This window comes from Hippocampus guttulatus, chromosome 4 (assembly GCF_054856545.1).
Source record: "Hippocampus guttulatus isolate MCC_2025c chromosome 4, RoL_Hgut_1.0, whole genome shotgun sequence".
Classification (NCBI taxonomy): Eukaryota; Metazoa; Chordata; class Actinopteri; order Syngnathiformes; family Syngnathidae; genus Hippocampus; species Hippocampus guttulatus.
In genome coordinates, this window is record NC_141264.1 from 24,552,614 (window position 1) to 24,678,057 (window position 125,444).

Below are 125,444 nucleotides of genomic sequence, written 5' to 3' on the forward strand. Positions count from 1 at the left end.
GAAATTGATGGATTTTTCTCCACACTGGAGTGACTCACCAAGCGTTCGGCCAGGTCGCGCTGCAGATATCAGTCCGCGACTTCTGAATGCTGTCTGACATCCCGAATAAAACGGCGTGGACAGTTGCTGAAGCCCGCGACGTATAATTTGGAAGTGTTGAACTACAATAGAGATAAATCAAATGACGGTTTTAATTCGTGGGGCCAAATGGGGCTGGTGGAGAAGAGCCGCAAGGATATGAATGTGCCAAGTGAGGCTCGAGATAGTCATGAGAGAAAATTGTTTAAAAAAAAAAAACAAAAAAAAAACCCTAAATGAGCTAAAAATACATTTTACCTCTTTTTTTTTTTTTAATTTAACCAGATTTAGTTTTAAGTAAGGCACAAGACACAACACTTTTGATTGGACTCATTCTTGTAGCCGTACTTCATGTTACTTAGCTTTTCAATTCCATACTTCTTCAAAGCAACGATTTATAGAATTGAGCTCAAAGCTCTCAGAGAGAACATCTCTCTGAGATTTTGGGAAGAAGATCTTCAAGACAAAATGGACACACCTAAGTCATGGATCTCAAGACAATAGCCCGTTCATCAGTAAAACTCCAGAAAAAAAACCCTCTGCCCCCCCCCCAAAAAAAAGACCGAATCTCAAAACAAATCTACCAAGAGAAGAAATAGAGCTTAAGTCTGGACTCTTAGATTACCGAGGTAGCTCCCTTGTCTAGCGGAACGAGGTCTTTTTCTTTGTGCTTGTAAAAAAAGACATTTCAGTCCAATCTTGAAATTGATATTTTTGTTCAGTCGTGCTTAATTTTCATGGCGCTCGCTGACTGCACGCGGTGGCTGACGATACCAATCCGCAAACGTGTAGTCCTGTCTGAAAACGTCTGGCCTGTTCAATGAGTTGAGGGACATCAACAGTCATTCATGCTCCCAGCATGTCGCTTCCTCCTCTGATTTTTATTATTTTTTTTTCCGCCTTGTAAAAAAACTCCAAGACCTCACTCATTCATGATCTCGACTGCGGTTAACTTGACCTCTCTCAATTTCTGTCTTTGAAAAAAATTAATAAATAACACGCTTATTTGACAGTATACATCTCATTTCAAACGTCATATGTTGTCAGAAAAATACTCACATCGCCAAAAAACATCCTGAAGTACAGTCATGAAATATTTGCACTCGGTTGTGCTGCAGGCAGGCTCTGTGACACGAATGACTTTTAGCCTCATCACCCCCTGCGGCCGGTTCGGCAAGCATGAAAGAACCCGTCGGCCGCATTGCATCCGGTGCCCAACCGAGCTCAATTAAATGCGCAACGTTGACAGTCTGCGATGAGATCACGAGCACATGTGGATCTCCTTGTGCAATTGAAGCCATCCATGGCGAGGCGTGTCAACGTCTGATTGGTTTCACGAGCTTGAAATGACGGACGACCGTTCCTATCACAATATGGCTGCCTTGCTAGCATAAATAGTGTATCACGGCCGTGTAGCCGGTCTATTGTGCAAAGAAACATATTTAAGGCTAAGCCAGGAGTGAAATGTGCGCAATCCATTCCACAAATCCATCCATATTAATTTTTCCTCTGAAGAAATTACAGATGCACAATGAATGTCTTCCAGAACTCAAATTTAAGCCAGTACTGTGGTTCCTCTACTTACGAAATTAATTGGTTCTGGAAGAAATTTCGTAACTAGAAAATGTGTAAGTTGAGACGCGTTGGCCTAATACATTCCAACCCCCCCCCCCCCAAAATTTTTTTTATGACATAAATGTTTTCTAAAGCATAACAATGTATCAAAATATGTAACAGATACATGTTACAATTAGATTATTGAACAATAAATGAGAATTGTGCATAATGTAAAAAAACATAGAGCAAAGAATAAAAATGATGGTCATTTAACTTTTAACTGCGTCCTCTGCGTTTTTTGCCCTCTTTTTGTTCTCTCTCAGAAGTGTTTTTTGCCTGGCGTTTTGTAAAGAACTGATCCAAGGATGTTTGCTTTTGTCGGCTTTTGACAATCCTTCGAAAATGTCCAAGGCAAACGTCAGCATAGTGAGCGATCGCCCGACTGGTGTACACTTTTTATGGGTGATATTCATTTACATAAAACTATCAGAACGCCTTGTGGCCCGAGGGGCGAATGACGAGGACGCTGCATCGACACACATCTATCTATCCCCACGCACAGACCCATACAATAGAGGTCCCTCTTAGCCAATGGGAGGCCTGGATGATGCTCGGTAGTAGCCAATGGCAGAGCAGCTATAAGTATGTTGCGTTCAGGGAACTTAGAGCTGCGAGTCTGTATTTTTACCTTTCATATCTTGAAATTTCTTTCTTAAGAGGCAATATTTTCCTGTTGAGGCGTTTCGTACCTTGAACATTTTATATGAAGAGACGTTTGTAAATAGAAGTACCACTGTACTTTGCAGCCAATGTTTTCGAGTAGCAATGTTCGGATGGCGAGAAGACGATAAAGCTGAAAACAGTCGAGCATATACCTTTTAGGAATAAATCCCATGCCCCGTTTTTGATGAATACTTTGACCTATTACCCGACTCTGTTTTAATGTTGGGCCCCCTGGTGGTCCTTGGTGCTGGAAGTCTTTGGCATCGTTGAGTGTAGTGCAGTGTGAGCTGTGGACAAAAGGGGGACAAGGGGGCAACTGGCTGGAATGGATCTCCTTTTAAGAAAGAAAGAATGTGTATGATGAATGAGGCAGAACAATATAGGCCGTTAAGATGACATTTTCTGGGCTGGAATCCTTCGCCCTCATTGTCACGTCTCATAGGCGATGGCAGAGGCTGCTTCTCTCAGTCTTGCGCCTTCTCCAGCGCTCAGCGGGTCTGCTCCTAATTGTGGCAGGGCGAACATTATCGCCGCGACTCCTTCTATTATTCTTCATTTTATCTCGCAGACACCCGAACGAAAAACAGCTCCGGTAGTTTTTCGGCGAGCTACATTTTCCACGGTGAGCGGCCGCAAGCTCCAAAAAGCAGCGTGCGCCGTCATCACCCAGGAATCCAAGAAATACCAAAAGGCCTGAGTTTTATTACAGCGCAAACAATTGCGACACATGCGTATTTTTTCAGCAGTTGGCTGGAATGAGTCGTGCGAAAATGGGGGAAAGATCCTTCACCTGGGGCAGCATGGTGGATTAGCGGCTAGCACGTCTGCCTCAAGATTTTGGAGTTTCGCGGTTCGAATGGCTTAGGATTTTCCCATGTGGAGTTCACGTGTTCTCCCAATGTGCAACATGCATGTTAGGTGAACAGAATACTCTAATTCGGGTTTCTCAAACTTTATGGTTTCTGGGACCCCTTCCAACTCAAGACCCCGGGACCAGTTCTGGCTTGCCCTTAATTGCCCTCGGAATTCAAAAGTGACCCTATTTTTGATAAAAAGTCATAAAATTCTGATCACAAATCCGTTTTTGCTGAGATAAAAAAGTTATCCTCCATCAATTAAGTCGACTTTTTCTGAGGTGTTCATCAGGGTATGATATTAAGTACTATACATTTTTCTTTTGTTGTTTTAATATTGTGCCTTGTATTCCTGAAAAGATGCCTTTTGTGCTGGAAAAAAAAGAAAGGACTATATTTTCAAATAATAAGCGTTTTGTTTGTTCTAAAGAAAAAAAAGTGAACACTTTTCGGACTACTGACTTCAATATACAGTGTTATTAGATGAATACTGATCCTGAACTGCTCCAGATGATACCCGTGGCACAGTTACGTGCCGTTATGTTGCGTTTTTTTTTTTTTTTTTGCATAGAACCTCTTCACTTTCGATGCTGTGTTCTGCTGCTGCTGGTGGTATTAAAATGTGGCTAAAGTCTGATGAGACTTTGCTGAAGGCGCAGTCACCAAACACATGGCCCACCGCTCTCTGGAAATGATCAGAAGTGCAATCATCAAGTTACAGCTAATTTCTTCGTAGTCTCCGCAGTGTTGTAAGTGATTGGGACAATGTGTATGAAAATATTTTCTGAAGTCAATTTCCCCTATGGATGCTCTTCCCTCCACTCTCAGTAACCGGATCCTGCCTTTAATAAATGTTTTGTAGCAAGGGACTGGTCTGTAACCGATTGTCGCGGTGACCACAACAAAGGCGAAACAAGGAAGGAGGGTTGAAGGGGAAGAGCGTAACCCCGATGTCAATGTGGAGCTCAAAGAGCTTAAGTCGCTTATCGGAAGCATCTGCTCGGATGCTTACCGCAACAGGCTGATAAGATGCAGCAGGACTCTCTGTGAACGCCGCAGTAAGAGGGCCAACACGGAGATGTCTTGCTCTCGTTAATGCAGGGATTCTCAAACGGGGGTTCGTGGAATCCCCAGGGATCTGCCAGCCATAGCTTGGGGTTCTGAAGCTAATTTGCAATTATTACGTTGCATCGTTTAAACAAATGTTTGTGTACATATGAGGACCGGTGTGCCGGTAAAACTAAAATAATGAAGCAATAAGTCTTCCCCTATATAGCTTTGGGACAATTGCAAGCTCTGATGTTTGTTTAGCAAATTCACAAATACGTTTTTTATTGTTTCGAGCATTGATAACTTGTGGTATATGTGGGCCATCTTTCGTCAAATTGATAGTAGATTACACATGCATCATTTTGGGAAGAGGATGTCAATATTGACACATCAATACTTACCTGTATTAATGATTACCAGGAAATTAATCTTTGCAGTGTGAGATTGGAAAAAAGACTGTGATTTTGTGGTATGTTGTATTCATGATGCGATTATGAGTACAACGTATTTTGATCCATTTATTTTATTGAATAAACCTGGAGTACACAGCTACTGATGGAATGTTCATTGTTAATGCATAGTTTTCAAACATTTACCCTTGAAATATTATACTTTTGAGTTTCAGAATTCTTGATTATGAATATCAGTCAAAATAGAAAAATGGGTTCCCATGATGAACGTTTACGGAACCCAAAATTAGTTACCGTGGTTTCCCATTGGGTAATCCGACGGAACCGAAAAACGGTTACCGTGAATTTCCGAAAACCTCAGGCCTGCTACTGAATTATTTAAAATTTTGCAGCGTTTCTTTATAATTGTATGTATATGTTGTTGTTTGTGTTATTATCATATGATATGAATTTAATAATTAGACCATTTCAGAATTCGAAATTTGGGACTCTTGAAATGCATAATGGGACTCGTACTTTTCTGATCAGCGAGTCCCTGGGACTTGCTGGTGGTAAACTGTAAAATTATCACTGCTTGTTTTTTATACCATTTTAAAAAAAAAATCAAATTTGGCATTGTTGTAAACAACACTCCTCGCTGTTATGGGTCACATTATGAAGACAGATTTCATGCTCGCAGAGACAACGGGAAACGGAAGGCGTCACGGTGAAAGTGTTTTTTCCTTAGGACAACGCGCTACATTTGTGCTCTCTAAGGGAGGCTGTTAAAGTCAACACATGTAAGTGGCATCGTTACGGTAACCATTAACCAAACCCACACTGTGTGTGGTCCCCAACTATTGTGAGGGCAAGTGACACCTTGATGGATTGCGCCGACAAAGGCAGAAAAAAATCAAGCCACCAATTATAAAAGACATTCTCTGATATGGAGAAATTTCACTCTAAGGTACGCGAGGTGTTAACCTCTTTGCAGGGACTCATAAAAAAGTGCTTTTGTGAATTTCACTCGACTGCTTAGCAAAACAATTGTGGTTCAAATGGACCTTCTCGAAACAACTGACCGCCTTGCACCGTGCATGCCAGGCCAACAGTTGGCGTTGTCACACTACATGCCAGGTTCTGCCCCAAATTCTCTTTGAACGCCCAAAGTCAGCGTAGTTAAGAATTTGATGCGTTCTAAACATAAACATGACGACGGTGATCTGTTCCTCTCTGTTTTGTTTTAGTTTGACTGTGCTCAAGCATGCCCAGATTCACATATGATTGTTTTTGACATGGAAACCACAGCATCAATGTTGGGGAAAATAATGTTGACTCTCGGATCTGTTTTCAAACGTTCGCTACAAAATCCCATTGTTAACAAATGGCTGAAATAATTTTCATACAGTATGTTTTCAGGAAAACAACTAATTTGACACTTATGGGTGAATCCTTGGAGGATTGCAAAAACTAAATGAACGTCATTTTACATATCCATATAGTACATTCAGAAGAAGAAAAAATCGGAAATCGTCAAATTAAATGTTCTTTTTAGTTTCACTTCATCCAGTCCCGGTTTGGTCACCCGAGACAGCTCAAGGTGTCCACACGCTGGCGATGATGGTGATGTAATGTGTACTTAGTTTGCAGACAAAACAACACTTCGCAGACACAGCAAATCCCCAAACAATGAAAGCGCAAATAGGGTGTGTTGGGGGCTCAGTTATGTAAGGAAAACCCTCATTGTGGGCTCTTGCGCTGACCTGTTAAGCACCAAAAGTGGTGACTACTAGGTCACGATCCATGTCAAGAACTCAAGCGCCTCCATTTGTATCAGTAGTTAGCCGATGCAGTTGCGATGTGCAGTTAGCTAGCTAGCTCCGTCTCTGCCCAGAAAATGCACCTGCCCTTTGGATAGTCCGCTAGCATGGTCGTTTTAGTGTCTCGTTTTACACACACACACACACACAAAGAAGAGAAGAAGTTTGTCACGTTGCGAGGTGGTGGTGGACCCCAAAAAGCAGGCAGGAGGGAGGAGCAGGGTGTATTTGAAGAATTGTATTTAAAACAAAGAAAACTAAATCCCAAACAAACAAAGTCCAAAGTATCAACCAAAACCCATGACTAAAGCTAAAACATAACAATGAACTAAACATAACAGAAACTAAGAGCAAACAGCAACACACATGACAGTAGCAAGAAGCAACAATGACACACATGACAGTACCCCTCCCTCAAGGGACGGATCCCAGACGTCCCAAAGTTGTCCAAAAGCTTGCCTCGCCGGGGAACAGGAACTATAAGCGACGGTGACCTTCACCTCGCCAGGGAACAGGAACAAAAGCGACGGCAATCCTTTTGGCTGGGCGTGGCCTGACGTGGACGGAGCTCGACGTAACGGGGGACATGGAACAGCCGGACGTGAACAGGGGCTCGGCCTGACGTGGGCGTGGACGTGGCACGGCTCGTCGTCAACGTGAATGCGACTCAGCTCCAACAGACACGTGACGAGCCTCGGCTCAACGTAGACCCGGACGGGGCTCGGCCCACCGTAGACGCGGCTTGACGAGACGAAAACAGGACAGCCGCATCCCCAGCGCTGCCTGAAAGGGGAAAGGGTGTCGGCCGCAGACGCGCTCCGCCAGGCACATGGTGGAATAGGGAACAGTCCTTAGTACCTGCGGGGTCCAGGTGGTCGGGTCATTCTGTCACGTTGCGAGGTGGTGGTGGACCCCAAAAAGCAGGCAGGAGGGAGGAGCAGGGTGTATTTGAAGAATTGTATTTAAAACAAAGAAAACTAAATCCCAAACAAACAAAGTCCAAAGTATCAACCAAAACCCATGACTAAAGCTAAAACATAACAATGAACTAAACATCACAGAAACTAAGAGCAAACAGCAACACACATGACAGTAGCAAGAAGCAACAATGACACACATGACAAAGTTCATCTTGACAAAGTCGTCTACCAGGATTTGTGCTGGCATGGCCACTTCAGAGTGCCTCGTTGTCATGGCGTAGTAAAGCATCGTTATCACCCATCGGGAATTCCATCCACCAGAAGCTTTCAGTGGATTTTCACAGCTCAAACGTGTAGCTATGTGTGAGAAAATGCCAGCCAAAGTACAATCCATTTTTCCAGGTCATATGACTGGTATTTGATTGAGAGTTGACCATTTTTGAACGAGGAAGAAAATAGCATGATTTTTCCCCCCATAGTTTGGAACGTCGTTTTTTCTTTTCTTTTTTCTTTTTTTTTTTAAATACTTTGTAATCTTTCAAATTTGGCCAGGTTGTTAACAACACTGCTTTCTGTGGTGTCTCAAATCAAAAGACGTTTATTTTTACTTTGCAGGGACTATAGTGTAAGTAACGAGTGTTGTTTGCTTCAAACAAGTGAAAAAAAAAATCAGCCGCTAACCTCAGAGGTGTCCCGGCTGGTGCGCCAGTATCATTGCCGAGTGCAAACGGTGATCTGAGGTCACCATAGCATTGACACAGAATGTTCCCTATTCCAAGCCAGTGAAGTGTCACATCATTTCAAGGCTGTTCAGGTCAAATTCGCACACATTGTTGCTTTAATGCCGTTCATTTGAAATGCATTAAATGGGGAACATGTGGCAGTAAAAAAAAGTCCAAACACAATCCTGATAAACATTCAAAAATGGCTAGCCTCTCTTTTCCAGCAAACATTGCTTTTTTCATTGAAGTTTCTTTCATGCGCCCTTATTTTAATTTGACTGTGACTCATTTCATGTGTGTTCCCCAAGAATAAACAATATGCTTTTCATCCCTCATGAGGACCCAAATTGTGACAAGTGAAGGGCCGTCGAACGATTTCGGTGTCCATCACGTTGTGTGACATGCGGTTGGATGTGTTTCGCCCTGGTATGCATCCGCATGAGCATTACCAACTGAACCGCGGCACACTGAATTTTCATGAGTACACCTCAGCTCCAGATTACCGAGTGGGCCGGATCCACTGTGTACTCTGGCAAGAGGCTAAGCACAGTAAATGACTGTAAAAGGTTACTCTTCAAATGTATAAGTTATGGGAGCACACACTTTGTGCTTTGTGCGTGTACCCCCACCCCCCTCCTTTTGGAGCGTCTGTCAACCTAAACCTCAACAAAGAGTTATGCATCATGCAGGCGGAATAGCACCCCTGCATCACGGCAGCATTTGTCAAACAATCTACTTTTTTTTTTAAATTGCAGATATTTGAATACCCATGTTATAAAATGGTGCTATTTTGGTAGGTCATCTTAATGAGTTCAGATTTTGCTGTCTGACTCTGGCTGTTATGTTTAGGAAATGAGTTTTAGGCTCAGAAATTAAAAAGTTGTCCTCGTTTGGATGTTTTGGAAACCTTTCGTTACAGTCTTGTGAATATTCAGGATGTGGCTGCCCAGTAAAAGGGCATTGTTCAAAGTGCTGGCTGGAGCTGGATTGTGCTGTATCGGTCTGCCATCTATTGGACTTGAGCAAAATGTCACTCTTTCAACTCCCTTGGATGCTGAGGAGAACTGCTTTTCATTGCAATAGTAAAGACAGAATTTGTACTTTGCAAGTTTTTTCTTTTTTTTACTCATTCGGCTTTGTACGCTTGAACGAAAATCAAAAGTATCAGATCCAAAGGAGGCCCACTGTCAAACATCACAAGCTCATTTCCCTTTGTTGCAAAGTGGTTTGCGGAAGTGTCGAAGCGAACCCATGAAGACCTGGCATCTGCGGGGCGTTTGTAAACGGGATGAGCCGAAAACTGGAACCAACTAGAAGTTAATCCCGTGTCTAATTCTCTTTTTGTGGGATAATTCGTTCCTGTTGCTGCTTTGGTGACTTTTGGGCGGAAGGCTCAGTCTGCTAATTTTCACCTCTACGGTTTTCGTGGAAGAAGATAAATGGATATAGAATTGTTTTAACGACATATAAACAGCCGCGGTAAATCAAAATGACAGCAACCACTTGGAGGTGCGTGGACCAAGGAAGTTTCAGAACCAGTTTGTAGTTTGTGCATGTTTTAGGGTTCCCTAAATAGTACTGTCATTTTCCCAAGCTTTAGGCAAGTCGAAAGACTTGCCTAAAAGGTAGGGGGAAAAAACATGGAAGGAAATGGGAGCAACCTGCAAGTAATTCGAAAAAAACGATTCAACTATTGCAGTCGCGACGTAAACTATTCAATAAAGCCTTTAAAAAAATACATGATTTTGATTAAATCACCCATAAAATATGATATTATAGCCACTTGAATGTGAACAGATAATCCACCAAAATCATAATCCTGCAGCATTGTCCCAGTTGAAGAAACATTGATTCGAAAAGGATTGAAAAGATTGGAAGAAACGCATCATAAGGGCTCCTTGTATTCTCCTGTGTCATGCTGTGGTGAAACTAGTGGTAGGAAGCCAGGAAATAGGAGTCAGGAGGGTAGTCAGTCTTGGGGCCCCGGCTGGGGGGAGGACGCCCGTCAGCCCCCAGATCCTCCGTACCAGGAACCCGGACGGCCACTGCAAACGAGGGCCGTTCCTCCAGCCCTACAGCGACTCATCAGGCCCAATTGGAGTTGAGTCTGTGCAGACCAGCTCACTCCTGGCTCGGGATGAAATATACGACCCAAGATGTTTCCTCGCATGGGATTGAACCAGAATCCCGAGCTTGCACTGTTTTACCCCACGCCGACTGGATGATGGTCAACTGCAGCCACTATGTGTCATCGGAGAATCAGAAAATGCAGCCCACTTTCACTGTATTCTCGCATTCCTGGAATGGTTTACATTTTCCACAATTTCAAATACGGGTAATAACAAAATATCTGATCATCAATACAACTGGTATCGATTGCATTATCAACTACGGTGGTACCTCTACTTGCGAACGTCTCTTCATACGAAATTTTCAAGCTACAAAACACCTCAACAGGAAAATATTGCCTCACGTTATGAAAGAAATTTCAAGATATGAAAGGTAAAAATCCAGGACGGGCTCCTACTCGTAGCTTTGAGTTTCCTGAACGCAACATACTTATAGTTGCTTTGCCATTGGTTACTACCGAGCATCACCCTGGCATCCCATTGGCTAAGAGGGATCTCTACCATATGAGTCTTTGTGTCGATAGATGTGTCGATGCAGCGTCCTCGTCATTCGCAATGAGGTGTTCCGATAGTTTTACGTAAATGTAAATGTTTCAAAGGATCGTTAAAAGCTGACTAAAGTAAATGTCTTTGGATCAGTTCTTACAAAACGCCAAGCAGAAACCACTTCTGAAGGAGAACATGAACTCGAGAGCAAAAAAAACCCGATGAGGACGCAGTTAAATGACCATCATGTTTAGTCTTTATTTTTTTACATTTATGCACAACTCTCCTTCATTGTGCAATAATCTAATTGTAACATGTATTTGTTACGTATTTTGATGTATTTTTATGCCTTAGAAAACATTTTTGTCTGAATTTTTCAGGGCTTGGCACGGATTAGTGCATTTACATGGAAAAGGCGTTTCTACTTACAAAATTTTCTAGTGAAGAAATTTCTTCCAGAACCAATTAATTTCGTAAGTCGAGGTACCGTTGTATATGGTTTTGCGTGAATTTTCTCTGGGTTCTTCCAAAGGACGTCGAGTTTGTGGATTTAAACTTGAAGCTAACCAAAGTGTCTTCATTTCCTTGTTTCCATCTTTGCACCAACGCAACATATCAAATCTTGTGGTTTCTCAGACCCTCTTTCATGTAGACCACATAGGGCTGACCTGCCGCCCTCCCATTTCCTGCTAGGGGGCTAACCCTCTTCAGAAGAGTCCTAAAATCCATCACAGCTGATGGCCGTGCAGATCGCGACGTACGCGCCTCCCCTCCATTGTCTTTGAAGCATTGGTGAGCTTTGGCCACAGTGATTATTACAGCCTCGTCGTTAGTCTGCAGCGTCTGATGTTTGACGGGAAGAAGAGGACTTCTGTTTCACTGATGAGCCTAATTAGAAAAGTGCTTTCCTGCTGCCTCCTACCACGCTGCCACCTCGTTTCTCATCCTTCGCAAAGAAAAACTTTCCCAGAAAGCCTGTCTCGCCACGAAAGTGTCCGCACGCACACAGCGACTACCTCGTACGGATCCTTCTTGCATCTCCGGCAAGGGCGCTTGGAGGCCAAGCTGTTGAGCCACCGCTTCGCCGGTGGGCAGATATCATTTGCCGCCAAAACAAACAGAATGTTCCAAATGTCACCATGGAAACTGACGTTCCGCACACCGCCGGGAATAAAAAAGCCAAGTGGGCCCGAGATAGCACTGTTTGCGCGCGTCTGTTTGTTGGCTAATATTGACACGTTTGAACGATCGTAATCAAGTTTCCTGTTGTCGTAATTCCAAACCGTTGCACAAGCTATCAGGTTCTCGAATGTTGGGCCATTCCCAAGGCACCGCGCCGATTATTTCATGTCATCCGTTTGAAACGGGAATGTGAAGTGTGAGACGAGAAGAAGGACAGACTTGGACGTTTTGTTGGAAGAATTTTATATTATATCCCTCCATTCATTTTCAACTGCTTTTCCTCATTAGGGGCGCGGGTGAGCTGGAGACATTCCCCGCTGACTTTGGGGGGGAAAAGGCAGGATCGGTCCTGTGCTGGTTGCCAACGAATAGCAAGACAACAACCAATCACACTTACATTCACACAATTTACACTCTTCAATTCACCCGAACATGCATGCATGTTGTGGTAGTGCGGTCAGAGGGAAAAAAAACCCACACATGCAAACTTAATACAGGAAGGCCACAGTCGAGATTGCAACTGTGAGCCTCACAACTGTGTTGCCCAACAATTGAACCATGTCGATTAAAAAAAAAAAAAATCAGCTTGATCTCGTGGCGCTCACAAGGTTAACGTTTACGGGCTAATTCTCACGTGATGATGTTTCTTTTCAAGAGGAATCATTTCTTCTTTTTTAAATTTAATTTTAATTTAATTTTTTTAAGTTTTGTTTTTGGGTGGGATGAAGTCTCCCAGTAACACAATTGATTAACAAAGAGGCAAAACTGTATGTAAAATAGTGTTTATTCTTTAGTAAAAAAAAAAAAATACAAAAGACAAATGCATCAAAACGAAAAGTGAATGTTAGCGTGTAATGTCACATTAGCAGCCTTTCAAAGACATGCACTTTCTGTTTTTGTCTTGTTTTGTTTTCTGTTCTGGATGTCTCCCTTGAGAAGACTCCCGTTTCATTTCGATAGCATCGACTCTCGTGTTCCGTCGCTCAGTTTTGCGAGATGCAACACAGAAGTGCGACTCAGGCTGAGCGTGTCATCAAACCAAAGCGTGGCTGCTGGAAGCGTTTCAACTCAGAAACTGTCACAAGTACTTAAAAGCTCGAAACTCCCTCTCCGACCCAACACTGACCTAAGCATCGGTACGTGTAGCATTAGCAATGTATTCGGTGTTGACAGCAAATCAGCTGAGGGAGGGGAACTTTCAGAACCAGAATTCTGACACAAAGACGTAAACGTTGATGATGTTCTGACCCGAGTCACCCTGGACTGTCAAGTTGCGCATGGACAGTTTGAGTATCGTCGTCAACGGGCCAGTCAGCGACTTCACCTGCCGGACGACACCTCGAACAGACAAAAGCAAATGTCAGGGTTAAACACAGCTGTAGAACAATGTCACCCCAACCTGAATTGAGCAAAGGCACACATTTCGTTCGAAAAAACTTCACCAAACACAAATGTTCAAAAAACGTACAGAACAGTGGTGCCTTAACATTAAGAGTTTAACTTGTTCGGGGACATCAGGCCTTCAAAGAAGCTGGGTTGTTGTTTATGGAGGGAAGAAGTCGCGCTACTTGGCTTCGGAAGACTTGTGCAACGCCCATTTCACGCATTTCAAATGTCGACGACAAGTGTCGGCTGAGGAAGCCGTCTTGATTTATTTTATTGTTCCCTGGAATGGAGTTTAGAGAGGGAGTAAGCGCGGTCGAGACTGACGTGGTTTGGACCATCCATGCTGAAAACGGGCCTTCCAGGCAAGGAGGAAAAGCAACGTGGGTGGCGTTGGGTGGGTTACACTACCAAGAAGATTCTCTGCCATATTGAGACCGGGGATTGGGATGGAGCTCTGTTACGAATACTGAAGAACCTTGAGTGAAGAGAAAAAAAGTTTGCTCTTCTGTTCTTTAATATAATAAAAACAAACAACAAAAACACTCTATCACAGCTATTTTACTTTATAAAAACATACAGTAATTACAATTAAATATAATGTAAAGGTTTGAACAGTTCTTGGGGGAGTGAGATCCTATTTGGCATGCAGGACTTATTTTCTTAACCTTGGAGTCCCACCCTGGCACACTGTCATATGGTGTTCCATAGGGTTCACCTTTGGGGCCCTTGCTGTTTTCATTGCTTATTATCACTCTTTGATTTGGTGCTTCTTGGTTCCATCTTAAGAGAGCATGGATTTTCTTTTCACTGCTTTGCGGAAGATCGTCAGATCCGCGTCACGTTAAGCAGAAAGGGGGTCCTTAAGGCCACTTTTGTCCTGTCAGGAGGAAATCGAGGTCTGGGTCGTACAAAACTTCTTGAACTTCAAAGGAAAACATAAGTTATGTTGTTTCATCCCGGTGGCCCCTGTACATTTCACCCTGTTTACTTGTGGCCCCCAGGCATCTTATCTGAATCCAACAGTCTCGAATTTGAGTTTTGAATTGGATAGTTATTTTAAATTGGCCCGCTAAAACTAGTGTCGTTAAATCCAGCGTTTTGTTAATCTTAGGCAACTGGCTAAAGTAAATCCTCTCCTTTCAAAACAGCCCTTAGAAACAATAACCCATGTCTTTGGTAGATCTCGGTTGAATTACTGTAATGCACATTATATTGGAGTCAGCCAGTCCTCCCTCAAGCATATCCAGTTGGTCCAAAATGCTGCTATTTGCCTCCCAACTGGAGCTTTTTATGTAGACAGTCCCTGTCTTTGGAATGGCCTTTCGTTATAAGTGTGGCACGCCCCCTCTGTCCATCTGTATCTTCCCATCTTCTATTCTTTGGCTTTCGACTTAGCGTGAGACTCGGCATTGTTTTAGTGTTTTATCATATTTACTGTTTTTACGTCATTAATGTATTGTGGCATCTTAGGTTGACTAAGAAAAAGCAAAAAGGACCATTTTTCACCCATAGATGAGGATCAGTACCACAGTGGAAAAAAAAAGTGAATCACAATTACATGGAGATTACTGTATTACTGTACCACAGAACATCGTAATATTATGTGACTGGCACAGCATGACAGCAGAAGCCATCACACGCTTCTCCTCCCTTCTTCTCTTCCCCTCTCTTCTCTTCCCGAGGGGGCACCATCGCTGTGGCCACCAAGGCAAATGAGTCCCATGTGTGTGAGACGGAGGGGAGCAGTCGTAGTCACGCAATACAGCTACGGAGGCACTCCTCTGGGGATCCTTCTTGAACTGGAAGAGAGGCAACGCTAGCGGAACTGCTGTCTTGACCACTCTGTCACTTTTCCTTCATTCCTTTTGGGGGGTGGACGGCGGGCTTAGTGAGGGGTTTCTGTGGGCACTCAAAAGGTTGCAGCAGATTCTCATGATATTTGCAGTGTGAGGAGTGTGGAATGGGGCCAATTTCGACCAGGGTTGCCCCCGTGTTTTGCTGTTTTGGGATTACGTTGCCATGGTGACAATGGCGCGAGTGGAGGAAGACTGAGATTTTGTTGTTTCCAAAGCATCAGCACCATTCATTGAAAAAAAAAAACAACTTTGAACAATTATGAAACAAGATAGCAAATTTTGATCCAGAAAATTGTCTGCCATTTAAGACGGTTGAGACAGACCATGTCATACTTGGGATGAGTCTGTGCCGAAAGCACACAATGAAGATGCCCAAAGCCTCATTTCAGGAGTCAAGCTATCAAAGCAATGTCAAGCTCAGTTTAGTGGGCCCTTAGGGATCGGCTAGTACTACAGTCGCGACTTGTACATGGACACACTGGAAGGTCAGGCTGTTCAAACACAACCACTCCAAAGAGGAGGCGGGATTTTATTTCTTTATTTTTTTGAAAAGCTGCTGTATGCGGTGTGATATTTTCAGCTCAATTGAACGTGAGTCAGAGTTACAGATCTCTCAAATGGCCCGTGTGTCACTTTTGGATAGCATTGCTCACTGGGGAGTGACGTCACCCAAACGTAGACGAGTGGGGAATCGCTCGCTTCTTTTCTTGGCAACTGCGGGCCGCGGCAGCTGAGATGATACAACACGCATCATTATGTTCGACCGCAACTTTTGTACCACTGCAAGTGACCGTTGGAAAAGTAAAGACCCTCAAGTCAAGAGCAAAAAATAGACTCAAGGTGATGATGAGGTGAAAACTTGACTTCACTGCATGGTTCAGTCCCTTATATCATCATGTCCTGAACCACGGGGAGCCCATTACGTCGATCGCGATCGACCGGTCGCTCGCCGACTGGTCCCAAGTCGATCGTGAGGTGGTGTGGAGACAAAAAAAAAAATCAAACAAACATTTGTGTGTCTCTGTGCAAGTGGTGAATATATTTTTGTGCAAATGCACACGGCGCCCTAATCATCCTATTCATCTCACTTTCACCAAAAAATATTTTAAAAATAAAATAAAGCAGGTCAGGTTTCACCTGTGACCTGCATCACCGGAAGTTGCTAGCTTTTTTTCTTCTTATTATTATTATGATTATCATTCAAAGTTCGTTTCGTGTAAAATTCACCGATGGCACTCGCAAAGAATGGCAATCTGGAGGGCCAAGAGAAGCATCTTAAAATGGTACACGTGAGCTACGATAGTTAACAGACTGTAAAAGTGCACGCATATGCGCCCGTGCGCTGTAACGGTTTGATCGCAGGAGGTTGCTTGATCGAAAAGTAGATCTTGGGTCAAAAATGGTTGGGCACCCCGTCCTAAACTAATACATCCTCCGAAATGGACACATTAACTGGCTTTGAGATTAGGAACAGCACCATCTGATTAGATGTAGTGCAAGGGGCGTGGCATGTCTTACGACTTTACAAAGATAACCGAGCATTTGGAAACATAAATTCATGCCAACATACCTCAAGAGTAATACTTTCACAGAATTAAGAGTGAAAATATTACAAAAAAGTCAGGATTTTGTGATCGCAAAGTCATCATTTAAAATATAGTCATTTTTATAAGGGTCATCATTTTATGAGAAAAATGATATAATATTGGGAGACAAAATCCTCTGGCTCTATTTTGGTGCCTGGCGCAATTCTAGCGCGACGTGCGGTCTAAAGGTGAGGTAAGCCGTGTTTGGTATCGCTTGCAAATAGAAACAATGGTCGTGTTAGTCATTCACTACAACTTGAATAGTTGGAGTTCAAACACGATGCCAGAGTACAGGAAAAAAAATGCACCTGATAAATGACCCATGCTGTGAGTGATACGTCCCGTAAACGACAACATTGAATGCACGTATCTGCTTTGTTATCACTTCATCCGTGCATCGAAGTCAGGGGACCACCCAAGAGAGGCCTCGTCTTGTCGTTCAAGGCTGCCCTGTTGGGAGGATCGGGCCCACTGCTAATCTCCATTTAGGCAGACAGGTTATTCCTTAAGAGCTTGGCGCTCTCTGGTGGGGCGACCGCTTCCTCGTCATGATTCATGCCGAAATGACATCCACCGGGGTTCAAGTTAGCGCGCCTTATCTCCACGGCTTTTCTCCACTCCTCATCAGAGCGACCGCAAGTCTGCGCCGCAATTTCCAGCCGCTCTGAAGTAGTCACGTCTCACACAGGAGGCTCACATTCCACCGGCCGCCGCCGACTACCTGCACAGAGACAAACTGTCCGCTTCCCTCCTTCACCTCGCTGTCCGTTTTGCCGGCGGCCAGCGCCGCCGCCGCATGACCGACCCCGTATCGTCTCTGCGGAGCTTACGAAACCGCACTTGTACGTTCCCACTTGCATTGCAAAAATGAAGGGAATTTTGCTGTGGCTTGATAAATGTGCAGTGCCATTTTTGCCCCAAAGGAGGACAAACGTTGCATTGTCTCTTCCGAGACTTGAAATGTCCTGCATTTAAAAAAAATAAAAATAAAAATAAATAAAAGACGGCGGTTGAGTAATGATGCATACAAGCCCTTCCATTACAAATAATTACTCATGAAGAGGAGTCATTCCAGGCATGACTAACCCCCGTGCTTGGCTTTGCTTAGATTCGTGCATGATGAAGAGGATGGAAATGGACTTGTCCCATGCAAATGACCCTCCACAGAACTTTGATTGATGGATAAAGTTGAGCTGAAAGAAAACTTGGCCGGAACTTGAGAGCGCCACTGATCCCCAAAATGTATGTAAGACATTCTGCGTAAGACACTAAACCATCATACATGACAGCTGGTTGCTGCGGGACTTCACTTAAGGAGCCAATTCTCAGTGGGAAAGAGGTTCAATGACCCAATCCTGAAATGAAAAATGAACGTCAGGGGCATCGTTTTACAAAGATCCCAAATAGCGGCACTAAATTGCATGTTCAAATTAACAGATTGCACGTTTTTGGTGGGCGTGATTTATGAAGATTGCAATGTCTTACAAAGTTTCCAAATCACATTGACTAAATTGCCTGTTGTTGGCAACAGGTGTAAATATATAGCGGAGAGCAATTTTTTTTTTTAACCCTGATGGAACATTTTGGTGCATTGACACAGATAGTGAGGATAAAAGCGGTTCGGAAAATTAATGAATGAATAACTTATTGCCAAATAGTCCCGTTGCTCAGGCGGCATTAGCCATAACCAGTTAACAGCAAACCGGCCGGATATTCCCATGACTGTTTCTGACGAGTCTGCTCGAATGTAGCACATCTGTAGGTTTCACGTACGTACACTCCCCCCTGTAGATAAATCAGACATCTAGGGAGATGGGGTTTGCCATCTAAACATTCCTCTCTGATGAAAATGTTATGAGGCTTTCCTCTCTCTCTCTCTCTATATATATATATATATATATTGCAGTTAGCGCTTCAAGATGTGCTTAGACGGGTACAGTATGTCTAAATACTGTTCTGCAGGGGGGATCCTTGGCTTCTATTTTTACTCGGCAATTTGGAGCAACTGGTCCCAATGAGAGGAGGATTAGTGGGCGCTCAGGTGTGTCTGTGTGGTTTACTGCCCTCTCTGTGAGCTACTAAGGCCCCTTACAGAGTTATTGTAGGGGGCCTCCCGGGAAGGTCAAGGGTGGCTAACCACTTACTGTCAATCATCCCATCATCAACTTTGTGCAAACATGCTGCTAATCCACTGTTCGTATGAATAATACCTTCCTCCAATGTTTGTCTTTCCAAGTTTGACGAGCCAGGGATCTTGGCAGCCGGAATGATTTTACAGACCGGAATAGATGGGCTTAGAAACAAGGCAATAGCGGAGAGTAAAAGCGAACACGAACAGGTCAGGCCTCTGCCAAGGCCGAAGGGTGTGCAGAAGGGAAAAGAAAATTTTTTAAACGTTGCTTGTTTTTTTTGCATCCATCATCTTTATATCCTTACTGATTTTTTAATTCGAAAGACCCCATACAAGAAAAGGAAACGGCTCTTGTAGTGTCTGGTACACTCAAGATGACCAACACAGCATCACACCCATGTAACAAGATCTCCAGGTGTAATAGCTTGTACTACCAAGATTGACCTATGAGAGGCAGCATAGCCAGAGGATACAAGAACAAAAGAGTAGTAGTAGTAGAGGAAGAGGTAGAAGAAGCTAAGCTAACTGCCAAGCATATGTGGTTGGTAACTACATTGTGCTTACGAACCTTTTTGAGGAGACTTATACAAACCTACAAGGCAGCCAGCTCCTCTATTTGTGTCCGGCAACATCACAAGCTTCTTGTCACTTCTGAATTAGCTATCGTTCCATTTCACATCCAACTTGGTGTTGATCGCACAAATGCGATTTCGCAATCACAAATACTATGGCAGTGTTCAACTTCGACTTCAATTTTTCCAAGCAAATCGGGGAGGAAGCATCATTCTTAATGCACCCCACATCGAAAGATGATTTCTCAGGATGACCATGATAATCAGGTTTTGCTAACTTGAACCTATTATCCATCTTAAATTAAAAAGAAACAAACAACCTTTTTTTTTAAAAAGAATAATAATTTAAAAAGAAACGACTGTAAAATATCCACCTGCCTCACATACCTGTAATCCCGCTAATCCAATGTTGACCAGTACCGTATTTTGCAATTCACTTTAAGTAACCCAGCATAGAGTACATTGCAAATTTTTGGAGTTGGCTCAACATTTTGTTCACCTGAATGGTGTTTTTGTGTGGTCGACTCCGAGATCGCGGTAGTCACAGTCGTTTGTAAGTGTTTCTAAAAGCTGAAGGGCCTTTTGTATTTGTACAGATGTCAGCATCATCTTCCCAAAGCGACAGCCGCGGGTCGAACCGGTGATGGATGACGGCGAGCTGGGAAAGAGTGCCGCTGCCGCGCTGACATCCAACGCGTGCGTGCAGCTGACTTGTTTTAAGCAAGTGAGCAGAACAGAAAAGACCGGCAGCCAATGGAAGGCTTTGAAAGGCTGCGTTTTATGTGAGCAATGAATCCCGGGAATTCCCAATCACCTCCTTTGTCCCTTTTCGAAAAACAAAGAAGGATCCAAAAATAACGGTCAACGTAAGCTTGATCTCATACACTTGTTCATTAGTGGAGCCTCGATGTCTGCAAGGCTCCACATCCCGGAGAGACACGGGAGATACTGGAAACCGAGCTTCCTTAGGCGACATGTCGATGAGTCTCATCCAGTGCTTATGAAACCCGCGCCATCTGCACGCCTAAGTGCCAGCTCGCCAAATCAAAGCAACATCCATTCGATTTTTCGTGATGGGCAACTGGTGTCAACAGGCGAGAGCTGCATCCAATAAGCGTCCGACAGGGGCCCCGCACAAACGGGCCTTTCATGTGGTCTTCGCTTTAAGTGCTCTAATGTTCAGCGAGACACTGAGGCCTCGCCTGGGTGAAACGGAACAATACATCCAACCACATGAAGCAAAGTGCCCAGGATTACTTCTTTTGCACTTTTTTTTTCTTCATAGAATTCAAGTCTTCCACGTTTGTTGCAGCAAATGTAAAACACCAGCGGGGATGATCACATCCCTAAGAGACAACGCCTTCAAGAGACTTGCAGCTCTTGTTAAAACAAACAGTGGAACTTATAAACTGAAGTTCGAACATTTATAACGTTGTTAGAATTCCAATAATCTTGAGGGGAAAAAACAACTCGGAAGTAGCAAATCTTGACCCGATTCTGAACTCGGCGAGGAGAGTGAAAGACTCAGTTAAGTGAAATCAGAGCTAACTATGTACTATGCCAACTATGTAGCACTCAATGGTGGAGACAGTGTTGTTCACCAATTCAGTTTTCCTGATTTGACTCGGTGGGGGCGGGGGGGGCGCTACTTATGTAAATTAATGAGTGTGTATCCGGAGAAACTGTGAGTTAGTCATTTCTACCACTGAGTTAGTCATTTCTACCACTGGAGTATGCAGTTAGCTAGCTTGCTAGCTATGCCTACACCCTAACGTTTATCTCGGATGCCACGATTAACAGAACACATCAGAGGCACTATTTCAGTTCCCAAGTCTTAAGCAGTTTGTGTTATTCATGCTTGAAACGCAAAGTATGGGGTTAATATTGCAGAACGTATGTGTTAAATGTCTGTCCATGTGAGCCATAACGTGGATCGCTTATGCTGTTGTGTGTTATAATCAGTTATTTTCCTTGAAGGCCCTTTATTGCGTGATGACCGACACAACATCAAGCTAGGTGGTGACATAGCCTGTTGGACGACCCGGAAGCTTGTTCGCCCGGCAGCTAGCAAGTACAAGCTAGCAAATATAGTCCAACCACCGGAGGCTTGACACAGAGATATATTTGCGGCTCAAACATTTAGGGATGTGTGGGACAAAAGAAAGATGAGTGGAATTTGATTGAGAGGTGTCTGAGAGTAGGGAACGGATGGATTGTTCATGATTTTGAAGCCTTGTTTTCGATACTAGGTCAGAGATTCCCAAGCAGTGTGCCGAGGCACATTGGTGTGCTGGGAAAATGATCAAATTCCACTTCATTTGTTAGGATTTTTTTTAAATCAAATAACAAATAATTGCGCTTTGCTCATATATCTATGCCAGTGATGAATAGTGACAGACAGAACAAATACATCTTTTATTACATGTCAGAAAGTTTATATTGACCTGATATCAAATTTTTGTTGTTGTTGACATTTTTGTTGGTGGTGTGCCGTGAGACTGATCAAAGTTAAAATATGTGCCCTGGCTCAATAAAGGTTGGGAGTCACTGTACTAGGTGTTAACTCTGAAATCTGTAGGCAGCAGCGTACAGTCACTCACAGGTTTTATTTAGGTTGGAATGGAAGCTGAGTTTTTTTTTTAATTGGCGAGAAGAAACCACTGTTAGCACATGTTTAATTAAACACGATCAATTTATTTCAAGTTTAAAATGGCTCACGTCTGCATTGCCAAAATTTGATGCACAGTGGCCCCAAAGGGTCCTAAAAGCTCAATCATGGCCCTTATGGAAGATGCCTGCAGAGGTAGCCGTGGAACACAACGTACTTCAACGCTGGTTAATGCCGGGCTCTGTCTTGAGCCCCTTAGCGCACATCTGTTTCTTCACAAGTGTACAAGACACATACATAGTTGTGTGCAGCCACAATAGAGCCCAAACCAGTCACATTCTCTCAAGACAGATGTGCATGCTGACAGGCCATCCCTCCATCCATCCATCAAGGGGAGGAAGGCCTTCCACTACCCGGGGCCTTGCAACTGAGCGCACAAAAGCAAAACAAACAATGTTCCTAGCAATGTGTCATCCTTGGCCTCGCAGCAGCATCGTACTTAAGAGGCCACGACTCGCTTGAAGAGATGCGGAAAAAGAAAGGATGAGCGTGGCTTCCACCAACGCGACATCTATAAAGCGCATCGAAAATGAATGTCAAATGTGCGATGCAATCCATAATTCCAGTACAAATTCACACGGTGGAAGGAATAGTTTTGGGAGAAGCGTGATGAAGTACATAAAATCTTGCGGTGCTGTGAACGCTGATGCCAAATATTTGCTGAGACACATAAACGGGCCTTTGTCTAACTCGCGCCACCGGCCACTATGAAGACCGAAGTCTCTGATGGCAACACGACCGCGATGACAGTCATGCGATGCCGCCACACCGCAGTGACCGTAACGACTGAGAGTCAAATTTGCTTTTGTCCCTCCTTAATAGGCACATGAGACTTGGATTTCAAGAAAATACGGGGGGAAACATTCCAAAAGTGATCCAAACTTCAGGCAATCGACTACGGCACTCCTAGCGAAGGCGCTTGTGCAAAGCCAGGGAAAGTCCAGCCAAAGCGTTCTGCTGGAACTCAGCATTTAAAAAAAAAATTTTTTTTAAATCTCAATTCGGCGCAGGCTTGAGAGAGTTCTACCCGTACCAAATTGAATTTACTTGGTTTTTGGTGCGACAGCCGTAAAGCTTCGGAAAGGGCCGCTGACCTGCAGGAAATTTCTCTCCAGGCACCAATTCGCAAACCCGCTCTATAACGATAGGCTGAGAAAAACTGGAACATCTAAGCCACAGGTGTCAAACGCAAGGCCAGATCTGGCCCGCCACATCATTTTATGTGGCCCACAAAAGCAAATCAAAGATGTCAATTTTCACGATGCTTGCTAAAATCTCTAGCAAAATTTCAAATTCTCATTTGGAATAAATAAGTAAGCATTCACTTGTTACCAAACCCCTCATGACAGTAACTTAACTCATTCACTCCCAAAGACGTATTTAGACACACATTTAATCCCAGCTCCTCATTTTATATTGACTGTTCTTGAAAAGGGTCTGAAAGAGTCTGAAAAAGCAATTTTTAGAGTTTTAAACAATAGGTGAATAAACCGTTATTCTTGACTTCTTTATATGGTTTCGGTCATAACGGCCCTCCAAGGGAAACTGTAACTAAAATCTGGCCCGTGACAAAAATGTGTTTGACACCCTTGACCAAGCTGTCAAATGCCGATGGTCTTATTTCAGTCTGAATGATACCTGGAATGAAATGAAAAAGGAAGTCGACGGTGCCTTTAAGGGCATTCTGTAAAAAAAAAATCATTCAAATTCTCAATGTACAGTTGACGATGATTCCAAAACTGCTCAATACCATCATTTTTTTTTTCAGCAAATAGCAACTGGGGGATGGGTTCCACTGGAGAAATGCCAATACTGTAGTTGAACAGTAAAACTGGAATATGGAGAATGACCGCTTTGTTTATTTCCATCGAATATTTCAAAATGAGAACCATTGGGAAGTCACAGCCCTTACCTGATTGTGTTCCACTTTGGAGACGCGCTCGTCAATGCACCCGACCCGCACAAGCCAACGCATACAAAATGTTTCGCTCACCCACATAAAATCCGTTCTCCACGCGCTTGATGACGTCAAAGGCGTTATCCACGTTGCCCTCGAGGATGGTGAACTTGACGTCGTAGCTGTCCAAGCGGTACGTAGCTGCGTAAGCCGGCACGGTGGTTCTTAGGAAAACAATCTCTGTGGCCAGAAAAAAAAAAAAAAAAACATTTGGGATGATGACCGAAAGGTCACAAGAAGGTTCGAAATGCCGCCAGCACGTCCCCTCTTGTACTTTATGAGCAATGACAAGTCTCCCTCTCATGTTAACAGACTCATAAAGTGCGAGCCAATGGCTGGCTCACATGGGATGCCAGTGGAGCGCACTTGGTTACTTATTTCAAGCCAAGATGGCATTTTAACACAATCGTGCATGCGTCAGCATTGTGGGGCAGCGACTTTGGAGCAAAGCGCTTCAATCATCGGCGGTCGAGGACACAATAAATCAATAAATCAATATTAGTCATGACAGCAGTTGACACAAGCTTTGAGTTGGGTTAGGATTTAAAAATCGCTGTGATGCTGCGCCATGTCATAAGCTAACGAAAACATGTTTTTCTTTGTCTCTTATTGGGGTGAGCCGTTGAGTTGCAAGGGAAACATCTTGCACCAACTTGGAGGGAGCAAATTGTTTTTGCTTATTGTGATTGAGTCGTAATCGGGGTTAGCGTGGTTTGGGGATTTTTTCATGCTGGTGAGTTTTGATTTTGTTCAGTTATGAAATTCAGTTATTTGTAGTTATTTTTTTTAGAGCACGTGTGTTAGTTCTTAATCGGGTTTTTTTTCTTTTTTTGGGGAAAGTGCTTTGTTCACGTTCACTTTTTATTCATTTTAAAATTAGTTTCAGTTTTTTAGATTATATGGAGTCTTTGTTGAGTGCAGGATTAAAAAAAGGAGCATTAAGAATGCAACTGTGTAATAAACTACAATTCTCAAATGACCTCTCTTGTTCTTCTGCACGTGCATACAGCAAGACTAAAATACTTTTTAAATGAGCCCCAAACAAATGACATTTTGCTATCATTATAGTTTTAAGTTAGTTTTATAACTGCAAGATGTAAATGAAATATTTTTTCAATTAAAGTTTTTTTCCATTAGTTTTTGTTAATAATAGAGTTCATGCGATGGGATAGTCTTTTATTTTGTTCTTTCCCCCATTTCAGTCACGGCTAGTCGGTCTTCTGCCCGCCGGATGCGGTAAAAAAAAACAAAAAACAAACCTGACTTGTATTTTTGAGCTTTAGTCGAGTGTTTTCACATTTTTAGTTCACCCATTTTTATTTCTTTTTAAACAGTGAAAAATCAGCTGTTAAATGATGTTCAGCCGTATCGCTCGGTGTGCTGCGAGCCTTCAATCCGAGGATTAAAAGTCGGAGCAGTTTGTACCTTCGGGCCTCGTAAACTCTCTGAAGGTGGGCAGAGAGATGAAGGTGTGGGACACCGAGTGCGTGTCATCCAGGATGCAGGCAACGTCATTGGGCTGGCAGGACTTGATGCATCGTATGGGGTCGGAACGTTCGAGCCGTGACGATCTGGAGGACAAAACAAACATAAACCAAAACACACACACACACACACACACATACATCTAAAGTCAAACCATTTGGAATTCAACCACAATTTGGCTCTAAAGTAACACAAAAAGCCAAGCAAGGTACATGAGACCTCAGCTCAGTGAGCATCTGAAGCACTGGTCTCAAATTCAAGGTCCGCTGAGCAGATCCCCATCATCTTGTGTGGTCGTTTTTTTTTTTTGGACATATTTTTACACCTCTGGCAGTCAGCGATAGTAGAATGTTAGTTATTTAACCGTGTCAGTTTATCTTCGTTTTGTATTTCCATCGCGTCCCGAAATGCGTTCTGTTTGACATTAGTTCCCTTGTACAGACTTCCTCCCAATGAGTAAATTCTAATGAGGTTACTTGAAACTGCATCAAATATGAGAAAAAAAACCCACATTCAAATCTGCCTGATTACAAAAGAAAACAAAAAAGGCTCATGCAGGATATACACCCTTAAACTCGTAGACACACATGCGGCTGTCGATGTACTCGAGCGGGAGATGAATGATGACAGTCACGAAGAATGGTCCACAAGAATATTTGGAATCTTGGGGGCATCCCCGGATTCACATCCCTATAATCTCTCGGGGGAAAATTTATGGGCCAAGGGAGTGTTTCGAAAGCCTCCCAAATTGTGACAGACAACTCCCCGGCCTCTCTCCAAACGCAGCTCTCATCCTATTATTTAAAGGTTTGTTTATTGCACAACCTAATCAGTGACAGGTCGGATTGGGATGGAACACCCCAAAGCTAATGCCACCTGAAGTAGTGCTGGTGATATCTTTGTTGTTGGGGAATGCATATTGAAACGGAGCCAAAATGTTTTGATTTATCTTTTTTCATAGTCATTTGAAAAACTTTTATGTTCATTGCGTAGTACTACAGTTGGAGACAATGTGGCAATGTGTTCCCGATGTCACTGATGTTACATAGAACAATCCTGTTCCGCCAAGCTAGTATCCGTTCAAAACGTGCCAATGCATACCATTTCCACTCAGTGAATGACATGAACATTTTTACCGCGTTTGAGGCGAGTTGTATGTATACACGGTTGTCATACGAGGAAAAGTACTCAGTCTAAGTCTCAGTCGGAAAAAGGCGAGCCGCTGATGCTCACGCTAATGTTCGTCAAAGCATAAAGTGTGGTCTCAACTACATCTAATTTTATATTTCGCTTTAGCGCGTTTAGTTTGTATGTATTTTGCTATCTTGTTCTCAAGATTATATCATGACATTCATCCTGGTGTGCTCTTAACATGGTGAACTAGCAGCTAGCTAGCTGCGTTAGCCCTCCATTCACTCGGACAAATTAAGGTGTTTGCTGTGAATTTCATTAACTCGACTGGGACTAGCGCCACTGAAATAGCCTGTTTTTGTATAGTAGGTAGAATAATATAAAATATTGATATTGTCATGATTTGTGATTACGGTGGCAGCATGGTGGTCAAGAGCTTAGCATTTCTGCCTCACACGTGTGGTTTGGCGAGTTTGCACTTTCTCCCCGTGCTTGCGTGGCTTCTATCCATGTACCATAGCTTCCGTACATATTCGAAAATCATGCCGGTTAGGTTCGTAGAGCATTGTACTATATATATTTTTTTTTTGCTTTTGTCAAACTCAAAAGTTTGAGGTGTTGGACCTTGTGTGTAACACTGCATGTTGGCTTATGAAAACAACCAATAGGTGCAGTTAAAGCTTGGTCCGTGAACGTGTAATTCTCCTTAGGGAACCTATGGCTTGTTAGTTTAGGCCAATTCAGGTTGGTCTGGACTGGGTCGGGCTGCTTTTTCATGGCGAATTTGACGTAAAAGCCCCCGGACAAGACAGCCAGCCACCAGCGGGCAGGGGCTTGTAATTAGCAATTAGCGGCCGCTTCCAAGTTTCGCTCTAGCCCGGGCCAAACCCACAAAATGTTCTCCTGTTTTTTACACCAGCACGGCCTGAGCTACAGCGAGACCCGAGCGGGCCTCTCTGGAGGATGGGGTGGAAGCTCTTTTGAGGTGGCAAGATGACTTGATGAGAAGAAAGTGAAGGATGAACCGCCCTTTTACGTACGCACGGTCAAAGCTGGGCTAGCGGGCTAAATACCGCGTCTTTTTCACGACTTGACATCTGTTTGTCCGCATGCGGATGCTCACATGCTTTTGTATGAGTGAGCCTGTGTTCCCGCTTTTTTACGTGGAAACTCCCCCAATACTTGCAGACCAGAAAGAAAAACAAGACTTTCTTGGATGGAACCGCTCTGGTCAAGCCTCTGGCCTTTTTTTATTATTTTTGGTAATTATTATTTATAGCTGGTAAGTTGATAATGTCCCAACACAAACACGGCGGGGCATCATTCATTTGGTGTGCGACGATGTTGCTGGACCGCAAATTGTCCAGATCCCAGAGTCCTATAACTCAAAAGTCAAAGCGGAAGCCATAAAAAAAAATAAAAATGTCCAGTGCACCACTAGGTTCTTATTTTAAGGATATCCCCCGCTCCTGTTCGGAAACAAGGACATGATGCGTGACAGCATCTGAATTTACACTTTTTGTAAGCCACGTTAACTGTCGATGTCGTGTTTGACTTTAGCAGACACTTTTTAGACATCAAAACGACATCTCACTCAGGCTCATTTCGCCCATAGTTTAACTATGGGCGAAACTATTGCCAATGTCCAAAGCCGCATGACTTGACTGACGAGGCATGGGACCTTTTTCAGGAGATGACGCTCTGCTTATTATTTGTTTTGTTTTTTTGTCTTGATTTGTGAGCAAACAAATGAGTTTAGAGCACAAGATGGTGGCCGCAAACATCACACCAAGCAGCATTTTGGCAGATGGTGAACAATTCTTCAAAAAAAGAAGCTTCAAGTTGTTCAATGCCACTCCCAGTTTAATTTTTCTGTGAAGCTAAATGTAAAGATAATGTCATGCTGTGTCTTCAATCAAACAAAACACGTTTTTTTACAAAAGCTAACGCACAAGGCAAAACGCATGGTGGTGGACTAATAAACTAGCAATGTAGTTATAACCCTTTCAGCAGTGGCTGTCGGAATACAAACATACTCATAGGCAAATGTACTTTTGTCCAAGCGGTAACAAACTATTTTTTATTCTATTTATTTTTTCGATATTTGAGGACAGACTGATAATGTATACTATTGTGTTAGCTCATCCCACTAGCCGCTATCTACCGTCCATTGTACTTGTCATTTTTGATCACAAGGTAGTTTTTGGATGAATATTTTTAAGCTATCAATTACATGTTAAACTTGTGTGACTGTTAAAAATGTGTCATGTGTATTACCAACACTCAATTGGCAGCTTAGCGAGTTGTTTTGTTTTCAGGACGTTCACTTATGCTTACAGTACATGCTTGAAGAACACTTTTTTTTTTACATGATGAGTGATGATGTCTTGTCATTTTACCTCGGCGCTTCACTTAGCTGTGTTGAATTTAATCCGACGTCACCACAAAGCACTTTACTTGCCTTATTTCTGTTTTATTAAAAAAGGGGAGGGGGGGTGCTCAGCCAACACATACAGCATCAAGTATGATCAATCATCAGACTTTTAACACGCAACCCACACTCTGTTTTTCACTCAACAGCGCCAACCGCTTTTAGGATTTTACCCTGACCTAGTGCGCCACCTAGCTGCTTCTTTGGTGCCCTTCTTCCAGTGACATGATGCATTCAAGTGGTTGATTTTAAAAGGACGCCACCATGTGGATCGACGACATCTTGCGGCAAGTGGTGAGTTACCGTCACTCGATTAAAAACCAAAGTACTGTATGACCTCAAATACACTTGGACACTCTGTTAAGACAACGATCCAATGAGGTGCACTGCAAGAGCTATTTTATATCCAGATTTGCCTTTACAAAGAAAATAATGCTCAGTTTTGATTGATATTTTGGTGATGAAACTGAACAATTCCAAATAAAAAATTAAAGGGAAAAAATCATACCCTAAGGGGAACAGTTGTTCAATAATGGGAGTATTAGTAGTTTTTTTTCTGCTTTTGTTAAGAATTTACCCACTCCCAAAAAATAAGTAAAAAAATTCCTCAAAACTGCAATTTTCTCTCATCATGTTTTGACTTTGTTCTCGTAAAATTACAACTCGATTTTCATACAATGCTTTATTTTGTTAAAAGCAAGCAGTTCATTCTTGGAAAATTATAACTTTTGTAAACTTTTTCTCTTTATCGAAAGACGTTGTTCCCCAAAAATTCTGACTTTGAAAATGTAACCTTTTGATTGTCTTTTTACAACTCTGTCATAAAATGAAGACGTTATCCTCGTAAAATGACAACTTCATTCTGGTAAGTGTGCCAACTACCCGCAAAATATCATTAATTTATTCTTTAAATTTTTCTATGAACAGTTGATCTTCATTCTTCCAACTTTTTTTCTCAGAAAACTGCGGTTTTATTCTTGTAAGATTAAAAAAAAATTCCGGCAAACTACAACCATTTCTTAAAATTGAGACTTTTTTTTTTTGGTTTTGGTTTTAAATATCATACCCCATTCTGTCTGTCATATTCCGGCTTTATACGACTTCTCGTCCAAGTGATATAGTATTCATATTCTAGGAACATGACTTCATTCTCCGACTACTGGGCACTAAAGATAAGACTTCACGAGCGAGCCGCGGTTCTCATTCGAGCAGAGGGTCGTAAACGACTCGGGGCTCGTCCTCGGTGACGAACACCAGCACTTTGGCCAGGTACGTGCTGAGCGTGCCGTAGCGACGCAGTCCCAGCTCCACGGACAACTCAAAGTCCCGCGGGCTGTCGAAGAGCCGCGCCACGGACATGACGCCGCCGCCGGCGACTTGCTCCGCCTTGAAGAAGCCGCCCTCGTTACCCGAGGTGATGGCGATGCCGATGTCGTCGCCCGGCACCATGTGGGAGGGGCCCATGCGGAAGATGTTGGTGAAGACAGGGATGTTGGTGGGGAAGGTGAGGTGGTAGTAGGTTATTCTCAGCGGCATGGCCAGGCACTCGACAGACTCATTGCAAAGCAAGCGTTCACATCGACTGCGGAGAGAGACAGGTGGGATAGGGTTGGTGGGAAGGGGGTGGGGGGTGTCACAGGGAAGGTTTGAACAAAACAAGCAGAGGGAAAGAGAGAGACCATGTGAATTCAATGTGCCGTGCATGGCATGCAGTGAGGGGCAGCCTCGCGCCGCAGAGGGGCTCATGGTGGGCTCATGCAGGCTTCTTATGGTGAAAACAGGCTCAACTAGAACATTTTAGGAAGCTCTTAATTTGTGTCAGTTTTCATTGAGCCGTCCTAAGACATGCTGCTTGCCTTGAAGCTCACTGCACTTTTTAAAAAATAATTTTAAAACAAAGATGTCTATTGATTAAAAGGGGGGGGGAACGTCAACATGCTGAAAGCTGTTTAATAAACATGCTTAAAGGCTCTTCAATTATATGATTCCAAATTTGGTCATGAATATTTTCTTTTTTTTTTTTTTTACTGTAAACGAACATCGACTCCTAATCAGTTGTCAGACGGCAGTGGTGACACACATGCCCCGCCTCCCGCCATGGGATTAATACATACAGTATATATATATATATTTTTTTTTAAATCTTTTTTGAAGGCCAGCCAGTGAGGAATATACACGTGTTTAGCCAGCAGACAAGGAGCCACACCGGACCCATTGGCTGAGTAAAATGCGTCGTTTTCAGTGCGCCATTTCCTACACGTCATTTTCGTCACCGGTCGACACGAAATATAAAACAGCTAAATTTTAGAGGGGCTGATACACTTAATCACCAGTGCGTCATCTCGTCTAGTCGTGAGTGGCCTTTTTCTCAACAACAACAAAAAAGTTACCCACTGCAGCTTTCAACCTCATTCATGTACAGTCAAATGCTAAACGTCATCAGTTCAACCTTAAAGTGATAAACTGTCCTAGAAGAACGAATTTCCAAATTTTTACACTTACGTTTCCCCAACCTTGCGGTAGTTGCTCGGACAATCAAAGGACAGGCAACGGAATCCACCCTGCACATTGAAGCAACTCTGGTTCTCTGCGCACATGTGCGTCCCTGCCACACATTCATCAATATCTAGAAGGAAAAAAATATATATATATATATATATTAAAATATGAATGCGTAGCGCCCATGAACTCGTTGGCATGGTCCTCGGGGAACATGGAGGTGTGATACTCAGTGTTTATTTGAATTGACCTTGGCAGCTGCGTCCATTGGGTGCTAAGGTGTAGCCGCTAACGGGGCAGGAACAATGGAAGCTTCCGGGCGTGTTGTGGCAACGGTAGGAGCAGATGTGCCCCCCAGTAGGCAGGGCGCATTCGTCTATGTCTATGAGCAAAAAAAAAAAACAAACACAAGAGGGAATCTTTGGAATGTTTCAAATGCTTTGAGACGGCAGATGTTGCTTTGCGCAGATACGTTTTTTTACCTTCGCACGTCACGCCGTCTGTGTCGCTGAGCTGGTAACCGCGGCGACAGTAGCACTGATACGAGCCGTACACGTTGGCGCATTCTTGGCTGCACGGGTTACTCTCGCACTCGTTTAAATCTACACAAACAAAGATGCCAACGTTCATATTGAGGTGTGTGGAGAAAATACAAAATGGCCTACATGTGGTGGCAGTTTGTCTTCATTCATATCGAATCAATATGAAAATTGGTAACCCTATTAACGCATAGAACAACGGTTTAAAAATATCGACAAAATGATGAAAATAATGGGGGAGGAGAAAGAATGTGTAGACTATCATATTAAATTGGGGAGCATGCAGTTAAAAAAAAAAAAAAAAACACTTTTTGTCATGCATTGTAAAACTGTGTGTATGACCTGACAGTAGAATATTATTAAAATGATCTTTTGAAGAATCATCCTTCTCTGGACCCAATTTATACCTCAAATATTTTTTTTTTGTAATTATTTTTTTGTAAACTCCGTGCCGTGTCAAGAAATAGCCTATCAAAGGCTGGACAGACAGAGACATTCTTTTGCAACTTTGTGATACATTCCAGAAAAAACTGTTTTCATTTCACATTTACAATCCAAACTTGTATTTCCATAACACATTAAAAAAAATGTTTTATGTGTTCTCACAATTGTGTCTCAAGTCTTAAAGGTAACTCGGCTTGAATAACGGAAAGTAATAAAGCCTAGCCTGGTCCGCTCATTAGCCTTGATAACCGAGGATCAATAAATAGCTCCGACTACCATCACAGTTCCTGTTATCCCTGGACAGCTTGAAGCCAGTGGTGCAGCTGCACTTAAAGGACCCCGGCGTGTTGTCACACTTGTGTGCACAGAGGCGTCCGGGGAAGTGCCTGCATTCGTTCAGATCTACAACAGAACACGTGTAGAGAATAGCGGTCATGTGCGCCATTGGCTGACGTCATCCTGCCCCCGTCTTCTCTTCCAGCATTACCTTCACACAGGCGACTGATGCTGTTGAAGTTGTAGCCGTTGTCGCACTGGCAGTGGTAGGAACCCATTGTGTTGATGCAGCCGTGACCCGCGCACACCGTTTCGGGACCTTTGCACTCATCAATGTCTTAGATATAGAAAACGACATGTCAGAGCACCCTAGGGTGAGGCAATATAACCTTGAAAGAAAATCTCAGATTTTTATGGGGGTTTACTCCCCATTGGCAGTTCCACGCTTGTGGACAACTCTAGTACATTGTTAATTACAGACAGCGCAGTAAGGCTCATACCAACGCAGCGTGTGCCGTCGTCATTGAGGTGGTAGCCCCTTCCGCAGTTGACGGAGTTCCTCTGGCACGTATACGAGCCCACTGTGTTGATGCATAGCTGCCCCCTTTGGCACGGGCCCGTCTGGCTCACACATTCATTGATATCTGCCAAGTAGACACACACATGACACGACCAAAAAAAGTTACGGTCATTTTCGGTTAACTATGATCACACCAGGAATCACAATCCCATCCAAATTGGTTGCTCAACTGTCTTGTGATTAGTATTTGCGTCATTCATTTGAATTTAACACTCACCAATGCAGTTTCCCAGTGCATCCTGAATAAAACCAGCACCGCATTTGACCTTGGGGAGACAACGGAATGACCCCTGGGTGTTTTGGCATTCAAGCTCTCGGCCGCAGTTATGGATGTTGGTCTCGCACTCGTCAATGTCTGAAGAGATAAATGTTTAGTACAAACGACCACATGCGCAAAAGAATAAATAAACTAAAATAACCCCGTGTGCATGACGGACCTTTGCAGTTGTTCGCGTCCGTCAGTTCATAGCCGGTTCCGCAGCTGACCTCTCGCTGGCAGCGGAACGAACCCTCGGTGTTGATGCAGCGCTCGCCCAATCGGCAGTTGCTGGCGCCCAGCAAACACTCGTTGATGTCTGTGCGATTACAGGAGGAGGAACTTGAAAAAGACAAAAAATACCGTTGCAGGATGGACACCATGCAAACTAAAACAAAATCAAAACGTTTTTGTTTTTTTTTGCAGTTCAGCAATTGCAAATTCGTTTCGATAGCTGATTTCTGGGTGAACCTTTCTTAACCTATTTGCTGAAAACTCACCTATTTGCTGTTTTTGTGGTGACAATAAAGCCATGCCTGATATTTAAAAAAAAAAACATCTTGCTTTGGCGCCACTGCTGGCATCTTGACACTTATGTTGAGCTGAGTGGAGGAGCTTCACTTGTTTTGTTGTCGTAACGATGCCTTTGCTGATTTCACCATGATAAATAAAGGAAATGATGATGAGTCAGGCCATTGCTTCGTCTAATATACTAAAGTTCTTTGCTGCCATCTTGTGCATTACAGAACAGTTACTCGCAGATATTCGCGATTCCCGGCAGGGCTCAGCCCCTCTGCCCCCGCTAAAAGCAAGAGTTCACTGTCATCAAATATCTTCAGACGATCTTGACAAGTGTGACCCAGTACTTTTATCCATCAAGTTTCTTACCCTCACAGTTCTCTCCATCCGGCTTCAGTTTGTAGCCTTTGAAGCAACCGCAGGTATCATTACTCACACAATTATGAGCGCATTTACCTGGAAAAAAAAAATATTGAAAACATATTTGGTGATAGTCCATCAGTCTATCCGGTTATAAAAAAAAAAAATAGGGAAATGGTTTTACCGCACCATTACACTCATCACTTAATACTGAGTTGCCTCCGGTGTCCGGTGTTCCGTCTTTGTTTGGCACTGTGAGAGATGAAGCGTTTTTAGTGAGTACCTTTTTGGAAGCCCTTTTGTCGAGCTAAATGTGCAGCTTTTCCCAGCTGCAAAAATCTAAACAAACAAGTTGAACTGTTGCGGCTGTATGAAGCGTTTTAGATCAGCTTTGCTATGTGCATTGCTGCAAAATAATCACCTTATGATCAACAAGCAGTGAAAAAGTAAGATGGACCCCAATTGTGGTCATTTTTATTGGAAAAAAAACGTCTTCAATGAAGACCCTCAAAAATAGAAGGCATCCCTTTCATTGGACCAAAACCAAAAAAAATGTGCCTCATAATACTGAAATGTACTTTTTTTTTTTTTAACTGTTTGAGGAACCCACAGCAGTCCGACTACGAAACGTCTTCCAACTGCAAAAATGGAATGACATCGAGACATAATTCATGTCAAGACTATTCTACTATTACTTTTCGTTGGGCTGCAATTCATATCTATGCTTAAGATGTCAAATTAACCGTATCAACAATAGCATGTACTTCGCCATATTATTGAGAATAATTTAGAATAACCATTCCCAAACAAGATGGAAGCTCCTGCATCAAGTACCTCACAGCAATGACCCTTTGCAGCCACTAGAGAGCAGTGTAGAACCATGTCTCCTATCCATCGATACCAATCTTCGATCTGCAACATTCTTTGTTACTTCCCACCACCGAGTGACATGCATTTTCATTGTACTCACGTTCGGTCTGTCCTGCGGGCGCCGTCTGATTGTCGGGCACTCCATCCACGCAGCAGGCACGGTACACCAGGCCGCACTGGTAGCCTAAAGACAGGCTGTGGTCACAAGGAAGACCCTGCTCCTGGCCCGTCTTCCCCAGGAGGCAGCAGTCGCAGCACATCTGATACACACACACACACAACAGGCACACCCATGCATGTTCAAGACCGATAGACTCCAGACATTGGAGAGGGGAAAAAAAGTATCTTCTTTAGCGAATGGGAAAACTGCTTCCCATTTTATTTGTGCTTTGTCAGACAGGCAGCCGTCCATCAGTCACATGAGAGGAACATAAACCGACTGGCGGACAGTCAAAGGTTATTAAATTGAGATGAGTTGAGATCATTCGTTCTGAGGGGAAGCTCAATCCATGAGTCAGTCGCAGTCTGGTCATTAGGCCTTGGGTGTATTTTATTAATTGTTTTGGTATATAGTGCCGTGGTGACCCACATTGTCTGCATTCAGATCCGGGGCTTCAGAGGGGACTTTAGGAACCGAATCCCCCAATAGCACCACTTTCACATATGCGTTGGGTTATTGCAATTTGGGCAGCAGATTGTGTTGGACTCTGGAGATTCTACCGTAGGGCACCTCATAACAAAATAATTGGAGTAGAGTAAAAAAAAAAAAAAAAAGGTTGAGGTTTCTTTGATGCTCACTGAACAAGTTTCGGCGATATACTAATGTCATGCGTGACGGCAGGTCAGGCATTTCCCCTCCGTATGCCATTGTGTCTTTTCATATTGGCGCTCACTTGGAAAGCTAAATTGCACAGACCTTGGTGGTCTTGGTCTCGCAGGTGTTGGAGAACAAGGAATCACATGCTCCTTGCTCTTTGGCCACGGTAATGCCGGTGGTGCACATGTTGTCTTCGAGCACTGCAACGCAGCATTGCTCTTGCACCGTCCTGTCGGAATGGAGACAGCGTCGTATCAATGAAAAAAAATGTAATCTGCTCACTCCAAAAGTCATCGACATAAACATGTTTTATTTTTCTTTAAATCCTTCCCTGAATCCATCTCTGCAAGTCCTTACTCATCCGTCTTATGAACAGCAAACGCAAGCAAAACCACTTCCACACAAACATTGTTTGTTCCTGCGAGTCATTGGACGGGGTGACTAACAGTTTCCAGCACATAAAAGATTGGCGTCAGTCACATCACTTGAGTGAAAGCGGTAACATGATTGGAGAAACTTTCCATGGAATTTAACAGCAATATATGGGGAAATTGTACATTGTAGCGGTGGCTGATGGGTAAAATCCATCGAAACTTCCCAGCGGGTGGCACTTAATGGAAGTTGACCACCTTTTTTGCAGCCGACTAGTGTAACTGTTAGCATATTTTCAAACTGTTTTTTGATACTCTATAATCACATACGGCGGTACCTCTACTTACAAAGTTTATTGGTTCTGGAAGAAATTTCTTAATCAGAAAACTTTGTAAGTTGAGACACGTTTTCCATGTAAATGCCCTAATCCGTTCCAAGCATCCCCCAAATTCAGACATACATGTTTTATAAAGCAGAAAAATGCATCAAAATATGTAGCAAATACATGTTACAATTAGATGATTGCACAATGAATGAGAATTGTGCATCATGTTGAAACCAAAGAATAGAGTAAAGAATAAAAATGATGGTCATTTAACGAGTGACTGCGTACTCGACGCATCTACACATAGACACATGGCCAATGGGATGCGCGGATGATGCTCGGTAGCAGCCAATGGCAGAGCAGCTATAAGTATGTTGCGTTCAGGAAACTCAGAGCTGCGAGTGGCGGCCCATGTACTGTATTTTTACCTTTCGTAACTTGAAGTTTCTTTCATAACAAGAGGCAATATTTTTCTGTTGAGGCGTTTCGTAACTTGAAAATTTCGCATGAAGAGACGTTCGTAAGTAGAGGTGCCACTGTACACATTTACTACAATGTAGGGATCGACAGCGCTTCATTAAATAGTCAATCAGGGGTTGCATAAGCTTCCTGCATGCTGTCTGTAGAGGACTGTAAATGAAAAAAAAAAAGACCCCACATGCCAATTGTATTAGCTGCCTTCATTTTTGTCTCAGAAGCTAAGAGGAAGACCAAAGAGGAGATTTGTGGGGGATGTGGTGTGGGAAGACGGAGCAAAAGATGCCGTGACCCCCTGAATAGGGTTAAGTCGAAATGGAAAGAAACAAGAGTGCTTTTAACTTCACGGACACAGTTTGTCTTCCAACGAGTTCCTTGCAAACATGGCTTTGGGGAGGAGGTGTGGTGTGAAGGAATGTCCTGTAAATATCTTGGGCAAGTGTGCCATTAATTTTGTTTAAATACCGCCAGTGTCAAAATTCTTTCTTTCTCCCTCAACAAACTACTGTATCAGATTGTCTCCGTGTGATCGGTGACCTGCGCTTGTGCATCTCTGTGGGCTTTTACAAGAAAAGGAGCTGAACCGCCCCCACGCCCGTCTCCTCCCTCGACGTGCTCTTACCAGAAGCCCCCCCCCCGCCCCCCCTCACATGTGCAGCCTTTTTCGGGCACAACAATGTGTCCTCACCCTCTCTTCACCTCTGAGTTCCTGTTACTCCATCGTCTGTCCACGTTGGGTTTCACCTCCAAGGTATTTCCTGAAGCTGTAATCACCCCCCCCCCACCCCCACCCCTTCATCCTTCTCTCCTATTATAGTGCCTCAAAAGCGACCTCTGCCCCTTTCATCCCGTGCTATAATTTGGACAAATTTTCAGATCGCTTAAGGTGGCGAGTCCTTCTCAGGTTACGAGCAGACGCGTGATTAACTCATCACGATTAGCCTGCAGGGAGGAGGCAATGCGGCTGCAGCTTTATGAAAAGAAAAGCAAAGCACTTTGAATTTGAAAGCCAGCAGACGCGTCTCCCAGGATAAGATCAGATGGGAAAGGGGGAGCAGTGGAACTCAGTTTTACCTGCACGTCTGGGACTCGGAGATGAGCGGCAGGGTGGAACAGCCTTGGTTATCGTTGCCGCGGTTTTGGCCGTCTTTGCAGCAGTCCTCTATCGAGATCTGCGGCACTCCTGCACACGAGAACAGACAGACTTTTTTTTTGTGTCAGTCTGAGTTGGATTGGGCCTAGTTTAGCTCACATTGCAGTCGTCACTCTGTGACCGAAACACTCATCTTAAAGTTAACAACGAGTCAAGTTATATTTTAGAATGCAAACGCTATGTAGCTGTGATTGTCGTCGACGGCGCAGCATTTTGATTGTCGTGCAGGACTCCTTGTGGCATTTTGGCTCCGATCACGGCCAAATTTTAAATCCGTTATGCAGCATCTGCGTGCACGTGTCTGCAAAAATACCAAGGCAAAGTCTAACCTGCCCCCACTTGGATTTAGACTGCATCGAGACTTTCATTGGGCACAAGAATGGAGTCTGATATCTTTTTGTCCCTTACATCCATGCGACGGCAAAGATAAAACAATACCTTAAAACATTGACTGGAAAGTTAGTACCTGTTTTATGAAGAGACCAGTATGAGCCTTGAACAAATTAATTCATTTATTTTATGTCCTATGGAGATTTATTACATTTTTTATTTGCAATTGGAACACATTCCCCACTCCAGATATCTGGCTGCTTATTTACAATAAGCAGCCAGTTAATCAATCATCTTCCTTGGGGAGCCTTAAGGGCAAGTGTTGGAAGAAAATTGCACCAGGATGGGTTATTGTATTTTATTTTATTTTATTTTATTTTATTTCTGAGCTGCTATGGTCATCCCGCACTTTGGTCGACAATCATCCATCGCGATCGTTCTCATGCCGGCGGTTTGCATAATTGCGTAAGTGTGTCGAGCTGCTCTGCCAAAAACTATTCCGCGTTTTGGCAGACTGACTCGACATACTCCTCCTGTCTGCTGCTTTTAACACTGACCAGTGCACCAAAGTGCAAAACAATAAGCCCCCCTCCACCCCCCCCCCATCCCTAGAGCGCCCCCAAAAATGTGTTGCTCTCTAATGTGAAAGAAAGAGCTGTTGCGACGGTGCTTGCTTGCACGTGTCGAAATACAAGGAATGGGGCTTGTGAAATCCGCTCTGAAAGAGTTCATCTGTTGGGAGACGTGCCGATGAGTGCTTTATGATCTCTGGTCACAGATAATAATAAGTTGGGTCAGGCAGGGAGGACGTCAAGTGTCTGGAAGAGCGGCACTCTTGTTTTGGTGGATATGAAACATTGTCTCGAGGAGGGGGCAGGCTAGATTTGTGTGTGTGTGTGTGTGTGTGTGTGTGTGTGTGTGTGTGTGTGTGTGTGTGTGTGTGTGTGTGTGTGTGTGTGTGTGCGCGCGTGTGTGTGTGTGTGTGTGTGTGCGCGCGCGTGTGTGTGTGTGTGTGTGTGTGTGCGCGCGTGTGTGTGTGTGTGTGCGCGTGTGTGTGTGTGTGTGTGCATCCTCCAAAATGAGCTCAGCTTTTAACAATTGTTATATCGTGCTGAGCTTGAGCTCGATTGGGCCTAAAAAGAATGAGAATGATTCAGCTTTACAAATACGAGTGGAGCCCCACTATTAGCAATTCGCACCTCCGTTTTTTTTTTGTTTTTTTTTCTATCGAGCCTAACATTCAAACATTCCCTGAAAAACTCAAACTTCGACGTCTGCACCACGAGGCGTTTATTCAGGTATTTTGCTTTCATACATTTTTTGGGACATTCACCCAGTAGTTCCCAGCAAACATGGAAGCAGGGAGCAAGGGCGACTGTACGACATCGACGTGCAGGAGCTCCTCCAGCTCTGTGGCCGAAGCCGATATGATGACGTCATGAACAAGCGTTATCACGATGGGTCAGTCCAGATTTAATCTATCCTATAAGACAAATTTATACCGTCTACTACAAACACCGCCAGCCACTTTGGTGATAATCTTTTCAAAAGATGACGCAAGATGTTGAAAGGTGGCCGCTAACGGCTACCCGGTCAATGGAAAGGCACAGCGAAAGATAAAAACTTGTCACTATCGGTTGGGCTCCAGATATATTTGTTTTTTTTTTTTTTTGTTCCAATATGGTTCTTTCAACATTTTGGGTTGCCGACCCCTGGCCTATAGGGACCCCAGGGAGTGTGTGGAAACATTTCGAGCCCTTTGACCTCTCACCTTGTCATTCAGTGCTTAACATCAAGCTTTTACTCTGCCAACAGCGACTTTAGCGTCCAATAAATGTCACGCGGAGCACTAAAAGCCAACCAAAACATGACATTAGCAAGCCGAACAATGAGCTGCAACGCACCCGTAAAAGCGCTTTCAATCCACTGTTTACCAGGCCGTGCGCTTCCTTTGAAATTTGTTCTCTTTCGCTTTTTCGGTTTGTTGTTGCAAGCGCACTGTTAAAACTTCACAGCGCATGCTAGCTGCTTTGCGAGCATTGCACAGCTGAAGGTTGAGCTTGTAGACGAGAGGTCATAGCCCCCCCAAGTAGCAGCCCCGCAGGCCTGTGAACAAAATGCTGTAGCTCACGAACGATGCGACATTGTGATTTCCTCGCAGCGTTGTAGAAGTCATCGCTTGATATTATAAACAGTTGTGGCGTTTTGTAGCAGGAAAGTCTTTCATCTTGATATTGATCTGTTTCCTCCCTTGTTAAATAATTGTTGACTACTGTCAGAAATCAATAATAACATCAAACTAAAGGAAATTTTGTCATTTCACAGGTGTACATCAAACCGGTAGCCCTTCGCATGAACCAGCACCAAAGAAGTTGCTATCCGTTTCCCAAAGGTTGGTGACCCCAGTTGCCAGACTATTTCCTCAACTTAATTGAGCCAAGGCACTTCGATGAATTGACAAAATCTCACAGCACACTTTTCCTCTGTTATTTTCTGAAAAACGATTTCCTGTCATGTTGTTGCATCAATAGGCAATAGCAAATATTTAAGCTAGCTGTCTCGTTTTATTGGATAGTTAAATCATGTTGCAATGCGCAGGTCAATACTAGAACAGCATTTAATTGTTCTGCCTGTCAATATATGTCACTGGCGTAGATAAATGAACAAAGATGCATTCATGTTTCATCAAAGAAATAATCATGTAAGACCACGAAATGAATTTCTTTTGCTTCCGCGGAGCTTTATTGATAAGTGCCCACCACCAACAACAAATGCGTTAAAGAGGCAATGTGCCTCCTATGATGAAATGTTTTACATTCATACGTTTCATAATTTCCATGTTTGGCACATCCCATTTGACTCTCTCCAGCAAACGAAAACCTTACAGCAGACCAAAAAAAAAAAGGTTGATGAACAAAGGTAGTGTAGTAGCAATTCCAAGCTGAACTATCAAATGGTAATTAAAATGATTTGCATTCACAGTTGACATCCAAGGAGGAGGGGCTTCCATTATGCTGACTACTAGAAGAAGAAGAAAGTAATCCAATTATCTTTCCCACCAGGGGCCACTGTAAGTGTTTTCCAAATTATCGTCATAGTTGGCATTCCAAGACCACCGCTGTCTCGGATGCTTAAAACCCCAAATTGAAAGAACAGAAGTGGCTCTTTTTTTTTTTTTAAACAAGAACGAAGCAAAGCAGACGCGGCGCTGTTGTGATGTATTGTCTGCTGATTTCCATCTTGGATCAGACGAGCGATGTGGGGGCCGTTCGCTTTCATTTTGGCATGACTCGACTTTGTCTAGACACCTCGTGTAAACAAGACTTAATGAGACCACTGCAGCACCAAAATCCAACACCGGGAGCCAGACGTTGCAAGCTATCGAGCCAGCCTTTCGGTTGGGGGGGTTGAAGAAGAACTGCTAATGTAAAACCGTTATTAAATAAGCTAACGATATTGACTTTACAGTAGACATGCTATTGTGTCAATCAGTTCTGCTTTGAGGTACATACATTGCACTTTGTCCTCTTTTGTGTGAAATGATCTGGCTCAGGCTTATTGCTACGTGACCTGCAGCAACATCGCCCCTCTGGAAAAATGACCTCCGCAAAAAGAAATTGGACGAGTGCGATCTAAAAATCTGAGTGAGACCACAAAAAGTGAAGCACGACATGACGAGGGGTGGCTGGATCTCGCTAAATGCAGTACGTGCCCATAGGTCATCTCTGTATCTTCATATAATTTGCGTTTAATGCATCAACCATCTATCTGCTTACCAGTACTCAGGATTTGACTAAATATTGATGTTGCAATATTTTTTTCAATAGCGTTTTCTGTCAACATACGAGGCATAGTTTTGGAATATCAACGCTGTGGCCTTTACATCTTTTTTTTTTTTTTTTTTTTTTTTTGACCAATCACATTTTGGTTTCACCAATCACGAACTCTTAGAGTGACATCAGCATTTTTTCCTCCTCTAATTGGTTGAGTTAAGTTTGTCCCTCTGATTGGTTGAGCCTGAAATACACAACAAAGATTGATTTGCAAGTGAGCACGCTGTTGGACATGATTAGAAATTCATTGTCAAGGCCCACTTTTCAAGAAAAAACACTGTTGCAAAAGAGGGCTTGTTTCATCCCAGTAATTATTTCTTGGCACACTTTCAGAGCAGTAGGTCTATGTATGAGAGCACCAGTTAGCTTACACGGGCAGGCATGAGCAAAGAAAGGTGGTTTGCTGCATCTGCATCAGCCTAGCTATTTTATTTACCTACTGTGCAATCTTAATCTAGCTCCAACTTGCAGCATTCAAAACATCCATTCATTTATCTCTTAGCCATTGCCTGCATGCTGCCGGACTAAAACAAGAAACTTGCAGTCCTCCAGTACCAACTTCACCGCTCAACTTGAATAGAATTGAATGTAAAAATCCTACAAGGCACTAAATGGTCAGCTTGACCTGAAGGAGCGTATGCTGCCCCGTCAAACCGCGAGAGCGCTCGTCTCACATTTCCTTGCGATTCCCGGAATACACACAGGCAGGACGGGGGGGGGGGGGGGCAGAAGCTGCAGGTATGTTGTGCTGTTGTAAAAGCCCAACCTGCTTGTTGGCCCCCACCGACTGTGAAAGTGGTCGCACGTGCGCGTTGCCGTGACGAACCTCCTGTATAAATCGCACCCCTTTGCGGAGACCGCTTGCCGAGATCGCGGCGGGAAGTATGTGTGAGCTTTCGCATCGTCGGCTGAGGCGTCCATGCCACACCAAGGCGCCTGGCCTTTGACTTGTTCAAACGTTCCTCAAGTGGAATCCATCACGAGTAACAGGATGCTCAATTCAGCCTACATACTAGTCGTGCATATTATACAAGGTGAAATTAACTCATTCACTCCCAAAGACGTTTTTAAACGTCTTTTCAGACTTGGTCTAGAATTGGCTGGTACTGAATGAGTTGAGAATACGAGGTGCACATGGCCGCACGCCCATCCCATCCGAAACACCTTCAATTAATATGTGGCAATAATAACGGTTTACCCAAAATGTAGATGAATGAAAGATGATGATCTAAAAGTCAGGGTATGTGACAAAATGTAGAGAGCAGATACAACATGAGGTGTTTAAACATTTTATCTGTCAGATTCGACACATGCAGTGATGCAAAAAAAAAAGCAAATGATGATTATATGATATGAATGGTGAAAATAAATCTTCAGGTAATTGACAACAAACTCTCATCGATTCCGCTTCAGATGGAAACTTGAAATGAAACTTACCTTGAACAAGGAGGACTCCCAGCACTGAAGTGAGCACAACAATCCACAGCCCCATGAGGTGAGAAGCAAAGATCCGCACACGTGATCTTCAATTGGTTCAAAATGTGAAGTTTAACTTTGAAAAAAAAATGTAAAAATAAATGCCGGTGCGCCTTTAAAAAAAATAATAATAATAATAAAGACTGACTGGCTCTGAAGAAGACAGCAAAGGAGTGATGCAGTGCAGCTTTGCCTGTCTGCAGGAGTGAGCCTCGACTAAATGACTGCGTGAACCGTCACGGCGGGCTGGACCCACACACCCACTCGACTCCTCTCTGCTCCACTTCAACCCTTATTCTGCTGCACCAGCTTGGCAACTGTGGCCTAACATTGCATTGCAGTGACTGCATGCATTCATGTGATAACATTAAGTGATTCGTGTGTACTCATTCTAATGTCATTATAGTCAACATGTGGGAGCTAGTTTGGAATTCTCAGTTAGTTGAGGCCCTTTTTTTTTTTTTTTAAATAATGAAAGGTGATGGTCAAATCCACACCGGATTTGATAGAATAGCTGTTGCGATATCTGGAAAACCCTTTTTGTTAATTTGCGTAGTGCTTGTACTGAGATGAAGGGGGGGGGGGGGGGGGGGGGATCAGGGCATAGCTTTGCTGCAAGCTCAATTTTGACAGGATTGTCAGAACTGAGCAAAAACAACATAACCAAAATGCTAAAATACCTCCTGATGAATGACTGAAAAGTCACCAGAAAAAATAAATACTGAAGTAAAGTACAGGTATCCAAAAGTCCACTTAAGGAAGTTGGAAGCTCATGTTACAGCTTCATCCTGGGCTCCCCCTACTGTTCTCAAACGCAACCTTTTTCAAGTTAAAGATTTACAAACAATAATCATCACTGATGCAAATACATATTTATGCAACAGCATGAATACAATTTAATTATCCCACTGGAGAAATTCAAACATTTTTGATTCTATGAATTACAAATGTGGCCATTACGTATTTACTTCGTAGCAAACATCTATTGTATTTATTTTAAAATATGTAAACACACGCACATGATTTAGTACTAGTTCTAGTACCAGGTCTATGATATATGGGTGACCACAGCTGGTCACTCATTGGTTGACCAAATTCATCATCATTCTGTAACATTTAAGATTACATAGCTTGAGCAAATGACAATAAACAAAAACACATACGAACTAGGGTCCGACCGATTAATACACTGGCTGATTTAATCGGCCGATTGTTAACTCACATTACCCACATAACACATTACACCAGAAGACAAAGATAACGACATTCAAACACTCCCTCTCCAAGCCCTGCCCACCCCAAAAAGGGCAAAAATCAGTCAATCAACTAGGGTTGGAAAGAAGAAGTTTTTTTTAAAATTTAATTCATTATCTATTTTTAAAGTGACTCGGATTCTTCATCGCATATCGGAATTTTATTCTGCTAAATTTTGGAATCGGCATCAGCCTCAAAATAGCCGTATCGATCGGGGCCTCATGCTAACATTAGTTTAGCCTGCTGTCGTCCCTTAGCTTTTGTTGATAAATGGTCCGTACACTGGTCCGTTTTCATGTTCTATTTGTTTGCCTCTCAAATAAAAGTCAGAATGACAAAAAAGTAAACACACATGCTAACATGAGCTTGCTTTACAGCAGCATCTTCGTGCGACACGCTAATTATTCCGCTCTCGCCACTTTGCTAACACGTTGCCTTTCCGACATTAGTCTCCTCCCCAATAAAAAAAATCGCAAAAATAAACAAAGACACTAAAATTATCTGTTGCTTTACCTAAGCCACAGTTTAGTTTATTACACAGAAGAATACACATACTGTACATGCTAACATTAGCTTATATTGCTGCTGCACCTTAGTTTTGGAATTTAAATACTGTACTCCTCACTGTCCACTTTGTTGCAGTGTTACTTTTTTCTTTTTCTTTTTCTTTTTTTCTTCAGTCTCTTCACAAAAAAAAAATACTAATAGCGACACAACAGTAGTAGCAGCAAGTAGTCGCCATGACCCTGCGGAGCGTCAGCTGTGCTCACTTTTCCTTCTTATTTACTCGACTTGAAATCCGCAGCTGGACACAAAGTAAATGTGGGACAGATGTAACACGCTGTCGGGCCAAGAGATGGTGAGTTGCTGTGCACATGCACTCGCACGTGCACACGAGGATCTGGAAGCAGAGGGGAGAATAATTGCTCGGCCGCATTTTAAACATTTTGTACCAACTACAGGCGCTCTGCAAATTCAATCAGCCAGCTCTGCCGGCTCTGGGAACTGTGACAGCGAGAGGCTGGGCGATCTTCTAATCACAGCCACATGTCTCTGCCGCCGCTCTCGAAATTTTTCACTCAGGGTTTGATAGCGGGACACTGCAAAACACGAAGGCAAGGCCGCGAGAATACCAGGGCCATAAACGCGCACATCCACATTTGTAGATCGTGACGTTCGACAGGTCACGTCTTAATCTAAATCTATTCTTATTCCTAAAAAATTAAATAAAACATCAGCCTGTCCTCCCAATAGGATGAGAACGTATTGATTAGTGTTGGCGTTTATAAATGAAGTACAGTAAATCTCCTGTAAGTAAGCGAAGCCCCCCCTCCCCCATAATGTTTACAATTGCCGTTATTATACATTTAAAGCAGGAGTGCCCAACTTTTTTTGACCCAGATCTACTTTTCCATCAGCCAACCCCCACTTGCCTTAGTTTTAAAAGAGTTGTAGATGGCGAGTGTGAGATGCCGGGGAATAGAATACTTTCCGTCACACTAACGGACTGCCTCCAAGTTGTGTTAACGAGCCTTCAGTACAACCGGGGTCGAGTTGCGTGCACCTCATTTGACGGCGGGCGGACGAGGTTTCTCATCGGCGCTGTAACGGCAATGTCAAATCATTCGTCTTCCCGGACAAACACGGCAATCACGGCCTGTTACGTTTCCCCAACCCAGTCACCATGAAGGGAACAACTCTCACAAAGCATTCCCAAAGGATCTGATGGACTTTGTGTGATCTCAACAACAAAGGCCATCCCGATAGCTAATCTTATCTTTTCCTCGAGAGGCTTTCGAGAGCTACACATCTGCCGTGTAAATGAGATGTAGCCCAGCATCAGGATCCCTCATCTGGGGCACCTTCTCGTGCCTGTTAGCTCGCAATCTAGCCTGAAATCAGCGGGGGGGGGTGCTGACCTCCGAGCTCCTGGCTGGAGGAAATTGGAGTGGCCGAGGTCACATTCAAACAGCGTCAATCTTGCCAGCGGGGGTGCGCCGCCACTGCTTTGAAGCTCAGCATAGCTTGTCTTGCCACGTCTGTGTCAGTCGGCCCCAAAAGCCCCCCGGTCATGTTGCACAAGCACTTGGACGAAGTTGTTAGAAAAGGGAACATGGCGTTAAGTTGCTGTTTACAAAGCAGACTTGGACGTAGAATGAACTTTTGTCAGATTTGGGATGTTTGGATAGCTGCTGTTATTGTTGCGAAGGGTCTCAAGTGTGGTCATCGTATTCCAATTCTTCTGATGAGAAAGGCTTGTCACAAATGTCCACCTTGAGTTTACGGCCGTGTCTTTCACCCGGAGACACTGCAACATTGGATCCAACATTTGTCCGCCTTTTTCACACAGTGGCATCATGCCAGAATATAATTGCCGTCGTTTATCAGCTCTCTGTGACAGAGCGCCAATTGCACAACGGGGCAGAAGAAGTGAGTTACAGGTGCGAAACTTCACATCCCTGTCTGGGCGTTGCGGAATAAACTGACGGAACCAAAGTGTTGCCATCATATGCCGACAAAGACTCATGAAACCATGATAAGTGCTGCCGGCCTGCCGCCATTTTCTTTCAAGCCCAGCAGTTGCCTCAGAACTCAATTGAGACAGCACAGATGTGCTTTGAAATACGAGTGAGCCGATATTGTGACCTGTCGTCATCTGGATGATTTATTTATTTATGTTTTTATTTTGCTTGACTTGCGAGCAAAAACTTACGAGCACCTTATAGTGTAAGAAAACTCAACTCTTGACACAACACAAAATAGGAAACGGGGGCGAACGGCTCGAATCTATGTTGCTGTGTTATAAACCTTTAAATCAACTGATAATCAAACTCAAAAAAGTTGAGCAACACATGTAGATGGGCAATACTCAAAAGTCATATATTCTTTATCCTCTGTGAAAAATGTTTAATATTACTGCCGTGGTGAGGAGCTGAGAGAGGAGCTGAGACCGTTTCCATGTACGTCCGTCTAATAAAAACAAGAACAACAGCAATATTAGTAACAAATCTGAACAATGAGGAACCGATTTTTGTTTATATATACAGTATATATATATATTTTTTAAACACTGTCAGCAAGGTAGTAGTTGACCATTGGGGACAGCCATGTTCAAGTTTTTCATACAGCTCTTGTGATGGCCTTTATTGGCTTGTACAGGTCTAACTCAAGTTTTATCAAATGCGTGGATAAGGCCTATCTCATTAAAATGAGCTTTAAAGCTTGACGAATCGTTGCCAGGGTTGTTGGATGTTAGTCTCTTGCTTCATACAGTTGTAACAGCTTGGTCCCATCTTTATTTATAGTGTCAAACAATGTTTTGGAACCACGTCAGCGTTATCCTCAGAACAAAAACACACCAAACTAGACTAAACAATCGTAATGGGGAGATGGGATCAAATAGGTCTCAGCAAGTTTTGGCCGCATCCCCAGCCGCTTTTACTTTGAGGTCTCGACTGGCGCTGTGGTCTAATGCTTCTTGAAAGACGTCCATCCTGCAAAATAACATTGCAAAATGGATACATCCTTGCTGACAATTAGATGAAGTCAGAAATGCTCGAGAAAAATGATAGAAATGGCATAGAGCATGGTTGGATGGATTCACTTTGTCCTGAACTGTGGGCACCCCGGCTCCTTATCTTAAGTCATCTGTCTCAAACTTGGGTCTTAAACTGGACAGTGATTTTAAATTGGACCGGCAAGTTGGTGCCATTGTTAAATCCAGTTTATTTCATTTTGGGCTATTGCTTAAAGTAAAGCCTCTACTTTTTCATAAGCACTTTGAAACAGTAATTCGTGCCTTTGTCACATCCCGGCTGGATGACTGGAATGCAATTTACTTTGGAGTCAGCTAATCCTCCATTAAGCATCTCCAGTTGGTCCAGAATGCTGCTGTTTGCCTCTTGACTGGTACTCGTAAGAGGGAGCACATCACTCCTACTCTGGCATCCCTTCACTGGCTCATTTTAGAGTTCTTTTTAAGATCCTCATATTTGTTTTCAAATCTTTAAACGGCCTCGCTCCACCTACCTCAGGTCTGCGGACCAGACACGTTTAGAGGTACCAAGAACAATGCGGAGGCTCAGAGGGGATCGAGCCTTTTCCGTTGCCGGTCCCTTTTTGGAATGACCTCCCACTGTACGTTGGGCAGGCCCCCTCGCGGCCCATCTTTAAAACGCGTCTTAAAACTCATTTTTATTCCTTGGCTTTTGACTCGGCATGACTCAGACTTGATCTTAGTGTTACTGTTTTTGTGCTTTGTTTACAGCGGTGGTTGTTTTAAAGTGCTCTATAAATACAGCTGAATTGAGTTGAGTTGACCTGCGTTCTCCGTCGGGGCCCCGTGTTCATTTTCCCGATATTTCTGCCAACAAAAGCTCCCGGCGTTTTTACGATGTCAACGCCATTAAAGTCCAACCTTATCGTGTGTGCAAATAAACACATGGGAGTTCAAGGTCGGGTTCAAGGTTCGTCCGCCTGCACTCAATCAACGATTAGGGGCTAAAACAGCGCACATGTGAATGGATCCTCCCGAGCAAGCGAGACAATGAACCTGACCTCAGAGAACCACAGGATTCCTCTTCGAGACGGGAACCAAATCCCGCTGCTGGGATTGGGCACATATGGAGACCCTCGGACGGTGAGGAGGAGGAGTTCGGCGGAGTGTTTGGATTTTTGACGACAAGCCGGAAGGACTCAAATGTGCTTTTCCACCCTACTCTTCTTCATAGACACCAAAAGGTACAGCCTTGGAATGCGTCAAGCAGGCCATCGATGCGGGCTACAGGCACTTTGATGGCGCTTTGGTGTATTTCAATGAGCACGAGGTGGGTCAAGCCATCCGGGAAAAGATTGCTGATGGAACTGTGAGACGAGAGGACATCTTTTACTGCGGCAAGGTAATTTCAGTCCATTGTGTTGTTTGACTTGGATGCGTTTGCGATCAAAACATGTTATGTAATGTCCTTCTCCAGCTCTGGAATACCTTCCATCCACCAAAACTCGTCAGGCCGACCTTGGAGAGGACCCTGAAGGCCCTAAAACTGGACTATGTGGATCTCTATATCATTGAGCTTCCAATGGCCTTCAAGGTTGCAAGCACACTTAAATACAGCAAAAGTCTGCTTTTGTCGACTTTGATCGGCAAAAGCAGACTTTTGTTGGTTCTTTACAAAACGCCAGGCGAAAACCACTTCTGAAAGAGAGCATGAACTAAAGAGGGCAAAAAATGATGAGGGCGCAGTTAAAAGTTAAATGACCATCATTTTTATTTTTTGTTTTTTACAATTTGCACAACTCTCATTTATTGTGCAATAATCTAATTATAACATGACATATTTTGATGCATTTTAATGCTTCATAAAAACATTTATGTCTGAATTTTGGAGGCCTTGGAACGGATTAGGGCATTTACATTGAAAACACGTCTCTACGAACAAAATTTCTTGTTAAGAAATTTCTTCCAGAAGCAATTAATTTCGTACATAGAGGTACTGCTGTACATGCCTCAACTCACACCATTACATCCAACCGCCCAATCTAAGGACAGCCAAAATAAGAGATGTGATGGATTGCTTTTGATTGTGTTTACTGTTATGGTTGTAGTTGCAGCGGTTTCCAACCGCACTGCGTCAAATAAAGCTCGCTCCACGTATTTCGGTGTGACTGCTGATCTAATTGTGCTTGCGTTTAAGCCCGGCAATGAATTCTACCCTAAAGACCGCAATGGGAAGTACATCTACCACCACACAGACCTCTGTGCCACCTGGGAGGTATTGAACCTTTTTCAATTGGCTCTCTAATTGCAGACCTTACCTTTTTCATTCATGTTTACGGAATGTGCACTTGCTTCTTTTTCTTCGTCAGAAGTTGTGGCAGTTGGTAATCATAATTTCCTGTGCAGGCTTTAGAGGCATGTGTCGACGCAGGCCTTGTCAAGTCTCTGGGAGTGTCCAACTTCAACCGCAGACAACTTGAACTGATCCTCAACAAACCCGGCCTCAAACACAAGCCTGTATCCAACCAGGTGCCACAAAAATAACTTTTTCTGTATGTCATTCGTAAAGTCTGATTTTGGTGTTCGTTCGGAAAAATAAAACCTGTCGGCCAGTAATATCGTGTTGTGTCCTGCTGTCCAGGTGGAATGTCATCCTTACTTCACGCAGCCCAAACTTCTGGACTATTGCCGTCAAAACGACATTGTTATTGTCGGCTACTGCCCGCTCGGTTCCTCCAGAGATGCATCCTGGTATGTGCAAAGACGTTTTGTTGCTAGCTTGTAGACAGTTGCAGGAAAAAGGCAAGGTCCCTTTATTTACATAGGACATTTAATACATGAGACAACTCAATGTGCTTCACGCAAGCAGCAGTAAAATCCACTCAATTTTGCCACTTGCTCTCGACTGAAAATGACATCACAGTGCCTAAGGACTCCATTTCCGAACATCACATGACCAAACCCAGAAAACAAGTGAGCTGTGATTGAACCGTACCTGAGTCATCATTGGTGAGCTGTCTTCTCCTAAACAGGGTCAATGTGAAATGTCCCCCCATGTTGGAGGACGAGCTGCTCGTCTCCATCGGGAAGAAGTACAACAAGAGCAGTGCTCAGGTGGCTCTGCGCTTCAACGTGCAAAGAGGAGTGGTGGTCATTCCCAAGAGCTTCAACCCACAGCGGATCAAACACAACTTCCAGGTCAGTAATGCACGTCGCAGCACTACTTGACACCGGAACATACAAATGACGCTACGATGACTTTGATCAACTTCATCATCAACACTTGGAAAGCAGACTACATGGAGGTCCTCTATGATTGTTGCATTCCAACTTTTTCATTTTCAGATATTTGATTTTTCACTCACCGAAGACGAAATGAAAGCCATTGAAAGGCTGAACAAGAACATTCGCTTTGTGGAGCTGCTCATGTAAGAAACTTTTGACGTTGTCATGTACTCTTTCATTGTGTGGCGTTACATGCTTTTTTTTTTTTGTGTGTGTGTGTGTGTGCGTGTGTGATGTCATGACACAGGTGGAGTGACCATCCGGAGTACCCGTTTCATGATGATTACTAAATATTATCACTATAAAAAAAAGGTGGCTCAATTGGAATAAAGCAATGGACTCCAAGTGACGACTTGTTGGCATTTCGACATGTGATGGCGCACACAAAGTAAATAAATAAATAGAGAGATTTTTATTTTTTATTTTTTTTCACGTGATAGGGTAAAAGAGGTTCTGAGAATGACCGGCACTGATTGAGTTCATGACAATGTTTACAGTTGCGTGATCCCTTAGGGCAGATTTCTCCACCCTTCAGTGAGCCAAGGCACGTTTGACATCAGAAAAGCTAAGCACAGCAAGCCACTAAATAAACATTTCACACACCCCCCCCAAAAAAAAAAAACAACAATAAAAATAATAATAAATAATTTCTAGAAATAATGATTTACTCCGAAATACACATACAGTACTGGGTTGGTGTGTGTCACGCCTTCTTCTGTTGAATGAATGGCAGCAGTTTAAATTTGTCCCCCCTGCCCTCTAGTGGAAGAGATTGAAATCGTCCTGCCAAACATCATTGCCAAACATCATCACTGTACATCATTGGCATAGATAAATACATACCTGTCAAGTTTTCGGAGCGCCAACCTGTATAAACTACCAAAAAAATCCTTATAACATACCAAAGCATTTTATATGTCAAAATAACGGCAGAAAAAAAATCCCACAAAATTCAACTCGGAACCACGTGATTTACTGGAAAGTTACCGGAAATGAAAGCATTCGAGTAGACTAGCAGCATTCTGGGCAAAAGCAAACGGAACTACCTATGTAAGATTCACCACAAAATCCATATGAACTATGGCTAAACCGTATGAGTTTACAGGTATGTAAATATGTACATGATTTTTTTGTTCTACATGGAAATAAATGAATTCATGCATTAAAAAAATGCGAATAAATACTAATTAGGTAACATTGGATCATTTCCTGTGGCTTATCAACTTGTAATGCGAGCTGCTGTTGGCCACAGCTCGCGTCCAAGCACTCTGGCAAACTCGTCAACATCACCCACCAGGCCCCACCCCCAGCTACTGTTTATTTTTTCCTGTTATGTTGTTATATCTGCAATGTTAACTCATGTGTATAAATGTGTATGTGTGTTGCCAGACCTAGCAAGGTCACAAAGCTGCCATTCACGACAGCGCCCCCTGAGCCTAAAATCTAAAGACCAGCGCAAAGCACAAGAAATTACAATGATCATCACGTGATTCGGGTTTTCAAGTCGGCTCCCCCATTGCAGCTGAAAGCAAACCGTGATTGTGTCTGGAATTATAATTTGATTTGAGGTGGTACTCGCAAACAGAACCACATGGCCTCCTCACCTCCAAACAGACTTTTGGGTGGGTGACAAATACCATGAAGACCACCATTCTGGACTCCTGTGGTGGGAAAAAACATTCTGAATGGTCTGCGAGGAAGGAATTTGTTTCAGGGAAGGAAAAGAAAACCTTTTTTTTCTCCCCGTTTCCTTTAGTGTGTCCATTATGTGTTCCTGGACATATGACCTAAAATTCAGTTAGGAAAAAGACTATTGAAGGCTTGCAAACTGTTAATTTTCCGTGCAAAGCGAACACAGTGGTACCTTTACTTTCAAAATTAATTGGTTCTGGAAGAAATTTCTTCACCAGAAACTTTTGTAAGTTGAGACATGTTTTCCATGTAAATGCCCTAATTCGTTCCATCAAATAATGAACTGCAGATCTTTTCCAAATGAATCGATAGCCTGTCTGACATTAGTTCATGTATGATTTACCATTCATGGGACGGGAAACACAAACAGTTCTCGACAGTTTTTGAGCTCCCCCTAGAGGACCGTTACCATGGTCCCCTAAAACTACACTTTAGACAAAGCTTGGAATTTTTTCAAATGCCAACAGATGCGAGAACTTTCAGCAAGAAATTTGTACAAATGCGGTGGGCACACGGACAGTTCCCAGGACTATTTCAAGCTCCCCCTTGAAGATCTTTTTTACATGAGGCCTCTTTGGCACAAATAGTTTGTTAGGTGACTTGAGCAATCCGCCGTGTTGCTGTGACCTTTCCTTCTGGCTCGGCATCTTTCTAATCTTATCTGCGCCGCGCTCATTTTTTTGTCGCGGGCCGCGTTGTCGTTCCAACACCAATGTTTTAATCATCTCATTTTATTTTATATACAGTATACAACACATTGATGGGTAACTAGTTTTGGAATCAGAAGTCAAGAATAATAGTTCAAGTATTGTTGAAGTGACCGCTTGCCGTCTTTCATCAGTATTATTGATTACGTCTGACATATTGGAAAATTTGGCACAGATTTTTTCGCAAGCGTCATGGAAGTTGACACACTTTATTTTTGTTTATTTATTTATGTTTATTATGCATGGTAAATTGCTCCATGTACAGCATTTTGTATGCAGCGATGGCTGTTTGAAAGTGCTCTATAAATACAGCTGACTTGACTTGACACTTGGTTTGCTTTCACCGACCACAGAAAACGACTTGGCGGCCCAGATCAGGCCTCCCAGGTCTTGGGTTCGACACCTGCGACGCAAGGGTTAAATGTACGAAACAATTGCGCAGGCTTTCGGTTGACCAAGTGGAGCCACGACACACAATGCAGACATCACCCGGGCCCGCCTGCAGCCAAACGTGAGCAACCTTTGCTCCATCCTTTCAAGATGACAAAGGCCCGGAGGGGAATGTGCATAAATGTGTGTGTGTGTGTGTGTGTGTGTGTGTGTGTGTGTGTATGTGTGTGCGCGTGTGTGTGTGTGTGTGTGTGTGTGTGTGTGTGTGTGTGTGTGTGTGTGTGTGTGTGTGTGTGTGTGTGTGTGTGTGTCTGTCAAAAGGTTACGCAATCAGCGCCGCACACTGGGACACAACAGACCTCCAGTGTGCTGCAGAATTGGATGAACTGGGAGCGAGAGGGGCTGCACTGGGGTCTGGGCATTTGCTTCCGATATTTGGTGCCGTTGGGGGGAAAACTCTTTTCACGCTGCCCGCCGCCGGATGCATGTTACATAAGTCAAACCTGAACCTTTCCTATTGTGCAACGTCATGACAGGTAAGTGTCGAGGATGTCAGAAAACGTGATGGGAAGCGTGCCTTTTGAATTTTTTATTTTTTTTTAATTGTTTAAGACTTAATTATAGGATTACGAATAAAAGAAATTGCTGGAGATTTTTGGAGTTAGCAAACCAGGTCAGGTGCTTCTCATGTAATTTCAATACACTGAAAAAAGTTGTTGTTGAATTGGCTCCGTTTTATTTTGGTCATGAATCATCTGGACCCAAGACGATTTTATTTGGGGCAACCACTTGACAAAACAAAATTGAGTAAGTACAAGACAGCATTTTTTTTTCAGCATAGTTCAGCCCTTTTTTTTTTTACCTCATCCCCCTTTTTGATTGAAATCAAGTTGATATCATTAAGACACTTTGTGACATAATTTTTATGTCTATGACTTTATTTTGCACTGCTACTGTCACTCCTATACTGATCTCGGCTAATATTATTCTATTCAACATTTATCACTTGATTGGGATTATTGGATTTGTTATGGAGCAATAAAATTGCCGATTTGAATGTGTTGCAAATAACGTATTAGTCAGCAACAAAGAAATGAGTAGGATCAAATATTGACGATGACCCTATATGCTCGAATGTGACGTAAAAGGTTAAGCATTAGCTTGCGGTTATCTCGGGGTGGGCCATGGTCGCTTTATGAGTCAAGTGACATTAAAAGTCCACGTTTCTGGAGGCACTTTGTATCTCTGGACGTAGAAAGTTTCCCGATGCTCTTGGACCAAAAAGTGTTTTCTTTTTTTTTTTGCTTGTTTTTTGGGGGGGGGGGGGGGGCTGGGCTCCTAATGTGTGTGGAATGTTCCCCATGCGCCTGGACCCAAGTTTTATTTTATTTATTTGACATTTGGGCAACTTGGTCAGTTGAGAGGAAAATTGATCCCCTAGAAAGGTGCAGATTCTTTTTTGCACCTTGACCCTTTTTTTTTTTTTTTTTTTTTTGATAGAAATGTTCTTGAAACAGCCACAGACCTGAGAAAAAGAACCAAATTGACCGGAAATGCTGCTCAGTACAATCAACGCAACATGTTCAATTAAATATCACAATGCATATTAATTTTTTGGGCCTTTGTGGCCCCGCCCTTCTACGTTCAAATCCATTATATTCAATGTAACGCCGCGCCACAGACGTGTCATTTCATGTTGTCCCTCCGTAACCTCCTGAAGGCGACACGACTCAGCAGATGAAGATGGAGGCGGCCAACGGAGACGGCACAGCCCTGAACATTGCGCTCAGTCCAGAGGAGGAGATGACAGAAAGGGGAGAATGGGCCAGCAAAATGGAGTTCATTCTATCCGTGGCCGGAGAAATTATCGGCCTTGGGAACGTGTGGCGTTTCCCCTATCTTTGTTACAAGAACGGAGGAGGTGAGGACGTGGTCTCTTGCCTGGTTGCTTTTTTTTTTTTTTTTTTTTTTTGGTGTCTTACTCTATTAAAAGAGACATATGATGCATCTGAAACAAAAAGGCATGAACAAAAGTCACTTTTCAATCACGTGTCCATTTTCAATGTTGGTCTGCCCCACACCAGGTGCTTTCTTCATCCCCTATCTCATTTTCCTGTTTACTTGCGGCATCCCCGTTTTCTTTCTGGAGACGGCGCTGGGACAATACACCAGCGAAGGCGGCATCACCTCCTGGAGGAAGATTTGCCCTTTGTTTGAAGGTAACCACCCGTTTTTCCGCATTCAGAATACCAACATTAGGAATCAGGTAGATTGGTTCACGATTAAATGATTCACTTTAGAATACTTTTTTGGGTAAAAGTTCCACTCAAGCAGTCCAAGCTCTGATGTTTCACGTTGTATGCTCTTTTTTTTTTCTTTTTTCTTTTTTTTTTGCAGGAGTGGGTTATGCCACTCAAGTGATCGTGGCCCTGCTGAACATCTACTACGTCATCGTGTTAGCCTGGGCCATCTTCTACCTGTCCAACTCTTTCAGCTGGGACCTGCCGTGGGCCTCGTGCAACAACACCTGGAACACGGGTGCGGTGCCCCTTTTCACACAACAAGAGTCAGACCACGCGCACTTCGGAAAGTGTCGTCAGGAGTCATGCATTTCAATCCTTCTGTAATTCAAGGTTCCTGTGTGACGTTTCAGACGAGGAACAGCTCCGTCGGCGCCCTCGGGAATGCGACCTCTCCGGTCATTGAGTTCTGGGAGTAAGCTCACAAAAAAAAAAAAGATTTTTGCATGTTTTAGTACAGTGGGTCACCAACTTCTTACATCCAGTACGACCAGAAAAATATGTAGCACCGACATCGCATCAAAATGAGGGACAAATATTTGTGAATTGACGATGAATGTACACATTATCTTTTATAATAATTGTAAAATAGTGTTCAATATTCATCCATATATGTAAATTTTACAGTTAAAAAAAGTCCGTTAACAAGGACAGTCACTCACTGTAATTTAACTCCGTAAAATTATGGATTGCTGTAAATTACTGATGTTAAAACAGTATCTCGTATTTTTTTTAAATGTAAAATACCATCAAATAGGCATGTGAATGAACAGTTAATGCTAACTGTCATTAAGAATAACAAGATGTAATTGCAACAGTGTCAAACAGTTCTAATCGCGCTCTGTCCAGGTCATGCGTCGATACAACTACCACCCCATGTGGATACATCGAGTGTGTGACAGGAAAGTGCCATATAAATCGGATTCATTATTTATTTTTACGAAAACTCTGTTGTGAAAACACACTAACACAGTTATTTCACTGTCGTGGACCATTAAAATAAGTAAGTCGTGACCACCAGAAGAATCCAGCGTCGCACATTTTGAGAATCCCTGTTTTGGATTTTTTGGGGGGGGTTAACATTTCCAATGGACTTGACATTCAAGGAGAAGTAATAACTGCAGCATCGGATGCATGTGCTTCAGACGCAGGGTGCTGAGAATTTCCTCGGGTATCGATCACATTGGCTCCTTGAATTGGGATTTGGTGATCTGTCTGGCCATTGCCTGGATCATTTGCTACTTCTGCATCTGGAAGGGAGTCAAGTCCACCGGCAAGGTGAGCACGGACACCCTGGATGTTCCCGTGGCAACCCCAGAGAGGGAAAAGTTGCTGCTGCTCTGGGTAGAAATAACCCAACGTTTGCTTGGAACCCAGCGCTGGGTTTGCTATTTGCCCAATTTTGGGTTACAGCAGTTGTAAGAGTGTCATGCTTGTTATTCCTTGACAGGTGGTTTACTTTACAGCCACGTTCCCATATGTGATGTTGGTAATCCTGTTGATCCGAGGAGTCACCCTGCCGGGAGCGTCGCGGGGGATTCACTTCTACCTCTACCCAGATTTGGGGCGGCTTTCTGACCCACAGGTTGGTCCAGAAGACACATTTGGACGGAGAAGTCCAAAATAGGACAATTTAGGCATTTCATTTTATTATTATTTGCTTTGCTTGACACAACCCTGATCCAGACTGGCCCTAATTGGTGACATTTTGCCAATTTGAAGAAGCGCAGGTACAAAGTGGCATGTGCAACCAGTAAATTTGCTGATTCTTTTAAATAATTCTCTTTGAATACACCTTCATTGTTCTCTGAAACCCGCAGTCACACAACCTCACAGTATTTGTTTGACTTTACAACCGAGAGAGAAATCTGCAAAACAAATGGGCCAATTTTGCGTCATTTTCTTTGTTTCATATTGTACGCTGTTATTGTCTAAAGAAATAACATAAAATCAACACTCGGCCCGCTTTTACCGATTTTGATATTAGCCTATTAAATCAGCCCAACCGATTAATCGGCGGAGCCCGAATAATTTTTTCTATTTAAAAATGTCTGCGATGAAACAAAAAGGTTTAAAAACTGTATTGAAACTGTATTGAAACAGTTTCCTTCGGACTGTCTGTTTGTTTGGCATGCTAAAAGGTGTGGATGGACGCCGGCACTCAGATCTTCTTCTCCTACGCCATCTGCCTCGGTTGCCTGACCGCACTGGGAAGTTATAACAAGTACAGCAACGACTGCTACAGGTGAGCACGGCACAAATTTGGAGTGGACTTTTGGACGGGCCGATCAAATTTTTGCGAATGGTCCTCTGTTTGATTTGCAGGGATTGTTTGTCTCTGTGCTTCCTGAACAGCGGCACTAGTTTTGTCGCAGGCTTCGCCATTTTCTCCATTTTGGGCTTCATGTCGTACGAACAGGACGTTCCCATCTCAGAGGTGGCCGAGTCTGGTCAGTGGTTCGCTCCTCATCGACTCAAATGATCCACATGTGAATAGGCAAGCTTAGGGTTTGAAATTTGGGTTTCAAACCAAGGTAAGGATTTCGATCAGTGGTGGGGTTGAGGTCGATCTGTGTGAGGATGGGTCATCCGGCGCACATCGGGTTTTGAACAAGGGTTTGGGTTTCAAATTATGGTTTGGAACCAAGGTTTCAAGATCTGGTTTTGACTTACAAACATGGACCTGGGTCGAAAACCTAGTTTGACATTTATATTAAATTTTGCACTATGGTTTGAAGTAAAGATTAGGAATCAAAGGAAGCATTTAAATTGTGTTTTCAAACCAGACGTTAGGGTTTCAAAGTCGACGTTGAAGCCAAGATTTCAAATTACGGTTTCAACTCTTGGTTGGAGTTTTTGGGATTTAAAGCCAATGTTCAGGTTTCACGCCTGCATGACTGTTTAAATCCTACGTTAGGCTTTCAAATTACGCTTTCAGGCAACGGTTAAAGTTTCAAATTACAAGTCCAAGCCTTTTTTAGGGTTCCAGACAATGGTCAGGATTCAAATGAGGGTTTGAAGCTAGTGTTGGGATTTCAAACAAAGTTTAGGTTTCTAATTAAGATTTGAAGCCATCCATCGGGGTTGTGAAACATCGGTTAGGGTTTTAAATGAAGGGTTCAAACCATCCAAAATGTGGGCTTGATGTCATTTCGAAGGCTGACTTGGGCTGAGTGTTTCTTTTCCATCCTCGAAAATGCTAAAGACTCCTTTGCGCGAGTCCCCCCAACTAGGCTCGGCATGCCCACCGTGTCCAATTGAAGTGTGTGAAACGCAGGTCCAGGCTTGGCCTTCATCGCTTATCCACGAGCTGTGTCCATGATGCCTTTCTCGCCTCTGTGGGCCTGTTGCTTCTTCGTCATGATTGTCTTTTTGGGACTGGATAGTCAAGTGAGAGCCGCACACAGTTACATTCCGATTCCGGGACTCCGTCTGCCTGTCCTTCGGAGTACATGTCCAAAATGTCTGCCGCAGTTTGTGTGCGTGGAGAGCCTGGTGACGGCCGTGGTGGACATGTACCCGTCCACCTTCCGGCGCAAACACCGCAGGGAGCTCTTCATCCTCGCCGTGGCCGTGCTCTCCTTCCTCATGGGCCTCATCATGCTCACTGAGGTCAGTTGGATGTCAAGTAAATATTCATGTTTTGGCTCACAAAGGTTTGTCACCATGACCTTGTGTCGACAAGGAATCTTGTAGCGCCTCCCCCCGTGTAAGATACCTTGAATGCTGTGGTCAGTTCCTCCACTCAATTTTACTTTCAGATTTCCCGACAAGTCAAGTGTATCTGAATAGCCCTTACTCACGAAAGAGTCCCAAAGAGGCTTCACAGTTCACAAAAACTCATTGACTTCCCCTGGTCTAGACGTTTCCGGGGAAGTGGTTGTCCCCAGGACCTGACCCCGGTTGACGGATGCAGAACCCGTCGGGCAACAATCCTACTTCGCTCATCGCCACCTAGCGCCCTCTGGAGGGGAGGAGGATACAGGAGAAGCGGCAGTAAAAGAGGCCAAAATGCAGATGTCAGTGGTTGAGGCAGGGCAAGAGAATTGGAAGAAAGAAGAAATTTTATTTCAGCTTTCATATGCAGCGATATTTAAAAATGCAAACACAATTTTAAACACTTTAAAATGTTTGTCGGTTGAAAAAATGACGGGCAACCGCAAAGCTGATTATAGGAAGCCCTCCCATAATACCATTGTGCTGTATATGTCAAAATAACAATTGTATTTATTCATAAATAAATAAATAACATTTTTGTGACATTAATTGTTGATAATTCAAAAACATGCACAGTAGGTTAATTGAGCCCTCTAAATTTCTCCACTGTGAGACAAATAAGTGTTCTTATCTTATCTTATCTTACCTTAAATTGTCCGTAGGTGTGAGTGTGAGTTATTGTTTGTCTATGTGCGCCCGGCAATTGACTGGTTTACCCCTGCCGACTGCCCGAAGACGGCTAGGATGGGCTCCAGCACGCCCGCGACGCCTTCGTGAGGATAAACGGCATTTACTTACTGGATGTCGCCCACAGGGAGGAATGTACATCTTCCAGCTTTTTGACTACTACGCAGCCAGCGGGATGTGTCTGCTCTTTGTGGCCATTTTCGAGACGGTTTGCATCGCGTGGGTTTACGGTGAGTGTGTTGAGTGAATGCTACAGTGGTCATTCGAGTGCATTTTGCTGATGCCGTTCCGATTTCCGATTCCTTCAATTACAGGCGCAGACAATTTCTATGACAACATCGAAGACATGATTGGTTATCGTCCGAGCGCTGTCATAAAGTACTGCTGGCTGTTTTTCACCCCTGCAACCTGCTTTGTGGGTTCCACGTTCTCATGCTCAGTTGGCCAGTTATTCTTTTGAAAGAAGAGCACCATATGATGGTCCAAAGATGTTCAACGATGGGTCATTATTTTCTGGGTTTTCTATTTCAGGGAACATTTGCCTTTGCCTTGATCAAATACTCCCCGTTAAAATACAACAATGATTACGTGTACCCGTGGTGGGGCTACGGAATTGGCTGGGTCCTCGCCCTATCGTCCATGCTGTGCATTCCTCTTTGGGTGGCAGTTCAACTCCATTCCACCTCTGGGTCACTACGACAGGTATGATGCACACACACATAAAATATATATTTTAAAAAAGCAGTTTCAAGTTGCCCAAGGACATGGGAAATACGACCGAAATTTAAGGATTTAATTTCCATTCAAATGAGTGGAAATTAATCTGTTCTGACAACCATCCCTCACCCCGAAAAAGAATTATTCTTTCTTCTTTTTTTTTTTGTAAGGAGAATCTCACTCGTAATATAATATAATTAAGAATTTACCATTTGTGCAACATGATTCTATACAGTGCTTCTTCTGGTGTGCTTAAGTTGCCCAGTAGGGGGCAGTGTAACAAAGAACCAGACAATCAAAGAGTCGGCACTAATTCTGTGCGGTGGGCTGCAATAATTCCAGTTGGGTTTTTTTAGTTGGGTTCTTATTTCAAAGCACCACTGTACAATAATGACTCATTTGTGCTTCCTTAGTTCTCACCATTGACTTTTGATCCGGCTCTTATGTATGGGGTCTTATTCCATTTTTGTCATGAATTCTGATGTTATACATTTTCTCTTCCACTCAGCGCCTCACTCGACTGACCACCCCTTGCGACAATTTACCCAAATGCAAACGGCAGCGGGAGAACTTGTTTTCCGACGGCCTGCATCGGAAGGCGCCTCCGAGCAAAGACGGCTACTCGCCCGTCCACCAAGTGGAGTCCAATAGCTTGAGGCTGCTGGGTCAAAGTTCAGTCTGACACCCACCCAAACACGTACTAACGGACTCTTGGGAGTTACCTGATTGACTGTCTTGATACTGCTGATCTGGTGCTCATGCATAATGTGCATGGTTTCGAAATTTGGATAAACTGTAAGGGTCTCATTGGCAATTGCAGAGTCACATCTGGCTATTATTGTGACACAAAAAAAAAAACAACAACAACCGTCATTGTCCTCTTATAGTCAGATTATTTTTCTTTTTTTACATAATAAAAGTGTACACTTGTATATGTGTAATGTTTTAAAGTTAGTTTAGTTTTTAAAACATTTCATGTGTTGCGTATATCTGTATTGTATTGCTCCTGTGTGGCCAAGAATAGAAGGAGCAGCACAATGTCAATGGGCATTGAAGCATAAAATCACGATGTATAAAGTGTTTACATTCTATTTAATTATGTTATTACTGTGTGCTTTCAAGACTACAGCACTATATATATACTGTATATACAGTATATACAGTATATATATACTGTATAGTGCTTTCGGATCAAAAAAGTGTTGCTGACCGGTCTATATAAGATTTACTCGGCAGGCGTCGCTGTGGTCACAATGATGAATGGCTTAGTGTTTACGGAAGTGGGAATGACGTGTCACCAATCGAGCCCTGATGCATTGTGGGTAATGAAGCCAAGCTAACGGCGGCCGATACCATTTACGTCGCCCTCGAACGCTATAGTTGAGTCGATGAACGAAGCTACATTTAAAAGGGCGGCATGTCATTTTGAGCACGTTTAATGTCCGCGCCGTTTGATGAAAGCGGACTTATGTCAGCGTCGTCGCTGCTCTCCTGCGCACCGGCGCTCCAAGCGAACGAAACGGGGGATCCCGTGTGGATGCAGCGCGGCGTTTCCGTGCTCTTTTCCAGGGGAGGCAAATAAAAAAAAGGGAAGTCGCGGCGGATTATTGAGCAGGGAAGGTGTGGATGGTTGGCGGCGGTGACGACGACGTCCGCGCTACCGTGCTCCGCGTTGCCTGACTGCTGTTTATTCCCCTCCGCCCCCTCTCTTCCGTCCGTCGAACACTCTCCTTGGGCTCAAAGATGTCGACCAGTAGTCCCGAAGCGGTGAAGAAACTGCTGGAGAACATGCAGACCGACCTGCGCTCGCTCTCCATGGAGTGCAAGAAGAAATTCCCCCCAGTTAAAGAGGTCAGTGTGCGAGTTGTATTAGCTTCGCATAAGACACAATTTATGTAGGACCTAACCGCCATCGCCACCAGCAGGCCTACCTCTGGACGGGTTCGCGAGGAAAGTTCTGCCCGAGTTCTTGATGAATAAGCTGCTTGTTGGCACAAGTGGGCTCCATGCCACGTCACACATCGGACACAACATTAGGAATCTGAGCCTTCTCAAACTTTTTGGCTCATTTACATATTACTCCTTTTCCACCCACCCATAGTATAATCAGTTTCAATTATGACCGAGAATATCCTGATAAAAATCGTCGATGTCAAATTAAAGAGTTTGGATCTTTGCAAAATGTGTCGAGCCTGTCTGACAATAATGCGACGATTAATTCATTGCTTGACATCATACTTTCACTAGGAAAAACTAAGAGACATGTCTTGCCTTTGGCTCCCCGTCTCATGATTTGCATCTCCACAGTTCTGATTTAACCCTTTCATTGTTTTGACATGACCCTAAAAAAAGGTCAGCCGATGCATGTTTTCTGTGGCAACTTGTGTAAATGTGGTGGGTACGCAGACAGTTGTCTTGACTGTTTCAAGCTCCCTAATGAAGACTGCTCCCACTGCCTCATTAAAAATGCACACATTTATGACACGTGCGGTTCCACAGTTTTAAGATTCCCATCATTCCCACCATTTATTTATGTAACATTTTCCTGGTAAGTCTAAATGTCTTCATAAAAGCCCAAATGTACACACTTTCGCCGTCGTAGAAGCAGGGCCCTCTGTCTGTAATATTTGTACACAACTTACCAATATTTAGCAGTTGAGAAACACCAGTAATTGAGTATAGAATTTACCAATACTAACTATTGAAATGTAACTAACTATTAAAGAAATGCAAATTGAGTATAAACGCAGTAGGGCTCTGAGGTCTCTAGACTTGGGTCAATTTAGTGGAGCTCAGAGTTCAAAGCAAACATGGTGAAGCAGCATTTAGCTGTCATGCTGCATGCAAATGGTATGAGCTATGAATGAGCTAAGATGTGAAATACAGATCCAAGAGGTCAAGTAAGAGAGCGGAATGTTTTGAATGTTCCTTAAAAGGGCTTCACGTTTGGCTTCCCTTACCTGAAGTTGCAATATTAAGTCGACAATTGGTATGTCTAAAATGGGCCATATTGAGTCGTTGAGCATTCTGTCAATTGTTGTGGATTTGAGCTGCAAGCAACTGAGGAGTGGAGCGCACGACTTGGCTGCAAACAGCTGAGGCACTAATAATTTTGGCTGAATTAGTTTGCCGTCTTAAGGCATGCAACACAATGTCAGCATTGCCCTTGAGCAGCATTTTTTGGCGTCGTGGGGTGTGCAGGGCAGGTCCCAAATACCGATTTGAAAGCTTCAGTGTGTGTGTGTATATGTGTGTGATTTTTTTTTTTTGTCTTTTTTAATGCCAACAGTTAACACAAAAGTTCGTGAGTGGGAAACATGTTGTGGAATTAAAGGGAGAAAAAAAGACGATCTGAAAATGTGACGCTGATGGTATCGGCAAAATACAAGTAAGCCGTGTCACTGTTTAAGCAGCGGGGGGGGGGGGGGGGGGGGGGGCTGTCATTTGGGAACGCAAAAGTTGCTCGGTCACTTTTGGCGATATCATCATTCGCTCCCTGCGCTGAAATGATGAAAGTCGAGTGGTCGACGGCTGCATTCGACAAAAGTGATATAACAAGTGGATTCGGAGCCATGTCAGCCGCGTGGAAAAATGTTAAGAACATGACAACACTCTGTTGCCAGACTACAAATCACGGCTCCGCAAAACTCTGCTCGGAAGGCCATAGACGTAACGTGGCGTCCTTTCTGTATATCCTCCAAAACTGACATTCTTCTTCATTGCATCATGCTGTCACGGGGCATAGCTATTTTGCCTCTCTTATGGCTAAAACAAAATATTAGAAATGTCCTTCCGTATCTTGCGCCACTTCTCGCGTGTGTAAAAATAACAATGCTTGTCATCGTTCCAGGAATTTGCTGAATTGAGAGACTCGCATCAATGCCTGCGTGGAACTTGCTCGTCAAATAGATGAGCAGACGGGAATCACTTCTGCTTTTTTTTTTTTAATTCTTCTCCAAATGTGCTCATATTGTTCAAAATAACCGGAGAACTCTTAAATGTCCGTGTAGATTTTTCCACCGCCGAGTTTTAACCTGAGACAGAGGCTCTTTTGTGACATCAGCAGCGAGCTGAAAACGCGGTTAAAAGGCAGCTGCCAAGGTCGTCGACATGGCTGCGTTTTTGTGGCATTGAGAGGAAAATCTTAAAACGGCACTTTTCTCTGGGGAAAGTGTGAGCGTTGGGATCCAAGTTTTCCACCAGGCCTCTGTGAAAAAGAATAACGAGAACATACTGTCCTCCCCAGGCGGCCCGGTAGTCGAGTGGTTAGCGCGTTGGCCTCACAGTGCAGCGGTACTGGGTTTGATTCCAGCTGCGGCCTCCCTGTGTGGAGTTTGCATGTGCTTGCGTGGGTTTTCTCCGGGTCCTCCGGTTTCCTCCCACATTCCCAAAAACATGCCTGGCAGGCTGATTGAACACTCCAAATTGTCTCTGGGTGTGATTGTGAGCTAGGATGGATGTTCGTCTCTTTGTGCCCTGCGATTGGCTGGCAACTGGTTCAGGGTGTCCTCCACCTTCTGCCCGAAGACAACTGGGATAGGCTCCGGCGTGCCCCGCGACCCTTGTGAGGATAAAGCGGATCAGAAAATGGAGGGTTAGACAGATATTGTCCTCCCCAATTAGGGGAGTGTGACGAAATTTGTCCCACGCCACACATGATGGTTAGAAAGGCAAGGTTCGTTGTTTTTCGATGCTCGTGTCCGTCTCCAAATGTCCTACAATCAAGGGTTCACTGTAGCAGCCTCTGTCTCGCTCTGTGCCTTTTTATTGCACTTCAACTGTCCTTCTCTTTTCCCCATAGGCCGCCGAATCGGGCATTGTGAAGATTAAGACAATTGCAGCAAGGAATAGCGACATACTGGCCGGTGAGTGAAATGCGCTCAAATCTGCTCGCGGGACCTCTCTTGTCTTTTTGAGCCTCAAGCAAGGGTGCGATTTTGACATCTTAAGCCATCTCTAAGGCGTTTACCGCCATCTGTATTCAAGGCAGAGTTCCCCAGATTGTCAGTTGCTTTGACAGCATTTTTCGCTGATCTTTCAAGGCCCACAAAGTATTGTGTCCTGTGGCAGTGTTGCAAAAAAAAAAAAAAAAACCCCCACCCATTAGCCCATACAAAACAAATCTGTGTTACAAGGGAGCAGAACGTTGCTGCCCACCACGCGCCGCCAAGCGTTCGAAATACTGGACACAGATTGTGTTTTAATACAATACTTAACCACGTTTATACTTTTGTATATAGCCGTGGATGATATAGCGAAACTTGTGGTAAAAATATATGCGAGCGGTATACGTCCAACCCAGGTTAAAATCAAATGAATGTCAGCGAGGCCCACTTGTAAATATTAAATGAAGAGACTGTACGGACAGGTTTAAAATTTCAGTTATGTATACATTTGAGAAAACTTTATTTGCTGTCGAAAACTAGATGGTGCTATTTACTTAAGTTTTGTGCAACCTTTTTAAAGACATGGTGAACCCTCCCCGAACTTTTTGTTTCGAATTTTAAAACAAATATATCTGTTGTCAAACATTGTATGTGCAAAGCCATTTCGATAAAGAGTTGGCATATGTATTTTTTTTCTCATTTTGATGCCAATATTTTCCCTTTTACTGAAAATGAATACTGACTCCAAATACTGTTTTTTGGGGTGGGGGGGGTTCTGACAAAAACCTATTGTTCTATCTCTAAAATATATACATACTCTGTTTGAGTGTGAGTTGCGTTAAGCTTGACCAAGTTACGCGTTAGCATCCCCCCCCCCCCCCCCCCCCCCGCCTCATAATTGTAATACAGTAATGCACATGCTTGGCCACCTGTTCCTGGCTTAAGCAGTGTTGAAGACACCCCAAGACCTCGCTGGTTGGCAGTTTGGGTGAATGCGACACGATCAAAGCAAATCTTGCAGAGTGGAAGCAAATAGAGCAGAACATGTCAAGGGATGTTCTTTGTTGCGACACTTCAAGCGCAACGCTTTTCCCACTGACTTGGGATCTGAGGCGCTTGAAACGTCGCCGCGAATTCTGGTCTCCCTTTAAAAGTAAAAGAATGTAACAAGTTGTGGTTCCCCCTGCGGCGTCATACAGTTGATTGACCCTCTCTTTGTCGCAAATAACCATCTTGATGTTTATTTTTTTTTCTGTGGAATTTGGGAAACCGCAAGATGGTGCCCTGGCAATGGCTAATGGGAAAGTAGTGCCAATAAACTACAACAGTCCCGTGCCTTTCGAGTTTTAATTGTTCCGTGACAATGCTCATATTGCAAAACATTTCCAAGTCACCTTTCCCCTTTGACATGAATGGAAATGCCATTAATCCGTTCCAGCCCCACAAGAAACGGCAACAAAATGTGTCCACCTTTTTTTCTCTTTTTTTTTTTAATGCACCAAAAATTCGGTCACCCGCAATAGCCCTAAATAACACCCCCCGCCCCCCACTATTTGCAGCATTGTTGTAAATAAAATACTCTCAAAATATGTCATTCATGTTCATGTTTTCTGCAGCTCTCAAGGAGAACAGCTCCGAAGTCGTGCAGCCTTTCCTGATGGGCTGCGGCACCAAAGAGCCCAAAATCGCCCAACTGTGTCTGGCTGCCATCCAGAGGCTCATGTCCCACGAGGTGGTCTCTGAGGTACCGGACTGGGGGCTCGGATCAGCCACGGTGTTAATGCAAATGCATACAGCACACCGAGGCTAATGCACGGGGGTCATAAAGGCCATCAAGACTATCTGGCCGAAGGACATTCTGTCATGAATTATTGGTGTCACCCTGATTCGCTCCAGGACACGCACACTTGCACACACACACACACCGCTCTTGTTTGTGCAGGTGTTCCTAATGCTGTGACCAGTTAAGCTTGCCTGCAAGATGAATTCTCGCAGTATGGCATAAGCGACTCTGACAATAACATTTCTCTGTTGATAATCGGCTTGATTAAATAAATAAATAAATAAATAATAACATGACAACTGTGTAAAAGAAGGGGGGGGGGGGGAAATCTCAACTCAGGACGCAAAAACTTGTACAAGAGCCACTCGGCATCGTCGATCTTGTCACGACTTTTTCCATCAACACTGAACCAACTACAAGGTTAAAAATCACCGCCAGCGGCCTTCAAAAAGCAATCGGCGCCGACCCTTGAGGGATTTGCACAACCAGCTGTGACACCCACGAAGTGTCACCATCACTTATATTGGTATTGAAATGTCCTTGGACTGATGCTTTTTGGCCCCGAAGCGAGCGGTATCTGGTCCCTTTGTACGCATTACGAACTACCAAAAAAAAAAAGAAAAAAGAGCAAAACACTCATTACCGTTTGTTGTTGCAGGGCGCGGCAGGCAACATCATCAACATGCTGTGGCAGCTGATGGAGAACGGTTTAGAGGAGCTGAAGCTTCTGCAGACTGTGCTGGTACTGCTGACTACCAACACAGTGGTCCACGATGAAGTACTTTCCAAGGTAGAAACGCACTCCGGCCCGGGTAGTCCGGCTATAAAATGCCCATACTGTATCCAACGCCATCCAATATGCTGCCGAAGCACTCAAAAAGGACCAAAATGTACTTCCTCTTAACACTAGAGTCACATTAAATCAATATTTGCATGCCGCTTGTGACGTGTGCTCGTCCAGGCCATTGTGCTGTGTTTCCGGCTGCACTTCACCAAGGACAACATCACCAACAACACGGCGGCGGCCACCGTCCGGCAGGTGGTCACCGTGGTCTTCGAGAGGATGGTGGCTGAGGACGAGCGTTTCAAAGGTCACAACTCGAGGGCCGTGGGAATGGGGGTGTTTTTTTGAACGATTCCATTAACCGAGAGCAAATTCTCTTCCCGTCCCAGGTATTGTGGAGCAGCCTCCCCCCGTGCAGGGCAACACCAACAGGCGGTCTGTCACCACCCTGAGGCCAAGTGCCAAAGATGCGTACATGCTTTTCCAGGTGTGTCCACATGGGGGCAGCAGCCTCGTTCACAGCTGTATACCCTTTAAACATCCCACTTGAGTTGATTACCTTTAATCTCGTGTACCTCTGTTCATATTTGTGCAGTAGTATAGCAAACATCCACAGTCAATGCTTGAATTGCTACGATGAAGGCAAAAAAAAAAAAGGTGTCGATTTGTTCAATGTGTTCTGTGACCATATTCCGCTCATATCTCAGATCATCTTTCCCCATTCAAGTGAATGGAAATACCATTAATCCATTCCAGCCACCCTAAAAACAATCCACTCCAACCCCCCCCCCCACCCCCCACCCCCCACCCCAAAAAATGTGACGTGTTTCTCAATGTCATCTACAACATTTTACAGGACCTGTGCCAGCTGGTGAATGCAGACGCCCCCTATTGGCTGGTGGGGATGACTGAGATGACGCGGACATTTGGCCTGGAGCTGCTGGAGTCTGTCCTCAACGATTTCCCCGGCGTATTCCTGCAGGTGGCTCCAACACCTTTTCAAGTGGTTATTTTTTATTTTATTTATTTTTATTTTCTTAATAGATCGGTGCCCGCTTGAGGGACCTGTTGCTACTATCTACTGCTACGGTCACAGCAGGAAAGAACTTGGATCACATGTTCACGTTTTCTTTAAGAACACCATTTGAGACGTCAAGGGATACAAAATGTGGAAAGACAATCTGAGATTGTGGGATACGTGATAAATGAGGGGAAGCACCAAGTACAGTTCAGTTTATTTAACTTTGGTGCATTTACATGTAACGTTAACTCATTCACTCCCAAAGACGTTTTTAAACGTCTTTTCAGACTTGGTCCAGAATTGGCTGGTACTGAATGAGTTTTTAAGTCTTCCAAATATTGTTTTTTGTATTTTATTATTGAACTAAAAATCCTACTTGGGGTAACAACGCACCGTAAATGAGAAGTAATGTGTTGTATTTGACCAATGTACCTCTGTCTCTCCTCTCGTTCTTGCCGCACAGCACCAGGAGTTCAGCTTCCTGTTGAAGGAGCGCGTGTGTCCGCTCGTCATCAAGCTCTTCTCCCCCAACATCAAGTTCCGACAGGGGAGCAGCAGCACCGCTTCGCCGGCCCCCGTGGAGAAGCCCTACTTCCCCATCTGCATGCGGCTGCTGCGCGTGGTCTCGGTGCTCATCAAGCACTTCTACAGTCTGCTGGTACGAGCGCGTGGCAGACCTCCTCTCTAAGGCCGCCGCCAATCCAGATCAGAGGTTTCCTCAAGGATGAAGCTGGGAAATGGGGAAACGATTAGCATCGGATTAGTTCGCATCAGCGATTTTTCAAGAGGAGGATCATCTAATAATGCAGCTTGTTTTATTTGATGTTTTGTTTTGTTTTTCTTCCTTCTTCCTGACTTTCTTTTCCCCGCCTTCAAGGTAACAGAGTGTGAGATCTTCCTGTCTCTGCTGGTAAAGTTTTTGGATGGGGAAAAGCCTCAGTGGCTCAGAGCCGTGGCGGTGGAGTCGGTGCATAGGCTGTGTGTGCAGCCACATTTATTACGGTAAGCTTTACATTTCAAAGCATGACACATTGTCGATCATTTTTGCGGCAACAATTTTTATTCTTTAAAAAAAAAAAAAATTGCTCGAGAAACGGTTAAGCATTGAGGCTAATTTTAAAGTTTATTTTCTTTTCTCTTGCTGTAGTTCATTCTGCCAATCGTACGACATGAAGCAGCACTCCACCAAGGTGTTCAGAGACATCGTCAATGCCCTGGGCTCTTTTATCCAGTCCCTCTTCATCGTTCCTAATGTGGGCAATGCTTCAGCTGTCAGCGCACCAGCTGGTACGATTTGGAGCTCTTTTGAGACCTCAGCATTTACAAAGAAATGACTGATGCCATACCCTCATGAATATCAGGTTGCCCAAATAAAACATTAAGGCAGGGGGTGTCAAACTCATTTTTGTCACGGGCCACATTGTGGTTACGGTTTGCCTCGGTGGGCTGTTCTGAATTTTGGGAAACCATATAAAAGTTGAATCACCTCCACATATTACATATACAACGCACAACAAATTTATGAATAGCTAGTTTTGAAATCAGAAGTCAAGAATAATGACTGTTATTGTGGATTACATATGACAATTAGAAATATTTTAGTTCAGACTCCAGCAAGCATCATGGAACTTGACGTGCTTGATTTCCTTTCGTGGGCCACATAAAATGATGTGGCGGGCCAGATCTGGCCCCCGGGCCTTGACTTTGACACCTGTGCATCAAGGGCTGGGCGATACGGCCTCAAAATAAAAAATCCAGATTTTTTTTTGTTTTACTGTGCTCGTAAAAAAGGCTAATCAAACGGATTAACTGCCAAGCCCTACATGAAGTCTGTTGCAAGTGCCCCTCCCCCATTTACTAAACTTATCAAACTTGTTAAGGTGGCTCGGGATCGGGGCCCCAGGGCACGGCTCAGGGCGGTCCAGGTCTAGGAGGCGTCGGCGGGACCCTGACTACCCAGGCTGCGTTTGAATACCGCGGAACCTGGATCCCACTGATGACCGTCAGCGCCCAGGGCAGTGCCAAGGCCACCTAGTAAGCCACCCCCCCCCCTCCCCATACCCCCACTACCGCCGTGTCGTTTGGAAACACTTTTGCCACACGTCACTTCCATTCCCGTTTCCGCTAGCCTGGAAATGCTGGACAAAGTGGAGCCGCCGTCCATCCCCGAAGGTTACGCCATGTCGGTAGCCTTCAGCGCCCTGCTTGACCTGGTCCGGGGCATCACCACCATGATCGAAAGGGAGCTTGCGGCGGAGGAGGCGGCGGCGGCTGAGACCAGGGAGGCTCGGCCTGACCGCGACTGGCAGCCGCCACCTGGTGAGATGCGATTTTGCGCTGGAGTTCTCCTGCGCTGTTCGGAAGCTTGGCGTCTGTTGCTGTGGGTAATCGCTTGATGTCATGCTGGGTTTTGGGTTTGATGGGTATTCGTGATGGTACTCTGCCTAACGAAACCCCCCCCCCCATGCGTCTCAGGAGCTCATCTGGTGTGGGAGGAGATGGTCAACGCCTGCTGGTGCGGTCTGCTCGCCGCCTTGTCCCTGTTGCTTGACGCCAGGTAAATCAGCCAGTTGGATTTTCAAGTGCAACTGCACTTGGACATGTGAATTTTGCTGAAGAAGAAACACCGAAGTCCGAGGCACTGCCAAACGGAATCTGGAAGGAAATACAGAACAATAGAATCACACCCCGCATCAGAGGACAGTGGCTCAAAATAATTTTTTTGAGACATCACTTCACCGTGTTTATCGTACTGATTATTTGTTGAGTTTGATCAGATTGGGAGTGTTGAAAATGTCATTGTCTCTTATCAGTCGGTAGGTAACAAGCAAACAGGTAGTACAAGAAACTTATCTCTTGGTCTACACCAGGTGTCAAACCCGAGGCACGGGGGGCCAGATCCGGCCCGCCACATCATTTTATGTGGCCCCCTGAAAGAAAATCATGTGTGTCAACTTGCATGGTCCTTGCTAAAAAAAAAAAGTCAAATTGTCATGTGTCATAAATGCCGTTGAGATTCTGCAATAATTTCGTTACCCTTATAAGTAATAATGTGATGAAACATTTTCGTGGTTTCACTGTCATAACGGCCCTCCGGGGGAAGACGTAACTCAAAAGTTACCCGCGACAAAAATGAGTTTGACACCGCTAGTCTACATCTTCGCTCGATGTTCCCTTTTTTCAATTGCCACAATTTGTCCAATTGTTGGCAGTATTCCAATCTGCCGCCGCCTCTTGAAACCACCGCCGTGCCGATCGACTTTTAAGGCGCTCATACTTCTTACTCCCGTCAGACAGGCTTTGTACTCATAAACACGGCGACGCCTTCATCAAACAGACCCTTGACACACATTACTGGAGTTGGAGGTGAATTTGCTTTGCAGACAGACCAGAGGAGTTTCATTGCCGGGATACCCGCCCCCTCCTCCCTCCCTCCCTCCCACAATGCTCTTTGCTCTTGAATAACTTCCAAATACCTGAACCCTGTTGAACCGTCCTCATGCAGGTGTACCAGACACAGTGCAGAAGGAACTGATTGCATCGTATTCTCCTTGACTTTTGACTCTAATACGATTCCAGCCTTGCAAAGATTCTCATGAACTCGATGCAATAACTTTCCTTTGCCGAGAGGGGTGTCCAACCTACGGCCTGTGGACCATTTGCAGCCCGCAGCATGGACATTTTTTGTTTTGTTTTGTTTTTTCACGGGGGTGGGGCAATGTGAATGACTTCACCACAGCACATTTGCAAAGATGAATGACATCGAACAGTACACTCAGTGCGTGTGCGTTTGCAGCACCGATGAGACGGCCACCGAGAACATCCTGAAGGCCGAGCTGACCATGGCCTCGCTATGCGGCCGCCTGGGCCTGGTGACTCCGCGCGACGCTTTCATCACAGCCATCTGCAAGGCTTCTCTGCCGCCGCACTACGCCTTGACCGTTCTCAGCAGCAACGCCGCCAACTTGTCCAGCAAAGGTAAGCGACCCAGTAGCCGATGCCGAAAATAACGTTTGCCTAAAATAACGCGAGGGTTGTTCTTAAAATGCCATTTTGCTTTGTCAGAATATCCGAAATACATGTGAATGTAGCGTGATTGATCGGGTTGTGAGTTTTTAAATTGGAAAGTTGCTCTGTGTAGAGAAAGCAAATACAGTTGTTTTTTTTGGGCGGGGGGGGCTAGATTTGATTTATGAGCAAGTTAAAAGTAATAGAGTACTTCAGGTACAGTACTACATGCAAGTAAAGTAGGCTATCAAGTTTGTACATATTTCTGCTTATGACAATATAAAACATTCCTATTTATACCCCATAATGATACGTTTTCATTACGTCACCCGCAATTCCCAGTCAATTCCAAGCGTTTGAATTTTGGAATTTCCTCGAGCTTCCCATGGAAATTTACCGGATGGTTTCCACCCCTTTGCAAACTTATGTTTGATAAAAAAAAGATGCGCTTCATTCTTGTGCCTGCAGTCATGTGTATTGATGTTAAATTAATGAGGTTTTCTTATCCTCGCGGTCTGAAGTGTGTGCTGCGTGTGAGCCGAGTTGATCGCGTTAAACTCTTGGCATTTTGCCTCTCCCCAATGCGCCGTCTCTTATTGCAGTAATCCATAACGTTATGCCGGGACTTCTAATTAAGAACGTGCCCGGGGAGTGTTAAAACGTGCGCACGCAGCTTCTCTCCAAAAGGCCCCCTTGGACATTCAACATTTGCATATTATCTTGTATAGATAAAGCCGGCTAATTGGTCTGGCCATGTTGAGTTGATTAAAAGAGCTTCTCCTGCAGCCTCTGATTGTTAGTTACAAATCCCGGATGCACAAGCAACCCAACATGTTTTTTGTTTTGTTTTTTCTTCTTCTTTTCCTACAGCCTACTCGATTCAGGGCCAGAATGTGCAGATCATCAGCCCATCGAGCGAGTCCCATCAGCAGGTGGTGGCCGTCGGGCAACCACTCAGCGCCCAGCCCCAAGGAACCGTTGTGGTAGGAAAATATAAGATCGTGATTGTTGGTGGGCAGACGCAAGGATTGATTATTAGGGATGCACCAATGCCAATAAACTGTATGCTATATTTTAGGTTTAAAGTTTGGCATATTAATTTGAGAAGAATGTGATGCACGCGCTTTTTTTAAATTTTATTATTATTATATATATATATATATATATATACACACACACACACACACAGTATTTTTTAAATATATCCTTAAAAACACGGATTCTGAACTACTAAAACACATTTTCGTCCAAGTTGCAATACATAATGGCTTGATCATGGATTGGAGCTCTGTTAACGGTGACTCCTCAAATGCAAGCACTTGTCGCAAGTGCTGTCGGTGCATCCCAAATTGAAAATCTGTCTTCCCCCCGCCCCCCCCCTCCTTTGAAAAGGGGTCTTTGTTCCAACGTACTGGACTACGTGGACATTGCTCTCAATTCTTACTTTGTGTCTCTTGTCAAGCTGACGGCCAAGAACATTCAGTGCATGCGGACTCTGTTGAACCTGGCCCACTGCCACGGCGCCGTGCTGGGCACCTCCTGGCAGCTGGTTCTGGCCACACTGCAGGTACAAGTGCCAACTGGTTCTCCACAGCGATAATAATGATTTAAAAAGCTTCACCTATTTTGGTGTTCATTTTAGGGTGTTTTCACACACAGTCCTTTTGTAAAATGATGATTTTGATGTGGAAAACAACTGCAAACAGCACTGCGATTTATCCATTTTGTATTTATATTGCACTTAATTGAACGGTGTTTGTTTTTTCTTCTTCTTTCTGCCTACATTCTTGCTGCTGGAGGCTGTAAATTTCCCCAGTGTGGGACAAATAAAGGATATCTTATCTTATCTTAAAAGCAATCTCACCCTTCTGTTTCCACATCTTTTATAAAAGAGGACACAGATTTTAATTTTTTCTTTTTTGCATTATTTTATTTTTTTTAATGCCAAATAATTATGAAATATTTTTAAAATATTGAAGAAGAAAAAACAAGTTTGGGTTTCTCTGCTTCTCACAAAAAAACATTTTCTACAAATAAGTTTACTGTTATTAGCAGGGAATATAATCATCTGTTGACTGAGAAATGGATAACGACATTTTTTTTTGACTTATTTTCTTTTCAACACACACAATACCAATTCTAAGGCTGTGTGATTGCTTCTTTGGGAAAACTTGGATATCCCCCCCCCCCCCCCCCCCCCACCACTAATAAATGTATCTTCCTTCTTGTCATCATGATCCCAGCACTTGGTGTGGATCCTCGGACTGAAGCCAAGCGCCGGCGGCGCCCTCAAGCCTGGCCGAGCTGTGGAGGGACCCAGTACGGTACGTTTGCCCTGCATCGTGTGCCATGCGATTGCGACGGGCCATTAACTGACAATTGATTTGTCTCCGTCCCGGTCAGGTGTTGACCACGGCTGTGATGACCGACTTGCCGGTCATCTCCAACATTCTCTCCAGACTTTTTGAGAGCTCCCAGTGAGGACCTGTTCAACTCTTTCATTTTCTTTCAAGACTGTTTGAACGCATCACACTGATTGTCGTCACGAATGCTGACGGTAATGACTCGCCCTACAGTGACTCATGTCTTGTGTCATCTAGGTACCTGGACGATGTTTCCCTTCATCACTTGATCAACGCTTTATGTTCTCTTTCGCTGGAAGCTATGGAAATGGCCTACGGGACAAACAAGGTGCGTTGGAGATGTGCCTTTAAGGGGCGTGGCCTAGCACAGTTGTACCCAACCCCCCCTGCCACGGACCGATATTTTGCGGACCAGCCAACATCCATCCGATGAATATTGCTGCCCGTCTGATAATCTGCCTCATTGGACATATTCGCCGCGCAATAACTCTTTCGCTTATTTTGACTATTATTGTATATATATTTTTTAATATTGGCAGTTGGGGACAACTGGCCAAGTTTTCACTCTGCTGTCACTGACTGTGGCTCTCCTTGCCCTCATGCTAGGGCATAACAGTGACCTTAAATTGTTTTGGGCTTTTTTTTTTTTCTTTTCACACTTGAACTGCGGCGCATCAAATGCGAACAAGATTTGGCCCAAGAAAAGGAAAAGAAAAATCATAAATTAACGAAGCTACGACTCGTATTGTCTCGCAAGCAGGAACCATCGTTGTTTGCCGTGGCCAAGCTGCTGGAGACGGGTCTGGTGAACATGGATCGTATCGAGATTCTGTGGAGGCCTCTGACTGGACACTTACTCGAGGTGACACGAAACACAATATTCTGCTGTTTTTTGGTGCTAGACTGAAAACCGATGTTTTGACCATTCATCTCGGGGAGAGGAGACTCCCCTCGTGAGAAAAGACTTTGAAGTTGTTGTTTTTTTTTCTTCACATTTTATTTCTTATCTCCCCTCTCTCTTTTGCATTCCTGTCTGTTTTGCAGAAGGTAAGCGAGCATCCTCTCATCCAAACTTCTTTGGCTTTTTTATCCATTTTGTTGCTCTCTGCCCAGTTCTTATCTCCTCCCTGTCAACATGTTGGGAGTTAAGTTGCTGCTGTCTGTGTATTGTGTCCTCTGTGCTTCCAGTCTTGATTTTGAAATTTGATTTGCTGCCAAAGCAGGGTCTGGCATTGTCCCGCGCGCGCGTGCGGGCGCAAGCCTCACATTGACACTCGATTTCTTTCAAAAGGAAAACCTGACAGCAATTTCTAGGAAGAAAATATCTAAATTATTCATTTGACAGAATTGAGGAAGACCATGTCATTTGCATAAAAGCATCATCGCCTCAGTCATTTTTGAATGCCTCTTGCAACACAAGAAAAAAAAAAAAAACACGACAAATTCCACCAAAAAGAATTGTCCACTTGCCTTGATTCAACCTTTCGATGAGAGTGATTGGGATTATTTAAGAAAAAAAATCCCAATAATTTTTAAAAATATTACTATGAAAATAAAAATGGCTTGGGCAATTATCAAGTCTCACGGGATTCATGTGTATCCGCAAGTGGAATGTCCTCATGCTGTCAATGAATCTTATCATTTTTATCACTTTCATCAATTTTTTTGTGCTGTGACTCAACGTGAAGCCAAGCCATGTCCATACATGCAAAGCTATTTTTTTTCTCTGTCTACAACGGTCATGAAAATCTGTCTTTCACATGAACCGTAAGGTGCATGCCAGTTTCAGATGGCACTTTGACACCAATCTGTCAGGGAGAAAAAAAATAAAATAATAAAGCATGCGTGCATGGTAAAATTAAATTGGAATACATAAAGGAGAGCCTAAAAATGCAGCTTTTGCCTTCTAGCGGCCTGTTTGTGGCCTAAAATGTGCACCACAATGTATAGAAAAAGCCTCTTTTTCTGTGTGTGTGTGTGTGGACATGGCACATCTCCCAAGTGTGTCGATACAAACGTGCTTGATTGCACTTTGTATGGCGCAAACATCTCGATTTTATGATTATGCATTTGCTTGATGCGTGCCGCACACACGCCCACGGCAAAATCTCCTGGGAAACTAACTGCCTTTGTGTTTATTTATTTATTCTGGGGGGGGTGGAGCCTCCCCTGCGATCAGAACTGATCCAGCGGAAGAAAAACGCACACAAATCCACCCACGCGTCCACAAACGCGCAGGCACTTGATTCCTTTGCGTCCGTGTTTGCATTTCTGCGTGTATATGATGTGTCCTGCAGGTTTGCCAGCACCCAAACTCCAGGATGAGAGAGTGGGGGGCTGAGGCCTTGACGGCCCTCATCAAAGCTGGCCTGGACTACAAGCACGAGCCGCCGCTCGGCCACAATCAGGTAGCGAAACCTGTCGCGCGACTCGGTTTCTTGAGTGCCCAAACGTTTTCGTCGTAATCGTTTTACAGTACTGTGATTTGAAATTGAAACCGTTGGTGAACGTCATTGCAGGCCGTTAAAAATGACGTCCCTCCCGACCCCCAAAGTACATTTCTGATGATGAAACGAGATCCATTGCCGAGCTGTACCAATGCAATATAGACTGTGTATTTTGTTTTCTGACAATACTTAACTCATTCAGTACCAGCCAATTCTGGACCAAGTCTGAAAAGACGTATAAAAACGTCTTTGGGAGTGAATGAGTTAACTATATTTCACATTCCATAAGTCTCTATGGCAAAAAAATAAATAAATCACGTCTGTCACCAAAATGCACGAATGCAGTTAATGATTGGATCGCTGCCAATAGTCTTTCAGGTATGAATTGTATTTGTGTGTGATGATTCCTTTTCGATTTCCAAAGTTGCCCCCTGCAATTGGCGTCTGAGTCTGAGGGAATACTCAGCTATCTGCCTTAGGTTGTTTCTTCTATCTCGTGGATCGCGGGCCTGTTCACGCCGTACAGTCGGCAATCTCAACCACGCCCAAGTTCACGACCTTCTGTGTCTTCTCCAAGCGACTGCAGCTTCTGCTGCTCAACCCCCTGAAGGAGTTGTCCAACGTGCTCCACGCCGACATCCGACAGAAGCAGCTGGAAAGCGTCCTGCAAATCCTTCAGAGCCAGGGGGACAGTCTGGGCCCCGGCTGGCCCCTCGTTTTGGGTGTCATAGGAGCTATCCGCAATGATCAAGGGTAAGCGTGGCTTATTTTCATCGATCAGATCTTTTTGTTGATGGTCCCCTTCGTGTATCCGGTGTGTCCTCAGTGAGTCGTTGATCCGAACAGCCTTCCAGTGCCTGCAGTTGGTGGTGACCGACTTCCTACCCACCATGCCTTGCACGTGCCTCCAGATTGTAGTGGATGTAGCCGGAAGTTTCGGCCTACAGAACCAGGAGCTCAACATCAGTCTCACCTCGATTGGCCTACTGGTGAGCCTGGACGCCAGTTGTCAAGACCCCGATTTATTATTGTGTGTTGTTTAGCCCAGTATGCTAGCTAATGCTATCGATGAGCCGCATGTGAAAGTTTTTTTTTTTGTTTGTTTGTTTTTTTCAGCGACTCAATACAGTTATTTAAGTAACATGGGTTCAAGATTGCGGTGGCCCAAGTGGTTAGCGCGTCGACCTCTCGGTGCAGAGTTACCGGGTTCAATTCCAGCTCTGGCCTCCCTGTGTGGAGTTTGCATGTTCTTCCCGGGGCCTGCGTGGGTGTTCTACCGGGTACTCCGGTTTCCTCCCACATTCCAAAAAAACATGCATGGCAAGGCTGAGTGAACACTCCAAATTGTCCCTCGGCGATAGACTCCGGCGACCCTTGTGAGGATAAGCGGAATTGGAAAATGGATGTATGGATAGGTTCTTGATTGGTGTCCATGCTAGATTTCAGTGAAGAAAAGGCCCTCTTCTGTTCCTTGTGCCTATAGCAAGGCGTCACATGCTTGTGTCATGAATTAATTTCACGAATATACTGTATTCGTATTGCAACATATTTCTCCCATCCTCGTGATTCCCGCTTCTCTGTTTCCCCTCCGTCAGTGGAACATTTCAGATTACTTCTTCCAAAGGGGTGAAGCCATCACAAAGGAGCTGGAGAGAGACGAGGAGGCCCAGCAGAAGCAGGCCCGTGAGAAAGGAGAGACCCTGAACAGGCCCTTCCATCCCGCACCTCCTTTCGACTGCCTGTGGCTGTGCCTGTATGCCAAGTTAGGCGAGCTGTGTGTGGATCCGAGGCCCGCTGTGCGCAAAAGTGCCGGGCAGACGTTGTTTTCCACCATCGCTGCGCATGGGACCTTGCTGCATCAGCCAACGTGGCATATTGTGGTCTGGAAGGTAGCGGCCAAGCGTTATGTCACTTTCATCACTTACTACTCCGCATGCCCCCCAAATGAGCTTCACTAGACGGCGCTTGCTCCCCCTTTGTGTCACGTAGGTGCTCTTTCACTTGCTGAACTGCGTCAGGACGTCATCCACCACGGCGGACAAGGAGAAGATCGAATCCGGCGGCGGGAACATCCTCATTCACCACTCGCGGGACACAGCGGAGAAACAGTGGGCCGAGACTTGGGTGCTGACTTTGGCCGGGGTCGCCCGCATCTTCAACACCAGGCGCTACCTGCTGCAAAAGTTAGGTGAGTCAAGACGGTTACACCCAAAAATGTCAACCGTAATCCAAGGCTGACCTCACTGGCGAACTAATTATGAAGCGACAGAGAATTGAAAAATAAATGATGATGATTAATTGTTGGCCAGCATTTTTTTTTCATGTTTTTATTTCAACGGTACATTGGTATGATTGGCAAAATTGTGATCCCACTTTTATTGACCTTACGTTACGTTTTAGAGTCAACTTTTATCGCTTCATCCACAGCTGCGCAGTAAACGTGTTGCAGTTTGTGAGCAAAATGGCGGTCCCGCCAGATACAAGCTCGTTTTCTGACCCACCCAGGAAGTCGCAATCCGGTAAAACTGCACATTTTAGAGCAGCCTTTTATTGACGCACCCGTGCGACGCCATTCTGTCGGATTAGCATCTTGATGGATTCACACCTGAGAGGTGAACGGATTGTCTCACATTTTGGAACAATAAAAGAAAGTGGAAAAAAAAATCTCCTGAAAAATAGGAGCAAAAACAGAGTTGGTCTTATTCATTTTATTTTATTTTTTGATATGGAATTGCATTGTAACAAAGACAATTTAAGTCCATCTCTGACTTTCCAAAATAAAGCATAAAAAAGGTTTAAAAAAAAAACAAAAAACAAAAAAAAGATCAACAACAAGCTGTTGACCCGTTACCGTCTCACCGCAGGTGATTTCTTCGAGGCCTGGGAGGTTCTCCTGACTCACATCCAGTCGGCCGCGCTCAGCAAGAACAACGAAGTGTCCCTGGCCGCCCTCAAGAGCTTTCAAGAGATCCTGCAGATCGTCACGCCTGTCAAAGACTCGGACAAAACGTGCGACGCGTTCGCCGCGATGGGGGTCCCGCCGGTCCTCATCGATCCCCTCTCGGCGTCGGGTCCCGGCAGACCGCTGGTGCGCTCCGATTCGCTGGTGGAGCGGCTGACGTGCTACAACGGCGCCGAGCTGCAGGCCCCTCCGCCGGGGGAGGAGTCGGCCTTGGAGGACTTGACGTTGTGGTGGTCCGCGTGGAATACGTGGTACCGGACGGGAACGGACAGCACCAGGCCGCCGAGCGGCCAGACGGAGAAGCTCTCCTTCATCCCCAGCCAGCCTTTCCTCACCGCGCTCGTCCAAATTTTCCCGGCGCTGTACCAACACATCAAGGCCAACTTCAGCATGGAGGACCTGAAGAAGCTCGGCGTCATCCTGCACGGCGCCGTGTCGGTGCCCATCAGCAGCGACGCCTCCCCCTTCATCCTGCCCTCTTACACCGAGGCCGTGCTCACCAGCCTGCAGGAAGCCGTGCTCATTGCTCTGGATGTTTTACAGAAGGTAAAATGGGAAAACTTTCAGCGGATTGAAAAGATGTCTCCCGTTATCGTCGGGCCGTATGTACTGTATTTTTCCCCCGAGCGCGCGGAACGAACGCCGGTGTCGGCTCGCTCGGCCGGCCGATTTTCTTTGGGAGAGTCGCGCCGGTGTTTTTTTTACGCTCCTATCGACTCAAGGCAGGAAGCGTAAACGCAAACGAATGATGAAGTTGTCATTTCAACAGCACGCCCGTTGTCTTCCAATCGCGCATCGCATTCCGTCAAGCGAAACGTTGCGCCCGCCGCGCCGAACGACGGGTGGCGATGCCGTCTCCTTCGGTGGATGTCAGCGGTGTTTGTTTTGTGGCTTCCCTCCCCGCCGCAGGCCATCTGTGTCGGCCCGGAGAACCTGCAGGTCATGTACCCGGCCATCTTTGAACAGCTGCTGCTCTTCGTGGAGTTCTCCTGCAAGCCTCCGCAGTATGGCAGAATGGAAACCAAACACGTGGCCAATGCCAAATACAACCAGGTAACATTTAATCAACAGCCGTGTCTGGGTTTTTTTTGGGGGGTTTTTTGGTCTCATCTGCCCCTAATCATAAACTGTCATACACTGGACTGGTTATTGTGGGCATTCATTTTGCAATCCCGACCCATAATTACTTCCTCATTCCTCTAACCCAGCTTGAAGGCATAAAAAGATTCGATTTGAAAACAAGTCTGGCTCACGCTCGACCGTACAGTGGAACCTCCGAAGTTGTACATGACCAAATCTATGCACAAGTATGATGCATTGGTAAAAAAAAATTCTGTATAGCGTCCCACAAAATTGAGGGTACCAAACCCATTTTGGGAAATATATCCTATGAATTGACACTTTGCAACACTGCAAAGTAGTCGATGTAAAATTTGTATCACAGTGTCAATGTACTGTCTGCCCCCCGGATAGCCATTCGTGTCTAAACTCACAACAAGTGAAAATGAACATTTGGCTTGACACTAAGTCGCTTTATTTTCTTTTTTTCTTTTTTTTTCCCATTCAACATTCAAAATAATCCACATTGTGAGCTCGACTTTGGAAGTTCCACTTAAAATCCAGCATGTGCTTCCTCGTCACCGTCTTTAACACTGGCAGGCTGAGACAATCGCACTCATAAACATTTCCAGGACGAACCCCAAGTTCTGCCTGATTCCAGGCACCCCTTCCAATTTCGATCTTTCTTTAAATTGTTTACGTAAGCGTGTCAAACTAAATTCCTGCCCCCCCCCCCCCCCCCCCCCCCCCCCCTGGCCAAGCAGATGTTGCGGGTGGTCCCTATCGCTCTCATCCAATGGTGTCCAGTCGCCGGTCAGACTGAATGTTTGCCCATGAATCTGTCTGGATGACTTCACCTCATTGAGATAACTAAACAAATTTGAACGTGCAACTTTAATTCCAAATCTCTTCTGGTTCTGTTTCTTGGGACGACTCACTGACTGGATAACCGTTTTTAGATCCAGCTCTTTGCGCCGGTGAGTTCCATTCCCTGTATTTGATTTGTAATGTGCCCGTTACTTGCACTACCACCGCTCGTGTATTCCAGCTTCTTCCAGGGTTGGCGGGATGAGCGATCACACTGCATGGGGAGCTTCTCGCTCACTTCGCATTCTGCCTGCCATTAACTTCCTCCGCAGTGTCGTCTCCTCCTCCTCCTCCTCCTCCTCCCGATGTTTGTCTTTTGGTTGGTGTTTGTGTGATTCTTTCAGGCACCCCTCGTGAGCCTCCGTGTCTCGACTGAGCTCCGGCTTTTATTCGTCTTTACAGTATTTCATCTTTACTTCCCCGAGTAGAAAGAAACTCACTGAGATGTAAAAAAAAAAACGGTTATCCAACCACGTACTTGCCGAATAGGAAGTAGGACTGTGATGTTTTTGTATTTAATTGGGGGTAGGGGGAAAACACCCAATGAGTTATGTAGACGACAAATTTATTGACGGACAACAAAAATTGTCCTGTAGAATTGTTTGGATTGCTTTTTTCCGAGTTGCATCGTACGGGTTACCCCCCCCAGCCCCCAAAAAAAATCCACATTTTATTTTTGTCACATTTTCAAATTGACTCCCTGCTCTGTATTAACTATGAAAAAAAGTGTAAAGTGTTAGAGGGAACAGCACCACCTGTTGGCTGTTGTGTGACAGGGCACCATTTGCACCTGATCTGGAGTCGCTACTCAACAGAGGACGGAGAGTCGATGTTTTGTAAAACAAAAAAAAAAATGTCACACTCCAATTGTTCAAAAATACTTTGACCACAAAACCGACAAATTTCTAAACATCTTTAGGCAGACGGCAACAAGTTTTCTTTCTGTTGAACTTGAATTTCTGTTTCTTGAATTTCAAGAGACTTGTTTATTCCTTTTTTTTTTTCTCCTTCTTGCTCTCGTTTGCTTTCGCCCTGGTCCACTTTCACAGCCTAAAATGCACGGCTCTGTTTTGAGTGACAGTGTCATGGAGGTATTACGCCAATTCTCCACGTCTGCCTATTAACTCATTCAGTACCAGCCAATTCTAGACCAAGTCTGAAAAGACGTTTAAAAACGTCTTTGGGAGTGAATGAGTTAATGGTTTTGCGCATGGCGCCATCTTCCCGCAGCCCCCGCAACGATAGCCCGCGTTTCACTGATACCTCCCCCAACAGTGTCGATCAAAGCTGAGCCTCGTTATCTGTCATCTTTAATTGTCCATGAGTACAGCGATAATTACGTCGAGTGCAGCGCGTGCCAAACGTCTGCGCTCGTCTTATGAACTGCTGACACCGTGGCAGCTGTTTGAAGATTGGTCTCTAATGCCGCCATTGTTTTTGTGTCTTGCAATGTAACCCCCCCCCCCCCCCACCCACCCCCCTCCACCTTGCAGGCGGAGTGGGTTGCCTTAAACTACGTGCCCTTCGCTGAGCGCTCCCTCGAAGTGCTGGTGGAGCTGTACCATAAAACGGCCTGCCACAAGGCGGTCGTCAACGAGAAGGTCTTGCAGAGCATCATTAAGGTGGGGCCAGTAGAAGCGGCTTGTAAACACGGGGGGAGTGGGCGGGGGGCCGTTGGACTTGTTGTTTTTATGTTTGGGAGAGTCTCTTCACTAGCCGCAGGTCTTGTAATGCAACCGAGTACGAAGACTTCATCGCCGTACTCCAACACAATTTTGACGGATCCGCGTTTATATTTCGTGTCACCTTCACTTTCACTTCACGAGATTTCTTAAGTGAAACGTGTGCTTTTATTCCAGTGCGGTTTTTGTCGGGAGCACACGGTCGGGTACCGAAAAATAACCTGACGTGACAACGTTCTCCATTGGTGAAGTCAAAGCAGGTGTTTTTCCATCTGCTGACATGAGCAAAATGCCAACTTGGGCCTTGCCGCGTTGGGTTACGCCAAACGCCGTTAGAAACACTTTGGGGTAGTTTCCTGCGCAGATGTTTGGCGCCTTCCACTTTCAGCAGCAAATCTGAAGTCTTCTAAAGTTGTTCTGTGTATTTTTATTTTATATCTCTATACGGATAGAGATATAAAACACAGGGGTAGCCCCACTTCGAAAATTAATTGGTTCTGGAAGAGATTTCTGAATTAGAAAATGTTGTAAGTGGAGACGCGTTTTCCATGTAAATGCCCTAATTCGTTCCAAGCCTCATCGTTTTTGAGGCTTGCATCCTCATCGTTTTTTTTGCCCTCTTTAGTTCACGTTCTCTCCCAGAAGTGGTTTTTGCCTGGCGTTTTGTAAAGAACCGGTCCAAGGACGTTTGCTTTTGTCGGCTTTTAACAATCCTTCTAAAATGTCCAAGGCAAACATCAGCATAGTGAGCGATCGGCGACTGTATTTTTCGTATCTTGAAATTTCTTTCGTAACGAGAGGAAATCATTTCCTGCCGAGACATTTCGTAACTTGAAAATTTCGTATGAAGAGACGTTCGTAAGCAGAGGTACCACTGTATTTTTATATATCTTTTTTTACCTTTTTCATGGTCCAGGTCAGCATTTTTCATTAAGCTACTTTAAGTGCTGTTTCTAGGCAACATCAAAACGAAGGCGGTTAATTTGCCAGGAAATTGTGAAAAAGGGTTCCCCGCGGACCAGCGCAAATGTCAAGCCCGTCCCTATTGATCTCCATAACAACCCGGCCAGCTGTTGCCTGACAAGACAACTGCCAAGAAATACACATTCTAGTTGCAATTAATGAAATTTCAGCGGCCCCGCCGCGCACGTTCCCTACTGAGTATCTTTAAAATGGTTTATCGCCGCATTTTCAAAAATGGCAAAATCCCCTTCGATGTGAAAGCTTACAACAGTGGTGTTCAGAAAATAACTTTTTGTTGTTGTTGTTTTAATGCGCCGGCGTCTCCTCTCAACCTCCTCCAGACGCTGCGAACGCCTCTGGGCTTGAAGTACGCGTGTCCGTCCGAGAGCACTTGGAAGCTGGCCGTCTCGTCCCTGCTCAAGGTTCTGTCCGTCGGGTTGCCGGTGGCCCGCCAGCACTCCTCCTCTGGGAAGTTTGACACCATGTGGCCCGAGTTGGCCAACGCCTTCGAAGACTTTCTTTTCACCAAAAGGTACAGTCAAGATGCTATTTGCACACGTGCTGTCCGGATGGATATTTGGAGACTTTTCAGAAATTTGTCGGTGGCATTCATCACAATTACTCATTCCGTCAGGTAAAACGGCATTTTTAATTGCACTATTTCGGTGTCAAACGAAATAAATGGGTTTTCATTTCAAAATACAAGCTCAAAACCTAAATCATTCTTTCGGTAGTTTCAGGTTTTAGTAATAGCAGTGTTTATTTCTTTTAAATGGAAAAAGGTTTGCGAAGCAGATGTCTCCTGGAAATCAACTATGAGATTCCTTCAATTATTTTTTACCCTTAAGGCAGCCGAGGAACATTTTGTGCCATTTAATCTTTCGGTATGTAGGTCAAATTGTCGTTAATTTCGATAAAATGGCAAAGCCACACCAAGTCAATACATCAGTTGCTTGCGGCAACAAAAAAAAAAAATCATCAGTGAAACTATTTAACACCCTACTTATTCTCACGCAGTTCTTTTACGTAAAGCTTTTTTTTTTTTTTCCAATTCAGACGTCTGGCTTTTAATTTGTCTGTGAGTTGGCACTACTTTTCGGTCTTCAAAACAAGCGGCAAAATTTTGGAGGTTCAATCATTCAGCCGCCATGTCAAAAATATCTTCGAAGTAGTGCACATACATCAGTGGCGGGACATCTTGACACGTCTCACCTCTAGCTCTTGGGGGGGGGGGGGGGGGGTTGTTTTGTATTTGTTTTTTTGCACTGGCCGCCCTTTCGCCAGCCCAGCACGTGACAACCACTTTTTCCAAAAGGCCACACTGGCATCAGCGCGACACCCTTCTCCCCATTTCATGTCAGTGCCGCGTGGCGTGCTTTTCACTCGCCGTGCCTGCAAAAAATGAGACGTGTACAACGAGGCATAAAAGAGGGAGGCCGTCAAACTGCAGCAGCAACAGCAGCAGCGGCAAAGTGCATCTGTATTCCAAGAGGCTTTCTTCCAGCAATGCTCTCAGCGGCAAAACATGAAACGACTCTCGTAAAGGCAGCCCGAGCTCCAAACTAAATAAATAACGCGGGCCAACTGTAACAAAGTAAAGTGGCTCATTGCGGCGCGATCCAGTATCGGAAAGCAACTTTCAAGCCGCGTTTCCATCGAGTGGTACCGTTCGATTCGGCAGTGATTCGCTAATTAAAAGAAAATATAGGCAAGGCGGTACTCTTTTATTTTTTAAATATTGCTTTGCACGAATGGCAAAAATCCGTGAATCGTGGACGCGCCCTCTAAAAAGGCTTCATAGCTTGCATTGGATCACCGCTTTGGTCCAAATGAAACTCCTCAACTCACTTCGACATAGCTTCCTGGCACCAAGATCCGACGCAATCTTGTCGAAGCGCTTTGCAAGTTCCTGAACTCACTTCAGCATAGTTCAATGGCAGCAAGACGTCACAAGAGGGCGCCCAAGTCCTGCTTTTATTGCTTTTGCCCGAGCACCAAAATGGTGACTGATTATTCGTTTAGCAAATAACTGAGAGGATAAGGTTAAAAAAAAAAAATCTATGCGAGCAAATGGTGCTCTCAAGCTTGATAGTGCGAGGCAGATGTTCACAGACTATTTACAAAAATAGTCCCTTTTTGTGGTCCTAGCGTTTATCAGTTTTTTCAGTCCAACACTCATCACGTTCGTGTGCTTTACAGCTCCCCTCCAGATAACTTATCCATTCAGGAATTTCAGAAGAATGAAGCCATCGATGTGGAGGTGGGTCAATAAATACCAAATACATGACTCGTGAATGCCCGGTCTTTGTGACGCCGTCTGTTGTTGCCGCGACGATCAGGTGGTCCAGCTGATCAGCACGGAGATTTTACCTTTCGCCAGTTTCATCCCCAAAGACTTTGTGGGTCAGATCATGGCCATGCTCAACAAAGGCTCCATCCACTCACAGTCGCCTTCATTCACAGGTGAGATGGACACTCGATGTCAACGGCCATTTTTAGACACGGCTGAGATGGCCTTGGAATCGAGATTTTTTTTTTTCATGAATGCCGGAACTTAATTTCTGATTTGGATCTATTTTTCCCCCTATGCTTAGAAAGTGACAATGACATACACGACAAGTTTTGCCCCCCTTCTGGAATTTGTTGTATTTCTCCTGATACCAAACAAGCTTTGAAAAAAATAAAAATAAAATTCTGCTCAACATTATTAGCATGCATCAACTTCAGAGGTCATATTTTTAAACATCATGTGAAAACAAGCGCTCCCTCTTTGGAACAACGTTTGTCAAAGGCCGCGCCAACTTGCTCACCTCAATTGTCTTTTGGATTCATTTAACAAATTTATAAAATAGCATGAAATTGTTTTGTTTTAATACGCTGCTATTTGTGTTTTTGAGGTGTGTGCTTGAATTAGGGAATACAAATCGGATATGACGGTTATGAAAATGACATGTCGCCACATATATGACTACTTAGTCAGCATGTTGGTTGTGCGAGGAGTGAACACATTTTAAACTACTAAAGCCACAATATTTATTTTATTTTATTTTTTTAATGAATCGATAAAATCATTTAATCCTACCATCTTTGTTGTCTCCGAAGCAGCGGATCCTTCGCGAGTCATCACCGCGTATGTGTGTTTGTCTCTTTTCTCTGTGTCCCCGCACGCACAGAAGCCGAGATTGACGTTCGCATGAGGGAGGAGTTTTCCAAGGTGTGCTTTGAGACCTTGCTGCAGTTTTCCTTCAGCAACAAGGCGTCCACGCCGCAGGAGGGCTTCATTTCGCGCATGGCGCTCTCCGTTCTCCTCAAAAGGTCCCAGGACGTCCTGCAGCGCTACGTCGAGGACGAGCGCTTGAGTGGGCGTTGCCCCCTGCCCAGGTACACGCACGCAAGCCCCCCCCCCCCCCCCCGACAACCTCCCTCACGCTACCAAATTCATTTATGGAGCAATCAGAGGGGCTTTTGTTTTTATAAACAAAACAAATAAAGTCACTGTTGACATTAAAACAATGTTAACACGCATTCTTATTTAAAAAAAAAAAAAAGAGGTTTTACGTTCACAAGTCATGTAATGTGGCTATTTTTTTAACATTCTTCTTCTACAAACCAGCTCCACCAAAAATGTGATCAAATTTGAAAATTGCACAACCTCTTGTGTACTGGACTTTTGTAGTAATAATTCCTTTGCTTGCTTTCTTCTCAGGCAACAAGTGACCGAAATTATCTTTGTCCTGAAGGCCATCAGTACTTTGATGGACTCGCTGAAGAAAACCCAGCCCGAAAACGGTGTGGAAAAGCTCCTCAATGCCTGCTTCCCTTTTTTTTTTTTTTCCTTTCAATTAAGTGTGTCAAAAACACAATTGGGACCTTTCTGTCAAATGACTTTGTTATCATCAAGGTCAATAACAGCAGCCTCCGCCTCCCCCCACTTTTTTTTTTTGTGTACATTTTAGCAGATTAATTTGAGACACTTTTCCATATTGTGTTCTTGAGATGCCCTTCGAGATGTTTGATGGCGAAACTCATTTCCACATGCCTGTGGGGATGACTTCTGAGATTGCTTTCCTTCACTATTAATTTGTGTGTGTTTTTTTTTCTCCTTCCACAGTGGACGACAACACGTGGGCTCAGGTGATTGCCTTGTACCCCACTCTGGTGGAGTGCATCACATGCTCCTCCTCGGAGGTCAGCTCGGCCTTGAAGGAGGCCCTGGGGCCCTTTAAGGACTTCATGCAGCCCCCCATCTCAAGAGTCCACAATGGAGACTCATGACTTTTTTTTTTTTTTTTTTTTAATGATAAAGAAATCTTGAATGTGTCTTCTTGATCCAGGTGCTTTATAAGTACACAAACACACACATGAACTCCACTCGGGCCACATCCACGGTGACATGAGGCGACCCCAAGTGACCCGAGAGGCCAAAGTAGGCGATTGGTCATTGGCTGTCCCAGTATCCTCCTCCCCTCCATTCTCATAAACAGACTGACCCGCACGCGACGTAGAGCGTGAGGTTGCTGAGGAAAGGAGGGGAGAAAAATGGGGCCTTGTTGGTCTGAAAAGGAACACGTTTTGTTTTGCAACGGTGACGATTTTATGCAAGGAAACAAATCTGAGCTGCAACATTCCATTGTTATCTTTAGCCAGCCATCTGTGAAGGGACGGCCGTACGTACTGAAAATAAATCTGACAGTTCTACAATCAGCGTGCCTGGCTCTCTCTTTCTGCCTCGTGTTTTGACGGAAGGACTGTAAAGAGAAGCCCCTGAAACAAAACAAAAATTAAAAATAAATTGAACAATATTGCTGTATAATTCTTAGGAGTATCAAAAGGAAATCTTAATTGGCCGGTGGGTCCGTTGCCAGTGATGCCTGAACCTGATGAAATCTGCCTAGCAACAAGTTGCCAGTGACCAGAAAAAAAGATGAGCAATTTCTCTCCATCTTTTTAATCTATCATCCATCCATCCATCCATCGACTTCATTATCTTTCTACCTCCATATTCATCTGTCCATCTCCATCCATCGACTAAATGTATCTTTCTACCTACATATTTATCTGTCCAGCCTTCTCCATTATCATCCTTATGTCTTTTCTCTCAAACCGTCTGCTCTGTCCATCTGTTGTTCGAGCTATCCCTCGGCCTTTACATACACCCGTCTCTCCATTTGTCCACCCACCTATCATCCATTTTCTATCCATCGGTCTCTACAGTGTCATCATCTATCCGTCATTGTGTCCGTCCGTCCACTTATCAGTCATCCATATGTCATTAATCATCCATATCTATCTATACATCCATCCTCCCATCAGTAAATATGTCCCTACATCTTCATTTATCCAATCATGTAGCCATCCTTATATTTCCTATCCATCAGTTCATTCTAACCATCAATTGTCCGACATCATCATCCCTCCATCCATCTAGCGAGAGGTCACGATCATGTACACTGTACATACATACACATTCTGTAGTTACACAATTATGCACACATTGCCCATATAATAGACTGTACATACATGTGCACCTATCTAAAATTGCTCCATACATGTTATAGATCCATACATGTAGCCGCAAATGTCCATACATAACCAATTTTTTTTGGTCCAGAATTTTGCAATCTTAAGATAACTATGCCACATTTTTAAGAAGTATTTATACCCTTGTTTTTGAAAATCTTAAGTGAGCTAGCTTCAATTCACAACCAAAGTTATGTCACGGGTTGTCTCCTTTTACTGAGCTGCAGCTCTGTTTCACATTTGTTCTGGTTTTCGAGTTTCTAAACATAAATGTTCCCCTCGGTTCATAATAGCTGACTGTTGGAAGAGCCTCTCGACACAATAAGGGAGCATATTATTTGACATAGTTTGTGGGCAGTTTTTAAATCCACCACGCAGAATTTAAGCATATGCGATTTTGTGAATAGATTGTTCGTTGTACGATCATCCGCAAGGTTTGCCCTCTTCTGGAAAATAAGAACCCTCTTTTTTTATTTATTTATTTTATTGTGTGTCCCCGACTATCCATCTAGCCACCTGTCCATTCATCAGTGCATCTTGCTCCCTATTTACAAGACCCCCCCCCCCCCCCCGTTTATTTATTCTGCCATCTTTTCATGCATGTATTCGTCCATCTGTCTATTTATGTGTTCCAACTATCAACCCACTTCGGCATCGCTGCGCGCGCAACCTGAGGCGCGGGTCATACGAGGTGGACGGAGGGGGGCGGGGTGAGCAGCTTTGCGGGGGCTGGCTGAGTAGCCTTGCGTGGGCGGGGCTTCGCTCTTTTATATCAAGTCCACGCACGAGCTTGAAAGCTCCACAGGCGCGCACTATCGCCGCGGAAAGGACGAAGTGGAGTTCGGCGCGTTTCTTTTGTCCACTTTGACGACGTTTTCACGCCTGCTTACTCCGCGCATCTTCTCTTTTGTTTTTGTGTCGCCTGTTGTTGGCCGCGTACTGGCTGAGGTAGTAGTTTGTGCTGTTGTTTGGGTTGTGACTGTGCCCGCTATGGAGATGACTGCGCAAGCTACTGCCTTGCCAGTGCTAGCCTCGCGCTCCCCCGCCGAGAAGGAAGCCGCCTTTTGACGCCGTTCCCAGGTAAAGACATATCCAAAATGTACACTTGTCGTTTGCTAAATCAATTCCGTACCGTCGTCGTACTTCACTCGAATCCTAAACGACTTTTAAGCCTTTTTTTAAATTTTCGTGTGAAATCGCACCGTGTCTCACGTTTGACGAAATAAAGTCGTTCACCGACCGTGGGAAAAAATGATTACTTCCGTGTTTGCTTCTCAAAGAAATGTAAGGCCCTAAAATGGTGGCTCGTGTTGTAAATTCAACACACAAAAAATAATGCTGTACGTCAGGGCGGGGGGGGGGGGGGTGTAATCGACGCACCACGCCACGGTGTGTAGCGTGGCAGAAGGCTTGTAGGTCAACGGCGCTGTTGCTATGTGGAGACGAGTGACGTGGCTCCGGCTGCCCACAAAGGTATCCCACAATACATCTGCTGCCTTAGTAGTCTTCTGCTTCTCCTCCTTTCGTCCATGTTGTGCCTCACTTGTTCAACATCTCCCTGTCTACAGTCAACTTAGATGTTTTTGTAGTGCTTTCAACTCTGGTGCCTATAGGTCAGGGGTGTCAAACTTCATTTTTGTGGCGGGTCACTCTGGAGTCTTCCCTCGGAGGGCCGTTATGACAGTGAAATCACACCCAAAAAAATGTGCCTCGTTGCATTATTACTCGTACACAACAAATGAATGGATTGCTCGTTTTGAAATCAGTCAACCATCATTGTTTGTTCAATTATTGTTCAAATGAATGTAAACGGGCGAAAAAAATGATTGCGAAATCTCATTCTTTATTACACATGGCAATTTGGCATTTTGGTACAGATTTTAGCAAGGATCGTAAAAGTTGACACACATGATTTGCTTTTGCGGGTCACATGAAACGACGTGGCGGGCCGGATCTGGCCCAGGGCCTTGAGTTTGACACCTTTGCTATCGGTTAATCCTGTGTCATGTTTTTCACCACCTCAAAGAAACTAAAATACTTTGCTCTCTAAGTACTACCATCATGGCCAACATTAACGTACAGAAATATACTAGGCCTATGTGTTTAAAGTCAGTGGTGCCTGCTAATGTGAGTTAGCTGACTTAATATTTTTATTTTTATTTTTTTTTGATTCGGCCAACATTTGAGATACGAGTTGTATGGTGACCGAGACAGCTCATGCCACCAAGCAGCAATTTGGCATTGTGATGTCATCCAAAAAAAGGGGGGTAACGAGCAACTCCTAGTTGACGTTAACTAACAAAAAGAATGACATGTCTATTGAAACGTAACAACATCGCTTTGGTTTGAACAGAACAGAAGCTAAATGCTAACACATAATGGGAAACGCCAAGCTAACCGGACAGGCTACGTAGTACCATTTCTTGGGTGACGTTCTAAAGCTTTAAGGAGTGGAGATTTGAACACAAAAGGTGGTGCAACACAGACTATAACAATACTCAGTCATATACTTTACCCATGACTACAGATTAAGTCGTCTTCGTTTGTATTTGAACGACTGACTGTATTATGCTGCGGTCCAGTGGCCAAGTCAGACACACCAAAGGAGCCGCAGGGAACTAATCGTGATGCACAAACTGCTTTAATTCCTTAACGTGTGTTACTACATATTTTTATAATTTTCCCTATAATAGAATGTTTATTCTCCTTATTAAAAACTATGATTTTTTTTAAAAATTTTTTGTTTTTGTTGGGTGGACAGTGGAGGCAGAGGCTGGAGCAAATATATGCCAAACTGCTTCATTCTTGTATGTTCATATCTGTATCTGTAAATGTATGTAGTGTTTATATAACTTGATTGCTTAAGATGTGCATTCCATATTTTTGCATGTCACGCTTTCACAAAGCAAGAAAAGTTGAAGTGATCAAGCCACAGATTTGTTTGCGTTATTTTGTGACCTGATTTGCGGTTTACTGACTTGTTTCCACGACACTTGGTTCGGTAGAAGTTCTTGAAGCTCGTGTCATCGTGAACGCCTTAAAGACGGCAAGTCTTATGACTTCTGTACATTTGCTCCTTTTTGTATACGAATGCATGTGCACTCATTGACCTCTTGTACATATGAAATGTTTTGTTCAAAACAAAATAAATGAGAAATAAAAGTCAATGTGTTGAGTAAGTGAAAGGCTCTAAGTCGATAACCTCTTTCTTATTAAATCATAGTTCGGAAATCTAATTTATAAGAGATATAAAACGTCATTGTTTATCGGAGTCCACGTTAATTTATTGCTTGTGTTTGTTTCAACGATAAGACAAAGTGAGCGGACCTTAAAAATCGGTCAGAGGCAAGATTTTCAATATTTGCAACAATCGAGTGCCATAAAAAAACATAGCGATTCCTCAAACAACCTCTCTCGCTCTCCCCGGAGTCAAGCGAGGGCAGACCGCCAGACGTAGCATGCGCGCATCTGTTGGCGCAATAATCAGATTATTATGCTAAATCTGGAGCGCCTCCATGTTAGCGCTTGGCCGAGCGAAGCGCATGACGCCGCGTCCTCACTCGAGGTCAGCCGACCCGACGGAGGTCGTGCGTCGGAATGCGCTGCCGCGCCGCTAGCATCTGGCAACCCCGCGGGCGCCGCCGAATGGCTGATGAGAGCTTCCCACTCCCTCAAATGAGGGCGCGCCGCCGCTCACTCCAGATTGATGGCGCGGTTGACCTTCCTGTAAGATTGATGTGGAATGTTTCACACTCCTGCGAGGGCCGCAATGCGTCCGTGCTGATACCGCAAAATTTGGGGCTGATAAAAAAAAAAAAAAAGCCTTGCTTGACTCACAGAAAGGGAAACACTCACAATTTTTTAGGTTTCTTTGCATTTGACTGTGAAGGAAAGTTTTGACGTACAGATAAGCTGTCACTTGACAATTTTTATTTTTTTGCACTGTTAATTTTTTTTTTCCAAGCACTAATTATTGTGGTTGCGAACGTCACAAGACAAACAACAATGGGCACATAGTGAACAATTCTTAAAAATAGAGACGGTCTGCTAGCTGAATGCTGACGTTTCAGCGAAGTGCAATCGCTTTGTGTTATTTCACCTGAGGGGAGGAGCTTCGTTGAGTTGGCTCGTAGCTTTGTGTTTTTGCTACCATCTTGTGGCATCAATAGGCAAACGCACAAGGTGTTTGCAACATGCATTTTAGGTCCAGTGGGAAGCTCTCAATGTCAACATCCAAATTTGTCGTTGGGAATAATAGTTGCGAGGTCATACAAGTGGAAATTTGAAATTATATGAAAATGAAGCAACAAAATAGCATTTGACTTCCCTCTCACACCAGGGTAAACATGAATAAATCACTGTCAAGATTTAAATACCGTCACTGCTCCGGAATACAATAAGCTACAAAAATCGCATTGATTCACAAAATCGCCAGATCTAATGTGGCACGCCCTTCCGCAAAATGTCAAATTGTGAACTGTACCTCCAAATGGATGAAGACTTTGGCGTTTCTGCCCCAGTTGGTCATGCTGACGTTCAGAATGTGTTGCCTGATGTGTTTGCCTTGGAACGGATTCACTTCAAATGGTGCGACGGTGAGAAACTGCTGAGGCTCCCAAGCATTTAGCCAGCATCCCATCACATATTTTGTTTTGTCGGCATCCTCAGGGGTCACAATTAGTAAACGGTGGGTGGGTGGGTGGGGGGGGGGGGTGCAGAAGCTTGGAGCCAAAATGCAATATTAAAAATAATAATTTCAAGGCATGCAAAACAGTTTCTTTTAACCACCAAACGATGATCCTAAATGACTTTCATGTAAAAAAATAAAGATTTTTCTTGAGCTTGAATTTTTGGCTCGCAAAACAGCACAAAAAAATAAATAAAACGGATCAAGTGGCGGCTCGTCACCTGAACTTGTAAGTCAAAGTCGCTCTCACTTCATCACTCCCTTGCTGTGACCTTGGAAGCAAGAGGCCGCCCACGGGGTTGGGGGGATGACGCGTCATCAGCAGCATCCGATCTGGCACACACGCATGCGGATGAGAGGAGAGATGGCGCGTCGTGCCCGATCAGCACTGACGTGACCGGAGGTGGACGCGGTGGCGGCGTGCGGCGACCAGATGGCGCGCCATCGTCCTGCCCACTTGATTAGGGACGCCAACACGACACTCGCTTGACTTCATGTCACAGATTCACGGAACCATATCTCGCATAGGTGTCAAACTCAGGTCCTGGAGGGTCGCTGTCCTGAATGTTTTCCAAGTCTCCCTGTTGCAACACACCTGATTCAAATGATCAGATCATCCACAAGCTCTGCGGAAGCCTGACATTGAACCTGTTCATTTGAGTCAGGTGTGTTGCAACAGGGAGAGTTGGAAAACATAAAGGACAGCGGCCCTCCAGGACCTGAGTTTGACACCTATATCGGTTTTTTAGTGCTGAGGCTGATTGCAAAGTGAGTTCTTATTTTCGAAAACAGTTTGGTCTGTGACAATGTGGCCAGAGAGTTGGCAGGAGCATTTTTAGCCCCCAAAAAAACGACCATGTATAGTAAGGCGTTTTTTGCGAAAAAAAATGACCATGTAAAGTAAGGTGTTTTTAGCTGAAAAAAACGGCCATGTATGTATGGTAAGGCGATTTTTGACAAAAAAAGATGACCATGTATCGTGAGGCGTTTTGAGCCGAAAAAAACGACCATGTATAGTAAGGCGATTTTCGACGAAAAAACCACCATGTATTGTAAGGCGTTTTGAGCCGAAAAAAACGACCATGTATATAGTAAGGCGTTTTAACCCTAAAAAAATAGACCATGTATCGTAAGACGTTTTTAGATGAAATTTTTAGACTAAAAAAGCGACAATGTATATTAAGGCATTTTTCACCTCTGTGTCATCAATCCTTCAAGCCGGATTTGAACCAGCGACCTAAGGATGTCTATATGCGCCACTACAGTCCTCCGCTCTACCAGCTGAGCTATCGAAGAGTACAAGTGTCAAATTTTAAAAGTGCTTAAAGGCTTTATAAAGTGAGTGCAGAAGAGCAAGAATGAGAACTTGCCCTCTGTGTCATCAATCCTTCGAGCCAGGTTTGAACCAGCGACCTAAGGATGTCTGTATGCGAAACTACAGTCCTCCACTCTCCCAGCTGAGCTATCGAAGTGTAAAAGTAGTACCTTTTCAACATTCTTAAAGGGTGCGTTTTGAGCCGAAAACTCGCCCATGTATAGTAAGGCGTTTTGAGCCGAATAAAACGACCATGTTTAGTCAGGCGATTTTCGACAAAAAAAACGACCATGTATTGTAAGGCGATTTTAGCTGACAAAAACGACAATGAATTGTAAGGCGTTTTGAGCCGAAAAAAACGACCATGTATTGTAAGGCGTTTTAACCCTCAAAAAAAGACCATGTAGAGTAAGGCGTTTTTAGCTGAGAAAAACGACCACGTATAGGAAGGCGATTTTCGGCGAAAAAAACGACCATATATAGTAAGGCGTTTTTAGCTGAAAAAAAACGACCATGTTTAGTCAGGCGATTTTCGAGGAAAAAAACGACAATGAATTGTAAGGCGTTTTTAGCCGAAAAAAACAACCATGTATAGTAAGGCGTTTTTAGCTGAAAAAAACGACCATGTTTAGTCAGGCGATTTTCGAGGAAAAAAACGACAATGAATTGTAAGGCGTTTTGAGCCGAAAAAAACGACCATGTATTGTAAGGCGTTTTAACCCTCAAAAAAAGACCATGTAGAGTAAGGCGTTTTTAGCTGAGAAAAACGACCATGTATAGGAAGGCGATTTTCGGCGAAAAAAACGACCATATATAGTAAGGCGTTTTTAGCTGAAAAAAAACGACCATGTTTAGTCAGGCGATTTTCGAGGAAAAAAACGACAATGAATTGTAAGGTGTTTTTAGCCGAAAAAAACAACCATGTATAGTAAGGCGTTTTTAGCTGAAAAAAACGACCATGTTTAGTCAGGCGATTTTGGAGGAAAAAAAACGACAATGAATTGTAAGGCGTTTTGAGCCGAAAAAAACAACCATGTATAGTAAGGCGATTTTCGACGAAAAAAACGACCATGTATAGTAAGGCGTTTTTAGCTGAAAAAAACGACCATGTATTGTAAGGGGTTTTGAGCTAAAAAAAACCGAGCATGTATAGTAAGGCGATTTTGGACGAAAAAAACGACCATGTCTCGTAAGCCGTTTAGCTGAAAAAAACGACCATGTATAGTAAGGCGTTTTAATGCTACTACTTTTATCCTTCGATAGCTCAGCTGGGAGAGTGGAGGACAGTCGTGGCGCATAAAGACATCCTTAGGTCGCTGGTTCAAATCCGGCTCGAAGGATTGACGACACAGAGGGCAAGTTCTCATTCTTGCTCTTCTGTACTCACTTTATAAAGCCTTTAAGCACTTTTAAAATTTGATACTTGTACCCTTCGATAGCTCAGCTGGTAGAGCGGAGGACTGTAGTGGTGCATATAGACATCCTTAGGTCGCTGGTTCAAATCCGGCTCGAAGGATTGGTGACAGAGAGGCAAAAAATGCCCTAATATACATGGTTACTTTTTTTCGTCTAAAAATTTCATCGAAAAACGTCTTACTATACATGGTCGTTTTATTCGGCTAAAAACGCCTTACTAAACATGGTCGTTTTATTCGGCTAAAAACGCCTTATCCATGGTCGTTTTTTTTCGTCGAAAAACGCCTTACTAAACATGGTCGTTTTTTTTCAGCTAAAAACGCCTTACAATACATGGTCGTTTTTTTCGTCGAAAATCGCCTTACTATCCATGGTCGTTGTTTTCGGCTAAAAACGCCTTACAATACATGGTCGTTTTTTTCAGCTAAAAACGCCTTACAATACATGGTCGTTTTTTTCGTCGAAAATCGCCTTACTATACATGCTCGGTTTTTTCGGCTCAAAACGCCTTACAATACATGGTCGTTTTTTTCGTCGAAAATCGCCTTACTATACATGGTGTTTTTAGTGTGTGTGTGTGTGTGTGTCAGTGGTGGTTTCGCAGTAGATAATTGTTTTCGAAGTTGTGCAACAACAATAACTAAGTCATCCGCCACACTGCTCGAAAAAAAACCCAAAACTTAAAAGTGTTCATACAGACAACTACTAGAGCTTATGATGACAGAAAATTTTATTTTTGGCCCTTCTTGGGCCTCGAGTTTTGTTATAAAGAGATTTAACAGTTACCCCCAAAAGAAAAAAAAAATTTAATATCAACAAAATCTTGGAAACGGCACTTCTTTTTCTCCTGCGGCCTATTCTATTGTAGAATGCACAGCAGGCGAGCACCTCTGCTTCTTCGTTCTGAGGCTCTGCATTTGAATTTTGTCTGACCTTCCGTGCAAGCTTTGAATGTTCTCCCTGCGCCTTTGTGGATTTATGCCAGCGACTTCAACTTCTTCCAACATTCCAAAAACATGTATGTTGGATTGATAAATGAATGCTTGCCTATGGGAGAGAGAGAAAAAGGATCCATTATGCAGGCGTGCATCACGAAGTTTATGTTCAAATTGACTCTTCTGTATCTTAGACTTTTTTTTTTTTAAACGCCTTTCAAGAAGAGGACTCCCACACGTTCGCCTAAATCAAGATTCAAAGTTGCCCTGCTCTGGAAAGTGGCTAAACCGTTTGCCTCTTAGTCTACTCCGACGCTTCATTCACGGACGATTAAAATGTCACAAGGTTAGAAAGAGCAACGTTTGAAATTCTTGGAAACTGGACAAAACTCCCCCCTCACAAATAACATCAAGACGTACAAAATTCACAGGCATAGAAAGACATCGTCAAGCATTATTTACAAAACATGAAAAATGCACAAAGTAGAGAATGAAAGTGGTGGAAAACCAAACATGAGTTCACATTTTAACAAATTTAGTTACAGTATTCACAATCCCTTCTACAAACAGCTGTGCGTTTTGTATAAGAAATTATACATATATTTTTTAAATGTAACAATAATACAAAATAAATGAAACTATTGGCTTGATTCTACTCTTCAAGTATCTGGTCAACTATGACTCCAGAGACAACCTCGCTTGTTTGAGAGGACGCGTACATTTTCACCTGTTCAGTTCATAATCGCTGTCCAAGAATTATTAAAACACTGGCAGAAAGTGTGGTGGAAAACCTCTGATGATGAAGTCCAAAACTCCTGAACGAGGGTTCCCAGCAGCCTTGAAAACAAGTCGAGGTGGCGTGACGTGCTTTGCGCTCACTAGTAGAGGGCGTCGCAGTGCGCGAGGGGGATGACGTAGACCGAAATGTCGTCTCCGGAGCCCAGCCTGTCCCCGGAGATCCTCCAGCTTCCGTCTTTGAGCGCGCCGCGAGCTCGCATGACCAAGTCCTGGGCAGCCAGAGTGTACCTGAAGTCACGCCAACACAAACACGGTCAACCAAGCAACCTTTTTTTGCCTTTTAAAAGAAGTCATAATGGGGAGCGACTTGTTGTTACAGTCCAAGTCAAATCCGAATTGTGTGCATGCTACGGCTAGCATGCTAAACTGCTTCAATTCTGATTTTCAGAGTTGTTAGCTTGGTAATTAGGTTAACATGCTAACTTGCTAAAGCTAGCCCGCTAAAACAAAAATTTGGTGGAACTCTAGATTTAGGAAACCAGGTTAGATGTGATACAAAGCTCCACTGGCCTATGTTGGTCGTCGAGGTCGCAGTTGGCCAGGAAGGAGGTGACGGCCTCCGCCATTTCCTGGTTGGAAAGGACGTCCCACAGGCCGTCGGTTCCCACGACCAGGACGTCGTCGGCGCCGTGTTCGTACTGCGACAACGGGTAAACTTTGACCTGATGACCAAGATCGGTAACATATGATGAGCATCCCGCAAAATGAAGGCTATATACTTTTAGGAGGATTTTGACAATTCAGGCCTTTTAGGTTACAAAAATCCCCCCCCAAAAGTGAAATCCTGGTGAGACTGTTGGACTGTTGTGTACCTCTGGACAGCAAGAGAGAAAAGGTTTGATGTAGATGTTGGAGTCGTGCACTTTGAGATTGTGGTCGCCAAGGCCTCTGGTGACGCCGATGGTCGCTAGTACCCGAGCCTACAAAGGGAATGAAAAAAATAGCAAATAGTGTATTTCATTGTCGCGCAACACCGTTGCCTTGAGATACGAGTGACCCCCGTTTGCGTTTTTCAAGATACAAGCCGCCATATAAGAGTGTTACATCGTGGCAGAGACCTCAACTGACTTCCCAACAATCAGCAGTTTGGCAGATGGCGAACAGTTAATTGCCACGCCAAGTTGAAGTTTACCGTCAAACTAAACACAAATCAAAGTCCTAAATTACCAGCTGTATTTTTCAAACAGCCACTTTGCAAAACGCCATCGACTGGCTAAAACAAAACAAAGCATTTCCAATGCGAGTAGTTCTTTTTGTTGCTTATTTAGTTTTTCTGGAAACTCCAACTGGGGCGTGTCAAGGAGCTCAAAGCCATTCAGTGAGGGCAGAATCGCACCGCGTCACACGCTTGATGCGCACGTAACATGTTGCATTCGGGGTACTTTCACAACGTCGGGAACACGCACACACACACACCGCGGCGATCGGCAAATCGTTTTTCTTTGATCATAATAATTTTTTAAAATTGTGTAAAGTCAAAATCCAAGTTGAATTTTGATGAATTACCTAGCGGGATAATCTTTCAGGGGCATCCGATCATCGAATATGATGCCAACTTTACCTTTTTCCCTTCGCCGTAGATGAGAGGAAACTTGAGGTCGTCATCCTCAATGGTTTTATAAGCCCTGCAAAATAGCAGACAGGACACTTGAACGGCTGTCACATTGACAGATGACGATAAATTTCAGTCCATTTTTGTCAGGGGGGGGCGGGGGGGAGGCACAATACAAATGTATAGCTTCTACTCCCCTGGGAAGAATTTCGAAAAGATGTCAGGTGGGATTTGGGCACGTTGCCCACCGCTGAATTCATGAAGAGGTGCGCAAATATTGGACAGGGCGCCCGACTGATGAATAATTGAGCGTCTTCGGAGCGGCTGCAGGGCTGCACTCCAGATTGTATGAATTTCACGTGTTCAGTGATACGAATGTTCGCCTCCTTTTCCGCCTCACAAGCCGCACCGGTGTTCATTTTCATTCGGAGCAGCATCAAAGTTATGCGAGCGCAAGTTGCCTGAATCAATCGGAGGTTATGCCTCAATTAGAGTCTCTCTCTCTCTCTCTTTGTTGCGCACGGAGCAAACACGAAAGCGTGACGAGACACAAGGGAAGATGCAGGGTGGGGCTGCAAAGATGCGCAGCCAATCAGCTCACGGGATAAATCCACTCGTGCGTTCACTGCTCGACGGACCAATCATGCGTACAGTCATGTACAAAACCGCTGAGTCATTCGGCATTTCTTTCTGAATACAGTACTTTGGAGAAGGAAAAAAAAAACGCGACGTACTAAAGCCGCAATCGATGAAGCGCGATACACATACGGTACATTTGACAATAAAGTTTAGATAGCGAAGGATCACTGCAGTGCTCATTCCACACAGAGAGAGCATTCTTTCCTCCACCCGAGGCGAATGCGATACCGATGCAGAAATGGAGATGATCGATGCGATTGGCACGGACATGAAGAAGTTGAATGAAGTTTGTGGTGATGTTTTTTTTTGGGGGGGGGGGGGGCTCTGAAGGCGTTTTTGGAGGCACCAATTAAATCCCAACCGTTCACAGTAAGCAAATCCAAGACCCTCGACTGCACAACTCTAAAAAGTTGACAACATGAAGCGATTCCTTCCAAGAAATCCCCAGAGTTAGCTGACCCGGCCGGGCACGCCAATTCCGGAGATTGGGAGTTTGACGGCACTGTCAGAACAGTGATAACGGCAAGAGTGAGTTACCGGTCAAGAGTCGTGATGGATATCATTTCCACAGCGGTGGGAAAAAATGAAGGTGACACTGCAGTGCGTTTGTGGACTCACCGCCGGTTTGGCTTGATATCTTTGGACGACCTCTAGCGACTTCCGTTAACGGAAAAAAGGCGCTTTCGGGATGAATGAGACGCGTTCTATTAGAACTGCAAACACAGGCGGCGGTGGGGGAGAGGCCGCTAAGCAAACATCCCTGTAGGCGTCGGACTTCAAGGCAAACGGGCACGGAGGCGAAAGACAGACAGCCCCGCGGGTTAAGAAAGCAAACAGACAGTCGGCGCACAAGACCAACGGGGCAGAAATTAGCATGACTGACTGACAGGTAAAGCTTAAGAGTCGCACGATGGTAAGTTCGTAGCAGAACAGTTTATAAAGATAAGAGGGCCTTTCAATTATTATCTAGGTACTAAAAACGGACAAGCCCTCGCTATTTGCCGAGCGGTAGGGACCAAACCAAGCCGCGATTAGCGAATCTCAGCAGCAATTTTTTTTTTTTTTTGTTCCCCAGAAGAGTCAATAAGCGTGAGTGTGTTCATTGTGTTGATGTTTTTAACTCTTCAGCACGCAAGTGTAAACGACATCCGCAACTGTCTGTCTCATTTCCCCACAAGGGCATTACGGTAATAAAGTAAAGTTGAGATTTTCACAATAAATAAGTAGGCACGCTGAACAACAAAAAATAAAATAAAATTGAAAACAAAAATCCAACTGTACTTTCTGTTGAAGCAACGGCCAAAGAGTGACTGAGCAGATGAAACCCACCATCCTGACATAGTGAAGTCGCGGTACAGCATCCTCTTCCCAACCTCCTTCCTCTGCACTCTCCTCGGGAACTCCAGATGTGTAAACTCATTTCCTAATAAGTGCGGCTGCATGTAGGCCTTTGGTGAGAAAAGGGGAGAAAGAAAATGTCATAGTCTAATAAAAAATGTGGTGCAGAGAGACAACGCGGAGCGTCAACAGGAGAGAGAGAGAGGAGAGGAGTTCAGCAGGGCAAATATGAGACAGCTGTGCTGTGGAGATGAGGTGGTGTGCTTCCTACCAGGAACTGCAGCCGTTGCCTCTCCGACTCCGGCGTGAACTCTCTTGACATTGGGATGACCTCGCCTCCCCGGATGATGACAGCTCTGAGGGGAAGAGCAGACATGGACTCATTCTAGCCGGGACAGGACGACAGATTGTCGTGTCTGTTATCAGCAACATTTTAGCATAACAGAATGTCCTGAGGTAACCTTCAAGTTTGAACCAAGTCCCACGTTTCTACCGTGCCAAAAGTCAAGCAAGTTCAGTTGAGTCTAATTCAAGCAAGTTAGCCTACGTGACAGCAGCAGCCGAGCCAGTGCACTCTGGTGATTGTCTTCGTGCGTTTTAAATACGATCCTGTTACAACAAAATTGAATGCATTTATTCATATTGAGAGTTTGTCTCGCGTCACCTGCTGTCACCCGCGTTGCCCACGTAGAGCTTGCCGAGCATGTAGAGCACCACCAGAGCAGTGCAACCTCCAGACGTGTTGTATACGGTCCGCTCCTTTTCCATCTGGGCATCCTAAGGAGAAAAAAAAAATTGATAGCAATGCGATTCAGTGCTTTTGATAATGTTTTAGCATTCATGTGTTTAGCATTCCCGCCCTTAGATGTCACAATGCTAGGCGTTTACATGTTAGCATGACTAAAGACATAGTTACACCTAACATAACTGCCATTGAGATACTCAACTAAGTAAAATGTAAATCATTCTAAATCAATCTAAAAACAAACAGTAGTTAGCTAGCGATCTGTCCGTCTATCTTACCAGTTGGCTCGCTAGCTACATACCTAGCACGTAGCTATCGATCGTGCTCTCAAAAAGTACGCGAGGAGACAGCTAGCGCCACCCGCCAAAACACTATGATGCCATTATGAATTATAATTATAGCGCCACAATGAGTCCATTAACCAAGGAGCAATAAAATAGAATCAAAACACCAAGACAGCGCTGGAAGTTCAGATGGGGCACTGGCTATTAGTGCCAGTTAATTAGCCTAAATTCATTTGGTGCTAATTAAATCGAGAGAGAAACTCTGGCTACGTGTTCATTAGTTAGAATAGCATTTATCAATGAATTAATTAAAATAGCAAAAACACGGGTTTTACCCAGTGATACTCTTTGCTCGTTGCCGTGTTGGCTCACAAATTCTGGGATTTTTCTGGACTCAACATACATTCACCCACTGGACGTTTCATTTCATTGACTCATCGAGTGCAGCGATTCCCAATTACCGCGCCATTATCCAATTTCGCGTCGTAGATTTACACATACCGGTAATCTATATTTCTTCATCTATCAGACGATTTAGTGAGTTCATACCAAGCTAATTTGTTCGAATATCGAAATGTACTTGCCGATTTTTTTTTTTGTTTGTTTAGTTGTGTGCTGTGCTCTGGCTCAATTAAATCAAATTGAGGTTGGGAAACACTTGACGCAATGTATCAGAATTCTGCCTCTACAAAGATAGTAATGTGTTCTTTTCTTTCTCGAAGGAGTCGAGATGATGGATGCCGGTCTGCCTTCTGTGTGCTCTTTATGCCGGAGGGAGGATGTGTAAATGTGTCCTTCGCCCTGGATGAATTATGAATCCCATAACCCGCCATACATATTTATCCTGGCTGCATGAGCCACATCCCGCAGGCAAAGTCTTTAATAATGAAAACATCTGCATAAACATCCACACCTTTTTTCTCGCCATCTCCACCAGGAAGACTCCAGCTGTAGAAAAATCATACACTTCACAGACGCGAGTCAGTCTCACCGTCCTTAATTGTCTGGCTGTCATCTAATAGTGTCTGGTGAGTGGGACAACGATGAACGCAGCAATAAAACAAAAAATAAATAAAGCTATTAATATCTATTGATAGTTTACAAGCTGCTCTTGAGTCACTTGAATGACAAGTAGTTTCCCAGGCGGAAGAGGAATTTAAGGTACCGCTCGGGCGAGCACAGGCTTGGACAATGCATTTTATTTGCACTTTTTCCTTTGTGTTCGAATTAGAAAAAAAAAAAACCCTTTTAACAAGTGTAGTTACTGGGGCAACATGTTAATTCATTAGAATTCCTTAAACAGCAAAGGCTTGGTGAATAAGTTAAATGCTGTCACCTAGAGGTCAAAGAAGAGAAGATACTTGATGAAATGTGCTACCCAAAGCAGATATATTCACTTTATTGATCAATTCATCTACACTCGCCCCCACGCAAAAGTAGCTTATTATATCATCTTAAATGTGTAAATATTTATGTGCAGTTAGCTTATTATGAATCATCTAAGTTCATTAGTTTTTACCATTGTATTGTATTTTAAAAATTCAATATTCGTTGCGGTCTTTTTCAACAGGACATTGCTATTTTTAATCTGTTGGGATACTGAAAAATCCTGAACTAATTTGCTTTATTGTCTCTCACAGAAAGGGGGGGTGGGGCCGTTTTACAAAAATAACAATAGAGTATGAACATCTAATTGCCTGAGGCATTGGTGGTTGTGTATTTAATAAATGATGGATGAAGCCTTTGCATTTTTAATATATAGGACCCTCAGAGGAATACATTTCAGACACAACTCGTTCAAACTAAATACAGGCAACTTGAAACATTTTTACGAGGGGCGTCAGTTACTCGCAGTTTTTCACCATAGATCTCTGCCCAATTATCGATTATTGTGCGGCCCAAAGCCATGTCACTACTGGTACGAGGGCACCCTCTAGTGGCACATAAAAGAATCACCCAAGTATGGTTCCATTATTTTCACATTTGTTGAAAAATACTTTGTTTGAAATTTTTATTTGGTGGGCGATAAGGTGGGAAGATGCAAACCGGACAATAGGTCGTTGAATTACCATGTCTTTGAAAGCGTTCTCAATGGCGCCGACGACCAGGCTCTCGTGCGACACTTTCTTCTCTGCGAAGTAGCGCGTAGGCGGGGCGCTCGGCGACCCGGGCGCGCCTGCGGCTCCCCGTAGGGAAGCACCCCTGGTGAGGGCGCGAGAGTTCGACGCGGGATTGAGGTGCTGGTGGCGCCAGCGGATGGGCTCCTCGCTCAAGCAGGTGGGCGGCTGGAGGTGCGGCGCGCACAGGATGTCCATCACCTCCTGAAGGTGCAGCGCGATGTGGTGGTGGAGGAGACGCGACGCCACCACGGCTGCCCCGCAGCCGGCGTGACCGTCAAACAGCCCCCAGTAGTGGAACGTGAGGTTGTCCGAGTTGGCCTAGCACACAAAAACACATTATAAATCTATGTTCATTCATTTTATACAAGTGCAGTACAGATCAGTGTCCAGTAGGTGGTAGCAATGCACTGCTGATCACAATTCTCAATGTGACAAATGAGGTAAAATATTCAACAATGCTGAGGTATGCTGGGGAGGGGGAAAAAAACTATTGTCCGAAAGTATTGAGACATCCGGTGTTTTTTTTTAAAGAATCGCAGAATTAAAAGGTCCAACTGTGCACATTGGTACACTGGCTCTAACTGTTTCTTTTCCAACATGCTTTTGTTTTGTTTTTTACATAGGTGCAATACATTTGAACGGAATCATGACTGAAGTACAGTAGTTATTTTCTTAATTTTTTTAGATTAAAAAAAAATGTATGTTTTCCTGAGCATGGGAGAATTTAAAAAAAAGTGTGTGGCATCTTCAGAAACCCAAAGTAGAACTAATGCAGCATGTTAGCAAAACTTAAGAGCGGATTACATTTTTCACAACACAAACAGCCAACTGCACTCGCTGCCAAGCCGATCCGCGCCAACTTTATATCAACAATTTCAAGACATGTTCCTGAGAGAACGAGACAAGCAAAATATTAGGAACGGCTCAAAGTACCATGTTTTGGGGGGGGGGGGGGTTGCATCCTGTAGCAAAAAGGGGCGACTAAAAATCCACCGTCTCAAGCCTGTTTCGACGCTTGCGCTACTTTGTTATCAGTTAGGCTGATTATCTGTTTAGTGTTCATACTTTGGTCTCTTCTGCTGCGAGGCCAATACCTTGATAATATAATCTCGAAACCTTACATAATATTTACCTCATAATAATTTGCTCAAAAGACATTGATTCAAATTTGTGCCTTGAAACAAGAGGCGAGGTGATTAGCTAAGCAATTGATGGAATGATCGATAGAAAAATTAATTGTAAAAAGATTCCTTCATGAAAGCCCGAGTTACTGATGACATTCATGATTGTGATCATGATCATTTATTTCTCCCAAGAATTAGGAAATGGATCAATACCAATTTGCACCGCATCGTTATTTCTTTTATTGTCACCAACTGTTAACATTTTACAACCCATCCAAGAGACAAAAAACACCACAACAATGACCAACAGAGGTGGACTGGCAAACCCGATGGTTTGCCAGATGGCGCCCTTATTTTCTTAGATGAATAGGAGAAAAATAATGAAGGGGGTGAGGAAAACAAACAAGTCCCAAACTATGCTCCTATAAGGGAGGGGGGCACAGTACGGGTTTCGAGAAGAAAAAAAACAACAACTTATCACGTTTCCAGAAAATCACAATGTCCTCTCACTGGCGAGCTATTTTTAGAGCAGCCCGGCGGGCTCGTCCCGCGCTCCTTGGGGGGCTACCTGGATGGAAACTGAACCGAATGCAAGGATGAAAAGAAACGTGATGGTTGGCACATACCAGGCTTTCCCTGAGGCCCAGTCCCTCGCCGTTGGGCAGGGATGACCTCCTTCGGGCGGCGGGGCCCCAGTTGGACGTGGCGGAGCTTCCTGGCGGTCTTCGCTTGACCGCCAGCACCTCGCAGCAGGCCTGATCCTCATTTAAAGTGCTCTTTCCTGCATTGATCGTCCTGGAAAGACAAACAGCACATGTGTAGGCAGATGACACTTTTAAGACATATTTAAAAAAAAAAAAGAAAAAAATGGAAAAATGATTTCGAGCATATCAAATGACCCACATGTAGCGATCACATGCAGTCCTCCGCAGAGGCTATTGATAAGATCTGCCTTCATTCAGACATCATGCACCTTCTGATCACGTGAAGTCCTTATGACTGTTGAAAGCTCGACAAAGCCACTTGTGTTAAAGAGTGTGACGGCAAGCTTCTCCCCGCGCAGACACACAAACAAATTCACTATTCGAGTGACACTTGAACTTTCCACTCTTTTCAAAGTCGGAAAAGTGTGGGCAGGAGGGTTTTCGTGTTCGCATCTGCCCTCCGGCCACCGCGGCCTCCGACACCCAGTGCTGTCGTATTCGCTTACCTCCTTTCACATTCGGGACAATGACGTGGCCCAAATTACCCCGTCAGTGGCTTTGACGATGACATGAGATACTCCAAATCACAGGCGAGGCATTATTTTCCCCCGTGCGAAATTGATGTAGTTGGTGCCAGAGTCTGGCCCAACAAATAATTGGGCCCAGTTTCAAGCACCGCAGCGAGAACTAGAGCCAATTTCAGTGGTGGAAAAAGAAAGAACTAACCTGGGCACTGGCCCGGAACTAGCACTTTGCACAAGCGCAGTGGAAAAGGCCCATGGGATATTCTTTAGCTCACCCACAATATTCTAATGAGGACAAGCGCTCTCGGAAAAAAAAAAACGATGAATGGATGATTGCTAGGCTTCTCCCTCGAATGAAAATAAAAAAACAAAAAAAAAAAAAGTTTGTGAAAGGGCACCAGAGCATGAAAGATGTCACTTTCAATCAAAGATGTCTCGTACTCACTGATCCATTCAGAGAGATCTCGCTAAGTGTAGCAGGCATCGCTCTCACCCCGCGGAGAAAAAAAATCCTCCCTCGTGAAGCGGAATCGCTCGTCCCGTCTCAGCTGGGACCGGCGCGACCTATTTGCTTACTTGTTTAAGCAGGCATGCAAAAAAAAAAAAAAGCCACCAGCAGAGTACGGCCGGATGCTTAATGCTTAAATGTGCTCCCACACCTTTTGTCAACCTTTCGATCTTCTTTTACTACTCCACACAAAGGTCAGCCTTGCGTTGAAATATTTGGAGCATTTGTGTCTAATCTTTATACACACACTTGACCCAAAAAATAAATAAAAACTGTGATTCTGCCAACTGATGCTGTATGCCGTCCTCACATCTAGTCCAGATTATTTACTAGTCTGCCAGATGGTCGGCTCAGCCCACGTTTCTCCTCATTTTTGCTATTTACTTAATCGCCCACTTCCGACTCATTCGGAATTCCAATTTGCGTACGAAATAATAGAAATGGATGTTGCGTTATCATTCATTCATTCATTTTCCGATGCGCTTATCCTCACAAGGGTCGCGGGGGGGGGGGGGGGTGCTGGAGCCGATCCCAACTGTCCTCGGGCGGTCGGCAGGGGACACCCTGAACCGGTTGCCAGCCAATCGCAGGGCACACACAGACGAACAACCATCCGCGCTCACACTCACACCGTGGGACAATTTCGAGTCTTCAATCGGCCTGCCACGCATGTTTTTGGAATGTGGGAGGAAACCGGAGTACCCGGAGAAAACCCACGCAGGCCCCGGGAGAACATGCAAACTCCACACAGGAAGGACGCATCCAGAATCGAACCCACAAGCTCTGCAGTGTGAGGTCGACTGGCTAACCTGTTGCTACGTGAAGTGCGATTATAACCGTTGTCCACTTGGGGTCACCATTCTTGCGTTCCACACGATAATAACCGTGAACTTAATGTATGTTTGGACCCTCGTGAGGATAAGCGCTTCGGATAATGGCTGGCTGGCTTTTAAAAGGTAGAGCACGGCCTGGCGGGTAACAAGGTAGTTGAGAGCGTAACGTCAGCTGTTGCAATCTCAGGTTTGCTGCCTGCTTGTTACTCACGATACGTTAATCATCTGGGCCTCAGTTACGGCTTGCGTTGAAAATTCGGCGACCGATCATGTATTGTCGGGCTTCCATTAAAAAAAAATGTGTTTGGGCTGTGGAGCTGGAAGCTAACAATAAGATCCTTAATGGATCCTGTAACTGGCGCCAAGACTGAGTTGTTGGTTGCCATGACAACGAAAATATAATTTATTTTAGGCTTGTTGTTTTGCAAAGTATTTTGTATTTCTATGTGAACTTTCAGATATGTTTTTTCTTTGAATCCTCTGAATAGGTTATTTGGAATGTTTTGATAAGAATCACTTCCGGGTCACGTGCCGTGGATAGCGAGGAATGAGAGAAAGATCGAGAAGACAACTTGAGAGAGAGAGAGAGAGAAAGAGAGAGACAGAACTACGATACCGTGTGGTCTATGTGATTTACTGTAATTTGATCTACTTTCGGTTTACCAAGGTGCACACGGTATGTCATTTTGTGTTTATTTAATGTCCTGTTCAAGATATTTAATTTTGATTGTTGTGTGAAATATGTTTTAGTTTTCACGGTGTTCCACGAGTAAACGTTTTTGGACATCAGTACGAGGCGTCATCCTTGACCGGGGTAGATACAGATCCCATCACATGATAAGCCTTCAGGTTTTCTGTGCTGCCAGTGAGCGTTCACGAGCACAAGCCATGTCGGTCCGCCAGCTGTTGACAAATCCCCAACATGACTCAGCAGTGGCGGATTTATGTCGCACATGAGATGCAAACAAATCGCATGTTGAATGAATCCTCACATGGATGCCAGCTTGGGTCGAGGATGCCGAGCACTTGTCGTGAGCTCAAATGACACCCGCATCACACGGCGCACAAGTGGGTGAGGTTCATTAAACCAATTAGCTCACCGACCAAGAAGTTATTTTATTATCTTTGTCGCAACCCTTGTGTGGATAATCGGAAAATAGATGAATGGATGGATGGGATGAGAATCTATTTCGGATAATCAGTGGTTGGAATGAGAAGTACCCGCCCTTGCACTCCAAAAAGCAACGCTGTTTGTTTTTGTGAATACAGTCAACGTCATTAGAATGAATTTCAATCGAGTATGAAGCAACAATGAAAACAAAACAAAAGCGAGTGAGCAAAGGATCACCTGTTACAAGAATGAAGTTGAAAGTGATGAATTCAGGAAGAAAGAAAAAAAAGTCAAGTCAAGTCAACAGTATTTATAGAGCACTTTCAAACAGCCATCGCTGCATACAAAGTGCTGTACATGGAGCAATTTAACATGCACAATAAACAGTAAGACAAATCGGTAATAAAGGCGGTAGAAAGCACCAAACAGTAAAACCAAGAACAAATCTAAGTCATGCTGAGTCGAATGCCAAAGATTACAATATCACCTCTGTCTTCTTTTCATTGAATCTAAAGAAAGTTTGTGCCATCCAGGTTTTGATTTCTTCCAGACAGGATAGGAGTGGCCTTAATGAGAAGGCGTCTTTCTTGCTCAGTGGGACATAGATCTGGCAGTCATCTACATAGCAGTGGAAGGGAATACCATGTTTCCTTAAGATGGAACCCAATGGGAGCAGATACAGCGAGAACAGCAGAGGCCCCAGAATTGAGCCCTGTGGAACACCACATGACAGGGGAGCAGTGCGTGACTCAGAGCAGCCAAGGCTGACACAGAAGGTTCTGTCAGCTAAATAGGACCTAAACCACTGAAGAGCACTGCCGCCAATGCCCACCAAGTGCTGCAAACGAGTCAGCAGAATACTGTGATCCACTGTATCAAATGCTGCAGTTAAGTCCAATAAAACTAGACACACGTGAAAAAAAAGACAGCAAAAAATTTGAAACATTCTTAACTTGGGTCACTTGGTATACTGCCAGCCTAAAAATGGCGTACCTGCAAGTGAGGAATCTTTTGAGTACATTTCACAAATAATGAGATTGTATGTGTGTGTGTGTGTGTGTGTGTGTGTGTGTGAATGGGGGGGACATTCACATTCAAAATGGCGACTACTCTTAGGAACTCTTAACATGGTAACGTCTGTGAAAGTAAAAGCAACAAGGACACCCACCCATCCATCCACACGTGGAAAAGGCAACTAATCTCCCATCGCTGCAAAAATGGGCAACTTTATGCACTTGTGAAAGTGTGCCGCGTCAGGAAATAGTCCCTACCACCAGCACGAAGAGAAGACTTGCTCTCAAGGGGGTGTGTGGGTGGGGGGTGGGGGGGACTGCACAAAGGCGAGCCTCTCTTTGTGAATTGATTGATTTGCCGTGTCGTCGAGCGTGCAAGGATTGCCTCAAGGACTCATTACGGTGACCTCAGTCTTTCACTCATAACAGAACCGAACCGGACAGGACCGGACGATGCTTTTGGTGCTTGTGTGAAGAGATAAGGGCCACTTCTTCAGACTGTTGCAGATTGTGCACATCGTTCTTACTTATCTGCAGGAGTGATTGTAACCACAACACAGGCCACAACATTTGCGCAACAAGAAATGACACCGGGAGTGCAGCAGATGCCTTTTTTTTTTTTTTTTTTGAGAGCAAGTGACAAAGTAAACATTCAATGAGCAAACATTCCTAACCCGCTCCTCTGGATCTGATGGCTGGCCTCACGGACTAAATGGAGGATTACATAACTTTCGAGGTCACATTCACTGTTGAGCATATGACACAATACTCACCAGCCACAATATTAGGTACATACGGTAGGTAATAAGATACAATATAAGAGGTGGAAAGAAAGAGAAGGCCAAATTTTGGCTGACAGCATTTTTGCACTTCATTATTTCTGATGCGAGTCTTGTATTGGACCGCAGTTGTCCAGTATCTAATTGAAGGATGATCCATTCTATCTTAATGTTGTGGAGTTGACATGAAATGAAACCATCTCAGAACACAGTTGTATGAATTGATAAATAAGAATATTGTAATAGCTACGACAATGGGATTTCCGTAAATAGGGCGTGTGAACGCTGAAGAGCCCAAGCTGAATGGTTTGGATGAGGCAAGAATTGTGGTAGGTGGTAAATATGTAAAATCTCTCATTTGGTTTGTAAATGTGGAAATTTGAGAAGTGCTGTATGGCTGTAGCTTTGTGGACATTATATTGTGAATGAGCTTCATGGTTTCAAGTTCAAATGGTTTGAGTAGGTCGAAAAATGCGAACGGGGGTAAATCTGTAAAATGTCTTCAAATGGAAATAATGTCAAAACTTGGAAAGTGGCGGGAGTGAAAATCAGTTCCCAAAATGTCCTGATTGAGCTGAACAGTTTGGAATTGGAGACGTTTGAACAGATCGCCAAATCTGGAAGGAGGCTGTAAATATGTAAAACGTCTGTATTAATTTCTGAATTTTAGCTTGGAAAATGTGGGATCGTGAAAACTGCGGGAATTTGAGCAATGTGGAAAAAATAGTCCCCAAGACGCTTTGAATCTTGAATACCGACTCTTCAAATTGAACAACGTTAAGTAGAAATGTGACCGATGAGAAAGTTTTATGCTGAACATTGAATTCACTTGAATGGGATGTGTGGGAAAACTGAGTTGGGAATTCTGACAATAGTTCCCCAAATGTTGTGAATATTTGGATATTTGAGTCAGGTGAGTCATGCGGAAGGAGTAGAATGCTCTTCAGCGTTCACCCCCAAAAAAAGGATGCAGGGGGAAGGCGAAAAGATGGAGCAAACAGCTTACTCACTCCGCATAGCCGGTGGACCAGGGAAGCCGCTTGCTCTCCTTCACGATGACGATGGGCCTCGCCGAGTGATCCGCCGAGCACTCCACCTCATCCGGCGACAGTGCCAGGAACTCCGGTCTGCCGTACGGGAATTTCGGAGCCACCTCAGAAGCGCCGGAGGGGTCGCGGTCGCTGCCGCCGCGGGAGGTGATCACGCCCCCCATGAAGGTGGCCACTGCCGATTTCACTCGAGTGAGCATGGCGGCCCGGCAGCGTGAGTCCGCCGCGCCGAGGGTCGCGGCGAGTGTCGTCGTGAGCGTGTCCGTTGGTGTAGGGACGGGGAGAGATGTCGCAACACGGATAACACGCTCACGGAGTGTGGGCTCTTTTCACCGAACCCGGAAATACACGACGTACGTGCTCGCACACCCGCCAGCGCGCGCGCGCTCACGTATTCATACAAGCCCACGCACAGGCGAGTGCCAGGTCACGTGACCAACCCGCTGCTCGCACGCGCTGTTTTCAAAAAATGCTTGAGGGGGTCGAAGGTGAATATTGATCGGCGTCTCGCGGGGCAAGGTGCAAATAAATAAATCGAAATTTTTATTTAAAAAGAATTCCGTGCTCATACTCCAGGACAATAAAACATCAGAAAAATATGCTTCACATCTCAATTGTGTTTATTTTTTCACTTGCAGAGACTTTCTAGAATAGATTACATACTGCTTCCTTATTCCTACTGCATTCCCTTTATTGCGTCATGTCACATTTTACATTAGAAAAATCACTCCATGCCACCATAGAAAAATGTCAACAGAAAGTATATACTGAAATAATGACTCAATTGACTCACAAGTGTAAATATTGTAAAATATGCGACGGTTTAGTTAAACACAAAGCTATCGTTGTATTCTATGAATGGCGACTGGTGCCTACACAAATTAATTGTATATTCCGCTATCTAGCGGAAATATATTTCACTGTTCTTCTTTTCACTGTCACAGGCAGACATAGTTGAAAAAACATTTGGCTAAAGTGCTTACTTAGTTAGGTCCGGACCTAGAAAGTATCCTGCGTGTTGACACAAGCAAATAAACACAAGTCAGATGTGCCACTTGTTTTCCTTGGTGGAGGTATGCAATGTCCTGTGACACTATTGACCTTGAAGTTGGATGCAGCTTTTTTGTTAAATCTCATCATAATCAACCTGCTTTCACGTTGCCCTCAGGTGCAACCGGGAATGACAACAAAATATGAACAACAGTAAATGTGGTAAATGGCTCTTATTTTTATTTTTATTTTTTCAAAATGTACACATTGCTGTATATCGGAAACGGGAATGAGCATTTTAGCGTAACAAAAGCAAGTAACTCTATCCGGAAAACAAAACAGATTCATATTTGATATTTTTATCTTGATAAGCAATTAAAACAAAGGGATGTTGTCATTTTTACATGCACTCGTTGTGGGAATGTCTGAATGAGGAAATTCCGAACAGGCAGACAGCAGAGCGTCTAATAAGTCATGCCTTAGCTACTGACCTAATTACTGTGCGTACTGAAGTGTGTGTGTGTGTGTGTGTGTGTGTGTGTGTGTGTGTGTGTGTGTGTGTGTGTGTGTGTGCGTGTGTGTGTGTGTGTGTGTGTGTGCTGGTGTGGAATGTATCGGTTGCTCTGGAATTCCGGTGAGTTCTTCGTGTACGTAAGAGTCAACACAATGCAACAGTCGTCGGCGTGAATTTGTACGTAAGTCGGAAACGCAGTAAGAGGTCATAAACACAGTTGATAATTATTTGTATGAAAAACACATCGAGGCCATAATATAAAACAAATGAAAACCCGTAAGTATGGCGGAATCTGAGGTTGCCTTCGTGTGCCTCGTGACGATGAATTCTTCCTCGCATGCCGTTCGTAGCCTTGGTAACGGATGTTCAGAACCTCGCAAACCGAGGACCTGCTGGATTTTTCTGAGTTGTCATTTATATTTTGACCAGCAGGTGTCATCCGTGTACACAGAATGCACCGTGGCACGTACACGTCATGCATATAAATAAAACCTATGTAACGTTGTGTTAAACACATATTTTATATATACTGTATATATATATGATTGTTAATAAAACCGAACAAAAATATTATTATTATTATTGTTATTATTATGTAGGATATTGAGCAAAAATTGGATGGTCTCACCTTCCCGCCCTTTTTTTATCCACTTTGGGCCAAAATATATCGATGCTGATGGGTGCTGAAAATATAGTCTGATCAGAATGTTCACGCTGGGGTGGTCTACAGTGGTCTGCTGCTCGACAGGAGCGAACCGGCACCCACGTTTGTCTTTGCTATTGCCTCTTCCAATTTTTGTAGCACACGACACCTTCATCCCCATCACTTTATCGAGGGCTCTCCCTGTAGAAAGGGCACGAAAAGTCAAGCATCTGGAGACTCCGTCACAGTTGTTTATAGTTGTCCATATAAACTTGGGGGGGGGGATCATGCACAGTTTAAAAATAAAGTTCTCCGGGATTGTGATTAGAACCCTTGATTGTCTCTGCTATTCATTTTATTGAACGTTCAAATAATCCAATAAAAATAATTTATTACTGTACTTCCACTCATAAGTCGGGGCCATTATTTACTGCAGATGGGAGGGATATCTATTGTTGGAGCAGGCCTTTATTTGTACAGACGCTTTTTTTTTTTAAATTGATTTGAGCCTTACTTTTGAACATGAAAACAAACAAAACAATAGACAATGACCATTTACCATACATTCATGTTTAAAAGGAGTTGGAAGTAGTCCAGACTTCTATCCTTGACCAGATTATCTTAATTTATATATTTATTCTACTTCCATCTTGTCCCTAGTATGACTACTACTACTACTACTACTACTACGACTATAATTACTACTAGTACTACTACTAATAATAATAACAACATCCATCCAGAGCTGGAGCCTATCCCAGCTGATGTATGATTAAACCCTGGACTGGTTACCAGATCATCACAGAGGAAAGATTGACAAAAGAGAACAGTGATAAAATTTGCATATTTTTTCAGTCAACATTCCATTTCAGTGAATTCACATCTCACTTCGACGAAAAGTGCATAATGAGATTCATGTGCAAGCTGGTCAGGTTTGATGTTACAGATCTCTCTATCAAGCGCCAGGAGCGCTTATGACAGATGGGGAAAACTACAATGGTGAGTCCTTGCAACCATACCAAGGCTTGGAAGGTAAGTTTAGGGTAACGGGTCATGTTTACGTGAGCATAATCTTTTGCATGTTAGGTTCATTGGACACCTAATATGACTCATTAATGACTCCAAACTACTCTTGTGGGATGTGACTTTGGTAGCTGGTCCTTACCCAAGTACCTCTTCATACCACTATCATGTCACAATTATAGAAACAATCAATTCTATACAAAAACACAATATAACAGCACAGGTTTGTTTCCCGGACCTCATCTGGAGCAGTTCAGAATCAACAATCATTGTCAAATAGGGGAATCTCGGGGGGGGGGGGGGGGGGGGGTTGTTTTGTTTTGTTTTTTGGTCAGAATAGAATAAAGTGTAATTGCACATCTCAACAGTAGATGGCAGAAAAATGCTGACGTGATCCTCCCATGCCACCATGTCGTACAAAGCTAACACTTTGAACTTGTCATTTCATGAAATCACTGTATAATAAGCCTCATATGTATTGGCTCATGTGCATATCTCGACGGTAACAGCTGTGAGATGCCAGAACAAAGCAGGTGACGCGGATTAAACCCAGAGGCCTTAGATAGCGAGAGTTGGCGAGTCTCAAATTAGCACGTCTTATTTTGAAAGGGATCAAGAAAGAGGGAAACAATTTTCGGAAGTTGTGATTAATGATTGTCCATGGAGGTAAGGTAATATGTGTTTGTTTCTAGGCAACAGGCGCGACTGTGACCTCATTTCTTTGGCGACTGTGCTTGGTTCCACGGAAATATTAGAAGAACCCACCAAATCATTCTGATACAAAGTACAGTACATGTATGTGTTTTATCAGTCAGCAATTCGAGTCGAAGAACATAATAACATCCATTAATATATACTGTAATAATATTCAGGGGAGCTCGGAATCAAGAATGGGCAATGCATGGCCAGCTGTGTTCTAAAAATCTCACCCCTTGAACATTAACAATGTTGAAGCTCATATGATATCTTTTTCCTTTTTTTTTTGGTCTTTTTTTTCTTTTTCTGATTCTTAATTTATATATTTTTTTGCAAATAAAAAATATTAAAACAAGTTGTAATGAATCATTTAATGAAATAAATGTGGTGATAACTCAATTTTAAATGAGAAATGATTATTTTTCCATTTAAATTAATTACTGAACATATTTTACGGATGTATTTCAACTTTTGGTTCTGAAGCGGGCAACAAACTGTTCCTCTAAAATAAGTACTTGTAAAAATATCTCATTGCTTCCAACCATAATCTCAAAAAGATCAAACTTGTTAAATTTCCACCACTGAAATTGGCTCTCTCAAACAATTTATTTCTTATTAAATTACAACTTATTGTGTAAAAAAAAAAAAAAAAGAATCAAATCATGCCAGCGTGGTCGACTCCATCGTACTCTTTCCATTATTTCCTCTGGGATAAAATTATATGTTGCAAAAACAAACAAACCAGAGGTGGACCTGTGTTATTGGAAAATGTTGACAAATGTATTTAGTTATGGCAACAAAAGCGGGGAACAGGGTGCAGAAAGTTGGCTTCCTGCCAACAAACAAACACTTCAACTTTTTACAAAGGCCAAACATGAGCCATCCATCCATTTAAAATCATGGCAGCATCCTGTTACTTGAATTACTTTTTCTTATTCATTTTCAAGATAGATTTTTGTTGTTGTTGAATCTCTGTATCTTGCTTTGTAGCAACATGCTAATGCAACGGAGTAGCTAATTCTATGATTTAAAAACTCACTCCTGTTACTTTCAGTCCTGTAACTCAATTGAGAAGTTTAAGTCAAATAAATGGATGACAAAAAAATCAGCAAGTAGCTTCAACAAAAACCAAACATTTTTATCAGATAAGCACAAACGCTGACGGTGATTAATATGCATTGCATCAAGTATGTGGGCGGAGTTTGGAACTCAGTAGAAGAATATGTTATTTGAAAACAGGTTGTATGGTTTCCCTCACTTGTCAGCATATGTAAACATGCGCTTAATGGCTAAACATAATGTTCCTAAAATAGAGCCCTGAGGGACCCCTGATTGTTTTTGCTTCCCCCTTCCACGAAATGTGTTGTTAAATTATAAGCAACACATCAAGAGAGCTACCTTCTAGTCGTACTTTCCATAGGAGGAATAGAGAAATAAACAAACTCCAGCGCTTGCCTCTTCCTCTGACACCCACCTGATTCCGAGGCTACACTTTCCGAGAACCTATCATCTGTTCACAGCACGACACAACACAGCAAGGGCAAAGCAAACGCGTGATTGATGATGTTTTGATATGGCTTTTCATCTTTCACACGGTGTGGCAAAAGCCTGTAAATCAAGCACGGTCGTGGCTGAACTTCTGAGGAAATTAGCTTCACCCGGTGGGGGATGCTCGTCATTTTCTTTGAAGGAGGGCAAATGTTGCACCATCATGGGCAACAGAAATGACTAAATCCAAGACAGAAGCCAATCCTCGTGGGTTTGTTCCTAAAATGTTACCATTTACATGTCACATATCCAATCCCATTTTAACTTGTAGCCTAATTCTCTTGACTGCTGCGTGCTTTGGTGCAACTATTTTGTTTTGTGTGCTTGTACGTGTGCCAGTGGCGTGAAAGAGAAAAACAAAACGTGTGTGAATGAGTTTGATAGTAATGAAGAAATGTCTGCTGAATGGAACGTGGGAAGAGAACAATGGTGAGGGAAGGAAAGGGGAGGGGTTGCATGTCATGGAACAGCGCATTCAATCTTCATCTGCTAAAAAAAAATGACTTCCACATGTAGTGACTCCACAGAAGTGATTAGTGTTCTTTAACCAAATAAAAACAACACACGGCTTAGCAAAAGAACAGAACGTATGAAGAACAGGCGGCCGAAGGAGTGCCAGCTGCAGCCACAATTGGCCTCACTTCCTGGGAGGAAAAACACGGACGTTCCTCGGCTAACTTGTGTCTCCGCTAACATACTAACAAACGTTTTCTGAATTAAATAAATGTATCTGGGTGTAAATAAAACAGTAAGATAGAATAGTTGAAATATTTGAAACCTAACACCCCCCCCAAAAACGAAATAATAAAATAAATAAAATAAAATGAAATCGAACTTCTGCCCGTAGTTACAAGGTTAAGAGAAAAGCCAGCACAAAATCCTCTTAATTTTTGACTGCTAGCTTTCCGCTTGCAGATAGTGATAGTACTGACCTATTGGGAGCCGCACGCACCTCTCACCTCACTGCAAACAAGTTGGCACACAACCATCATCAGCTCTTCTTGCTACAGCTGTGCTCCTGAAGCTGATCAGTGGAATTTTGCTTATCTGGAGGGTAAGCAGCAGAAGCGGGAAAAATGACTGCAATTTTGGAAACACCATGCCAATGAACGTTTGAATTAGCAAACAAATCTAAGTCAACATAATTTTTTAAAAATATTCGCCAGTATAATTGAAATGCAGTGGGAGAAAAAAAACCCGTTATTTTTCCGCCACAAAAATTCTTCAAAAAACACAAACACGTGTCAATCAAGACCAAATGCTACTTCAGAAGCCATCTTTATTTGCCTAGGCCGTGCTGCACCCTTCTTCACATGCTGTCGGCTGACTTTGGATCAATTCGACGTCTTTGTTCAAGCCCTCCAATCTCCTCCTCCGCCTCCTTCAGTGCGGAGAGAAAAACACTCGCTGAGATCAGACGAAGAATGTGACACGTTTCCTCATCTTGGCTGCGTCTCGTCTGCGTGGGTGAGAACAAAGTGAGATGGATTTTGTGATTGATTGTGCTTCCCTACGTGGGCCTTCATTCACGGTGCAAAATATAAAGGGGCAAAGAAAGCAGTGGGAGTTTCTCGAATACCAAGAAAAAAAATGTAATTGTTGTGCACTGTGACTGATTGGCGGCCAGATCAGGGTGTCGTCCACCTTTTGCCCACAGTCAGCTGGGATAGTCTCCAGCCCTGCGTGACCCTATTCAGGATGAGCGGTGTTGAAAATGGGCGAATGGATGGATGTTTCAGTTATCCAAAAATAGAGTTTCCTCACCAGATGCACTGAATTTCTTGAATTTCAATGAAAAGAAAACAGAAGTGATGGTGTTTGGTCCCAGTGGTCCTTGTACATCCCATCCTCCGGACTTTTTGTCCTGTACAGGCTCTTTATCTGAAGCCAACAGTCTTGAACTTGGGTCTTCAACTGAACTGCGATTTTCATCTCAGACAGCTGGCTAAAGTCGGGCTTCTCCTTTCTCAAGAGCACTTTGAAACAGTCATTCATGCCTTCATCACATCTTGGCTGGATTACTGGAATGCACTTTAGTTTGGAGTCAGCCAATCCTCCATTAAGTATTTCCAGTTGGTCCAGAATACTGCTGCTCGCCTCTTGACAGATGCTCATTCTTTTTAAGATCCTATTATTTGTTTTGAAAGCTCACCTCATCATAACTCTCTGAGCTCCTACGCCGCTACGTACCTACCCGGTGCCTCAACGTACCTACCCGGTGCCTCAACTCTGTCGACCAGACGCTGTTAGAGGTACCAAGAACTAAGCGGAGCCTCAGAGGACTTTTTCGAGCCTTTTCCGTTGCTGGTCTCTCTCTTTGGAATTATTATTTGGTGGGTAGACGTGATATTTTTCTAAAATGTGCGCTTTGACTCAAAGGTTGCGAAACACCGGTGTTACCATAGCGCTAGCCAGAGAGCTCTGTGCTTAACACCCAAAGTATTACGGCTTCCTTGTGTGTTTTTCTAAGCATCTCCCCCAGGAGCCGTTATTACTTCCCTTGCGGAGGAGCTCCATTGCCGGCTTCTGAGGCATTAGCTCAGTCCGGACGTTGACTGATGCCTTGAGCCCACATCGCGTTAGCGTGTCCGGCGTGCTCCTTCTTCATGCCTGGCATGCCTAACGAGATGCTGAGCGCCCGCAAGGCTGGGAATTCCAAATATGTCCATCAAGTTTATAGACACCCGCCTTCCCCAACGCCTGAAGTAGCCATATGATCCCTAATAGCAGGCCCGGTGATTGTTTGACTGCTCTCAGCGAGCACTTTTAATTACCAGGGGACTCGTAACGTTCCCCTTCCTTATAAAGATTGAATCCCCATCTCCTACAAGGGCTACCCCCGCAGCGCTCGTGCGATGCGGTCAGCAGACTCTCGCAGTGTGGAGCGCAGCCAGATGACTAAAAATGAGGATCAGAGGGGATGAAAGTGCTGCACGACATTTTGCCGGGGGCAAATTGTTTGCAGCAAACTGATGTGTCGTGATGCGATTTCGTAGAAATGTGCTGTTTCCAATGAGGAGACGATGGCCCCAGTGCTTAAAATTTGCACACGGCTCGCAAAGAGTCGGGGATATTTGGTTTTCCGGTGAAGATTTCATCCCGAGGCTGAAATGCAAAACAGTATCACCTTTACACTTGGGCCACACGGAATTAAAAAAAAAATAATAATAATCGCCATTTGCGTGCTGACTGCTCCAGCGTAGTGTACAGAAACATACTGTGTATGCACGGCCAATCACAAGTCACCTTCCCTAAATCTTTCAGAGACGCTCGCGACTTGCACCTTCAGCCGACTTCGATGGCAAGAAAGGCAAAATGCTCAGATTCGGCTTGATTGTCAGTACGCCCGTAGCCTGCGTTAGCTTAAGCGTCAAGTCTGGAAATCAGTACCGACAGCTAAGGAGGACTTGTCCACAAGGCGAGTCATCAAGACGTGTAAAGCTTCCCAATGAATGCTTTGATGAAAACTGTTGAATGGGGGGAGGGGGGGGGTTGCTTGGGAACCACGGTAACACCTAATACCACTACACTGGACATAATCTACATTCGAAAAAAAAAACCCCATCTCACGCCGTAGCAAAAACAAACATCTCCTCGTGTATGCTGAAATATTCATGACGTTGCCTCGATTAAGTGAAATTGGACGATTTCCCATCGCACATCTAATGGCCTCTCATGAGACGCTAACCCGCCGTGGTACAGCAGTTGGGAAACACTCGAGTCTAGT

At 44.0% G+C, this 125,444-nt stretch overlaps 5 protein-coding genes, 1 long non-coding RNA gene and 3 other non-coding genes across 13 annotated transcripts; 5 read left to right on the forward strand and 4 right to left on the reverse strand.

The window, feature by feature from the left end:
* Positions 1-12,676: 12,676 nt before the first annotated feature.
* fbln1 (fibulin 1) lies at positions 12,677-44,522 on the reverse strand. 2 transcript variants are annotated; one of them, XM_086109474.1, is made up of 17 exons: positions 44,201-44,516; positions 38,522-38,630; positions 36,373-36,502; positions 35,557-35,716; positions 34,776-34,838; positions 34,596-34,682; positions 33,889-34,026; positions 33,669-33,806; positions 33,372-33,515; positions 33,083-33,208; positions 32,872-32,997; positions 32,095-32,214; positions 31,863-31,994; positions 31,616-31,739; positions 25,492-25,637; positions 24,103-24,246; positions 12,677-13,248 (listed from the first exon to the last, which is right to left on the reverse strand). In XM_086109474.1, the coding sequence occupies exons 1-17, from the start codon at positions 44,253-44,255 to the stop codon at positions 13,109-13,111; spliced, it is 2,082 nt and encodes a 693-aa protein (XP_085965600.1). In that variant the 5' UTR covers positions 44,256-44,516; the 3' UTR covers positions 12,677-13,108. The 2 variants fall into 2 exon arrangements, with proteins under 2 accessions (XP_085965600.1, XP_085965601.1); XM_086109475.1 differs by lacking the exons at positions 12,677-13,248; positions 24,103-24,246; positions 25,492-25,637 and adding an exon at positions 29,135-30,695 and having other exon boundaries at positions 44,201-44,522.
* On the forward strand, positions 41,255-44,247 carry LOC147206860 (uncharacterized). Its single transcript, XR_015100735.1, has 3 exons — positions 41,255-41,322; positions 41,913-42,000; positions 44,177-44,247. It is a non-coding gene; the product is annotated as an uncharacterized LOC147206860 (long non-coding RNA).
* A 5,442-nt stretch (positions 44,523-49,964) lies between the features above and the next one.
* Positions 49,965-52,619, forward strand: LOC147206861 (aldo-keto reductase family 1 member D1-like). The gene is made up of 9 exons (XM_086109107.1): positions 49,965-50,132; positions 50,224-50,391; positions 50,467-50,583; positions 51,187-51,264; positions 51,396-51,518; positions 51,631-51,740; positions 52,022-52,187; positions 52,335-52,417; positions 52,522-52,619. Exons 1-9 carry the CDS (start codon positions 50,040-50,042, stop codon positions 52,562-52,564), a joined length of 981 nt encoding a protein of 326 aa, XP_085965233.1. The 5' UTR covers positions 49,965-50,039; the 3' UTR covers positions 52,565-52,619.
* Positions 52,620-55,027: 2,408 nt separating this feature from the next.
* slc6a13 (solute carrier family 6 member 13) lies at positions 55,028-63,561 on the forward strand. The gene is made up of 16 exons (XM_086109106.1): positions 55,028-55,184; positions 55,385-55,599; positions 56,784-56,984; positions 57,148-57,282; positions 57,461-57,601; positions 57,697-57,778; positions 58,509-58,641; positions 58,814-58,948; positions 59,505-59,608; positions 59,689-59,813; positions 60,641-60,753; positions 60,838-60,975; positions 61,895-61,997; positions 62,082-62,182; positions 62,299-62,469; positions 62,993-63,561. The coding sequence occupies exons 2-16, from the start codon at positions 55,593-55,595 to the stop codon at positions 63,164-63,166; spliced, it is 1,863 nt and encodes a 620-aa protein (XP_085965232.1). The 5' UTR covers positions 55,028-55,184; positions 55,385-55,592; the 3' UTR covers positions 63,167-63,561.
* A 223-nt stretch (positions 63,562-63,784) lies between these two features.
* Positions 63,785-92,013, forward strand: mon2 (MON2 homolog, regulator of endosome-to-Golgi trafficking). 4 transcript variants are annotated; one of them, XM_086109102.1, is made up of 35 exons: positions 63,785-64,335; positions 67,286-67,349; positions 68,987-69,114; positions 69,812-69,943; positions 70,115-70,244; positions 70,327-70,424; positions 70,794-70,940; positions 71,422-71,616; positions 71,836-71,960; positions 72,106-72,245; positions 72,839-72,992; positions 73,087-73,277; positions 73,434-73,515; positions 74,755-74,936; positions 75,837-75,949; positions 76,429-76,533; positions 77,210-77,290; positions 77,370-77,443; positions 77,567-77,657; positions 78,090-78,191; positions 79,627-79,737; positions 80,354-80,529; positions 80,603-80,765; positions 81,372-81,665; positions 81,766-81,964; positions 82,641-83,284; positions 83,648-83,791; positions 84,757-84,774; positions 86,158-86,286; positions 87,651-87,841; positions 89,509-89,569; positions 89,649-89,772; positions 90,483-90,690; positions 91,016-91,098; positions 91,421-92,013. In XM_086109102.1, exons 1-35 carry the CDS (start codon positions 64,228-64,230, stop codon positions 91,582-91,584), a joined length of 5,151 nt encoding a protein of 1,716 aa, XP_085965228.1. In that variant the 5' UTR covers positions 63,785-64,227; the 3' UTR covers positions 91,585-92,013. The 4 variants fall into 4 exon arrangements, with proteins under 4 accessions (XP_085965228.1, XP_085965230.1, XP_085965229.1 ...); XM_086109104.1 differs by having other exon boundaries at positions 63,786-64,335; positions 70,794-70,919; XM_086109103.1 differs by lacking the exon at positions 84,757-84,774 and having other exon boundaries at positions 63,786-64,335.
* Positions 92,014-98,725: 6,712 nt separating this feature from the next.
* trnay-gua (transfer RNA tyrosine (anticodon GUA)) lies at positions 98,726-98,812 on the reverse strand. Its single transcript is given in 2 exon segments — positions 98,726-98,761; positions 98,776-98,812. It is a non-coding gene; the product is annotated as a tRNA-Tyr (tRNA).
* An 89-nt stretch (positions 98,813-98,901) lies between these two features.
* Positions 98,902-98,988, reverse strand: trnay-gua (transfer RNA tyrosine (anticodon GUA)). The gene is given in 2 exon segments: positions 98,902-98,937; positions 98,952-98,988. It is a non-coding gene; the product is annotated as a tRNA-Tyr (tRNA).
* A 1,272-nt stretch (positions 98,989-100,260) lies between these two features.
* Positions 100,261-100,347, forward strand: trnay-gua (transfer RNA tyrosine (anticodon GUA)). The gene is given in 2 exon segments: positions 100,261-100,297; positions 100,312-100,347. It is a non-coding gene; the product is annotated as a tRNA-Tyr (tRNA).
* Positions 100,348-100,959: 612 nt separating this feature from the next.
* On the reverse strand, positions 100,960-116,665 carry ppm1h (protein phosphatase, Mg2+/Mn2+ dependent, 1H). Its single transcript, XM_086109274.1, has 10 exons — positions 116,265-116,665; positions 110,409-110,577; positions 108,608-108,976; positions 106,174-106,286; positions 105,781-105,865; positions 105,501-105,619; positions 103,542-103,605; positions 102,793-102,900; positions 102,491-102,642; positions 100,960-102,208 (listed from the first exon to the last, which is right to left on the reverse strand). Exons 1-10 carry the CDS (start codon positions 116,501-116,503, stop codon positions 102,061-102,063), a joined length of 1,566 nt encoding a protein of 521 aa, XP_085965400.1. The 5' UTR covers positions 116,504-116,665; the 3' UTR covers positions 100,960-102,060.
* Between the last annotated feature and the right edge of the window lie 8,779 nt (positions 116,666-125,444).

Bases quoted from the DNA above. Each gene is read 5' to 3' on its own strand.
- fbln1 (XM_086109474.1), bottom strand. From the start codon at position 44,255: ATGGGGCTGTGGATTGTTGTGCTCACTTCAGTGCTGGGAGTCCTCCTT. The intron at 32,998-33,082 runs GTAATGCTGGAA...GTTCTGTTGTAG, and splicing joins CATCAGTCGCCTGTGTGAAG to ATCTGAACGAATGCAGGCAC. The intron at 13,249-24,102 runs GTGAGCGAAACA...TGTCTGTTCGAG, and splicing joins GGAGAACGGATTTTATGTGG to GTGTCGTCCGGCAGGTGAAG.
- LOC147206861 (XM_086109107.1), top strand. From the start codon at position 50,040: ATGAACCTGACCTCAGAGAACCACAGGATTCCTCTTCGAGACGGGAAC. The intron at 50,392-50,466 runs GTAATTTCAGTC...GTCCTTCTCCAG, and splicing joins ACATCTTTTACTGCGGCAAG to CTCTGGAATACCTTCCATCC. The intron at 51,519-51,630 runs GTGCCACAAAAA...CCTGCTGTCCAG, and splicing joins ACAAGCCTGTATCCAACCAG to GTGGAATGTCATCCTTACTT.
- slc6a13 (XM_086109106.1), top strand. The intron at 57,779-58,508 runs GTAAGCTCACAA...CATGTGCTTCAG, and splicing joins CCGGTCATTGAGTTCTGGGA to ACGCAGGGTGCTGAGAATTT. The intron at 60,976-61,894 runs GTCAGTTGGATG...TGTCGCCCACAG, and splicing joins GCCTCATCATGCTCACTGAG to GGAGGAATGTACATCTTCCA.
- mon2 (XM_086109102.1), top strand. From the start codon at position 64,228: ATGTCGACCAGTAGTCCCGAAGCGGTGAAGAAACTGCTGGAGAACATG. The intron at 87,842-89,508 runs GTACAGTCAAGA...TGTGCTTTACAG, and splicing joins GACTTTCTTTTCACCAAAAG to CTCCCCTCCAGATAACTTAT. The intron at 89,773-90,482 runs GTGAGATGGACA...CCGCACGCACAG, and splicing joins ACAGTCGCCTTCATTCACAG to AAGCCGAGATTGACGTTCGC.
- ppm1h (XM_086109274.1), bottom strand. From the start codon at position 116,503: ATGCTCACTCGAGTGAAATCGGCAGTGGCCACCTTCATGGGGGGCGTG. The intron at 106,287-108,607 runs GTAATTCAACGA...TTTTCTCCTTAG, and splicing joins AGAACGCTTTCAAAGACATG to GATGCCCAGATGGAAAAGGA. The intron at 102,209-102,490 runs GCCAGTGGAGCT...GCGTGACTTCAG, and splicing joins GACCTCGACGACCAACATAG to GTACACTCTGGCTGCCCAGG.